Below are 144,179 nucleotides of genomic sequence, written 5' to 3' on the forward strand. Positions count from 1 at the left end.
GTTTGTGAAAATCAATCAGTTATAGCACTTATAGATACTGGTTCCCAGGTTTCAACAGTTACTGAAACATATTTTAATACATTATTAGAAAAGAAACCAATACTATACGATATAACCAGATGGATGAAAGTCACTGGAGCCAATGATTTACCTATCCCATATTTAGGTTATATTGAACTTAACATTTCAGTAGCGAAAACAATGATTCCGAATGTTGGTTTTCTTGTTGTGAAAGACACTGATAACATAAGTAAAAGTAAATTACTATTTTTACTATGAAGTAATTTTTTTATGAAGATGAAAGAAACCTTAGAAGTTTATAATGATACTGAAAAAAAAACCACTCTTATTGGGAAGCAATTGTCAGGTACCTTAACTTTATACAATAATTCTTTTGACAGTGAAATAGATTCTCCAAAGATATTTTTTGTTAAGATAGCAGGTAGCAGTCCAGTACATATTCCTGGAAATTCAATGAAGACAGTTATGTGTACAACCAGGCAAAAAGACAAAACTGAAAAGTATTGTGCAGTTGTTCAGTCATTACAAGGTAACCAAGGCTCGTTACCAAGAAACATTATGGTAGTTGATAGTTATGCTGAGATAAGTCAAGGAATAGTACCGGTACGTATGATTAATATAGGATTAGAAGATGTATGGATAAATCAGAAAACAAGAGTTGGTACATTACATTCAGGTTCACTGATACACGAGGTGTCATAAGACAATATTAACATTGATATAGATCAGACTCAAATTAATGTTCAAAGAAAGAAAATAGATGCTGCTGTTTGTAAGCAAGCCACAACAAATATAGAGAACAACAAGACAATACAATTGAATGACCTCGACATAGAACAGGAAAACCTTACACATGAACAAATAGAAAAATTTAAAGACTTGTTAAACAAGAATACCGATATACTTTGTAAAAACGATTTAGCTTTAGGATACACAGACATTGTAAAGCACAGAATTCTTACAACGGATGAGAAACCGATTGCGATTCCGCATAGACGTATTCCACCTAATCAAATGGAAGAAGTTAGAGCACATATCAAACAATTGTAAAATCAAAACATTATTCGTAAGAGTAGTAGTCCTAATGCTGCGCCCGTGGTTATAGTCCGTAAGCATGACAAGTCTATAAGGCTGTGTGTTGACTATAGACAATTGAAAAAAAGACAATACGCGACGCTTATCCACTTCCAAGAATCGGAGAGGCATTAGACACTTTGCACGGAACACAGTTTTATACAACTTTAGATTTATCTCAAGGTTATTATCAAGTGGCGACCGATGAAAGGGATATTCATAAGACTGCATTTCGTGTTGGAACGGGAGGTCTGTATGAGTACCTTAGGATGCCGATGGGACTTTCTAATAGTGCAGCTACATTTCAAAAAATAATGCAAGCATGTTTCAATGACAAAAATTTTGAAATATTACTAATTCATTCAGATGATATTCTTATCTTTTCTAAGACAGTAGAAGAACAGTTAGAACACCTAGAGTTTGTGTTTCAACGACTAAGACAGCACGGTTTGAAATTAAAATTGTCTAAATGTCATTTCTTCAAGAAAAAGGTAAGATACTTAGGACACGTTATTTCACAAGACGGCATTAAAACCAACCCAGACAAAACAAAATCAATTCAAAATTGGAGAGTACCTACAAATGAAAAAGAACTTCGACCATTCCCAGGACTATGCAGTTACTATAGGAAGTTTGTTCCAAAGTTTAGTAAGATAGCTGCGCCGTTACATTCACTCACTACAAAATCAAACGGAAAGAAGGGAAAATCAAAACAATTAAAGTTACTGAATGCTAAGAAATTTCAAGAAAAATGGGATGCGAAATGTTTAAAGTCATTTGAAGAGTTAAAACAGAAATTACTAAGTTCGCCCGTATTAGGCTTTCCTGATATCAAAAAGCCATTTCGCTTAGAAACCGATGCGTGTATAGAAGGTTTAGGCGCTGTTCTATCGCAAGAACAAGAACAATGAACTGTTGTCATAGCGTATGCATCACGCAGCTTACATCCAAATGAAAAGAATATGGATAACTATAGCTCTATGAAACTTGAAATGTAACTTTAAAATGGGCTGTGACCGAAAAATTCAGAGAATATTTGATAACAATCCTTTGTGTTACTTGCAAACTGTAAAACTGGGTGCGACTGAAATGAGATGGGTTTCTCAACTTGCACAATTTGATTTTGAGGTCAAATATAGATTAGGACGTTCAAAACACCGAAACACTATGTTCTTGAAACACTACATAATCTACCAGGACACCAAGGAAATGAACGAACATTAGCGCTATTGCATAAACGTTGTTACTGGTCAGATATGGTAAACGATGTAAAACATTGGATCAAAACATGTGAACGTTGTTTAGTTGCTAAAAATCCATTACCAAAAGTTCGTCCATCAATGGGTTCGTTAATAGCATGTTAGCCATTAGATATTTTAGCTATGGATTTTACAGTTTTGGAGAAATCTTCAGATGGTAGAGAAAACGTTTTAGTACTAACTGATGTGTTTACTAAATTTACACAAGCAATTCCGACAAGAGACCAGAAAGCAACAACTGTCGCTAAAGTTTTGGTTAAGGATTGGTTTCTGAAACCAGGGATACCAAAACGGTTACACAGTGATCAGGGTAGGAATTTTGAGGGTGTAGTGATACGTTAACTCTGTAGAATATATGACATTAAAAAGTCACGGACAACACCATACAAACCAGAAGGAAACGCCCAAACTGAGAGATTCAATAGGACCATGCATGATAGATTAAGAACATTAATGCCCGAAAAGAAAGCAAAATGGCCCGAGTATCTGCCAGAACTAACTTTCATGTACAATGCAACACCGCATTCTTCAACTGGATATACTCCATATTTCCTTATGTTTGGTCACGAGCCGAGACTCCCTATTGACAATCATTTTCATAATGAAATGACGGAAATTGACACCGATTCAGACAATTATTTAGCTAATCATCAAAAGCGAATGACCAAAGCCTTGAAGACAGCTAATGAGAACATCCACAAGAAAAGCGAGTGAGAGACAAGAAATAATGAATAAAGGAACAGATGACAAGCCTATAGAAATTGGTTCAAACATCTTATTGAAGAAACATGTACAGGGACGAAACAAAATGCAGGACAATTGGCACCCAACACCTTACAGAGTTGTTCACCGTTTTAAAAACAATGTGTATGGAATTGTGTTAGCGGATGGTACTGGTCCCGTTAGGAATGTCACGAGAAGAGAAATCTGTGACACCGTGAAATTAGACATAATGCAAAACTCAAATTCAGTACTGAGGACAGTAATTCGAGTTTTGGAGGATGGAATGTGACCTATATTGACCCAAATTCGTTACCAAATCAGCTTGAACATCAGGAACCTGGCGAAGATGAACAAGATGTAACAACAGCTAGTGTAGATATGAAACCACCAACGATAGATGCTGACAGTTCAAGAAGGAAATCAAAACGAACAAACGCTGGAAAACATTCAAATCCATTTAATTTGCCAAAGTCTGTCTCGTTAAACAAAGCATATGTGCATGGAAACATAGAACCAATGAAATTTGAACAATTAGGCAAAGCAATTGCTGCATTAGGAACCAGTCTTGGGCAGAGATTAGGACAAAGACTTCAAGAAGGATGGTTTAAACATAATATGCTAAACAGTTAGATTTATGTTGGAAAATGCTGTATTTTGAGAATAAATATGTTTTATTTGTATATTCACATTATCAGAATATTTTATCATGGTATATCATTATAACAACAAAGATATTTGGTCGTATATTTTTATAATGTTGGTTGAGTTCAGTAAATGAAGTGAAATTGGGAAATTAAATAAAATTGAAAAAAAGAAAAGATAATTTTTATAATAGCATTTATATATTTTATCAAATGATATTTATGATACAGTTTGATTACTTTGCCCAAATATTATTTAAAGGTATTTAAATCTATTGTTTACATCATTCTAGTAATTAGTGTACAGGAAAAAACTGTTCACTACATCTTATGTTTTTCACTATTGATATATAACTGATCGACAGGTTAATGTAAGAGAATGATAATCCCTTTCTTCATGAGTAAGTACGAACGTTAGCGAGTACTTATCATGAAGAAAGGGATTATCATTCTCTTACAAACTTAGAATATTTTAAAGTGCTCAAGGCTCAAATGATCTCTTGATTGGTTGTATTCAAGAATTAGTTTCATTGTCAGTGCAATGTTTGTAATTCATGCATGACTTCCTTTTTAGGCATTTTATTTATGGATTAGTTTTCGTGATGTAAGGACTTTTCTTATAATTTTGGAAAATATAATAAATTGTGTTTTAGACATTAGATGACACAGTACAATGAAATTGTAAGAAATGTTTCTTGATTGTGAGTATGAATGTAAATCATGTAATATTTTTTTTTTATTTTACAGCCAATATTTTACTCCAGTCCTTTACATCAAATTCTACTTCATTATGTCAGGGAAATGTTCAAATACAATGCCCATAAAAGTTTAAAATATATTCAAAAGTTAAACTAAATTCCTTTTTTTCTAAAAATTTTATCAGAATTTTGGAAATTACTATTATCACAACCCACGATCCAGTAATCTGAGTTTTTGAAAGAGTATAAGCTAACGATTTAGGTTATATTTAATTTTAAAACTTCTTTTTCTTTTATTTTTTTGCATTGTTTTGATTTTGTTTATCTTTTTAGTAATTTGAAGTTATTAGTATTCTCATAATAACGTTAACGGTACCAAGGTTATTGCACCAATACACTTCATCATTCTTATTTTGATTTTTTTTGTTTCAAAATCAACTTTTAGTCAGTATCAATCACAAATTCTTTCAAGCTGATAAATGTGCTTCAGGGTAGTTGTAACTCGTTCATAGAAACTCTTTGTTTTAAACTGTAAGTAGGCCTAACAATAGGATAATCCCTTATTAAGAACATGATTTCATTCATTCTCCACAATTAAGAAACACCAAATCCTACAATTTCATTGGTCGAGAGCACTTTGCTATATTCTAAAGGTAGTTGTGTCTCAGTTTTGTGTACAAGAATATTTGAAGATTGAAGGTCGGTGTATTTTGTAGATATTTATAATGATTTTGAATATGACTGTTTTATATAAAAGTGTTTTATAAAATACAAAAGGAACAAAAATATGATATGTACATCTAAATAACATTCTACATTTTTATCTGAAGTTTTGCAAATGCAAACATGATTTCGAAAATGTTGTATCATCATTTGAATTTGAAATATAGTTTTATTGTGCCAGTTGATAGGCATTGTTGAGAAATATTTATACTATGGAAGATGTGTTTTGTATTTTAATTATAAAAGGTTCTGATAAAGTCAGTATTGTTCACAGGTAGATCTATGTGTTATTCCTACTAGAGGATGATATTTTGCTGTGAAATTGTCTGCCATTTCCTTATTTAGGTTATGTATATTGAATTGTAATTGTGTGCCCTTGATTGATATTATGATTATGTTTAGTTAATTTTTGATATTTCTAATTGAAACATTATTGATTATCCATGAACAAATGTTGATTACTTAGAAGACTTTCTCTTATTTCATACTTTGATTGAGAAAAGTTAAGAATTGTAATATTCAGAAAGGGAGATAATCATGTTCTTGTAGCTTTTATATAGCTTTGTATGACTAAATGTTTCTGATGCATTTAATTGATATTTGGATAAGCAATCTTTATTCCAAGTTAAAGTTCATTGAATTTATGATCTGCATTTCAATAGACTTATGATGTTTTGTGTTTTTCTATTTTTCCACAGATATTGAACTATTCAGCCAATTAATGTGATTATTTTTGATAAATATATATGAATATACAATAAATTCATGAACCTTATATCTGTGCTTTCGTAAGCCAGTTTATCTTTTCGGAGGTTGCATATGTTTTAAAAAAAGACAGAAATTCCTACAAGTACCATAGTCAATCGATAGATTATTTTTTCAAATAAAATTATAGTTATCTTTTATTACAATAATATATAGTTAGAAATGGCAGGTGAATTTGGTCCAGCTTGTCAGTATTATAGAACTGGGTCACTGTACCTAATATTTTATTAAATATACCGGCTGGTTTTTATTGCTGGTCTTGATTGAATGGTTTGATTTATTTTTTTTTGGATTTATTTGTATTGTTTCCATGTGTTTTTTTTTCATCTGCAATTGTTTTAAACAATCATTGTAATCATTATATATAAATTTAATGTAATTATTCAGCTCAGCTTTGGACGATGTGATTAGCAATAAAAAATTATTCTATTCTATTCTTTGAGGCAGTTGTATAATTATAAGCCTGGTACCTTTTGATAGCTATTATTTGTGTGTGTCTCTGTCCTGTATGTTCTAATGTGTCGAAGACCCATTGGTGGCCTTGGGCTGTTTTCTGTTCTTTGGTCGGGTTGTCTCTTTGACACATTCCCCATTTCTATTCTCAATTTTATTTAATACTGCATCAAGTTTGATACCATATTTCTATTTTTTCGCGTGAAACGGTTCGGTTTTTTTCGAGTGCATATCAGTTTTACGAGTGAAAATGTTTTGAATTGATTATCAATCAATCAATCAATCAATAAATCAATCAATGATTTATAATTTTATTCATTCCAAAAGGAGTTTCGTCGTATTGATTATGACGTTTACAGTGTGCGTGCATTCGATCTTATCCTACATCTTGAAATTTACAATGAGGGTTTCCCAATTGCGAACTTTCGTTTCTATCACGATAGCAACATTCCAGCAGCGCCTGCATATGGAGTATATATCTCCCATTTTATTGTCCATTTTAGACTGCAGTGACGTCTTCCTTTTAATAAGTATTCAGCTCTGTGGTTCTGAAGTGACATCTTATTTAGAAGTCCAAATATGTTAATTGCGGTATTTACGTTATATTTAGAGGATGATAATACAACTTATGGTCCGTAGAAAAGGTGAATATCCAAAATTGTCAACCCTAGTAAGGTTATATATCTGATGGAGTAGCCCCACGTGAAATAATTTGGATATTCACCGCTACATAGGAGCCAGAATTGTTTTATAAAACCACGAAACAAACAACAAATATTATTTTTGCTAATCGTGACACCCAGAATGAGCAGAATATTTTCATTTCTATATTTTATCATGGCTTTCAAAAGTTTAGGTTTGATCTTTTCTGATAGAGGTAAATGCAGAATAGCACGTCGGACGCACGAAATTTATAGGAAGTGTTATTTTCATTTACTAGCACTGGGTCGATATCACTGCTGGTGGACTATTAGACCGCCAGGGTTTCTTCAGCTCAGTAGTCAGTGCTTCGGCATTGACATGATTTATGGTGTATTTTTTAAAATTTCTCGTAGATAGATAAGAAATTATTAGGATTTTTTGTTCTTCTCTTAAAAAAAACAACAAGCTCTGTTACCTTTTAATATTAACATTTTTTTAAAGTCAGACAAAGGTTCAAAAGACATGTATAATATTTTAAACCAAGGTACAATACCAGTTGTAATTGCAGCTGAGCGAAAATGGGAGATTACATTAAATAAAGTTGTTAGAGATTGGAAAAAAATACGTAATTGTGTCACTAAATTTTCAAAAAATACCAAGCTCTGTTGTTTTCAATACTGAATTATTCACCGTATTTTAGGTACTAATACTTTACTTTTAAAAATGAATCTTGTACAGTGTAATTTTTGTACATTTTGCAAGGAAAAACCAGAAACCGTAGAACACTTTCTGTGGGCTGTCATATTGTAGCAGACATTTGGCACCATCTGAATGCTTGGATTTTTGAAGTAATACATATTGAAATTCCACTAAATGTGGATATTGTCATTTTTGGCCTCTGTGATAACTATAAACTCAATTTTATAAAAAAATAAAGTCATATTACTAGCAAAGTACTTCATTTACAGATCCAAGATGCAAGAGGAAAAACCTCATATAGAGGGACTTACAAATTATATCAAAGAAAGTTTAATTTTAGAAAAGCATATTTCCTCAAAAAATATATGTGCGAAAGAATATGACATGTACTGGAACCCCTGGGTTAAAGTCACTAATTAGATATTAATGATGAATTATTAATGTATAAATGTGCTTGTACTGTAATTACTATTATCATTATATTAATGAAAATGTTATACTTCGTCCATATATTGTATTCTGTTATATCGAATCGTATTATTATTACTATTTTTTTCCTTTCATTTGCTTGATTATGCTTATTTATCTCCCTTGATTTATTATGTGCCACTATAGATAAATATATGTAAATTACTGTCAATCCTGACGAAGAAAAAAAAAAGAAATTATAATAAAAAAAAAAATAAATTATTAGGAAATTACGGTTTAAACTCCCTCAGGCAAAGTTGACCGTAGATGAATTTGGCTATCCTTTTAGCGTCCCTTTAGTTCATTTAGCATCTAAAGTTTCTACGTATTCAACAGCACTGAACAGCACACCTCTATTTAGAATAGTATTATTAATTAATTGAAAATACAGTATATGCATTTATTAAACCTCAGTTATCATTTTCTATATAAAATAAGTACACAATATTTTCACTATTTTTCAAATTGCAAGCGTTGAACTATTTGACCGGTCAATAGTTTCCAACTATTTGCCCTCGATGAAACTATTTGACCACAAGCGTCATTATATTTCGCGGAATTTCAACTGCAGCTACGGGATTGGCTAACAATTCATTCCTTTGTCTCTTACAAATGTAAAAATGAATTTTGGTCAGATGTGTCGTTCAGTCCATGCCATACCTTTGTGTATGTTGTCTCTTTCTGTATAATAAAAATTTCCTGACTGGATATTCGTGGAATAGCAAGTTTATTGTCCCCTCGGATACGCCTCAGGGCAATAGTTGCACTTCGGAGACAATATACTTACTTTTCCACTCATACCCAGTCAATAAGTATAAAATATGATATATATCTGTAAATAGAAATTTAAATCTAATTCAATATTTTAATTCTTTTTTCTTTTAACATCTGCATGTAGTTATTGACAATTAATTGCCAAAAGTTGTTTATCTTTCTTTTCAATTATACAAATAAAAAGAGATTTGTTGTCAATTTTAAGATATTTTCATTTCTACTTTATGGTGTACTTTTTAAAAATTTCTCGTAGATAAATTAGGAAATTATTAGGAAACAACGGTTTAAACTCCCTCAGGTAAAGTTGACCGTAGATGAATTCGGCTATCCTTTTGACGTCCCTTTAGGTCAATTTAGCATTTTAAAAAGTTTCTACGCATTCAAATTTTAGGGTTGAGCGTTCCTGATGATGGTAAATACAAAAAACAACTTCAGACGCACGAAATTTATAAAGTGTTATTTTCGTTGACGTCATATTTAAAGCGTGATAGTGAGGTTGTTACCCTGAATTATTATCTTTTCATGTAAAAAAATCCATATGTTTTTTTCGTGGCATGACTTTTTTCAAACAACGCTATTTGGTTTATCAACGAAAAATATAATAATCGGATTTAAAAAATATAGGCTAACTTATTATTACAGATAAAAATCAAGAATTGAACTCGCTAACATGCTTATGCTTACAAAACATTAAAATGAAATAAAAACTACAAATAGGTACGTCCAGATATTTTATATTCTTATATGACCCATTTAAAACTGTCTGTAAACGTTCACATTTGATCGAACCTACTGTTGATTCTAAGTAAAACAACCCTCGTACAAGTCAACACCCTTCCACTGAAATATGACATAGAAGAATCAGTAACCACGGACAACGGTTTGTTTCGGCTCATCAAACTGGGAAAAGTTTTGGAAATCGAAACAAACTATGATAAAAAACTTCTTTTCGTCCCTTTAGTGCAATGCATAGATACCATAGGTTGTGAAAACTCTCCATTCAAGTTGTATACTTAATATCCACAGCCTTCCTGAGAACACGTAGCAATTTTATAGACAATTTTTGTTTTTCGGAGTTCACGCATGTTAATTTTTTATTTATGTATTTATGTATTTATTCATATATTTATATTTTTGCATTTGTGTTGTACTGTTTTTTCTTAACTATAAATACTGTCCTTGATATGGGTATCTAACACTTGTCTTAGAAATTCCTACTTGATGATAGAAGTTTTTCTAAAAATTGACTGAATTTCTATTCACTTTTATTCATCTGAGTCAATATTATAGTGCAGAAAAAAATGAAATACATATTCAAGAGATTTTTTTTAATAAGGCCAAACGATTTTAAAATAAGTCCTCAAGTGATTATACAGAAACATGGCAAGTGATTGTATAGTCAATTAAATGTTCCTTAAAAAAAAATTTTTTTTTCATTACTTTTTTGGTTGATAGTTATCTGTAAAAGTTTGTCGATAAAAGATTTTCAAGAAGAGACATAATTAAAAAATATATATTTGCAAATCAGTTAACATTTTGCAGCTTGTGTTGAAGTAAGTGCGGAGCCTTGTCGCACTTGCTTGACAGTCTCGCACTGTAAAATCGTTCTGGAGTAGGTCTCAAGGCGTTCCAAGAGGTACTCAAGTCAAAAATGCAGTTCGAATTGTCTGTTGGTTGGTTTTTGTTCATTGTATTGAAAAAGATGATTTGCAACAATAAAAGTAAACGATTAGTAAACAAATAATGGACGTCTGTTTCTTGTGTCCCATGTGTTCTCTAAAATCATTTATCTACATATATGTCAACCCAAGGCACGACCTTCTAATCAGTTTATCTGACTCGTCGTATACCCTTAGATTTGTTGCTTTCATCGTAGCAGAACCGATTTTATTTGTAAAATAGTTGTTTTCGTAACACAGGTGAAATATGTAAAGTTTATTGTCTCCATTTTCCTGTAAATCGTTAAATATATATTCTAACACAGCACAAACTTTCTTATGACCGTTGGAATTACCAACTATGGTGCTTAGTTGGGTTGCACAAACACGACTCAACGCCGTTGATACACTGTGCTCACACAAAGCAATAACTTTACTGTTAATTGATAACAAAATACATCTCTCACATTCACTCTCTAACACACCGGTTCTATAATAATTTTGTACCATGTGAAAACAGTTGTTTTCAACAAACTGCACATGAAAAAGTTCCAAAACTTCTTTGGTTTGCAAGGTACCTATCATGTGGATAATATCAAATTTGCTCTCTCCAGAAAATTTTAAGCTAAACAGTATCTTTGCTTGTGTTGACATACTAGCAAACTGGTCGATTAACCTATGCACCTCTTCTTCAGCGGAATTACCTTCACGCGCTTGATCGATATGGCGACTTAATGAATCTAAAAACCGACTTCTCCACGTAAGTATATTTGCAGAAACATTTAAACAGACAAGCCTTTGTAGTATTTCAGGGATATCATGTAGCTGTAACTCATATAGCAAGGGCATAACCATGACCCCATGATCAAAATAATGGCAGGCAATGTCTAGATCCTTCATGCAGTATGGACTCGTGAGAAATTCTTCGGAGATCCATGGAACTATCACAGCAGACGTCTTTATGCAGTTTTCCAAATTAGACAGATAGGATTTACCAATGACAAACTCTTGTTCATGACAACCGCACACGTAGCCAATTTGTTCTAGTGTTTGCCAAAGTTCCATTATAAAGTTCCTTGATTGTCCTTCAGTGCGATATAAAAAAAATACATGTCGATGTTTTCCAGTAGGTAAAATACTTCTTGATATTTCCATTATGTTTAACACCTTCTGCAATGAAAACGTATACCCTACTATCATTACCCTAGTCATAAAACATACTACATGATGGAGTTGTATCTCTTTTTAAATGATGTCCTTGATACAAATGTGTCAACCGGATTAAGTGCAGTAATGGAACAAGAAGCTGTCCATGTACTTCAAACATATTTTCAATAAGTAAAAGTGCATATAAATGTTTTTCTGCGATGTTGCAATGTCAATATAATGGAAATTTATGCGACTGTCTTACAAGTGAGAGATTAAGCTAGCTTTAAAACCCGGTTTAATCCACCATTTTCTAAATAAGGAAATGCCTGTACCAAGTCAGAAATATGACAGTTGTTTTCCATTCGTTTGATGTGTTTGAGCTTTGATTTTGCAATTGTTAAGGAACTTTTCGTTTTGAATTTCCAATGGAGTTCGGTATTTTTGTTGTTTTACTTTTTGGAATTATATATGTGATTTCATGATTAATGTGGCATTGTCACATTTAATGGCCCATGTGGCCATTTCATGTTTCCGACTAAAGTATTATTATATAGCAAAAGCGTTCTTTCTTGTCGCTTTGTGATTTGAAAATAGTAACATTAACGGTAGCAATTTTGCTGCACTAGATGCGCATTTCGAAAATCAATGTATCTGCAGTGATCCTCGATGCCAAAATATTTGAAAATAACATACGACATACATCAAAGTCAAGTATGCAGGAAATGATCAATATTGCCTTTCTCACAGTTGTGAAAAGAATGTGCCTTTATCAATGAATACTAAGAAAAGGTCAATTGTGACCTAAAACGAACAAAAAAACAACAGATATCTATAGTTGCATACTTCTACGTCATTTGGTCTTTAGTGGAGAGTTGTTTTATTGGCAATTTTACCATATTTTCTAATTTCTATAAAACAAGCGAACTCGAAGTCGTCTGATCGTTTGTTTATAGATGTTGAATTGTTTTAAGCCCCAGGTGATTACTAGCTTAGCAGTCAAAACTCCTACTCCGACATAACTATCTTTCGTACGTATGTTTTGAAACCGTACTGTTCATAAATCTTTGAAAACAATAAAATACATAGATTTTCTATCTGTAGGCATAGATGGCTTGTTGCAAATCTTGCTATAGCCATCTACGAAAAAACTTTTCTATATCTTTTTGGAAATTTTAGTTTCAACTCTCCTCAATTCGCTAATTGAATTGGCCTTCCATCTGTTTTAGTTTAAGCACCACTGATGAATCTTAAGTAGACGAAACGCGCGTTGATCGTACAACATTTTAAGCCTTGTATCCTTGATAAGTTTTTGCAAAAACTGGCACGTTGCAGCTGCCGGAGACGTTACGTCCTCAAAGGGTATCACTAGACAAGTAGTCAACACTTCTGTGCTGTCATGAAATATAATTGAATTTTTTTGCAAAATTACTGCTTACCCTTCCGGAGCACCTGAGATCACCCCAAGGTTTTGGTGGGGTTCATGTTGCTCATTCTGGTTTTCTATGTTGTGTTTTGTGTACTGTTGTTTGCCTATTTGTCTATTTGTCTTATCTTTTTTAGTCATGGCGTTGTCCGTTTATTTTCGACATACGAGTTTGAATATCCCTTTGGTATCCTTCACCTCTCTTTAACTGTTCACAAATCTTTAAAAGCAATTGATAAACTGATGTTTTCATACCCCTAGACATAAACGAAAATAGTCAAATTTGGCAGTACTGTTGTGAAAGTTTGGTTTCAATGCTTGTCAACTTTCTAAATGATTTGGCCTCCCAACTGTCTTGCGTTGAGTGCCACTGATGAATCTTAAGTAGATGAAATGCGCGTCAGTCATGCAACATTATACGCCTTACATCTTACATTAGATTTTACAACCATTGATTCTTTGCAAATGCAGGTTAGTTACGTCTACATAGGTATCAACAACCAACTATTAATTACAATGTACTCCTGTTCTAACAAGAAATATAATTGATATTTGTTGTATACTTACTGTTCATAGAATTTTAAAATCATTCGTTATATATGTACTTATGTTTTTCTATCCCTAGACATCAATTGCTTTAGCCAGATTTAGCATAACCTTTTGGAAATGTTGGTTTCAATGCTCCTCAACTTCATAATTGATTTAGCCTCACAACTGTCCTGATATGCGCGCCATCCGTACACAATTATTATGATAGCGCTATTGATTTGTTACAACCATTGGGTCGATGTAATTGCCGGTGAACGTTTCTTCCACGAGGGTATCACCTACCAGATAGTCTGTGCTGACATGAAATATCATTGCTACGTCATGATTTGTAAATTAACTGTTTATAAAACTTTACATGTTGTAAATTGCATTCATTTAAGGTAACAGTAGTTTACATATGTTCATATTTCTTAAATCGATTAGGAATAAACTCATCATAGAGTAAGAGACAATGAGGAAGAAGAGAAGAGACAAATCAAGGTAACAAACAGAAACTGAGGGAATCGCATGAACTCCACACGAAGCGAGACCGAATGCGTCGATAGGGTGAATCTATTGCTGTGCATGCATCAAACGTCTTGCACACTTTGTTTACTAGTGTGTAAATCAGACAGGTGTTAACGATGTTTGTTAGATAATATATAATGGTTGACATAATAATTCCGCTGTGCATTACCTGTGCGATACTCGTTTCTGATATTATTGTTCATATTCATTTCTTATTGCATACTGTCTGATGTAAAGATGTAAAACAATAGATAAAGTATTGAATAACATAAATACAAACCTTGTTTGCCAACAGATCACAGCTTATTATTTCCGTGAGTTATTTTTAGCGTCTCGTAATATAGAACGGGATATTTAATTTAATTTACAACATCGATGTTTTGTGTAAATCACATGACATTACATCAACTGTTTGATAAAGAAATTAGTAATTGACAATTCATTTGAAAACTCAACATATACCCCTACGACACTTACCAAAGACATCCCGAATAATCATAAGACTGTAATATGTTTCTTTTGGATTTTCAACCAAAGATGAAGAACTAGATGTTCCTTCATTTATTGGATACTTATAGGTTACATAAGTGTCCTTACAAACGACGGATCAAAAAACCCTCTTTCTAAACTGTTAACATCAATTTTATCAGCAAACAAAGCCGGACTTCCGAGTTATTGTGAAACTTCATTCTCTAGGGGCGGTGTGAATCTGATGTCGATCTAAGCCTCTTTCCTCAAGCAAGAGTATAAAACTTTTGACTTTCTACTTACACAAGTATTCCCTAGTCCAAACTTAAATAAAGACAAATTGAAAGAATTTGTCTAACTTTGTTACATGAAAATAGATTGCCAAAATAAATGCAAATATCTTGTTTTCTGGGGGTAACAGTCATACCTCCAGAAATTTGCAATGAAGGCAGATTCAGAACAAAACTTTACGACAAAACGAATGATTTCACTTTTCATTTGGGAACTTTCATTTCTATGTAGCAACATTCCAGCAGCGCCTGCATATGGAGTAACTCTCTCGTTTGATACGTTATTTTAAAGCTTCCATTTCCTATCATAACTTCCCTGATGAGGGTTGCTGCTTAGAAGAAAGATATTAAACCAAGGGTTCCATTTGAAGTTATACCTTTTCAAATTTTACGGACGCCATCACGAGTTGATTGATGTAATTGAATATCTGTTTAACAGATGATTACGAATATGTTCCAATTATCGTAACTACAATCCTGTCCTTTTGTCTTCGAATGAGACATCATCGTTTTTGTATTTACACTAGCAACACGACGGGTGCCACATGTGAAACAGAATCTGTCCATCCTTTCGGAGCACATGCGATCACCCATAATTTTGTTTAAAGGGGTTAGAGTTGAATTGGTTTAAGAATGTTCGCTCCTTTTGTTTTTGAATTCTCGTCCTATTTTCGGAATCCTCTGGTTTTATCCATGTTTTGCCATTAAATAATTTTGTCCACTAACCCCTACTTTTCTTTTCATAATTTTATTTCATATAGTTTTAAAAGCCATATTTGAAAATCTTATAAAATCCTTGTTATTTTTTCATAGTTTTTAAAAGAGAAAAGCGGACAATGTTAAAAGTATGAAAAATCTAGAGAGAATCATTTCCCGCCAAATTTTCAATGGCTTATATCTCAAAAACAAGCGCACACGGACCCTTCATTTTCTTTTGCTTTTTTGGTTCCTTTATTTATATACTATAAATTTATAACAGTCTTTTAAAAAGCTTGTTTTTTTTAAACAGAATAGCGAACATCCTTAAGTGTTGTTTTGTCGCCTCTCTTTTATAAACGTATTTGAATAGGAGTAACACGACATGACTATACGTAAGAGGAACAACCGACTCTCTGGAGTACCGAATGTCACCGCCGCTTTTTGATGTGATTCTTGTTGCTCAATCTTTAGTGTCCTGTGTAGTGTTATGTGAACTTTTTTTCAACACACATTTCAGTCATGACAAATACATTTAGATGTGACAATAGAATAACAAAAGACAACCACTGACGAGGTTCAGGATTTAGGACAAGCAGATGAACATGTGGCGGATTTAAACTGTTTCTTGTTTTTTTATAGATTAATTGATAACATAATCTGCCCAGGTAGGCTAAAATCTTAAAACTTTTATGGTAATAGCACTTCCTATTTAGAAACACAGATATAAGATTTGAATTAAACAGATCTGCAGAGTTAAATTATTCGGCCTTGAGCGTTCCTGATGAAGGTAAATCCAGAAAAGCGCTTCGGACGCAAGATATTTTTATATGTTGTTTTCCCTTTTTTACAGCAGTGGGTCGATACCTCTGCTGGTCTTCTATTGATCAGTTAGTGTATCATCAGCTCAGTAGTCAGTACTTCGGTACTGATATGATTTATGACAAACCTTTCTAAAATTGTCCGTTTATAAATTTTGAAATTATATAGAAACTAAGCTTTAAACTCCCTCATGCAAAGTTGACTTTTAGATGGATTTGGCAATTGTTTTTAGGTCCTTTTTGGTCATTTGGCTCTTCAATTGTTTCGATTCATATACATCTTTGGCTTTAGATTATTCGGCTTTGAGCGCTCCTGATGAAGGTAAATCCAGAAAACCGCTTCGGACGCATGTAATTTATAACATGTTTTTTTGTATTTTTTGATGCGAATTATAGTAAATATTTTCGAGTTATCATTCGTGGTACACATTAAACGACCTGAATTTGATATCATTCATTTGATGAATTGTTAAATGATATATTTGATAACACGCAATGCTACACATATGTCGCAAGACTGACTGCGTCCTTAGTAGTAAAATTGACACAAAAGGATTATTATCAGGTGCATTTTTGTATAATGGAATTTAAACACACCTTTTTCATTATTTTTTTCTGTTAGCATTCATATTTTAAGCTCACCTGGGCTAAAGGTCCATAAGAGCTTTTGTTATCACTTGACGTTCTACGTTGTCCGTCATCTATCGGCCGGCGTCTGGTGTCCGTCTTAAACATTTTAAAAGATCTTCTCCTCTACAAAACCAATTTCAACCAAACTTGGGTGAATACTCCTTAGGTACCTAGTATCTAGTTTGTGTTTTTGCTTATTTTCTCAAACATTATGTGTGATAGGTGAAAATCCTCAAGAGCAAACAACCGAAATAGTTGAATGATTTCTTAAAAGGAGTTATAGCCTTAAATGACGATTTTTAAACCTCGTATCCGTCATATACTTTTTCAAGATCTTCTCTTCAAAATCTACTGAACCAATTTCAACAAAACTTTGGGTGATGACCGGTAAGGTATCTTGTATTAAAATTTGTTTATTTTCCGGATAGTCAACCAACATCGCCGCCATATATAAAAATAGAACATAAAGGTAAAATCCATTAATTATCTTGAAACCATTAAAGATAAAGATAATCAGACGCGACAAAAATTCTACAAATGTCAAGATCCACCTACTTCTTTTTTCACCAAAATTAACAGATGACTCCTTAAGGAGGTATTTTCCTTAAATGATGATTTTGGCTATTTTTCATGTCCTTGCCTATTATCTTAAAAACTATATTAGATGAGTAAAAACTGTTAAGAGCAAAAGTTATCAGCAATACAAGATCTAAAACAATACCTATATGACTATAAACATTGGATGCTTTTATTCAGTTTATTTTTCGATTTATGAGTTTGAATGTCCCTTTGGTATCTTTCGCCTCTCTTGATTACTTGTAAATGATGATTTATGACTAATTTTTAGCGTTTTTGCCTATTACAAAATACTATAAAAAAATAGTTATAAACTGTAAACAGCTAAAATAATCAGAACTATGCGATCTACAAATATGCATGACCGAAACAATTGGATGACTTCTTAAGTAATTGTAGCCTTAAATAAACTCATCATAGATACCAGGATTTAAATTTTGTATTTGCGCCAGACGCGCGTTTCGTCTACAAAAGACTCATCAGTGACTCTCGAATAAAAAAAGTTAAAAAGACCAAATAAAATACGAAGTTGAAGGGCATTGGGGACCAAAAATTCAGTGGCATCGACCCAGTGGTTGTAAATGACGATCTTTGGATATTTTCGTGGCCATTGTATACGTTTTAGCTCATCATATTAAATGCATTAATTTCTTTTATTCATTCATGTGATATTTAACATGTAAATTGCAAGAAATAAATATAGATTTGATTAATAGGGACTGTTTAAGAGCTCTAATCTTGATATTCGAAAAAAAAATATCAGCGTTCTAATTTGAACAAAATACATGAAAATGACTGGATTGCATCAAATGATCATCCAAAATTTTTAATGTAGCTGCTATTGTGATTTTGACTGTTTAAGACATAGTTGACATGCAATCATAAACAGGCGAAAGGCTGCTAATTCATAAACCAAATTTCTTAGAAAACTTCATCTTAACATGAATTCCATCAAAAGGAAAAAAAAAAAGGATCATTTTGGCATTTTATAAAGAGAGGCACGACCTTCAGCAATGCTAAACTATATGTACATAATATCAGCTTGAGGTAGGACCATACGTTTGCATTACTGTATATCAAAACATATTTCGTTAGGTATGAATTTATATTGATAAAAAAAAGAAAATAAATAACCGATAAAAGATTTATATTCTGTAGAAATTATTTCATTCAAAGGATCAGTAAATTCATATGGGTCGTATCTAAATTAACGGCATAACCGTAAAAAAATAAGATATGATATCCCCTTTGTCAAGATTTCTACAGGTGCGGCCAAACTTTCAAACCAAGCTTTTTATCTATGAATTGATTTAGTAAAAGTTTTAAGTAACTTTTTTTTTTATCAGTAATACATATATAACGTACATTGAAATCTAACACGAGTTTGGAAATAAACACATCATAAGAAGGGACAAACAGAACATCACCGTAAAAAAGTTAGATCAACAATAGGGAACGAAAATCGTTTCTGTTGTAAAGTTTTATTTTAAGTTTCCCGTAAAAAAACTGAAAAATCCAAATTTAGAGCAGTAAAATTATTGCTGTTGATATTAGATTTATCTAAAGTAATTTCCCTTGGGTGAATATCCGCAGTTTAATTAGATATCCTTGATTATCTAAAGCAAACATATTATCAAGGTAACGGTAAGTGTAACTTTATCAATCAAATGGATTTTTTACGGTTAGTTTACGAACAAAGTTGGGGTTGTCAGTATAATTTTAGACTATAAACCATGAACATTTAACAATTAAATATTGCATAACTCAGTGTGACGTCTGGTAGTTTTCACCTTTTTTGGTGGGATTCCAGTTATTATTTACTGTGTAGAGTTTTATAGAAGTTTTTGTTTGTCTTGTCGTATTTTTCATTTTGTCTGGGTGCTTTCTGTTCTTATACGACCTACAACTTTGACTCATATATGATATTGACCTAACAATGACAAGGTGTACGTGATAACAGGTTGATACTTACGGTGTCCCTGTTTCAGGTTACCATAATTGAGTAAGATTTAATTATATATTAATAAATTTTGTTTGCGAAGCAAAGTAAATATAGGTTAAGTTTTATAATCTTTGTTAGGTTGAATCAACAATCAAACTTGGATAAAGGTTAAGTTGTTACTACTTACACACGGAAGTTGTTGATAATGTTTTCAACGGATTATCATATCTATTGCAATGACCTTGTGGAGGGAAAATTACAAAGCTATTATCATTGGGTTCAATCACTTTAATGTTATAATAAAATGTTTTTCTGATACAAATCATGATGTATTGTTTTTATGTGTACATTTCTTGCTGCCCATCAAGGGCCCTTGATTGGAATAATAAATATTCTTATAATGCAAACTACATATGTACAATAAACAATTGGAAACTGAATTTTATTTATATAACTGACTTGCCATTCATAAATAATTTAATTATTGTATATAATGTATAAATCAACGAAACCATATAAAAAGTAAAATAACAAAAATACCGAACTCCAAGGAATTCAAAACGGAAAGTTCCTTATCAAATGGCAAAATTAAAAGCTCAAACACATCAAACGAATGGAAAACAACTGTCATATTGCGGACATGGTACAGGCATTTCCGTATGTAGAACTATAATATTCATCTACCGTTTTAAAACTGAATTTTATATACCAAATATGTTTTGAAAGCCCTAATACTAAATTTAAATGGAAACAAATTTACAGTTATCATCTCTGACCTGATATTACCCGTCACTCACTTTTCCGGCGTGCTGAAATAAAACGAAATAACAATTTTGTTTAGCCAAAATGAAAAGCATGGATCTAAAGTCCTAACCTACTTTTAAAGATCAGTCTATTCCAATCATACCACTTCACCGTAACTAACTAATATTTATAACATCAAGAGTGACATTAATTTAGAATTGACTATAAATAGAAAACAAATGAATAAATGGACTAGGTCGGTATTTCTGTTCTAGCTCTATGGTACCAAGATTCAAGTAGGTCGGTACTTATGTATTTGTATGAAAATGCGGATATTGTTTTTCTTTGACATATTAAAGAAATTGAGGTATATCTAATGCATATGGCTAATTCCTAGTCTGAATGGTCCAATACTCTTGGTCCTTTTCAGTTAAATCAGTTCTTCAACGTTTCTTTCAAACTTTTGCCTCGAGCATCACTGAAGAAACATTCAATTCATTATCGAAATGAGCATCTGATACATTAAAATTGGTACAGCGTAACGTGATTCAAAGGATATCTTTCGCCTCTCTTTTACATCTATATCAACTACAATGGAAGTTTGAAATCAATATTTAATCCAGCGTGCCACGTAATACATTGTCAAAACACCACTCCAAAAAACGTCTTATCAAAAAGAATGAACGTTTGTGAGCCTTAATCAATGAACTGGAAATACGACTTCTAAAGGATTCTGTCGAATACTTAAAATTTGACACGGAAAAAAGACGTTGATCCTCTTTGCGAATGGTATAAAGGTGTGAGATTGTTGATTCAAATAATAATCAATATGTTGCTAGACACTTGCCTTACCTGTTGTTGAGGCGGTAGAGAAAGAAAGCCCAGAACAAATATGATTTTTTGTGTGTAAATAACATCACATCAGCTGCTTAATACGGAAATAAGATACTGGCAATAAACCTGGTATGCCAGTATAAACCTCAATAGTCGGCTATAAAAGGCCCCCACATGAAAAATATGAAACAATTCAATTGAGAAAACTAATGGCCTAAATTATAACAAAACAATTTACGAAAATCTAATATGACCAAAATATAATAATCAAATATAACAGTTGCATGTTTATTTCAAATAACATAGTTTCAAAGAATAATATTAAAAAACAATGCACATTGGTTGTTTCGAAATAACCTGTAATAAGTATGGTTACCGATGTATGTTGGTACCTTTACCATAGAAAGAGTCAATTTCTATTGTTCCCGTTTCACCAGTTAAATATATGTACGGGTGCCAATAATGGAGCAGGAATACCTTACCATTACGGAGTATGTTCGAATTTTGAGTGTTTGGGTTGCTCTATCGTCAACGTTACGTTATTGAACAGTGGTATACTACTATTGCCTTTATTTACGTGTAGTGTTTCGGGAAATGATTTTAGTCTTTTTCTTATTCTGGCCATGATGTTTCTGTTTTTTCCGATTTACGAGTTTTAAGACAATTAATTATTAACTTAGTATCCTATAATTTGTTTTGATCGTCATGATATCGTACATTTTGTATCAAGCATCAACAGTTTTTATATATATATTAGACTGATATGCATTAATTAGAATTTGTATCAGCTGGAAACAAAATTATGAAATACATTAAGTTTAATAAAAAAAGCAAGATTGAGAATGAAACATAAGAATTAAACAGGGAAATAATTGTTATACTCTGATGTCGGCTAATTCTGAATATGAATGTGTGTCATTAGGGTTGTCATGTGATCAATTTAAAATGAAACACCAGGGGCCTGTTTATCGAAGCGCTCGTAGGACTAGGACATGTCCTAAGATCATCTTAGGATGTATCTACGTCCTAATTGCGTTTATCAAACATGTCGTAACTTAGGAAAAGTCATAGGTTTCGTCCTAACTTTAGGACACATATCTAGATGTCTTAAGATGGTCTTAGGATGGTCCTAACCTTAGGATATATTTTATGATGGTTAATTTGTAAACAAATACGACCGCCTGCTATATATGTTTATTTATAGGAAGCAGTATTAATAACTTTTGTAGCAATAGACCACTTAGGGACTCTAATCACCCCCTGGACTATTTGGGTGCATGATATTGATATTATACGCAAGTATAGATTATAACGTCCGTAACACTGAGGATATTTTAACTTATATTCACTTATTTAATGTGTTCTTGCTCTTATTCACAAGATATTACAAATTACGAATAAAGGGGCGTCATATACAAATAGATCACATTAAATAAATGAACAAACTTTAAAATATTAAAGACTATTTACTTTAAAAAAAGTTAAAACACAAAACAAAAAAAATGAATATATAAGTGACCTTGATTTTATGATTGAGAATGATGAGAAAACGATCAGCATTTTTAATTGTAAAGCATTTTTTTGTTGTTATCAATTTTTAAACATAAAGATGCGGAAAACAACAAAACAACAAATATAGTTCATATGGAATTGATGATTGCACTGTTGGTTATGGTATAACAATAAATATAGGTTCATGAACACAACCGTGAAAATACTAAGAACATAATATAACTAATGTAACTACAACCGGTTGAGAAAAAAATTACCAAATGTATGTTGTAACCTTAATTTTTTTATCCACTTGTTAAAAATGACATACATTATATTTAACATTTCTTGTGAAAAGAACAATATTAAGAAATGCGACATTTCCAATAGGAGATAAATATGGATAAATAGCAGGATGTACTTTTCTTCAAACTTTTTACACCTTTTACTCGCAAAAAATTATTACTGATACCATTACATAATCAAAAGTTTGGATTGTGTGAGCAAGTATAAATATAAACAATCGCCCTGTAAATGATCATCTGATAAGATAACATTATGATTTATACTTCTGTTTCAAGTCACTCGGTAACTCATAAAAATATATACATTTAACGTTAGTGTCATACGATATACTTTTTATCTGTGTGTAGCCAAATTTGAAAAATTAACAGTTCAACATCAAATGAATGTTTCTATCATAAATTAATTCTATTGCTATGATTTCCCTCTGTGTAATTTGATTTATTTGGAAGTATGTGACGGCAGTATACCGACCTTAGTTGGCATATCAAAAGTCGAAACAAACATTTTGGACCGTAAACTGTCACATGAGCATCAAATTGAAGCGAGATGAAGAACGTCATTAAGACAAACACATTCCACTGTTCATACATTACAAATAACACAATTTTAAATCATACTGGAGCAAGCACTAAAAGGATAATAACGTTCGATATACAATGATAGACTTCTTTATTAACTCAGAAACGCATAAGTTAGGAAAAAAAAAATTTTGACAAGTCATTTATTATTGTCAAATTCAATAAAATGATCTAGATTTGGGGCAAGCTTTCTACTACTAGTAATATGGTAAATATTTTCATCCGAGATATGAAATTTACGTACTCAATAAAAAGGGCTAGTGAACAAAAGGACATCCATATATTTGAAACAGATATTAATAACATTAACGGTACCAGTTAAATGCAAGATGCTGATCTAAAAAATATCCCTTATGTGTCTAAAATTGAAGATCACTACTATAAATAGAAATAAAAAAACTTGTATGCAATGATATTGGACATAAGGCTATTTTCAGTAATTGACTGAGCTCAACCATTTGTGGTTTTTTTGAAGAGCAGAAGAATTCACAATACAGATGAAAAAACTTTGAGGTATTGGAATGTTTGTAAAGAACCAAATTTCCAATCCATTATACATATCCAAGTTTGCGATATGGACAGAGGAATGGAAGAAAAGGCTACTATTGTTGTCTACCTCAAATGAATTGCGCAAATTGACTCAATTAATGCATCGGCAGTAATGTTCGAGCTCGAAAAAATATACAAAAATCCAAACCCTGATATAAACGATGAAGACAGAACGGAAAGAAGCAAAAGTTTTGTAAATTAGGACAAGGGATAAAAGTTTTGCATAATGGAGAGACATGTCGTCATTTCAAAGGATTTCCTAAGTTAATAACAGCAAATTTTATTGAAACAGTATCCGTATTTTCATGCCAAAACCGAAGTACTGAGTTGCTTGACTCGTGATACAGTCATACAGTCAAATAGTTAAGGTATCCCTTTTACTGCACCAGATACGACACAAATGCCTCTAACGTGCGCGAGGCCATACTTTTTAAAAATTCGAAACCTAAAACATACGATGAAGAATTGGTAAAACAGAAAGGAACCAGGTATAACCAAACCAAAACAAGTAATGAAAGCTATGCAAGAGGGGGATGTATTCCTTTATTCAGAAAATTGATGAAAGCAAACTTTAATAAAAACAACTTTCATTCCAGTACCAATATACTGAATTACTAGCCTGTTGATATTTCGATGACGTGTGGATATAGACATACTTATTTTTAGCATATGACACTAACTTCAGTACAAGACACATGTTTCGGAAATAAGTTTCACCAAACACACTCGAGTGTAAAATATAGTAATCAAACTCCAACAACATTGAATGAAGGCCATCATAACCAAAACGGTCTTAAACAGAACCGCAAAAATCGTTAAAGTCAGTGTTGCATGATACAGTTACAAGCATTAATACGACAATAGTAAAACTGTTGTACAGCAATGTTTCTTGAGATCATCGCAGGTCAGTTTTAGTCAAGGGCAAAATTACATGTAAAGAAATCAAAATTAAAATTTTATTGTATAACGTCACGAAATTTCCTACTGTGTTGTAGTATTAATTCACTATATAATCATACAGATGTTTTTGTGAAGCGGGAAATGTCTTACTCTTCCTTGGTGTGGGATTCCACTAAAATTTCGATGGGGTTCCGGTGTAAGTAATTTGAGTACAGTTTATCTTTATTTTTCTGTGAAATGTATTGTGGACTTTTGTTTTTGTCTTCTTTGTCATGGTATTTGTTGTTTATCGTCGATTATAGCTTTGTATTTCTCATGTTATCTTCAACCCCCTTTTTGAAAAAATATTCTTCCAACCAAGAATGATGTTTTCTTTGTTCTCAATTGTAAAATAGTTAGGATAGTAAATAATATTGACCATAAACATGTAAATGCATATTTTTTTTTTAATTTACTATACAACCTTGGTTTGCTATTGCAACACGATGAAACATAAGTACAATTTTCAAAGATGATGACAACACGCAGATTGTATGGAAATAATGTCCTAATCAAAACGAAATATATAAAAATATACATGGTAATTAAATGTATTGTTCTAGATTATGTTCTAGCGTAAATTATTCACATTACTTCCAAAAAATCGACATAACAGAGTTGAGTAAAATTAGATTTAAAGTCTAACCATTTCAGTTGTAATAATTGATAAAGTACAGTATAAGGTTCTTTAAAAGGAGTTAAAAATACCCTTTTAACTCTCATAAATCATTAAGATTGAGATAATATAGGTCACCATGTCGTTTCTTTTTATGCTTATTTTATGGTATAATTAAACACTCCACAAGATAATAGAAATAAATAATGTGTGATGTAACGACGTATTTTTTTTTGTCTTTTAGAAACATAACTACTGAAAAAGATGAACAACCAACTGAAAAGGTATTATGTATCTTAATTTGCTTTATAGGAGACCCTGACACCCGTAATAAAAAAATTTCCATAGTTTTTAGTTCACATTTCATAAGTTAAATATGATCATGTCACATAGAAAAAGCTTAGTAATTACAAATGTAAAACACACTGAATGTAAAAGATGTCTGCTTGATTTTAATTCTTTTACAAAGTACAAACAAAAGTAAAACAACTAACACAAAATTGTCTTCTTAGAATACTGATATAAAACACAACAAAAGATTTAATAAAAGGGTTTTTAGTTCATAAAATATATTTTGCAGATGCAAATACTATGTTTTCTTTTTCTTCAAATGTTTTGAAAATTTACTAAAATTGTTCCTTTAAATCAAGTCTATATTTGAAGTCTTTAGTGTTAATAATATACTTTTGAACACGCTTTTTTTACGTCTGAGAAATATTTTTATAAACTTATATCTTATAAATACATTTTATTCTATGTTTATTATGAACAAGACACAAATAGAAATATAAGACCTGAACGTGTTAATTAAGCAATTATAACACAAAACTTAAAAACTTAGTATATGACTACTTTAGATAATTATTTGTGTAAAAGTGTAAATAATGAAATAATATTAATAACACTTTGACCTTTCGAAGCCTTGTTAACCTGGTTACATGCTCTGTGGGTTTTAAATTTGATATACAAACATAGTGACCCATATTTTCTTTCTTTTAGCTTTTGCTTAATCACCAATAGCCATGCTTTGTTGAGTGATTGTTAAAGTATGTTTAGAGTGACTTCTCCTTTTCGAAACAAGTTCATGAAAAATCTACCATAACAGATCAAAACAAATTGTTTTCTACTGCGTAAATGTTTTGTTCTGTTATTTTTTGTTTGCTAAGACTGTAGTGGACAGGGATAACATATATGATATGCACCCAAATATTTGCCTGCGTTGTATTTTATTTGCGAGCAAATAACAGTAAAACCACATTGTGTATGATGATGGTCTGATTATAAGTTCAATTATGCCAGTTCATGGAAAAATTAAATCTTTACCAGACTTAGAATTTCTTCAATGGTTTTGTTTTTAGATATTGATTTACTTTAAAAAACATTTCTGATAAAAGTTTTGACAAATTAACATTATTTGAATACTTATTAAAACGCGTGTTTGTAATGAAAATATTACCATCAATGACATTTGAAACGTCAAGGAAAACAAGCTAAACGACCAAATAAGCAGTGTACACTTAACAGTGGCAAACTAAAAACCACACCAAGGAAAGAAAAATCGACAATTTGAAATTAACTCGTTTGTCACAAAATAACTGTGAGAAACTCTATTACGTAGGTGAACAATGGTCAACAATCACAACCAATGTGGGCTTTAATAAAGATTGAAATGAATAAATTTCCCTTTGTATTTGATTTTGATTTAAGTTAAACAGAACATTTATTAAATAAGTACAGGTTAAAAGTTCAGCAAAAAAGTCATGGAGTTTTGAGATATAACGGAAGTTTTAAAACTCAAATATACCCATTTGTTTAAAATTGTCCCATATGTTCTGCATGAAATACTTTTCTTCCATTATTTTTTATTAAAATGATAAAAATTTTATATATGTAGTCTGATACCGGAAACTCTTGATACTATTTGGTTTGTATAATGATTCAAGAAAAAAGAGTTCGGAAGCTGTTATTCGAACGAGACCCCTTTAAATAAGAAGAATCAATTTTAGTGGATCTTTGTCGGAAGGGATTTGGATATTTAACACAAAAAAAACAAAAAAAAAAACATGAAAATATATGTAGTCAATCGTGACTACGTCAAAACATCGAGTGCTTACATTCTGTATGTGCCTGTCCGAAGTCAGGCGTCTGTAGTTAAGTAGATGTCGTTGGTTCCTGTCTTATTTGTTTTCGTAAATTGTTTTGTTATAAATTAGGCCGTTAGTTTTCTCAATTGAATTGTTTCACACTTTTCATGTCAGAGCCTTTAATAGCCGACTATACGGTATGGGTTTTTCTCATTGTGTAAGGCCGTACGGTTGACTATAAAAGAGAGGCAAAATATACCAGAGGGACATTCAAATTCATAAGTTGAAAATAAACTGACAACGCCATGACTAAAAACGAAAAAGACCAACAGACAAAAAATAGTACACAAAACACAACATAGAAAACTAAAGACTGAGCAACACGAACTCAACCAAAAACTGGGGGTGATCTCAGGTGCTCCGGAAGGGTAAGCAGATCCTGCTCCACATGTGGCACCCGTCTAGTTGCTCATGTTAGTACACACCCTGTAATAAGTCTAAGTCGGTAATCACATTCGGAAAAAGGGGACAGGATTGTAGTTGCGATATTAGGAACATATCCGCTATCATCTGTGAAACAGATATCCCATAACGATCAACCAACTCGTGATAGCATCCGTAAAACTTACTAAGGGATGATTTCAACTTCACCACTTGGAACTCTTGGTATCATAGCTTTCTTGTGAGCAGCAACCCTCTTTCAAGGAAATCATGATAGGAAATAAAAGCCCTGGAATATCGCATCAACTTGGAGATATATACTCCGTATGCAGGCGCTGCTGGAATGTTGCTACATAGGAATGGAAAGTTCACAATTGGAAAGCTGAAATCATTTCTTTTGTCTCAGCCGACCCTCATTGTCAATTTCTAGATGTAAGTCAAGATATGAGGCAGACTTAACTGTATCTGTTGTATCCTTTATCTCAAGTTCGATGGGAAAGATACGTTCAACACAGTCACTAAATTTTGAATTATTTAGTGAGAAAGCATCATCTATATAGCGGAAAGTAAAGTTAAAGGATACTGATAACTTCTTTTCTGTCTTCCTAAGAAATTCCTGTATGAAGTCAGCCTCATATGAATATAGGAACTAGTCGGTAGTTTGTTCCAATGGGAATGCCGATTGTTTGTTGAAAAACACGTCCTCCAAACGTAACAAATATGTTGTCAATCAAGAAATCAAGCATCTTGATAATGTCAGTTTCAGAGAATTTTTTGTTTGAATCAGAGTGATTTTTTAAAAAGTAGGATTTATCCCTCCCCAAGACAAGATACGTGTATCTACGTTGGCCATTCTTTTTTATTGAACAAAGCAGGATCAATTCTTTCATTTTGTCTTTAAGTTTGGAATAGGATATACTTGTGTAAAGTGTAAAAAAGTCAAATGTTTTAATACTTTTGCAAGATGAAAGAGTCTTAGATTGTATGTACTCTAATAGATCTTTGGAATATATTTAGTATAACTGCTTACATCAACTTCATTTGAACTTTGGTGGATAGTTGTCATATTGCCAATTATACCACATATACAAAATATGATCGTATAGAGTTTATAACATTTCATAATAGAGAAGTGTTTCCAGTACAATTCTGCAATTTCGATGGAAGTTTACACATGCATCAAAACTAAGCAAATATCAAACAAGTAATTAATCAAAGTCTACAAAATCAATCTCTAGTGTATAACTTTCTTGCAGGTAAAATTTACATACTCTCCTTTCTATGCTTATGATTTTATTATTTATTGTAGAAGTGACTGAGTTTATATATCCGATGCACGTGTTTAAGAATATACTTTTATGCAAATATTTTAACGTCTGTATAAATATTTACATGAACATATGTCGTATCAATAATTTTTTTTTTTCTATTTTTATTACAAACAGGACATAAAAATACAAATATTTGAAATAAACTTGATAATGAAACTTATACAAGTATATAATGAAACATTAAGAACATTGTTAATTTAAGTGTAAATAATCTAATAATATTGATAACACTTTGATCTTTTGACGCTGTTTTATCTTGGTTGCATGCACTTGGGTTTTAATTACAACCTACAAACACATTGACCCACATTTTATTATTGTAAATGAGTGATTATGAAAGGTAGAACGATTATTCCTTTTCGAAACGACTTCATCAATAATTTACAAAACTAGCGGTAACAATGTATATCCCAAATATTTAACTGCGCACTTTTTTTCATTTTAGAAATTGTCAAAAAATTAGTAAAAAGTAACAATTAATACTATGTTATATATAATGGTAGCTGTATTACCTATTCGATAATACGTGTTGACGAAGGAATGCGATGCTTTATAAATATTTCTAACAAATGTAATTGTTTTGTATTTCTTTTTACTTTATTTTATTTTCAAGAAAACATATTTGATGACTAACACTTATTCAGGACTAAAAAGGAATAGAGTGATTATGATCAACCTTATGGATAAAAAAAAATAGTTCAGCTAATTTGGTTAGGATCGATATTGACATAAATAAATGCAACAGTAGTACACCGCTGTTGAATAGTCATAATTCGATTAAGCAAAAATAAATCCGGGTAACAAACTAAAACCGAGGGAAACACATCAACTATAAGAGGAAAACAACGGAACAACAGAAACACTGAACTACAACAAAAGCAAACGCCGACATACATAGATACATAAGCTTTAAGACCAAAGAGATAACCTCATTTTGCTTCCCCAACTTTATGGTATCATGAAGCGTAATTCTAGCAGCATTTTAAGATGACTTTACACATTTATCTTATGTTTCCTATTAACTAGCTGCATTAATCTTATTAAATTTGCATTTGACTATGTCACAATCTCAATCCATCTTTCACTTCTGATAAAAAAAAACCACTTATCATAAAATGTCATGAGCAACTCGGTATACGTGTACCACTGGTTGGCCACAGAGGAGCGCTCCAGAGCTCATGATTTCAGACATGATTTTCAGTGAGCTCGATTTGATCATATTTCAGTTTTTGTGTAGATTTATTTGCTATGTGACGTCAATATACAACGTTGCATGGGTATTTTGTAACTTAAAAAACAGTTATCAAACTGTAAGGTGGATATTCTATGTATATGCAATTAAAATATGTCATGCCAACCATTAGAGAATGAAGATTATCTATTTGTCTATCTGTTGTTTTAATTAGTTCCTATTATCAGTAAAATTAATAATTCTTATCAATAAATATTAGGAATAAGTTTTAGAAAAAATTAAGCGTTAAGTTAAAAATACACATATAGAGAAAGTATCTTCAAATTATTCTAATATGACCACCCAGTACTAAAAGCTCTGAAAATAACGTATTTAGTTTATTTTTCTGAGACATTTGAAATAACAAAAACACATCTACACTCTACACGTAAGAAATACATCAAGAATGATAGAAAAAGACCGATGTTTAAATCAAGTAAATCGAATAAGAAGACAAATAGAGGTAATAAACGCTATGCGAATCGTAACTTACAGAAAAATGGACTTTTTGGGTCTCTACATCTTTTAAGACTGCGAAAACATGTCGCTAGGGAGTTGAAATATACACATCCCTGCTAATAAAGTCCGTATAGCATGAACATACACGAGCGTAACGTATGAACTGAAATATGTAAAACCGAACCATGGAGCAAACGGTATGTTACTGCTGAGAAATCAGAAGTTAACAATTGGAAAGTTGAAATAATCACGTTTGTCATAGATTCCAGTTAAAAGTCGACCATCTGTGTGAATATCGAGGAAAATATCAAGATATGAGGCAGACGTCCTAGTTTCAGAAGTATCCATAATCACAGGTTCACTTGGACATATGAGATGTAACCACTCACTGAAAAGTTGTTTAATCCACCATTTTCTACTTAAGAAAATGCCTGTACCAAGTCAGGAATATGACAGTTTTTATCCATTCGTTTGATGTGTTTGAACTTTTGATTTTGCCATTTGATTGGGGACTTTCCTTTTTGAATTTTCCTCGGAGTTCAGTATTTTTGTGATTTTACTTTTTATTGAGTGAGAGGACATCATGCGTTTTAAAAAAAATTAAATTTAAGAACTTTGCAAGATGTTATTCTTTCTATATGTCTTTGAGAAGGGTTTCTTTGAGTTCTGGTTAATATGAGTACAAAACATGTCGGGCAGTAGGGGTGCACAATTGGTCCACATTGGAATACTCACTGATATCTTCTACGGTGTATTTGTTTTTTTTAGAATCAGTACAATTCTTTGTAACTAATAAGGAAGACAGATTGTATTCGCCATTACGGTTTTATTCTTATTTCAAAATGTTTATTTCCATCGACTACTACTTTTTACTGACTGCATCTGTTTTTGTCAGAAATGAATAGGAACGTTGGGTAACATCACCTTTCTAAACAACTATAAAACCTATAACAGTTTAGATGTTTTCTTTTAACATGTACTTCAAACAATTTTAATGTTATCAATAAATTATTGATAGTTACACTTTTTGGTGTTCCTCATTTACACCCTCGGTATATACAGTTGTATTAGAAAATACAAAGAATTGTTGTTTCGCCGTTGTGCAAAACTACATTACAATCTTGTAATAATACTTCAATGTGTGTTGCGAAAACCAAACATAATCGAGCCTTGGCATTTGTAGGTAATATTCCATGTATAATTTCAAAATAGTAATAACGATGAGATAATTTGCCATGTTTAAAGGACCGGAAAAAATATAATTCAAGTTTTGAATTATAATATGCACATCATATGCACATTTTTTTCTAAGAGGAAAATGGCAAATCTTTTTCGTTTTAAATTATGTAGATTACTATTTTCAAGATTAAGATTTTGTTTCTAATGAATCCTTTTATAATCACCTATGCATATGTTAGTCTAGACGTTTCTTCCACTTAGGAATCGCATTCACTAAACCATAATAATTGATATTTTCCTGCACCAAACAAAGTACTTTTTAATCTTCAAACGTTACATTTGGATTATGGATTATGTAAAAGTACATTATAAATCTCTTTTAATTTCCTTCAAAATTGTCTGCAGTATTTCGTTTGGATTTGCCCTTCTTTTTTTCCTTCAAATTTTGTTGTTCATTGTTGTTTTTGTCATCTGGTCTTAAGGAAGAAAGTTATATAAATTGCAATTATTTCTCATCTTTCTAATTCAATAATGATAAACCATTTTCCATTGGACTTTATGATGCATCTATGACAGATTAGACAAGTCTAATAACATATATACCCAAGTTAACAGGTATAACGAAAAGTGAAAGCTATGACACAATACACATGTTTATAGTATTATGACATATAGGAATCAGTAAACTGGTCTAGAGTATAATGGAATAAATGACAAAAGTAAGCAGGTCTATAATATCCATGAAAGAGTACAGACATGTCTTGTAAAGAGCGTCCTTAATATCATGAAATCCGCAGCAGAGAAGACGCGTCGATAGTATGATGACATAGTAGACCCATCAATAGTGTAATGACAACTATAACAGATTAGACACGTCTCTAATAGAATGACACATACAACAGAGTAGACGTGCCTCTCATATAATTACATCTATGTGAAGTGAAGATTCGTCTCAATTATAATGACATATGTGACAGAGTATACACGTTTCTAGTATAACTACATCTGTGACAGAATTGACATTTCTCAAATGTTAAGTCATCTTCCGCAAACAATAAGTAAACTTAGAGAGTTGTTAGTCAAAGGCCCAAAATATTGGATTCCACAGCCCAACAACTGGTAGAAATTCAGAGTACTGATGGATGCTGTCGGAAACAATGCCAGCAAATGGGAAAAATACGAGCCAGTTGAACCAAAACTGGACACTTTCTCCGAATGGATCGAAGATGATCGTTTATGCATTTTAAAGCGCATTCAAAATCTACGATGAACCATGCGTTTCAGACCTTTCCAAAAAGCCAGAGGTTGTGGATGCTTTATCCTCCATTCACGACAAGTATGTTGTTGTTCAAGCAGACAAAGCCTCAAATAATATTGTTGTAGATGCACAAACCATTATCTAGAATGTCTCACTAAGGACTTGGAATTCATAGCAAAACTAGGAATTCAACATATAACCCTACATCAATCACGAAAGAAGAGATTTTAGAAAATCACAAATCCGCCCTTCTCTCCTTTGGTATAATCATAAAAAAACACGATGAAATCTCCAATCTTTATATTGGATACCTATACTTCACGGAAATCCTTTAAAGAACAATATAAACCCAGGCCGTCAAGACGTTACCATTCAATCAGCGGTGTCAATCAGATGTGGATTCTTGGAAATTCTAAAAAGATCTACTCGAAAATCTTCAATCACAATCTTTACAATATTGCAGTAGTATCAAGATCTTTGATTTTCCTACGCTTTACACTGCCATTCTCTATTGCTCAATTGAAAGATAGACTAATTCATCTCATTAAATAGAGCTTTATTCACAAAAATGAGAAACGTAGATATAAATTACTTGGTTTTAGGTCACTTTTTGAAGAACCATACTGTTTCCCACAACAAAATTTTCGAAATGCTTGACTTTAAATCGACAAAATATTTGTTGAGTTTGGTGGAATGATATTTCAACAGACAATCTGTATTCCAATGGGTGCTAATTGTGCACCACTACTGACCGACTTGTTTTTGTACTGATAGAAACCTTCTAAAGACAAAAAGAAAAAGCATCTTGCAAAGTTCTTTTATTTTACTTTCAGATATATTGATAATGTTCTATCACTCAATTACCCACATTTTAATGAGTGTCTACATCTCATATATCCCAGTGATTTCAAAAATTAAAGATGCTTTTTCTTGATATTGACACAGATTGACGTCTTTAAACACTAGTCTATGACAACCGTGATGATTTCAATTTTTCAATTGTTAACTTCCCATTTCTCAGCAGTAACATACCCTTTGCCGCATCGTATGGCGTTTCCATACTTCAATTAATACGTTACGCCCGTGCATGTTTACACAATACGGAATTCATTAACAGGGGTGTGTTCCTTACTCATCCGATACGATGTGTCGGTGTCTGCACTCACTAGAGACATTTGTTGTAAGTCTTAGATCTTTAGATACCGGTATGGTCGTCTGATCTGTTATTTTACCGATTGTGTTTTATTCCCGATTGTGACATTTTTATCAAGTGGGAAATCGCATGGCTTGTGATGTATGCATAGCAGGAGACGCTTACCTTGTCGACACACCCGATCTGGCTCCTTTAAGAATTGATGCGATTCCCTAAGTTTCTGTTTGTTACCTCATCGATTTACGAGATTTGAACATTGGTAAACTACTGTCCTTTTTATTTATAGAGAATGCACATCTCTAGTATAATGACATTTGTAACAGAATAGACACGTCTCAGGTATAATGACACCTATGGCATAGTAGACAAGTCTAAAGTACAATTACATCTCTTACAGAGTAGACAGGTATTTAACTAAATGACATCTTTGATATAATTGGTATGTTTCTAGTAAAGTAACATCTGTGACAGAGTGGCAATAATACCACATCTCCTTATTTTATATCGTCACTGGTAAAATGACGTGTATGACACAGTAAAAGGGTCTATAGTATAATGACATAACATAAGAAACTAAGACACCATAAGTATCCACAGATTTGTGATAGCTACTGTAGAAGAAGGTCGTTTAGAAATTTTCAGGATAAGTCCTTACACATCTTTTTGTACTTTATAGGTTTTAATTAAATATGTCGTCATACATGTATGATCACATGAATTGAAAAGATGTCGTGTTTTAAATATTTCGTAGCTATGGCCCTTTTTACAATATACGAACTTTGGGATACTTTGCAATAATAAATGTGTTAATCGTCTCATGATTTAATTTGTCCCATTAATAAGAGATATATGAATTAAACGCATAATTAGGATAATAGTTTATCCTTTTTGCTCTTGCTATATGTTTATTCAATTTGTCAGGGTATGGGAAAACTAATTGGTCATAACATTTATGTCTTATGTTATGAATGTTTAAATGAATATTGATGTAATCACCTAATGCAACCTAAACCATACAATATTTACTAATTTAAAGTTAAAAAGTCGAACACTACATGTATCTTTTTAAATTTAATTGTCTAATTCAAGGCAATTTTAAAGGTCTCATACCATATGATAATTATATATCTGGATTTGGCTATACTTTTTGTCCTAATTTGCTTTGTCAGCTTTAAAATTTAATTTAATGAATGGATTTTCAATTATTTTGACCTCGAACATCCAAATGCGCAACTCGTGAAGTAAAGTTGGTACCGTTAATGATATTCTGTAGGTGTAAATTCAATACCAGACTAGAATTAAATAGAAATAAATTACTTTTCCACTTTATTGGTTTTGTATATACCTATCTCACCAGCTATAGATGTTGATAAGAGTTTTTTTTCTATACGAATTTGCATTCTGGCCGTATTTGACAGGGTATGCGACTGCATAGAAATGCTTCAACGCAAGATTTTGAATTTCTTTTACCAGAATACAAGTCATCTATATAAACAGGAACAACGGCAAAGATTGTAAATTTTTCTTTGCATTTTGTTATTACCCAAAACATCAGGAAAATTCAAATCGCAATCAAATTAACTGGAATTTCAAATGTTTATCTTTAGAATTAGCATTGTTAGCTGATTCAGTTTTTTCCTTCTGCGATCAATAACGTCTTCTTTTGTGAACGTTGTTGTCCGTTGTGCTTTGACATATTTGAAATTTTCGTATTTTTATTTTAGGGTGTGTAATTGGTTTTTATCAAACCTTTCTTGATTCTGAAAATTAGTTGAGCATGTGCGAGACAGTTCACATTTAAACAGCATTAGTTTACGGATGTTAAATCTTATAAATAGATTAATAACATACAAATCATGGTAACAAACAAAAGCTTAGTCAAATGCATCAACTCCAAAACAAACGAGACCGGGTGCGTCGACAGAGTGAGCGTTTCCTGCAATGCATACATCATCCATTCAAAACAGTTTAAACGCGGGCCCTGTTTTTTTTTTTTTAATTTATGCAACTACAATATCATTTTTAAAAAGAGATGCGAAGATACCAAAGGGATAGTCAAATTCATACAACAGTCTACAAAACACAAAATCGAAGGCTAAAGAACGGGCAACATGAATCTCACCCAAACCGGGGATGAAAGGGTTGATTGGTTTTGATATTTTAGGAATTTACCCTTTTGAAAAATGCACGTAAAAATAAGGGTTTCGTAGATTTTCAATTGTGATTTTTAGAAATTCCGTCCTTAAATGTGTTTACATTATTGGTGTGAAATTCATTTTATTTATGTAGGAATCGGAGGTGCGATGGGGACGCTGAAGTGCGATGGTCACGCTGAAGTGCGATGGTCTACGCCGAAGTGCGATGGTCCTTTCGCTGAAGCGCGATGGTTTTGCATGACGTTTGGATATTGTGACGTTTTTAAATAGTTATTAAACTAAATGGATTCACAGGCAGGAGGATAAGATTTGTAGATGAAGGTTTCATGCGTACAAAGGAAACAGAATGAAACGAACGATTCAAGTCCCGAACAGTTTTGATCATTAGAGGTGGAGATTACAAACATATGTAAAACTAAGTCAGACAGCAAACCATGGGGAACAAGGCTGCTAAAAGATGATCTTGGTCTTCAGATGGACTAACCAGTGTTCGGAAACATGTATAATGTATGCCGCAAACGATTTGTACGACAAATAAAATGTCTTGATCTTAATATTAATTTTGACTTCTCTTCAAGTATACATCACATGATTTTGTGTGGACAACTTAATGATAAAAGGAACGGTAATATTGTTTTGAAATGTTACCCCTGTCACTTGGAAATTTGATGGTCGCAAATGCAGATTTACCTGGTCTATTCTATATTTACGAACGTCAAACTTAGAACTGAATAAGGCAACTCTTCAAATACACTGTCCTTATTCGTTTTCTAATGCATTACAATACAAATCCGGCTAATCTCGAAAAAAATATTTCGGTGCAACAACGTCATGTCAAAACTTTCACTTTGAAGGTTATTCCGTAACTTGTAGGATTAAAGTTTCTCATTAAAATGGTGTTATTGGTATAAGTAGTGTTTAATTTTCGATTGTATTACACTTATTGGACCCGTTGATACCAGAAATTCAACATGACGGCGCACTCCTAATTATTGCGAGTGAAACCCCCTTTTTTAAGTTTAAAACTTATGGTGAGAGCAGAAATTTAAACTGAAAGAATATTTTCTGAAAAATTCATTAAACCAATTTTCATTTAATAAATTTTGTGATAAAAACTAATAATGGTTTTAGTAATATATATAGCGAACTTCTGTGAAGAAATTAATTAGTTTGACCGTTAATGAACCGACGGACAGATATGTCGTAAATAAGAAAGTCTTAATATGTATACTGACAGATTATCACATTTTGTTTAACTAGGCTTTAGTGCTCATATCTTAACATTTATTATAAACCCGACATAGCAGCATATAATTTCAATAAGTGGACTTAAAGAAAGAAGTTTATATTGTTTATCACAATAAGGATTAGAGAAAATAAGTAAACAGATTTTCTCCATAACACTTATAAATATTAGTATCTACTAAGTCCATCGTATATAATGACCCCATTTAAAAATTATCGCTTGTGATAAGTGATTATTATATACCACCCCGTGTCGTAAAAACACTAACGGTTGGTTTTGACTATGGACAAAGTAATTAGATAATGATGAGATGACGTCAGGACCTTAGAGCCATAAATTGTTTTCCTGGATTCATTTGATTATAATTACAAGGAACTTGAACATTAACGGAATAATATCTGACGATTCTATCGGCTACTTAAAGACACTTGCCTATATTTTACACGTGATAATTGAAGGCACAGTTATGACGTTATAGTGGATACAAGTTAATTAAGGTAAATATATACTAACTGTACTCAGCTTTTTAAATTCGGTCACTAGTAAATCTTTATGTATAACAGGTATCAAAGATAGTAGGGCAATATTTTGTTTTCATTTATCGCATATGTAATTTGTTCGTGTACTTGATCTAAAGGATCAAATGAAGTTCTTTCTGCAGTTACTTCTAAACATTTCCAGTTCAATATATGTGGATCATAATAATGAAACAAAAGTAAGTTAACATTGACGAACATTAAACATGTATATGACATACGAACATTAAACATGTATATGACATATGAACATTAAACATGTATATGACATATGAACATTAAACAAATATATGATATATGAACATTAAACATATATATGACATACGCAGATGCCAAAATAAACAGAACCATTGTAATTCTATGATATTGAAAACGTTGAACTTTCTGTTTGAAAAAAATGAAAACAACACGTTTTTAATTTCATGCGTTCGAACCTATCTTTGATTGGTTTGATAAGAGCAAAATGAAATGTCAATATTGTCTTCTGCTGACAAATAAATCTGAAGATAAAATATGTTTTTCTCATTGTTGAAGGCCGTACCACGGTTGCCTATGATTGTTTTACATCCACTTTATTTGAACTTTGGTGGATAGTTGTCTCATTGGCAATCATACTTCATCTCCTTATTTTTATATTATCGTATCTCGTATGAACTGATCAAACATATATTATATACTTATATATGTAGCCAACCTGTATGAGTGGGCTACAGTCTGTGGGCAGTTAGGGCACAACATTACATTCTTAGAACTAGTAAGGAAAATGAACCCTTATGACACGGACAGTAGAAGAGGTGAATCTGACCTAATGTTTTATTAACTTATTGACCCTAGATAAATAGTTAACAAACACTTAAATTTAAAATTGCCCTTACTTTGAAGAACATAACTTATCCATCAGATAAATTGATTAACTATCACAAACCAAACTATCACCTTATCTTTATATGTATATCTATTGTAATACAACACCTCTAAAGATCTTACATTTGTAGTAGCAGTTGAACTTTTAATTTCTTTACATTTAATTCTTCAATCCTGAATGACATTTCATAAAAAAAGTGCATATAATCTTAAGTATGTCATTTTTACTTTTATCAAAAATAATTGGGAAAGAGGATATGCATATCTGCTTTCAGGAAGATAAACAAATATTTGGTTAGGAACCGAACAACATTGATTTTAACATAAAGGACTCAAATGAGAACATTGTTGAGGGAGTGGTTCTTTTAATAGATTATTTAACCCATTTATTACCGCATAGATAATGTACTTTCTTTAAATTCAGAAAACTATAACTAGTGCTGATTTGATTCAATGCTATAGAGAATCTCAGATATGCTTTATCAGTATTAAAGTGCATCGCCCTGTATATCAATATAATACTTTAAATATGACATTTAAAAATTTGAAGGTTCCAAAGAAGGGAGAAAAGAAGATTAATTTATCCTTCAAATTTACTTTGTCCTCTCACTGTATATTCCAATGTTTGGTTACTATGTAGATCTCACTGCATATTCCAATGTTTGGTTACTATGTAGATCTCACTGTATATTCCAATGTTTGGTTACTATGTAGATCTCTTAAATCCAACTGGTTATACAAAATACAACACTGGCAGCTAGGTTTGCTTTTGATGTTGACTTGTAGCTGGAAAATAACTGTGAATGTCGGCTAAGAAAAGAATAAATTACTTCAATTTTCTAATATCTATTTGTTTGAAGCAACATTCAAACGGCAGCTCCATTTGAAGTATGTGTCTCGCAGTTTATACGACATTTTATGACTTGCTATATCTAACAGGATTTTCTTCGTAGGAGGTTGCTGCTTACAAGAAAGCTATTGCAAAGATGATTGAAAGTTCAACCCTCTCTTCGAAAGGTTTACGGACGCGATCATGATTTGGTTGCGGAATTCCTTTGTCTCTCTTGACCCCCGATATATTTCATTTGTCATAGCTACAGTGACTTCTTCTTTTTCCTTAAAAAGTGAAATCACCGAATGCGTCTTTCACTGCATTTTTTTTTCTTTTAATGAGCAACAGGAAGGGTGACATTGAAGGAACAACTGCTAACCCCTTCGAAACACATGTGCTCACCACTAGTTTTGGTCAGAGTAATGCTGCTAAACATTTGTTGAATATTATTTTACTGCACCAACTGCACTTTTCGACAATTCATATCTCCTCAGTGATGCCCGAGGCCAAATTATTTGAAAATCCAAATTTAATTTGTAAAACGAAGAGCTTATAAACCAAATGGACAAAAGTATAGCCAAAACCGGGCAAGGAATCAAAGCTTTGCATGAGGGAGATATATTCCTTAATTCAAAATTTTTTCCATTTCCAAAATTTTGTAAAAGCAAATTTTGATAACACAATATCCGTATTTATGTGCTGTACCGAAATAATGGCAACTGGGCTGGTGATACCAGTGGGAACTAACAGTCCACCAGCAGAGGTATCGATGTTACAGAAAACGCGAAGAAAGAAGGATTCTAGTTGCATCAACTGTTCAGATTTTCACCTTCTGTTTCCCAGTTAGTTTAAATTACATGTAATAACTAATATTTTGCATCATTTCGTCTGGTTTTATGGTCATGGCCTTGTCTGTCGTCCTATGATTTCTAAGTTTTGAAAGCTCTTTTAGTATATTCTGATTAAAAGAAGTATAGTTAATATGGTTGAACAAAATTGATGTTACTATCTATATTCAAGTCCTTCTTGTACTTTGTGGATATGCTGAATATTTTCAATTCTGTTTCTCTGAGTAGATTCAGCCATGATGATCGTTCTCATCCGTTACATACATTGAATCTTGTTCACCTATCATATACCATTTAAATAAAACTTTATACATTTTGTGCATCCGAAGTACTTTTCTGGATTTACAGTGTGCCTATTGTTTTAGTTTGTTCGGAGTTGTGGCGTTGATGTTATCTGTTTATTCGACTTATGGTTTTTGAATATCCCCGGATACCTTCTCCCTGTTGAAGTCATATTGACAAGAACAAGATATGCACCAGTTGGTAGAACAGATAAATAGATGGGATATTTCACTACACCGAAAAATGAGAGCCTGATTTGATTGACAGGGTAAGAAACAGAGCATCTACAACTAAATCTAAATGTTCAAACATCAAATCCAGTAAAACAAATCTGTTAAAAAAAGTTACTCTTATAGAGGAAATGTTGTCAACTCTCCACCAGAGACCATGTAACGTAGACGTTAGCAAATATAGGTCACCATACGGTTTTCAACAATGAGTAAAACCCATACTCCATAGCAAGTTATTGGAGGCCTCGATGTAGTGTAAAGATGTCATTAGTAGTCAGAGAGAAAAACATGATCTTCTTCAATGCCAAAATATAGGTATCGACTGAAGGTATGGCCGTGAGTGTTCATAGTTGTACAGCAATAATATTAATATTTTAGTTTGGTTTTAATGTATTGATAACAATAGTAATGTTTTAGATTTCAATGAACGTAATCTTTGTAGTACTGGTAAATTATTAAGGCAAGGATTTCGCTACCACAAATTACTGAAATTCTTTACTAAATTCTTCCATAGATACAAATATTTGGTTTGGAAGTTTGGCTGTATTGCAAACGGGATAGAACATCTAAGTTTTACGGTGATATTGTTTACCGATCCCATAAATTTAGATACCATCCGGGTAAACTTATATGCCCGTCAGTGGTTGTCTTTCTTATATGAATATCATAGCTGGTTTTCGTTTATTGTTTTGTGCGTAAATTAGGCCGTTGATTTTCTCGTTTGAGTTGTTTTACATTTTGTTATTTCGAGGCCTTTTGTAGCTTACTATGCGGCATGGGTTTTTTCTCATTGTTGAAGGCTGTACCGTGACCTATAGTTGTTTTAACATCCTCGTTATGTGATCTCTGGTGGACAGTTGTATAATTGACAATAATACCACATCTTCTAATTTTCATCTAAGGGGATTGGTATTTATCCGCTGAAAGGTTAGTTAAACTGAAATATATTCCTGTTTATGAAACTTAGTTGACTATTTTTCCAATCTGTCTTAAAGAATAGTATGAGAACTAATTGTGTAAAAAGGCAGAAAAGTAAATTCTTATTATACTATTGTACCCGGATTTAATGTTAAGTTGTATGTACATTTGTATTCTACTAGATATTATCCATATCTGATTCATATCGCGTCAGAAGAGAAGCTCGTGTCACAGTTGCAATGAATCCTGTTCTTATTGTTGACACAACAGATAATCATTTTGAAAGATGTTTCCTATAGCATTTGGCAGACTAAATAAGATTGCTAGTTATGAAACTTTTATTATCTAATTTGGATATCCTGTAGAATAAAGGAAGATCTAGCTTTTCCTCTTTGATTGGAATTCTAAAGAACTTCGTCTTCAGCAAGTGCCGGTTTCCAAGTAAATTGTCAACTCATTACATCCTTATCAAGTAGTTTACTTAATGTAATTTACAAACAAACCGATAGTGTATGGTTTTATTTCTGTAGGGGCACGGAAATAGAGTAGATAATGGTTAAGCAACAATCGAGGTTTTGAAGACAGATGCAGCATGAGTTTTCTTAATTTTTAAAAATTTTTCTATTTGAATTAACAACTTCACAGCTTTAACCCATCTAAAATGAGCATACTTTTTTTTAAGGTTTTGTCCATTTTCTTGCACAATCCGTCATTGAATTTATAAGTATTTGAAAGTAGTGTTTCCTGTTTTAAGATTATATAAGGGTCGACCTCTTGGCTATCTCATTTTGTACAGAAGTGCTGTTTACGTTCCCAAGGTCATTAGTTATAATATGGCCAACATAGTTAAATGATGTTATGTAGGAATGCAGAATTCTTATAGAGCTGAAGTCGTCAATTTTGAGATCTATGATAGGATATATCCAAGATCATCGAAGTCAATATATCGTTTTTTTTAACGATCAGATTTTTAGTTTTGAAAGTACTCCATCATCGCGCATTCTGATTGACATGCTTGGTATAGGTTGCACTTTGTAAATATAGTTGATTCACAAACCACGCCTCTTTTGAGCAGATACTTTACATTCAATATTTTATTTTGATTACCTACTGGTTCTCACTATGATCACCATGTTTATAGTCTTGAAACACAACTTGATAATTTTACCAGTAATTATTCAGTTGGAGAGCAGTAAAATAAATTTTCAGCGAAACTCAAAATAAAAGTAGGGTACTAAAAATTGAAAAAAAGCTTTAAAACCAGAGGAATTGTAAGCATATCAAAATTGAAAAATGCTGCACAAACCTATGTTGTGGGCTTGGCCAAAAAGTCGTGCATGCGAATTTTCCATTCTAGTATATGATTTTTAAAGATACTTGATTGTAAAAGGGACACAGTTTTAGGCGTAAAAGCAGTACCTATGGGAAATCGCATTGTCTAGTTTCACGCAAGTGTAACCTATAAAGCTGGTATACGCGCGTAAACGTCACTTCCTTTGGGTGTACTGAATCGCTGCAACATTTAGCTATTCTAAGAAGAATAACCGTGGTTTATATCTCCATTGGTTCAAAATTAATTTTGTGGAAGGAGATGTGTATATATATACCAATGAGATAGCAACCTACTTGCACTGACAAAAAAAACTATAAGAAATCAAGAGGTCAATATAAGTGTTTCTGCACATTATGTTAATCGTACCAAGTTTAGAATATATTATCAACGATATGTCATCAATACGGAATTCACAGAAACAATGTTCAGTCATATAACAGAAGACAGATATGACAGACACATGCACATGCAGCGCGGATAACCTAGATTTCTTAGAACTATACTTTTTGCTTTTTAATTAACAAAAGTTATATAAAAGTATGTACAATAAAAACCAATGCAAACACTAAACTCGATAATACAATCCAAATAGATCAATTGATACAAGAGGACTTCTATCAGTACACACTTGAAAAAACACATGCACGGTTATGTTCAAATTTCATTGTAGAATAATATTTAAGTTTAATCATACTAAAATATTAATATTTGCTACGCATTGTTTTTGTCATGACATACGATCTCGTCAAATAACAATTAAAACAAAATATTCAGGTGAATTAAGTTGACTCTCATACTTTTACAACCCCTTTTTATAAAGCATAAATAATGAATGAACAAAATCCTTCGAAGCGTGTCTCGGTCGATACACTCACTCTGGATATAAATATCCAAACATTCAGTCCTATTTTATGAATGAATTCGTTTCTCGCCCATGGATATGTCATGGACTTTTAATTAATTAATTGTGACTTGTGTATTAAACCATTTACGTCTGTAAATAAGCAGTTAACAATAGTTTTTATTTATATAGACAGGATTATAAGGAGGAATAAAAGATGCCAACATAGACTCTACACAAAGCTTAAATGGTAAGTAATGACAAAAACACACATTTTACCAAATAATCTAAATATAGCAAGAAAACTAACAATATTTGTTTATAGAAAAGTTAAACTTAGAACTTGAAATGAAAGAACATAGGCATTTGCTATTTCAGTAGTGAAAAAAAAGACATTAAACCTTGCAGCATCAAAAGCCCTTAGCAAACACAAGTAGTTTATTATACCAATCATGTACCCACAGGGGGCAATAACAAATTATCATAACATACAACATATACAACATAATACAATGTATAGGATACAACTGGTTATTGGTCGAGCAAAGTTATTGCTTTTATTCAGCTTAAGATGTATATAGACTCTGTTCGCGACAAGTTAAAAGAAATGTACAATTAATTCATGCAGAAGTTTTTCGTACAGAAAGATTAGAGTTAATCGAACTTGAGGTTTTCTTTTATTTAGCATTGTAAATGTTTGTGCATAGTAATGAAATGAAAAGTAACTTTAAAAGTCAGTATAAGCACTTGATTATTTATACCATGCGATCATCACGGGTAGCCTTAACAGTTAACGTCACACTTAATAGTCAACAAGTTACTCCGATTACAGACGATAATGTCAGTGCCCTAATATTAAGGCAAATATTTATCACATACTTTACTCTTCAAATGTCTCTTTTGGAGGAGGGGTAGTTGTCAGTATAAAGTTATAACGGCACGTAAGACATAATCAATTATTTCTACAGGACTTTACACTATTTCCAGTGAACATATTCTAAATTTGCATGGAACTACAATAATTGCACTCTACAATTGCATCTATCAAAGAGTAAGTCGGATGCGTTTAATCACTACTTACTTTATAATTTGAGAATTTTAATATGGAACATGTGTAGCAAATAGTTGGACAAAGCATTCACAAGCATTATTCATACATCATTTGACCTCCCATTTAGTAATAGCCTATTAGTACTAGTAATTGATTATTGGTCCAAAGGTCAAATGTTATGGCATCACACTGACCAATAAATTCCGCATGTTTATAGGTTCTATAATTAGTCGGAGCAGTAAATTTTTTGATATGGTTTTTCATTCTGGAAATTTAAAAAAAAAGTGCCTCACTTACGAACTACCGTCAGCTCAATAAGTACAAAACATGTTTTAGTTTTACAGAACAGAAATAACCAACATATATCCGTAATGACAAAAAAAAAAAAAAACGAAAACAGTTGATACGAGATATTTTGAAGATTTTTTTTTATCAATTACTGGTGTATAATTTTTCTTCATTATAAAACCACTGACATGTTTAACGAGTCAGCTAGCTGTCTACAATGTTAACTGGTCAGCTAGCTGTCTACAATGTTAACTGGTCAGCTAGCTGTCTACAATGTTAACTGGTCAGCTATCTGTCTACAATATTAACAGGTCAGCTAGCTGTCTACAATGTTTAACTGGTCAGCTATCTGTCTACAATGTTAATTGGTCAACTATCTGTCTACAATGTTAACAGGTCAGCTAGCTGTCTAAAATGTTAACTGGTGGACTACCTGTCTACAATGTTAACTGGTCAGCTAGATGTCTACAATGTTAACAGGTCAGCTAGCTGTCTAAAATGTTAACTGGTCAGCTAGATGTCTTCAATGTTAACAGGTCAGCTAGATGTCTACAATGTTAACAAGTCAGCTAGCTGTCTAAAATGTTAATTGGTCAGCTAGCTGTCTACAATGTTAACTGGTCAGCTATCTGTCTACAATGTTAACTGATAAGCTACCTGTCTACAATGTTAACTGGAGATACCTGTCTACAGTGTTAACTGGTGGACTACCTGTCTACAATGTTAACTGGTCAGCTAGCTCTCTACAATGTTAGCTGGTCAGCTACCTTTCTACAATGTTAACTGGTCAGCTATCTGCCTATAATGTTAATTGGAGATACCTGTCTACAGTGTTAACTGGTGGACTGCCTGTCTACAATGTTAACTGGTGAATTAGCCGTCTACAATGTTAATGAGAAACGTTAACAGGTCAGCTCGCTGTCTACAATACTAACTTATTAGCTAGCTTTCTACAATATTAACAGGTCAGCGAGCTGCCTACAATTCTAACTAGTCAGATAGCTGACTACAAGGTTAACAAGTCAGCTATTTGTCTACAATGTTAACTGGTCAGCTAGATGCCTACAATGTTAACTGGTCAGCTATTGGCCTACAATGTTAACAGGTCAGATAATTATAACTGCTTTCAATTCTAAATGGTCAGATAGCTGCCTACAATGTTAGCAGGTCACTTTACTGCCTTCAGTGTTAATCGGAAATGTTTAACTGGTCAGCTAACTGACTTTAATGTTGACTAGAAAAAATCTTTATAAGTCTCATTGGTTTTTTAATGTGATAAAATTTTGAACACCATAGATGCTTAACGTTCAAAATTCTGCTTGCCCAATATTCATGTGTCTTTCTCTGTTGTGTAATTCTGCTTAACCAATATTCATGTGTCTTTCTCTGTTGTGTAATTCTGCATACCCAATGTTCCAGTGTCTTTCTCTGTTGTGTAATTCTGCATACCCAATGTTCCAGTGTCTTTCTCTGTTGTGTAATTCTGCATACCCAATGTTCCAGTGTCTTTCTCTTCTCTGTGGGGTTAACGTTCTACATACCCAATGTTTCAGTGTCTTTCTCTGTTGTGTAGAAGTTAACGTTCTACATACCCAATGTTCAAGTGTCTTAATTGATGTGTAGAGGTTAACATTCTGCATACCCAATGTTCCATTGTCTTTCTCTGTTGTAAAGTAGTTAACTTTCTGCATACCCTATGTTCCAGTGTCTTTCTTTGTTGTGTAGAGGTTAACTTTCTGCATACCCAATGTTCCATTGTCTTTCTCTGTTGTATAGTAGTTATCTTTCTGCATACCCTATGTTCCAGAGTCTTTCTCTGTGGTGTAGAGGTTAACTTTCTGCATACCCAATGTTCCAGTGTCTTTCTCTGTTGTGTCGAGGTTAACTTTCTGCATACCCAATGTTCCAGTGTTTTTCTCTGTTGTGTAGAGGTTAACTTTCTTCATACTCAATGTTCTAGTGTCTTTCTCTGTTGTGTAGAGGTCAACTTTCTGCATACCCAATGTTCCAGTGTCTTTCTCTGTTGTGTAGAGGTCAACTTTCTGCATACCCAATGTTCCAGTGTCTTTCTCTGTTGTGTAGAGGTCAACTTTCTGCAAACCCAATGTTCCAGTGTCTTTCTCTGTTGCGTAGTGGTTAACTTTCTGCATACCCAATGTTCCAGTGTCTTTCTCTGTTGTGTAGAGGTTAACTTTCTGCATACCCAATGTTCCAGTGTCTTTCTCTGTTGTGAAGAGGTTAACTTTCTGCATACCCAATGTTTCAGTGTCTTTCTCTGTTGTATAGTAGTTAATTTTCTGCATACCCAATGTTCCAGTGTCTTTCTTTGTTGTGTAGAGGTTAACTTTCTGCATACCCTATGTTCCAGTGTCTTTCTCTGTTGTGTAGAGGTTAACTTTCTGCATACCCAATGTTCCAGTGTCTTTCTCTGTTGTGTAAAGAATCATTTTCTGCATACCCTATGTTCCAGTGTCTTTCTCTGTTGTGTAGAGGTTAACTTTCTGCATACCCTATGTTCCAGTGTCTTTCTCTGTTGTGTAGAGGTTAACTTTCTGCATACCCAATGTTCCAGTGTCTTTCTCTGTTGTGAAGAGGTTAACTTTCTGCATACCCAATGTTCCAGTGTCTTTCTCTGTTGTGTAGAGGTTAACTTCCTGCATAAACAATGTTCCAGTGTCTTTCTCTGTTGTGTAGAGGTTAACTTTCTGCATACCCAATGTTCCAGTGTCTTTCTCTGTTGTGAAGAGGTTAACTTTCTGCATACCCAATGTTCCAGTGTCTTTCTCTGTTGTGTAGAGGTTAACTTTCTGCATACCCAATGTTCCAGTGTCTTTCTCTATTGTGCAGAGGTTAGCTTTATGCATACCCAATGTTCCAGTGTCTTTCTCTGTTGTGTAGAGGTTAACTTTCTGCATACCCAATGTTCCAGTGTCTTTCTCTGTTATGTAGAGGTTAGCTTTATGCATACCCAATGTTCCAGTGTCTTTCTCTGTTGTGCAGAAGTTAACTTTCTGCGTATCCAATGTTATAGTGTCTTTCTCTGTTGTGTAGAGGTTAACTTTCTGCATACCCAATGTTCCTGTGTCTTTCTCTGTTGTATAGTAGTTAACTTTCTGCATACCCAATGTTCCATTGTCTTTCTCTGTTGTGTAGAGGTTAACTTTCTGCATACCCAATGTTCCTGTGTCTTTCTCTGTTGTATAGTAGTTAACTTTCTGCATACCCAATGTTCCATTGTCTTTCTCTGTTGTGTAGAGGTTAACTTTCTGCATACCCTATGTTCCAGTGTCTTTCTCTGTTGTGTAGAGGTTAACTTTTTGCATACCCAATGTTCCAGTGTCTTTCTCTGTTGTGTAGAGGTTAACTTTCTGCATACTCAATGTTCCAGTGTCTTTCTCTGTTGTGTAGAGGTTAACTTTCTGTATACCCAATGTTCCAGTGTCTTTCTCTGTTGTGTAGAGGTTAACTTTCTGCATACCCAATGTTCCAGTGTCTTTCTCTGTTGTGTAGATGTTAACGTTTTGCATACCCAATGTTCCAATGTCTTTTTCTGTTGTGTAGAGGTTAACGTTTCCCTTATGTTTCATTTTATTCACATATTGTATAGACACTTGTCTATTGTTAAATAGATATAAGAAGATGTGGTATGAGTGCCAATGAGACAAATCTCCATCCAAGTCAAAATTTATAAAAGTTTGTTTGTTGAGCTCTTTATTTTTGTTTTTGATTTGTTGGGTTGCTGTGTCTCATTTGAGTTTAAACCACAAGTTCTTTATCCACATTTAATTGGGTTCAATCAAGATGTTGACATCTGGTTTATTTTGGCTATTCCATAACTTACCTTGAGGCATGGCCTTTTGCCAATTGTTGAAGGTCGGACAGGACCTTTTGATTCGATAATTAGATATTCATTTTATCGTCCTTTTTAGACTTCGTCTAAAAGTTCTGAAAAGCAGTCATACCACATGTTAATTTAACGGATAAACGGTTAACAAGGTAGACACTTCAATTGATGTAATACTACATTGACATTTCCAAATATAACAATAATACTTTAAGTGTTATCAACATTTGGTATATATCACGGCATGCTATTTATCAACCACTAGTCATGGTAATGAGTTAACGAGACTTACATCTCTACAACACAACCCTCAGTTAAGTTACACAGTTTAAAAGGCTTACACTTACTAAGGCTTGCATTTCTACAACACAACCATTAGTTAAATAGCTTAGTTAACAAGTCTTGCATCTCTACAACACAACCTCCAGTTATACAAACAGTTAACCATGCATGCATCTTTACAACACAACCACTAGTTGTATTACTGTGTTGATAAGGCATCTCTATAACCCTACCCCAGTTATATTACTGTCTTAACAAGGCTTGCATCTCTAAAACGCACCCACTAGTTATATAACACAATTAATAAGCCATGCATCTATATAACACTTCCCCAGTTATATTACTGTGTTAACAAGACTTGCATCTCTATAACAGTTCTATTACACAGTAAACATGTCTTGCATCTCTTAAAATAACCACCAGTTATATTACTGTGTTAGCAAGGCTTGCATCTTTATAACACTACCACCAGTTATATAACTGTGTTAATAAAGCTTGCATCTCTAAATAACTACCACTAGTTATATTACTGTGTTAATAAGACTTGCATCTTTATAACACTACCACCAGTTATATTACTGTATTAGCAAGGCTTGCATCTTTATAACACAACCATCAGTTATATTACTGTGTTAGCAAGACTTGCATCTCTATAACACTACCACGAGTTATATTACACAGTTAGCAAGGCTTGCATCTTTATAACACTACCACCAGTTATATTACTGTGTTAATAAAGCTTACATCTCTAAATTACTACCACTAGTTATATTACTGTGTTAATAAGGCTTGCACCTTTATAACAAAACCACCAGTTATACTACTGTGTTAGCAAGGCTTGCATCTCTATAACACTACCATGAGTTATATTACTTTGTTAGCAAGGCTTGCATCTCTATAACACTACCACCAGTTATATTACTGTGTTAATAAGGCTTTCATTTCTATGACACTAACACCAGTTATATTACACAGTTAGCAAGGCTTGCATCTTTATAACACTACCACCAGTTATATTACTGTGTTAGCAAGGCTTGCATCTCTTTAATACTACCGCCAGTTATATTACTGTGTTAATAAGGCTTGCATCTCTATAACACAACCACCAGTTATATTACTGTGTTAATTAGGCTTGCATCTCTATAACACAACCACCAGTTATATTACTGTGTTAATTAGGCTTGCATCTCTATAACACAACCACCAGTTATATTACTGTGTTAATTAGTCTTGCATCTCTATAACACAACCACCAGTTATATTACTGTGTTAATTAGGCTTGCATCTCTCTAATACTACCACCAGTTATATTACTGTGTTAATTAGGCTTGCATCTCTATAACACAGCCACCAGTTATATTACTGTGTTAGCAAGGCTTGCATCTTTATAACAAAACCACCAGTTACACTACTGTATTAGCTAGGCTTGCATCTCTATAACACTACCACGAGTTATATAACTGTGTTAGCAGGGCTTCTATCTCTATAACACTACCACCAGTTATATTACTGTGTTAGCAGGGCTTGTATCTCTATAACATTACCACCAGTTATATTACTGTGTTAAGTAGGCTTGCATCTCTTTTATACTACCACGAGTTATATTACTGTGTTAGCAAGGCTTGCATCTCTATAACACTACCACCAGTTATATTACTGTGTTAGCAGGGCTTCTATCTCTATAACAATACCACCAGTTATATTACTGTGTTAATTAGGCTTGCATCTCTATAATACTACCACCAGTTATATTACTGGGTTAGCAAGGCTTGCATCTTCATAACACTACCACATGTTATATAACTGTGTTAATAAAGCTTGCATCTCTAAATTACTACCACTAGATATATCTTATGTGTTAATAAGACTTGCATCTCTATAACACTAACACCAGTTATATTACACAGTTAGCAAGGCTTTCATCTCTATAACACTAACACCAGTTATATTACTGTGTTAGCAAGGCATGCATCTTTATAACACTACCACCAGTTATATTACTGTGTTAATAAGTCTTGAATCTCTATAACACTAACACCAGTTATATTACACAGTTAGCAAGGCTTTCATCTCTATAACACTAACACCAGTTATATTACTGTGTTAATAAGTCTTTCATCTCTATAACACTAACACCAGTTATATTACACAGTTAGCAAGGTTTTCATCTCTATAACACTAACACCAGTTATATTACTGTGTTAGCAAGGCATGCATCTTTATAACACTACCACCAGTTATATTACTGTGTTAATAAGTCTTTCATCTCTATAACACTAACACCAGTTATATTACACAGTTAGCAAGGCTTTCATCTCTATAACACTAACACCAGTTATATTACTGTGTTAGCAAGGCTTGCATCTTTATAACACTACCACCAGTTATATTACTGTGTTAATAAGGCTTGCATCTCTATAACACAGCCACCAGTTATATTACTGTGTTAGCAAGGCTTGCATCTCTATAACACTAACACCAGTTATATTACTGTGTTAGCAAGGCATGCATCTTTATAACACTACCACCAGTTATATTACTGTGTTAATAAGGCTTGCATCTCTATAACACAGCCACCAGTTATATTACTGTGTTAATAAGGCTTGCATCTCTATAACACAGCCACCAGTTATATTACTTTGTTAATAAGGCTTGCATCTTTATAATACTACAACCAGTTATATTACTGTGTTAATAAGTCTTTCATCTCTATAACACTAACACCAGTTATATTACACAGTTAGCAAGGCTTTCATCTCTATAACACTAACACCAGTTATATTACTGTGTTAGCAAGGCATGCATCTTTATAACACTACCACCAGTTATATTACTGTGTTAATAAGGCTTGCATCTCTATAACACAGCCACCAGTTATATTACTGTGTTAATAAGGCTTGCATCTCTATAACACAGCCACCAGTTATATTACTGTATTAGCAAGGCTTGCATCTCTATAATACTACCGCCAGTTATATTACTGTGTAAATTATGCTTGCATCTCTATAATACTACCACCAGTTATATAACTGTGTTAATAAGGCTTGCATCTCTATAACACAGCCACCAGTTATATTACTGTGTTAGCAAGGCTTGTATCACTATAACACAACCACCAGTTATATTACTGTGTTAATTAGGCTTGCATCTCTCTAATACTACCACCAGTTATATTACTGCAATACTGGGTTAGCAAGGCTTGTATCTCTATAATACTACCACCAGTTATATTACTGTGTTAGCAAGGCTTGTATCTCTATAATACTGCCACTAGTTATATTACTGTGTTAGCAAGGCTTGCATCTCTAAAACACAAACATCAGTTATATTACTGTGTTAATTAGGCTTGTATCTCTATAATACTACCACCAGTTATATTACTGTGTTAGCAAGGCTTGCATCTCTATACCACTACCACCAGTTATATTACTGTGTTAGCAAGGCTTGTAGTTCTATAACACGACCACCAGTTATATTACTGTGTCAATAAGGCTTGCATCTTTATAACACAACCACCAGTTATATTATTGTGTTAATAAGACTTGTATCTCAAAAACACAACCACCAGTTATGTTACTGTGTTAATAAGGCTTACATCTCTATAACACAGCCACCAGTTTTATTACTGTGTTAATAAGGCTTGCATCTCAAAAACACAACCACCAGTTATATTACATAGTTAGCAAGGCTGGGATCTCTACAACACTACCACCAGTTATATTACACAGTTAACAAGGCTTGTATCTTTACAACTTGAACTATTTATCAGTTTACAAGGCTCGCATTACTACAACGTGCAAACCAACAGTAAATTGCTGACATAACAATTATGATCCTATATGACGCGGAAATAAATAACTCTTTATTTTCAGCTTTGTCAGAAGGATGAATGTATCGCATCGTTTTACGTTTATAAAGAAGAGACACAATGAAATTCTCTGTGGTGACTGATACACGATACATTTAAGATGCAACCAAAAAACCCCAAGTGAAATACGATGCCGTTGCATTCACATAAAAGTCGTTTTTAATATTAAATCTCAGTGCATAGTGATGCAGTATTTTTGTCTTTTTTGTTATTTAAAACTACGATGACAATTTGTTATTAAAATCTTTAAAAAAAATTTGTTTATTGACCCTTAACCCGATAAATCAACAATACAAGATCAGTTGCTTAGTTAATGGCAAAACCTAGCTATAACATTAGCCGATAAATGATACTTTCATGATTACAAAAATAAGAAGATGTGGTATAATTGCCAATGAGACCAAATGAAATAGAAGTTAAAAACAATAGAGCACCGTACGGCCTTCAACAATGAGCAAAACCCATACCGCATAGTCAGCTATTAAAGGCCCCGAAGTGTAAAAAGGTAAAACAATTCAAACGACAAAACTAACAGCCTGATTAATGTAAAAAAAAAAAACAATGAACGAAATACAAATATGATATACAGCAACAAACGACAACCACTGAATTACAGGCTCCTGACTTGGGACAGGCACATACAGAATGTGGCGGGGTTTAACATGTTAGCGGGCGCCCAACCCTCCATCTAACCTGGTACAGTGGTGTAACAGTACAAAATATGAAAAAAAATATTAAAATCAGTTGAAAAAGGCTTAACTCATCAGATCGATACAAAGCAGAAAAACAAAGTAACAAAAACAAAGACCGGACGTGGCAGGGTATTTATAAATTCCAACAACAAAAAAGACACTAAGTACAGATCTGATCTAAATATATAGTATTCGCTGTTACTGACAGCTAGTTCAAAGCCAATAACAACTAATAAAAAGCATATGTCTAAGACTAAAATATCCATCAGCACACATCCAACATCCAATGGATTTAGTGTAAATACGTCATTAACAGTCGGAGAAAAAACATGACCTTGTGTAATGCCAAAGTACAGGTATCGACAGATTGTAGAACCGTGAATATGTGTATGGATATAACAATACTAGTAGTTTGGTTTTAATTTACTTATAACAAAATCATTATTAATACCAATAAAAACAATATTTAAAGATCTAATTACAATGTTGAATTGTTAACCTTTTAGAATAATATTATTTAAAGGATCTCCGTAAAATAAGGATGTACTATCCCGTTTAAAATAATTTTTTTACAGGTACAGCCAAACTTACAAACCAGATCTTTGTATCTATGGAAGAATTTAGTAAAGGTTTTAAGTAATTTGTGGTAACGAAATCCCTGACTTATTAATTTACAAGTAATACATAGATTACATTCATTGAAATCCAAAACATTACTACAGACACGGGCATAACGAATCAGTTGTGAAATATAAACACCGTAAGATGGTGCCAAAAGAAAATCGCCATAAAAATAAAAATTAACAATAGGGAAATAAAAATCGTCCATTTTTTTTCGTAAATTTTAGTGTAGCGCTTCCCATGTAAAACTTAAATATCTAAATCTAGGAATGGAAAGTTATTACCGTTTATAATAGATTTATTTAAGGTAAATATAAAAATAAGAAGATGTGGTATGATTGCCAATGAGACAATTCTCCAAAAAGTAAGTTCCTTTGGGTAAAGTTCGGCAGTATATTTAGAAAAATCTTTATCATTTAACGAAAAATAATCATCAAGATTACGATAAGTGTTGTTGAATTTATCAATCAAATGCAATTAAGACGGGTCTTTGCTGAGTTTGGTCATAAAATGTGATGCATAACAGTACAAGAACAAGTCTGCTAATAAAGGGGTGCAATTGGTGCCAATAGGAATGCCTACAAACTGTCGATACACTTTATTGCCGAAACGTACAAAAATGTTATCAAGGAGAAAATTAACCGCTTCAATCATCTCATCATTCCTCCATTAAGTAAATATAACATATTTACCTTTCTCTTTTGAGAAGAAGGCTTTAATTGAGTTGCAGCAAATATATTTGCAATTAGATTTTTCAAACGACCATTTGATTAAATAGGAAAACTTTTGTTTGGTGAGATTATGTGGAAGTGTAGCGTAAAGAGTTGAAATGTCAAAACTGTAAGCAGAATCAAAAGAACCATCAAAAGCACGTTATTCATCTAAAACATCAAAAGATTTTTTTACACCCAAAAAAAGTTAATTCCACTTTTTTCATATGTTTTATTACAGTTAATGACAATTTCTGTGATAGTAATTAAGGAACTAGTTAAAAGCACTGAAAGATTAGTTGTAGAACACTTACTAATGACAAAACCTTGCTGTAACTTTCGCCGATAATGGTGACACTTTCATGTATGAAGCGACAACGGTTTACCAGTATACAAGTTTACCTACCTTATTCTCAACCTCGATTTATTGATATAAAAAAATGGGTGCATAATTGACTCATTAAATACAAGGACAGTGTTTGAATGGAAGACTGGGTTATTATGTTCTGTTTATATTATTATAATAACCATATATGGTCCATAAGGATTCCATCATTTTTATTGGAAGACAACAGTGGATATATTTTGGTTTCAGGTTGAGGAAAGGTTCCCCCTACCATTGGAAGACAACAGTCAATATATTTTGTATCCATGTTGAGGAAAGGTTCCCTTTACCATCCTTTTCGTCATACAGCTCCTCAAGTGTTCGGGTATTTTTTATTTTTTGAGGTTTGAGCGTTTCTTAAGAAGTGAAACCAAGAAAGGCGGTTAGAACGCATCTAATTTATAGCATGTTATTTTCATTTACGTTATAACTATCTATTTGATCTGGTTAGTGTATAAGCTGGTGCTTGTTATCATGAACACTTATGCGTTAGATAGCTATGCAATTATATAATTCCTTCTTAACCAATAGAAATCGTCCCACGTAGGAGATATAGGCAAACCGTTAATTATATATGACTTCAGATGTCCATTCCGAGTTGACAGTTCATATTAAGACATTTTATAATTAGGTAGGTACATCTGCTTTGAATTGTCGAAAACGATTTTTTGTTTATTTGTTTTGAAGTTGATTTATTTTCTTGGTATATATATTTTAATGATACAGATAGTATATGCACGATTGATATAGTCTTCTGTTTCAATATAAATAGATGGAATATGGAATATATCAAGCAAATTTGTTGGAAGAAGTATCATAAAAGATAATTTACTAAACGATGCGTTCACTGTTATCCTAAAGCAATATAGGGTAAACATGTAAGACTATTGGATAGTCCTGGCTTAGTTTATTTCACAATAGAGAGAAAAAAAAAAAACATAAAACAATCGGACTTATTTTTACTTTCGGTTCAACACAGATAATTAGTTTAAAATAGCCAAAGAAACTTTTGAAATTGATTTAATATAAAAAAATATTGACTGTGAAAGTCATACAAAGTATGAAAAAATAAAACATTGAAAGGGCCTCCAATCATTGAATTATTCATTGGAAGGACAGTATCTTTATTTAAGGATAAAACTAGCTGTTTTTTATGATTGATCACCCTGATACTAGTTTCTGATTTTTTTTGGTAAGAAGTATGTTTTATTACCAAATATTATTTAATGATTCATTCCTTGTCCCTTCCGAAAATAAGATTCCTCATTTCTTTCTTTCTTACAAATCTTTAAAATTTGTAAAATGAATACGCTCCTTGGAAAAAAGTAGTTTTAAAGTAACTCTGAAATCCATTTTGATATCCGATAAAATAGATATTAGATGTAGAAAGGGGCATCTTGGAGAATTTGGTAGACCCGGTACTATTAACGTTGGTTGTAGAGACATAACATAATTTTGGTTTCTGGTATCTAGATATTCGTCTGCGGTTGATAACTTAAAAATAAACCTAGAACAGAGTAACGATTTTCAAAGATTCGTTGGTTACTAAGTGTTGTTGGGGTACCTGTTGGGTTTCCAAATAAATTTGTAACGCCTAATTATTTTAACAATCAGTTTGTATAATGTAAATTTACACATTCAAACTATATTATTTTGGGCCTTTTCCGCTGTGGCAACATATTTATCAGGAGAATCAGATAGGATGTGTGACAACATTTAGTCTTTGAAGATAAGTGTTGCAAGATTTGACATAAATTCGTTACATTAATACTCTTCTCATTCACGTTCTGAATAGGACCAATAATTCGGGTGAACTGCAAGCACATTTCAGTAAACAAACTATATATACACAAAAATATATACTTTGGAATTTTGATACAGTATATATTGAAAATTGTATAAAATTGAGAATGGAAATGGGGAATGTGTCAAAGAGACAACAACCCGACCATAGAGCAGACAACAGCCGAAGGCCACCAATGGGTCTGCAATGCAGCGAGAAACTCCCGCACCCGGAGGCGTCCTTCAGCTGGCCCCTAAACAAATATGTATACTAGTTCAGTGATAATGGACGTCATACTAAACTCCAGACTACTAGCAGTTACTGACATGCCAGCTCCAACCCTCAATTAAACTGATTGAAAGATTATGTCTTCATCATATGAATATCAGGCACAATCCCTCCTGTTAGGGGTTTAGTATTATACCGTCATAAAATATATGAGAAGAACACAACCCGTGTCATGCCAACAACTGGTTTTAAAACAAATGTGTTTAATTTCGATGCAAAGACCCTATAAGTGAATCAATATTAAAGCCAAAATATGCAATCTTTAATAACTTGACAACAGTATCGTAACTATATCCCCTCTTAATAAGTCTGTTTAAAGGTTTTGTTAGCTTTTGAGGTGAATACTGACATTTTTGTGCTTTGTAAAGAATATTACCATAAAAGATTGGATGTGAAATACCCGAACGAATAAGATGTCTGCATGTTGAGTTATATTTACGAATGATGTCCATATACCGATGATAAAATTTAGTAAATGTTTTGACTAGTTTATGATATCGAAAACCCTGATGTAATAATTTTTCAGTAATAAATAAATTTCTCTCGCTAAAATCTAATACGTTGTTACATACACGAGCGAATCGTACAAGTTGAGATATATAAACACCATATGATGGTGACAAGGGAACGTCACCATCTAAAAATGGATAATTAACGATAGGAAATGAAAAATCATCTCTTTTATCATAAATTTTTGTATTAAGCTTCCCGTTAATGATATAGATATCAAGATCGAGGAAAGGACAGTGGTCATTGTTAGTATTAGCTTTATTTAAAGTAAGTTCAACAGGATAAATTTCTTTAGTATACATACTGAAGTCGTCATTATTGAGAGCCAATATATCATCCAAATATCTAAAAGTATTGTTAAATTTTTGTATCAGATGTTGTTTCGATGGGTCTTTGCTGATTTTAGTCATAAATTGCAACTCATAACAATACAAAAACAGGTCCGCAATAAGTGGTGTACAGTTAGTCCCCATTGGAATTCCGATAACTTGACGATATACGGAATCTCCAAAGCGAACAAAAATGAAATCAAGTAAAAATTCAAGGGCAGATATCGTATCAAAGCATGTCCAATTGACATAGTTCTTTTGTTTGTTGCTACTAAAAAATGACCTAAAAGAGTTTGAACATATGTATTCGCATTCCGACTTTTTAAATGCCCAGTTAATTAGGTGTGTGAATTTTTTCTTAATAAGAATATGAGGCAAAGTGGTATATAGGGTAGAAAAATCAAAACTTTGAACAGATTCAAAATCACTAATATATGCATGCAATTTATCAAGTACTTCCAACGAGTTTTTGACACTCCAAAAGTAATTAATTCCACTATTTTCAAAGGCCTTATTTGAACAATTTATTATCAGGTTTTTGATTGTACCAAGTGTACTAGTAAGTAGAATAGACAAAATTTAGTAGTAGAATAATGACTTGAAGACAAAATAAATCTATATTTGTAAGGTGATTTGTGTAGCTTCGGAAGCCAGTACATAGTTGGGACTTTCATTGTATTTGGTTCTGCTTGTAAAGAAGTAGCTAATAGTTTATGTTTGTTACAGATATCGTTTTCTGAAAATGAAGTCAGTTTGAAATGTTGGTGAATTGGTGATTTCCTTTTGCAGAACCTCAATGTAAAATTTACGTCAAACTATAATGATATTATTAGCAGCTTTATCAGCCGGGACAAAAACAAATTCCTTGGCTTGTTCTTTCAGTTTATGTTTGATACGAGAAATAGGATTTTTATGGTTGTTGTTAAGAGTAAAATGTTCTTTAAAATGTTGTATACGTATATCAACTATCTTCATTACTGAATTAAAAAAAGAGTCCAAAGATTTTTTTGTCAGTTTTTTCCCGTTTTATCCATTTCAAACAGTAAGCACGAAGTGAGTCGTTGATGATATTACGACACTCATTCCAATCAATAATTGACGGGGGACGATATTTAGGTCCTTTACTGAGGAATTGTTTTAACTCTCGGTCGCGAACGATGTTAAGGTCTCCTGTTATTACATGGGAAATGGGGCCATAAGTGTATTCGGAATTACTACAATTACATGACGTAGGTGTATTTTCACTGATATTTACATCTTTACAGACTTGGCTATAATTAAACACAAATTTCCGGGTAGATTTCTTGTATATATAACAAATATGTATATATAACATATATGCATAACATATATTTGAAAAAAAGTCATGGAAGGACTTTAATGTAACCAACATGATTTAATTTATATTTTAAAGACAATATCAAACTTTTACCTCCAAACAAATTTCAGTTTTTGCTATTTTCAGACTCGAAATATTTATTATTTTGCACCTTTTCCGCTTGGACAACAGGGGGTAAGTTATGATGTCTAACAACTTTAAATCTTTGAAGATTTATCATAGATTCGTTAGGTTTCTTTAGTTCTTATTTATATCAACCACTTTAGTCTCAATCCGATCGGAATTAGTATGCACTTCTCTATTTTAAACTTTGTCCTTTGTCTGGCATAATCCCCGACTCCTTAGTCTGGCAAAATATAATACGTTATTACTTTTTTTCTCAACAACGATGTTTACCCTTTTTTCGTCGACATTGACAAAAAATTCAGAAAAACTTGCTTAACTTTCTGCACCAAAATGACGTTTAATTCCAAATTACTTAGTATCAGTAATTAAAAACTTTTAGTCGGAAGATATAACAGTTTTTGCAAGGTTTTTCTATAAAATGACATAGTTTAATATCACATTCAGTGTTAAATCCTTTGTTAAGCAAACGATATACAATGTATCATGAATAATAGTGGTGTAACAGTAAATCATATTTGTAAATATCGTTTTAACAACAGGGTATCAGATGACTCTGTCGCATTTTACTTGCTATTAATGTATATTTGTTGATATTGACAGTACTATATATGTACATTATATGAGGTGAGGGCTAATAGCGACCTCTGATGTTGGTTACCTTGTGCTCATTTTACTGTTTCTGTTTCATGGCTCATTTTTTTCCCTAACGAGCTGGTATTTTGGGATTTTACGTTAACTCTCTAATTTATAAACTGATGTGATTGTTGGGTTTTCTTGCATTGAAAACTTGAATAGGTTGTGATCATTGCACAAGGTCTTGTTTTCCTGTACCGTTTATGATATTACTATATAAAATCTACTATGAAGTATTGCCACCGATATTAGAGTGTAGGATTAAGTAGGTTGAACTTAATTTCAGTAACTACGAGTTTTCTTTGATACGATATTGTTTCTAATTGTTATGTATGTCTTTTATTTTTGTTATTTTTAAAGCCGTTATTAAAGAGTTGAATGTTTTTCTTTTAAAGATTTTAATTAAATATTCTTTTGTACCTTTTGTTAATTCACTGATCGAAGAAGAAACTTGGAAGGATTATGATCTTCAAATTTTTTAAAAAAAAAATGTTGTAGCCCCGTGAATAGTACCTGCCACAAGTCAGGAACCTGTGTTAATGTCTTATCTTCATTCCATTTTTGTAATTTGAGGAATTAGATGGCAGATATTTGATAAATTAATTTAGACTGGGTGCTCTGTAGATCTATATATATTGTAATGTTAAAAACTGAATGATTTATTTGGGTTTACACTTTTAATTGCAAACTGAAAAATACCTAGAAGCAAAGTAACATGTGGCATATTTCTAACAATCATAATCCATATAATATTGTAATTATGTGCTTTTTATTTCAGGATACCATGTGTAAATTGTGTGCATGGTGTAAAAAGGCGTTTAACAATCTACCGGACTACATTTTGATCATTACTTGTTTGATATATCTATGTTCAGGAGTAAGTTCTCAGTTCAGTTTAGATCTCCAAAGCAGAATACAGAGCGCCAGAAATAACAGTTGTGCAAATTGTAAAAGAATTCTTGATATTAGTATAGCTGAGAAAAGACGACTAGACATTTTGCTGAAGCGAATAAAAGACAGGTTAGGAATAGAACCAAACAGAAAAGTAGCACAAGAAACAAATGCCAAACCGAGGGATTCACAATATATTCAACAGAAATACACCTACCCAGAAACTTCAGAAATTGTTAGTTTTCCAGAAAAACAAGGTAACTAATTATAGAAGTTGTTAATGTTAAAAAAGTAATTAAAAGAAGGATTCGTCAAATGTTTATAAAACACCCGTCAGAATTTGTTTTAGCAGAGGTTTGCCGTACTAAGCCTGATTTATTTGCTGTAGAGCGTATAAACCAAGAATAACTATTCAAAAACTTGTTCATTGAAATAAAACCTTTCATGATTAAATCTGGTTTTTAAGGGGGAGGCATTGTACCAATAGTTTATATTAATGAAAAAAATGTACACTGTAACATGCAATTTACTCCAAACAGATACAGAAATTCTTTTAGGATATAATGGGGGTTCTCTCTATATAAAAACACTTAACTATAATTAGAACATGTCAGCCTTAAGGTATATACCCATATTTGCATTGGAACCGTCTTATCATTAAATTATTTACCAGGAATGGCTACATATTTACGGTAGAGGCTGAATAAGAAGCATTTAACTTTTAAGGTGGAGGATTTTAACATTGTCAAAAAGTGTCTCAATATGAAAAGAATTGTTATATAATTATATAAATGTATCGATAATTCTTCATTTTACAAATAAACACCAAATTTCAGTACAATAAGTCTTAGGTATTTTGTAAACTGAACTGAAAACTATCATTTACATGAAATTTGTTATAAGTCGTGTAGCTGTAATTAGATTAAAAGTAGATCAAAAACAAAAGTCATATGTAATATGTGCAAAGCGAGTTTAGAACGCAGGAGGCAAATTTTAATAAAATTGATCATAATAGATCAAAATTAAATCGACCAAAAACAAAACTTATATGTGATATATAACTTTGTATTATACAGTTATTTATCAGCACAATATCTCTTCTCTTGCATGAAAGCTGTCATGTTTTATGAAAGAGGTTTGGCAAGTTTTCCCTTAATTTGTTTCTTCACGGTATCAATATCTAAAATTGATAAAACTTATTGCAATTGAAATATTGAAGAAGAAGAAATGATATTATGGTATGTGAATTCATAACACAAAATAACTACGTGCTCATAAGAAAGCAAAAGTAAAGGAACAATGCTTGTACTGCGGTTCTTCATTTTTAAGTTACAGTGAGGTCTTCAACATGGAGCCATATTTCGTATCTCATTGCTAGTTCAAAACGGCGCCGAGCACCGTTTTGAGTGGAATTATTTGAAAGCTGCGTTGAAGTACACATCTGCGGGGTAGAACCAACAAATAATAAATTATATATGGCAAAGAAAACGAACAAATATTGAGACACATTGTCTAATAATCTCAATCGAATACTGAGACACATTGTCTAATAATCTCAATCAAATACTGAGACCCGTTGTCTAATAATCTCAATCAAATACTGAGACACATTGTCCAATAATCTCAATCAAATACTGAGACATATTGTCTAATAATCTCAATCAAATACTGAGACCCATTGTCTAATAATCTCAATCAAATATTGAGACACATTGTCTAATAATCTCAATCGAATACTGAGACACACTGTCTAATAATCTCAATCGAATACTAAGACCCATTGTCTAATAATCTCAATCAAATATTGAGACACATTGTCTAATAATCTCAATCGAATACTAAGACACATTGTCTAATAATCTCAATCAAATACTGAGACACATTGTCTAATAATCTCAATCAAATACTGAGACCCATTGTCTAAAAATCTCAATCGAAAACTGATAAAAATTGTCTAATAATCTCAATCAAATACTGAGACCCATTGTCTAATAATCTCAATCAAATATTGAGACACATGGTCTAATAATCTCAAACGAATACCGAGACACACTGTCTAATAATCTCAATCGAATACTGAGACACATTGTCTAATAATGTCAATCAAATACAGAGACACATTGTCCAATAATCTCAATCGAAAACTGATACAAATTGTCTAAACATCTCAATCGAAAACTGATACAAATTGTCTAATAATCTCAATGGAAAATACAGAACATATACAAACATTTATACCGTGAAAATACAGAATAAATGCAAACATCTATACCTGACGGATCACATGAAAATATGTATTAGATAACATTGAAGGATTTTACGTATGAACATTGCCAATTATTCGGATAAAATTCAAAAACCCCATTGTACATTAGCAAAGTATATACTTTTAAAATCTTAATGTAGTATTGAAAATAATAAACTAGTAACATATTTTTGTAAAATTTTATCGAGCTACTTTAGAAATAACTAAAAATGATAATATCTAATTTATATCTCAAGGACAATACCAAGCTTTTACTTCTAAACAAATTTCTGTTTTTGTTAAGATTTTCCTAGAGATATAATAGTTTGTGTAACCCCTTCAAAATTTCAATATTTGTCATCTTTAGTTAAGTTAAAGGTTCGGGAAAACGACAAAGGACACAATGATTTCGTTTTGCCCCTAAAATATGGTTGCCTTTTTTCATTTACTGTTATAATTTGTGAATAGGAATAAATACATGTATCTTTAATTTGTGTATGATATGTTACTTCTCCTGTATTATATGCCAAATATCATTGTCTTCTTATTACTTCTCCTGTATTATATGCTAAGTATCATTGTCTTCTTGAGGAATACTTCTCCTGTATTATATGCCAAATATCATTGTCTTCTTGAGGAATACTTCTCCTGTATTATATGCCACATACCATTGTCTTTTTGACGAATACTTCTCCTGTATTATATGCCACATACCATTGTCTTCTTGAGGAATACTTCTCCTGTATTATATGCCAAATATCATTGTCTTCTTATTACTTCTCCTGTATTATATGCTAAGTATCATTGTCTTCTTGAGGAATACTTCTCCTGTATTATATGCCAAATATCATTGTCTTCTTGAGGAATACTTCTCCTGTATTATATGCCACATACCATTGTCTTTTTGACGAATACTTCTCCTGTATTATATGCCACATACCATTGTCTTCTTGAGGAATACTTCTCCTGTATTATATGCCAAATATCATTGTCTTCTTGAGGAATACTTCTCCTGTATTATAAGCCACATACCATTGTCTTTTTGACGAATACTTCTGTATGATATGCCAAATATCATTCATTTTGTCGTCTTGTTACTTCTCCTGTATTATATGCCAAATATAATTGACTTCTTGAGGAATACTTCTCCTGTATTATATGCCAAATATCATTGACTTCTTGAGGAATACTTCTCCTGTATTATATGCCAAATATCATTGACTTCTTGAGGAATACTTCTCCTGTATTATATGCCAAATATCATTGACTTCTTGAGGAATACTTCTCCTGTATTATATGCCAAATATCATTGTCTTCTTATTACTTCTCCTGTATTATATGCTAAGTATCATTGTATTCTTGAGGAATACTTCTCCTGTATTATATGCCACATACCATTGTCTTTTTGACGAATACTTCTGTATTATATGCCAAATATCATTGTCTTCTTGAGGAATACTTCTCCTGTATTATATGCCACATACCATTGTCTTTTTGACGAATACTTCTCCTGTATTATATGCCACATACCATTGTCTTCTTGAGGAATACTTCTCCTGTATTATATGCCAAATATCATTGTCTTCTTGAGGAATACTTCTCCTGTATTATAAGCCACATACCATTGTCTTTTTGACGAATACTTCTGTATGATATGCCAAATATCATTCATTTTGTCGTCTTGTTACTTCTCCTGTATTATATGCCAAATATAATTGACTTCTTGAGGAATACTTCTCCTGTATTATATGCCAAATATCATTGACTTCTTGAGGAATACTTCTCCTGTATTATATGCCAAATATCATTGTCTTCTTATTACTTCTCCTGTATTATATGCTAAGTATCATTGTCTTCTTGAGGAATACTTCTCCTGTATTATATGCCACATACCATTGTCTTTTTGACGAATACTTCTGTATTATATGCCAAATATCATTGTCTTCTTGAGGAATACTTCTCCTGTATTATATGCCAAATATCATTGTCTTCTTATTACTTCTCCTGTATTATATGCTAAGTATCATTGTCTTCTTGAGGAATACTTCTCCTGTATTATATGCCACATACCATTGTCTTTTTGACGAATACTTCTGTATTATATGCCAAATATCATTGTCTTCTTGAGGAATACTTCTCCTGTATTATATGCCACATACCATTGTCTTTTTGACGAATACTTCTCCTGTATTATATGCCACATACCATTGTCTTCTTGAGGAATACTTCTCCTGTATTATATGCCAAATATCATTGTCTTCTTGAGGAATACTTCTCCTGTATTATAAGCCACATACCATTGTCTTTTTGACGAATACTTCTGTATTATATGCCAAATATCATTCATTTTGTCGTCTTGTTACTTCTCCTGTATTATATGCCAAATATAATTGACTTCTTGAGGAATACTTCTCCTGTATTATATGCCAAATATCATTGACTTCTTGAGGAATACTTCTCCTGTATTATATGCCAAATATCATTGACTTCTTGAGGAATACTTCTCCTGTATTATATGCCAAATATCATTGACTTCTTGAGGAATACTTCTCATGTATTATATGCCAGATATCATTGTCTTCTTGAGGAATACTTCTCCTGTATTATATGCCACGTACCATTGTCTTTTTGACGAATACTTCTGTATTATATGCCAAATATCATTCATTTTGTCGTCTTGTTACTTCTCCTGTATTATATGCCAAATATCATTGACTTCTTGAGGAATACTTCTCCTGTATTATATGCCAAATATCATTGACTTCTTGAGGAATACTTATCATGTATTATATGCCAGATATCATTGTCTTCTTGAGGAGTACTTCTTCTGTATTATATGCTAAATATCATTGTCTTCTTGTGGAATACTTCTCCAGTATTATATGCCAGATGTCATTGTCTTCTTGAGGAATACTTCTCCTGTATTAAACGCCAGATATCATTGTCTTCTTGAGGAATACTTCTCCTGTATTATATTGCAAATATCATTGTCTTCTTGAGGAATACTTCTCCTGTATTATATGCCAGATATCATTATCTTCTTGAGGAATACTTCTCCTGTATTATATGCCAAATATCATTGTCTTCTTGAGGAATACTTCTCCTGTATTATATGCCAAATATCATTGACTTCTTGAGGAATACTTCTCCTGTATTATATGCTAAATATCATTGTCTTCTTGTGGAATACTTCTCCAGTATTATATGCCAGATGTCATTGTCTTCTTGAGGAATACTTCTCCTGTATTAAACGCCAGATATCATTGTCTTCTTGAGGAATACTTCTCCTGTATTATATTGCAAATATCATTGTCTTCTTGAGGAATACTTCTCCTGTATTATATGCCAGATATCATTATCTTCTTGAGGAATACTTCTCCTGTATTATATGCCAAATATAATTGACTTCTTGAGGAATACTTCTCCTGTATTATATGCCAAATATCATTGACTTCTTGAGGAATACTTCTCCTGTATTATATGCCAAATATCATTGACTTCTTGAGGAATACTTCTCCTGTATTATATGCCAAATATCATTGACTTCTTGAGGAATACTTCTCATGTATTATATGCCAGATATCATTGTCTTCTTGAGGAATACTTTTCCTGTATTATATGCCACGTACCATTGTCTTTTTGACGAATACTTCTGTATTATATGCCAAATATCATTCATTTTGTCGTTTTGTTACTTCTCCTGTATTATATGCCAAATATCATTGACTTCTTGAGGAATACTTCTCCTGTATTATATGCCAAATATCATTGACTTCTTGAGGAATACTTATCATGTATTATATGCCAGATATCATTGTCTTCTTGAGGAGTACTTCTTCTGTATTATATGCTAAATATCATTGTCTTCTTGTGGAATACTTCTCCAGTATTATATGCCAGATGTCATTGTCTTCTTGAGGAATACTTCTCCTGTATTAAACGCCAGATATCATTGTCTTCTTGAGGAATACTTCTCCTGTATTATATTGCAAATATCATTGTCTTCTTGAGGAATACTTCTCCTGTATTATATGCCAGATATCATTATCTTCTTGAGGAATACTTCTCCTGTATTATATGCCAAATATCATTGTCTTCTTGAGGAATACTTCTCCTGTATTATATGCCAAATATCATTTGTCTTCTTGAAAGTGATCAGCACATTATATATGTTCATGAAAATTACCATGATAAGGTCTTTAGTATTTGACCGAGGTAAAACAAAATATGTTAAACGAGGTCAACATATGTTAATTGAGATCAAAAATATGTCAACCGAAACTCATAAGTGATTTGTAAAGAATTATTACAAATCTTTTAAACAGATAAAATTGAGAGATAATATTAACGTTGGCCAATTTGTTTCTTTTGAGAGGATAGGGGAGGACGGTTTTGATTATTGCTGTGGTTCAAGGGGAAATATATTTTTGAAATAGGTTCCAGACAAACGCTTATATAACAATAGCAAACACTGTTCGTTTTACATCGGACGAATGTTATATACTAGTACAAAGATGTATGAATCAAAAAGTAGTTAATCAACGTTGATATAAACAAGTGTTGAAAAATTTGATTATAGTTTAGAATTATTAATAGTTCCATTTCATATATGGCATGAATTTACAACTTGTAAACATATTAATTCAAAAAGTCATATAACACGTTTATTACTTTGCACAAAATTGTTACAGCGCCATGCTTATTCACGCACAAAATTTTCAGTCTAAATTTAAAATATAAAATAGTTATTGGGCTATATATGTCAGTGAAAATGTTTGATAGTTAACATGTAAATGGATTTTCTCTACTTTATAGATAATACAACTGGGAAAAATATTCTACTATTTACAATAGACGTGAGGAATAACCCAGGTCCTCTGGAGGCTATCAAAGCACACCTCTGGATATTAGTCAAACAACGAAAACAAGGTCGGACCAGAGGCAAGAAAATATGGCTACGTGTGTCTCAAATTCACGATACAAACAATACAAATCAATATCTAACTAGTATACGAACTCGAGTGAAAAAGACACGTTGGCAAAAAATAGCACTGCCGGTTACTCTCATACAATCAATGATAGACAACCATGAACACGTACTGAAATTAAAAGTATCTTGTAAGAAATGTGGCAAAATGGTCAAACTCGTCCTACAACGAAAACGACATCGAAAACGACGGCATAAAGGGAAGAACAAAACCCCAAAAAAGAGAACTACTAGTAGGAGAAGGAACAGAAGACTGAAAAACAATGACAATGTCCAACCGTTCCTCGTAATAAGTACTCGATATAAATATAAACTTAAATTAATGTAGTTAATGTGAATATATGTATTTGTGTCTCTTTGTACGTTCGATAAAAACCAAATCCTTTCAACTAGAGTCTCCGATCAGATGTAAATGCTCATCCTGTCACGTGATTGTAAAACAGTTGTGTATGTAAATATCTTCATATAATCATTCAAATATTTTGGAAAATTACAAAAACGTAAACAGCGAGAATTCTCGAAGAAATATCCATCCAATCAATGAAGTCGCAATGACGTCATTCAGCCGAGTCCGTTTTATAGGAGTAACTACATGTATTTTATAAGCGTAACTGTAATGACGCCAAAAACTCAACATGAGGTAAAAATCATAAAAGGAGAAACAATTGTTCCGTTCATTTAACGGCATTTATTTATTTAATATATTGCCGGTTTTATAAATTCACATTATTTAGAATTCTAATATAGCGTGTAACAGTAGTTTTATTTTTAGATAAAAGTTATTAGAAATGATAGGTTATAATGTTATGCTGCTATTTTTATGTCGCATGGAAATGAGTTGTATTTTTATCCTCAAAGGAAATGAAAGTATTCTTTAATGAATTTTTGATATGATTATTTGACGGTGTAATGTTGTGATTAAGAACACGTTATAGTCTCAGCTGATATAACATGTCAAGCTGATTCAAAATGATTTAATTAAACTGATTATATCCATCGGAAATCTATGATGACTTTTATTCAAATTTATTAACATATAACATATCATTACACTTTCAGATATGTTGTAAACGTCTTGTTTAGAATTTATAATTTAAAAGATAAGAAATGTAAATTCAATGACAGCTCACTTGTTAAAAAGAAAAGTTTATAGAAATGGGTTACTAGCATTAAAGTTTATGGTATTCACATCAACCTAGCCCTAATGTTTATGGTATCCAGATCCGCTCAACCCCAAAGCCCCATAAACTAGTATGTTTCTTGTTGTAATAATAAAAAACCATAGAGACTTCTACTGTACATTAAATGTCTCTTTATAAAGTTATTATGACAATCTTAGTATTAACACAAAGTAACCAAGAGGAAGAAGACATCACAATGACAATCAAAAATCAGATGTCGAAGAAAAACCGAAAGTATCATGCCGAAATCGAAAAACAAATAAAAACAATATACAAATCATTACATGGCGAACTCAAGACTGGGAAACTCCAACCCCACTAAAAAAAACCGGGGTGATCTCAGGTGTTCCGAAAGTGTAAGTAGAACTGTCTTCACGGTTCATTGCTCATTGCAACTACACATTGGTAATAAGTATCGTTATGTGATGTCACAGTCCGGGGGAGAGGACGGCATTGTGGCTACGGCAATCCGTGTACATCTTTGCATAAGATACTCAAAAGTGGTCAACCAAACCATGATGGCGTCCGTAAAAGTTTCGAAGGGATGACTTGAACTTTACCACTAGGAATGCTTGGTTCAATATCTTCCTTGTTAGCGAAACCACCCACAAAGGAAATTGTGACACAAGCTTTGGAATATCGTATTGATTGAAAGACATATACTCCATATGCAGGCGCTACTGGAAAGTTGTTAAATAGAAATGGAAAGTTTACAATAGGAAAACTGAAATCATGTATTTTGTTCTCAACTGACCTTCACTGTCAACAGATTGAACTGTATCTGTGGTATCCTTTATTTCTAGTTCGATGAAATAGATTCGCATAACACGGTCATCAAAGCTTTGAATTATATATAGTGAGAGGACATCTAAACGTCGAATGAATTATATATAGTGACAGGACATCTAAACGTCGAATCGGGAAAGCAACAAATGACTGATATATTTACTAGTTTTATGAATTTTCAGTCTGATAAAATATCTGATATTATAATGATTGATGTGATTTCGATTTTATTCATTGGCAGTCAATTGTTTCTGTAAATGAATTTCGGGAATATGTGTTCAAATGAAGATAAAACTTCATGTTTTGGTAATACGGGTTCCCATAGCGTTTTCATTGTTTGTTAAAGTTATTTGTGGTGTGTTTAAATCGTCATATCTTCATATAATTATCATGTTCATATTATTATTCATGTAAATTGCACTTCATATTTTATGTTTTATGTTGCTTCGTGATAATATCTTTCCTCATAACAGGGAAAGTAACATTCAGTTAATTTTGAATCGATCTTGGAAATAAAGATAGTAGTCACTACATACTTGCTAAAAATGCTTAAAAAGCTTTCTAATTTCATTCGATTAGTTCCTCCGGAACAGCGCATTGGGGTATCAACTATTATTATAAAAAATCTTATTTCGACGGCAAAAAGTTTCATTTATATTGAAACACTTTTTTTAATTTTTAATTCAGTTTACCCAGTTTCGATCAAACTGAGATAAATGACAAGTTTTTGAGTATGTATTTTTGTGGTACCTTACAAAACGATGCAATTTGTAAATGCTGTACCAGTAACAGAACGATGCAATGTTCATATCGCAATTTTCCAAGGTTTTTAATATTTTGTTATTATTGAATATTTTGTCTTCATTGTTCAATAGATCACACAGAAACTCCTGATTATTTATTTGTATCCACTCAGCGTTACATTATGACATTCATGTTCATTAAACCATGTTAATTAACTATCAGACCATTAACCATCCAACTAACTTCTTATAATCCAGGTTTTGGACATAAACTAACCTAAGAAATAGAAAGGAATACTTCGTCGTGAAGATTACATATCATCTTTGAACCTTTAAAAACGAGAATGTCAATGAATGAAAAGTTAAAATGACATAATTTCTATAATTTATGTTGTAATACCGCTACATTTTTTTTCACACAGAGTGTAAAACTAACATAGTTTGATCCTGGTATAAAAATTAGAACAAACATTTTACTTCAGTAAACGTCTCACTTAAGTTGTGTTTTTAAGGAAATGTAAAGAAAAATAATAAGATTATGTGTACTGGATATCGGTCATTATAAAGTTTTCGATGGATAGATAGACGTAAACATCTGAACACGACACAACAAGCTGATATAAGTAGCTCATATATATATGTTGGTGAAACTCACCAGGCTTATACAATATCAACCTACAAACGTTAATGTATGTCATGGTTTATTTATGTGGAAACTTTAAAAATATTCACCAAGGAAATGTGCAAATTAATTAATTGTATATTTTTTGTATTGGATATTTAGAAATATTGGATCATGTAATCGTTATTTAATAAGTATTAGATGTAGGCTTCTCATTTCTGAGGGGCGTCAGTCCCGAACATATGAAACGCTTACACCTGATTTACATAAAAGTAATAAATAAATCTTTTATATTTTCTCTTGTTGTAAAAAAGAGCAACTAGTTTTGATAAAACAGATAAGTGTCATTATCCCAAAATTTCCAGATTCAGTAACACTTTCAGAAGATGTTTTGTAGTTATGCATTTGGAAAGAATGAAATCTTAATTGCGTCTATTTTTCTGTCATCAAACTGATACCTTATAAATGCTTTTGTATGGCAATATGAATCGCTGTACTATCTTGTCTTTTTCTGGTTTAATTGCCAAAATCTGAACTTTTCCCTGATAAACGTCATATTACTTCTATGTGAATGTAATTATTTGGTTAACTGAACCTAATTCAGGACAAGGATAGACGCTTACAATGTTATACAAATGTGTGCTTTGTCAGTTGAAGAAATAGAACATTAGAAGTGTTTGAAAAATTTAACAGGAACAAAGCATAAATATCATAAAAAATTATCATGTTGAAACAATTCTTGGATACAATATCAGGGTTCACATAGATGTTTGCAATTTTTAGCAAGAACCAGATGAATATGTGCTCAAACATTCCCATTGCAAAATCACTAGATGTATCTTTTATTTTGTCTGATGATGATTCACTATTATGAAATGATTGTAATTTATACTTATGTAATGTTATTCAATTTTTCTACATTTCTTTCTTTGCCATTGTGAATAAAACAATCATAGGAAAGTGGATGTGTTTTTTTTTGTAAAATAATCTTAATGATTTTCATTAATTTTAAACTTATTGGAAATGAGGCATTCAACTATCATTGGAAACACTTTTGTACGTTGAATGGCTGCATTTGTTTTTAGTTCAATGTTTTTCATTATATTTCGAAAACCACAAAATCTACACGAAATCGGGGGAATATCATCGACCCCAAATGACCTTATCTTTATTGTATTTTTTCCTGCTGTTATATTACTGGACCTACATAAGTTCTTGTGGTTTAGTTTCTGAATAACGATGTAAATTACCCACTGTTCATATACATATACATATAAATTATAACAGGCACCACCAAAACTATTAAACAGTACAGCGCCACTATTGGACTCCTCCATAAAACTATTAAACAGTACAACGCCAATATCGGACTCCTCCATAAAAATAGTAAACAGTACAACGCCACCATCGGATTCCTCCATAAAAATAGTAAACAGTACAACGCCACCATCGAACTCCTCCATAAAACTATAAAACAGTACAACGCCACCATCGGACTCCTCTGAAAAACTATTAAACAGTACAACGCCACCATCGGATTCCTCCATAAAACTATTAAACAGTACAGCGCCACTATTGGACTCCTCCATAAAACTATTAAACAGTACAACGCCACCATCGGACTCCTCCATAAAACTATTAAACAGTACAACGCCACCATCGGACTCCTCCATAAAACTATTAAACAATACAACACCACCATCGGACTCCTCCATAAAATAATACACGTATAATCAAAGGCAAACAATGTGTTTAACTTTAAAGACATATGGTCTAGATCTACAAAGGGGGATTTATGTAAGTAGACATGTGTTTAATATAGATTCTTCCACAGCATCATATTTGATACGATATTTCTGTCGTTTAAATAAAGTCTAAAACGACTGCAACATTACGATATAGTTCTAAAGGATAACGGTAGCCGATAGGTTAAATCCTCATCCTATAATTAATTCATTAAACATTATTTATTTTCCAAAAACTACAATATGTTTTAGTTTTCTCTGCAATTTTGTCCCGACAGTTTACTAAATGGTAAAAATATATGATAACAGCTCTGCAAGAAAAAAAAAGTAGTAAAACGATAACCTTGACAATGGTAATAGGAATGGATATTTTTTAATGCATCAGATTGTTAATGGTAGTATATAAAGTTCATAGAGTTCTACGTTTGATGGATTCCAAGAGCAGAAGAGGAAGAAGACGAAGAAGATAATAATGTTTTTGATGAAAATGATAGGTACAGCTTCTATAAATTTTAGTCCATATTGATAGCTTTGACCAAACCTATTTATTTTTAACTGCTAAAAACAACAAATGCAAAAAAAGTGGCGAAAGATACCAAAGGGATATTCAAACTCATCAGTCGAAAACAAACTGACAATTAATTATCGTATCTACAAAACTGAACATGGTTTTGAAAATTATTTTGAAAAATGGAAATGGCTTGTATGTCACAGTGTTTTAAATAGTTCGAATGATGAATTATTAATTTTTGATAGAAACTGGCCGATCGGAAGCAAAATCTGCCGCCAACTTGAACATATTTTATTATAACTGGACACAGTCCAGCTACCAACACGATGACATTAACCCAAACAAGGCGGGTCAGAAGGTGTTCGCTAATTCAGGAACCTAGCTATGGTAGCCACAGCTGTTGGTTGGATACTACAGAACAAAGTTATACAACACTTCTAACATGCATATTTACAGAACAAAGTTATGCAACACTTCTAACATGCATATTTACAGAACAAAGTGATACAACACTTCTAACATGCATATTTATAGAACAAAGTTATGCAACACTTCTAGCATGCATGTTTACAGAACAAAACGATACAACACTTCTAACATGCATGTTTACAGAACAAAGTTATACAACACTTCTAACATGCATATTTACAGAACAAAGTGATACAACACTTCTAACATGCATGTTTACAGAACAAAGTTATACAACACTTCTAGCATGCATGTTTACAGAACAAAGCGATACAACACTTCTAACATGCATATTTACAGAACAAAGTTATACAACACTTCTAACATGCATATTTACAGATCAAAGTGATACAACACTTCTAACATGCATGTTTACAGAACAAAGTTATACAACACTTCTAACATGCATATTTACAGAACAAAGTGATACAACACTTCTAACATGCATGTTTACAGAACAGAGTGATACAACACTTCTAACATGCATGTTTACAGAACAAAGCGATACAACACTTCTAACATACATATTTACAGAACAAAGTTATACAACACTTCTAGCATGCATGTTTACAGAACAAAGTGATACAACACTTCTAACATGCATATTTACAGAACAAAGTTATACAACACTTCTAACATGCATATTTACAGAACAAAGTTATACAACACTTCTAGCATGCATATTTACAGAACAAAGTGATACAACACTTCTAACATGCATGTTTACAGAACAAAGTGATACAACACTTCTAAAATGCATGTTTACAGAACAAAGTGATACAACACTTCTAACATGCATATTTACAGAACAAAGTTATACAACACTTCTAACATGCATGTTTACAGAACAAAGTGATACAACACTTCTAACATGTATGTTTACAGAACAGAGTGATACAGCACTTCTAACATGCATATTTACAGAACAAAGTTATACAACACTTCTAGCATGCATGTTTACAGAACAAAGTGATACAACACTTCTAACATGCATATTTACAGAACAAAGTTATACAACACTTCTAAAATGCATGTTTACAGAACAAAGCGATACAACACTTCTAACATGCATATTTACAGAACAAAATTATACAACACTTCTAGCATGCATGTTTACAGAACAAAGTGATACAACATTTCTAACATGTATGTTTACAGAACAGAACGATACAACACTTCTAACATGCATATTTACAGAACAAAGTTATACAACACTTCTAGCATGCATGTTTACAGAACAAAGTGATACAACACTTCTAACATGCATATTTACAGAACAAAGTTATACAACACTTCTAGCATGCATGTTTACAGAACAAAGCGATACAACACTTCTAACATGCATATTTACAGAACAAAGTTATACAACACTTCTAGCATGCATGTTTTCAGAACAAAGCGATACAACACTTCTAACATGCATATTTACAGAACAAAGTTATACAACACTTCTAGCATGCATGTTTAAAGAACAAAGCGATACAACACTTCTAACATGCATATTTACAGAACAAAGTTATACAACACTTCTAGCATGCATGTTTACAGAACAAAGCGATACAACACTTCTAACATGCATATTTACAGAACAAAGTTATACAACACTTCTAGCATGCATGTTTTCAGAACAAAGCGATACAACACTTCTAACATGCATATTTACAGAACAAAGTTATACAACACTTCTAGCATGCATGTTTAAAGAACAAAGCGATACAACACTTCTAACATGCATATTTACATAACAAAGTTATACAACACTTCTAACATGCATGTTTACAGAACAAAGCGATACAACACTCCTAACATGTATGTTTACAGAACAAAACGATACAACACTTCTAACATGCATGTTTTACGAAATCTCATAATATACTTTAATTGAAACCGGCAGTATTAGTAATTAATAAGTAAATATTTAACATCATCATACTATCAGTCATGAGTCGACGGTACCGGCAGTATTAGTAATTAATAAGTAAGTATTTAACATTATCATACCATAGTCATAAGTCGACGGTACCGGCAGTATTAGTAATTAATAAGTAAGTATTTAACATCATCATATCATAGTCATAAGTCGACGGTACCGGTAGTATTAGTAATTAATAAGTAAGTATTTAACATCATCATATCATAGTCATAAGTCGACGGTACCGGCAGTATTAGTAATTAATAAGTAAGTATTTAACATCATCATATCATAGTCATAAGTCGACGGGGACAATGCAATGGCAAAATACGAAAAACGACGAAAACACAAACAACAGTATACAAAACACAAACAACGGTATACAAAACACAAACAACGGTATACAAAACACAAACAACGGTATACAAAACACAAACAACAGTATACAAAACACAATATAGAAAACTAATTATTAAGCAACAGGAACCCCACCATAAATCTGGGGACGATCTCCGGCGGTCCGGAAGGGTAAGAAGATCCTGCTCCACAAGTAGCACTCGTCATGTACTGTACTGTAGTACTACATCACGCGTGTAACCTTTGTTGTTGAAAGTTTTAAGAAATTATATCCTTGTTCAATGCTCCTGTCCAGTTCTATTTAATACATTACAATAAAAGATACGGTGGGAAATAGTGTCTAAATTTTTTTTACGAGAAACATTTTATATAGAGACTGCCAACGATTTGGTTGAATATATTCAAAAGTCTATACGGTATCTGTTACCTTGTAAAAGTTACTTTGGCGTTTATGAAATTTACCCTTCACCTTTTACCAGCTTCACAAGAACATATTGTAACAAATCATACAATTGTGAAATATAAAAGCCACAAGATGCGACAAGAGAAGCATATTTATAAGTTTCTCATCAACTAAATAATTCAAACAGTTATTATATCTCGTCATCTATATCAAGATCTATTTTTCAAATAACTCAGAGCATCAGAATTTTCTTGTGTTTATGAGGTTTCATCCTTCCACATATAGAAAGTCGAGAAGGTCACAAATGCTTTTTTTGAATAACATATAGTGGAAGAATCGACTTGAAATCTTATTGCTACTTATATTTATCGATGTGAGATATAATAACAATGTTATTGTATAAGGTCTTGAGGTACGCATTTTCTTATTATTAAAAGAAAGGGAGAACATTTAAAACTCACCAGTCATGACAAAGAAAGAAAAATGAAGGAAAAACAAATAATCCCACAAAAAAAATAACATAGAAATCTGACGACTGAGCAACAACAACCCCACCAAAACCGGGGATGATCTCAGGTGCTCCGGAAGGGTAAGCATATCCTGTTCCACATGTGGCACCCGTCTTGTATAAAACACGTTGATAAGATATATCATGTGATAAGGCATCACGCATTAGCGGATTGATTGTAGACTCTTATCTAACCCCAAGACATCACCAACATTCGTCACCATTGGCCATGTTAATTTTCTAATCCTAAACTAGACTGGATGTAATTTTTTTTAATTTGAAGCACGGTTTTCAAGACAAAGGATAGACAGGACTTCGGAAAAAATTATAACAAAAATACTGAACTCCAACGCAAATTCAAAAAAGGGGAAGTCCATAAAAACTGGCAAAATCAAACACTATCAATCAACGGACCAAATGAACAACAACTCGGAAGGTTGAGAGGTTATATTTGGTAACTATATCTGAGGTATTTCGTGTCGTATAAAGAATCTTGTGTAGAAAGCAAATTATTTGCTAAATACTGTTAAACCTGTTCCTGACTTAGAACATTGCAAGATTATTGTACACATGTCTTGTTTTGTCTGTCTGCTGTTTCATTAATTTTTACCAAACATATCAGTTTATTCATATCAATTATAAAAGACTTTACAAATTATTCAGTCTTTCCGTTACAGAAATCCACATACTTGTTAACCCTGTGACCTTTCTGTATCTTAAAATCAACGATATCATTTTAATAAAAAAAAAAATTTTTTTTTACATCTTATAGATAAAGATGACTATTAAATATTTTATAGTTAGTAGTAATTGCTGAGATTCAACATTAAATTTATTTATGCGTAAAATGGGATAATTTAGATTCAAATTAATATCTAAAAAAGAAAGTATTAACGTTGATTACCTGGATAGATTTAGATTATTGCGATCTGTTGGGTTTATATGAATTTTCAATAATATTTACAGTACGTTATCATTAAGATCATTGAAGCCCAAGGAACATTTAAATGACATTACCATTGATATGTATCGAGCGCCTCACCAACTTGTATCATTGTTGATGATATAATGTATTCCTGGCGAGATATAGAAGTACAGTAAAGTCAATGTCTCGCCCACCATGAATACACAAAAAATCATCTTGATGATACTGATTATTATATATATATATATATATACATTGTATATCAAACATATAACAATATATATATAGTTGTGTGATATAGATGGAGGGATGACAAAAAGATTATACTTAAATAAAACAGTGTTGCGTTTTTAACTGCATTTCATTATTGATATGACAAACGTTCTTTTAATGCACAAACTGGTGTAACTAGACGAATGTAGAAAATGGGAATACCATACGTTTTCTTGTTTTTTTCTAAAATACAAATATGACACCATGAAACAGTAATTTTACAATGAATCAGGTAAAATGGTTAAGAAGATACCAAAAGTGACAATATAAACCGAATTAAAAAAAATAATACCATGGCAACGGGAAAACGACACACAACAGTAAACAAAATGCTTCAAGGAAAATTGAATATTGAGCAACAAGCAGACCGACTGGTACATGTATCTGTGGAAGAATCCTTTATTTCAAGTTAACTGGGATAAAAGCGATCATTATCACTTAAAAAACGTCAACATTTATATTGTAAAGCAAAATGAAAGTTTCTTTTCATTTATCTTAAGTAATACCTACCTGTATAAAGTCTGCTTAATATTAACAACAGAAGGAGTTGGATAAAACAGAAGCACATTTGGTTCTTAAACTCATCGAGTGAAAACAGTAATATCTGTAAATACGCCCGTTTTGAATTCCATGCCCAAAAACGTTTTACATGAGTGATTTATTTAATGGTTGATATGGTAGCAGACCATGTTATATTGACTGATATCGGTGTTATACACATATCCCTGGTACTAATGTATCACTGTTGGTCAAGAATCTAATCCGTAAATCTAGTAAATTTTGGCTGTTAAATAATCTTCTTCAAGTTATGGTTATTTGGTCCATTATCAAAATGTGTCGCCCTTGTAACTGTTATAACCAAAACTAAACAGTACACACCTGCAAGGACAGAACACTCGTGATAGTAAGTAAAACACAAATAAAGATGCACAGTAAACACTGCATCGGTTTTTTTCATGATAATGCTAAAAAATGTAGGTAATAAATTATGTGCTTGTAACACAAAGGTTCCAACTCTCTTATTGAAACTAGACTGTTTGCTCTAGGCAATTCATTCAAGAAGTACATTCCATATGTTGACTCTAGACTGTTTGCTTTAGGAAATTCATTCAAGAAGTACATTTTATATGTTGACTTTAGACTGTTTGCTCTAGGAAATTCATTAAAGAAGTACATTTTATATGTTGACTCTAGACTGTTCTCTAGGAAATTCATTCAAGAAGTACATTTTATATGTTGACTCTAGACTGTTTGCTTTAGGAAATTCATTCAAGAAGTACATTTTATATGTTGACTCTAGACTGTTGCTTTAGGAAATTCATTCAAGAAGTACATTTTAAATGTTGACTCTAGACTGTTTGCTCTAGGAAATTCATTAAAGAAGTACATTTTATATGTTGACTTTAGACTGTTTGCTCTAGGTAATTCATTCAAGAAGTACATTTTATATGTTGACTCTAGACTGTTTGCTTTAGGAAATTCATTCAAGAAGTACATTTTATATGTTGACTCTAGACTATTTGCTCTAGGAAATTCATTAAAGAAGTACATTTTATATGTTGACTCTAGACTATTTGCTTTAGGAAATTCATTCAAGAAGTACATTTTATATGTTGACTCTAGACTGTTTGCTCTAGGAAATTCATTAAAGAAGTACATTTTATATGTTGACTTTAGACTGTTTGCTCTAGGTAATTCATTCAAGAAGTACATTTTATGTGTTGACTCTAGACTGTTTGCTTTAGGAAATTCATTAAAGAAGTACATTTTATATCTGGACTCTAGACTATTTGCTGTAAGAAATTCATTCAAGTACATTTTATGTGTTGACTCTAGACTGTTTGCTCTAGGAAATTCATTCAAGTACATTTTATGTGTTGACTCTAGACTGTTTTTTCTAGGAAATCCATTCAAGAAGTACATTTTATATGTTGACTCTAGACTGTTTGCTGTAAGCAATTCATTCAAGAAGTACATTTTATATGTTGACTCTAGACTATTTGCTCTAGGAAATTCATTTAAGAAGTACATTTTATATGTTGACTCTAGACTATTTGCTTTAGGAAATTCATTCAAGAAGTACATTTTATATGTTGACTCTAGACTGTTTGCTCTAGGAAATTCATTAAAGAAGTACATTTTATATGTTGACTTTAGACTGTTTGCTCTAGGTAATTCATTCAAGAAGTACATTTTATGTGTTGACTCTAGACTGTTTGCTTTAGGAAATTCATTAAAGAAGTACATTTTATATGTTGACTCTAGACTATTTGCTGTAAGAAATTCATTCAAGTACATTTTATGTGTTGACTCTAGACTGTTTGCTCTAGGAAATTCATTCAAGTACATTTTATGTGTTGACTCTAGACTGTTTTTTCTAGGAAATCCATTCAAGAAGTACATTTTATATGTTGACTCTAGACTGTTTGCTGTAAGCAATTCATTCAAGAAGTACATTTTATGTGCTTTTGAATCAGCATTGAACATTCATATAACTTCTACACGATTGTATCGCTAGTGGATTTTGATTGACCGTCCACTTAAATGGTAGAGTTTTATTTTTTGAAGTTTGTAATTTAAAACAAAATACAAATAAACTTTCATCAATTAAATGTTAGTTGACTTTCAATTATGAGAGATACCAAGCTGTATTTGGCTTTCCAAATGAATGTTTACGAGAGAATTGTATCCATTGGTATCAACATCATTTTGATTCCAAAATATTAAGTTTATAAATTATATTGTTGTGTTAAGATAACGAATTTGTCTTGCTTTCAGGTTTGGATACTAGTAGTTGATGCTGTTCCTTAAGGCAAAATAAAAATTTGATGGTTCAAAACGTTAAATACTGATTTCTTTATATTTTGGTTAGATGATATTTTGCACTTCCTTTGTATACGTCAAAGCGACTCTTAACAAACGAAACAAAGACAAACAAAATACACCTATAGGTCAAGATACAGTCCTAAACAATAATCAAGTGTATTTATACAATATGTCAAGTGTCTATATACAATGTGTATATTGTCAAGTGTCTATATACAATATGTCAAGTGTCTATATACAATATGTCAAGTGTCTATATACAATATGTCAAGTGTCTTTATACAATATGTCAAGTGTCTATATACAATATGTATATTGTCAAGTGTCTATATACAATATGTCAAGTGTCTATATACAATATGTCAAGTGTCTTTATACAATATGTCAAGTGTCTATATACAATATGTATATTGTCAAGTGTCTATATACAATATGTCAAGTGTCTATATACAATATGTCAAGTGTCTATATACAATATGTCAAGTGTCTATATACAATATGTCAAGTGTCTATATACAATATGTCAACCTCTCAATCGCTGTCAATTCATAAACACAAACTTTGCCTCAGTGTCAATCCTTTGTGATGCTTTGAATGCAACCGTCGCACATTTAGTTTGATATTTGTTGGATAAATGACCTGGCATGTAAGATCATCCAGAAGTTGTTTTAATGTTTGTCAGAGTAAATCTTATGATTAATTTAGTGATAACCACAAAGAAAGTTCGTAAAGAGTTCACAGTAAAGGTCATAATAGAAGCTGCATTTTAATATTCCCTTCTGGCAAACCTAGCTAACAATTTGAGTTCATGAACATGCATGAAAGGTTAATATAAACAAAAGTGGCGGTGAGTTAAAAAAAAAAGAAGAGACACCATAGGCATAAAGGTTAAATTATAACATAGGATAACACCTCAATATAAATGGAAAAAGAAACATTGAGTAAATATACAATATAATATATACTGTAAGCATGCAACATTTTTCGGAAATTGCTATTTTACATGTTACAATTCCATGTTGCGTGTTTCGTGTTGTATGTTGCGGGTGCTGTTCATACATTAAATTTATAAAAGTAAAACAAGAGTTATTTTTATAAAATAAAGTTAATGTAATTTCGTGTGTTCTCATCAATGCATTTGTGTTCTGTAGTTGAATGACTCTTTGCAGGTTAAAAACAGATATTTTACTAAAAAATATATAAATTTCTAAACTGTATTGTTTAAAAAATAATCAGCGATACTTTTCACAAAAAATATTACGATTAAGATTGATAGTAAGTTATACTGAAATGTGTATGACTTACGAGTAATATTACTCTTAAGATTTTTTTGTGAAAAGGGCCGCTGATTTCTACTTCATGCAGTAAAAATAACTAAAACTCTAATCATTAATGATCCAAACATAGTTTTATCGCATACATGGAACCAAGGTGATTCTAATACCTGCAAAGATGAACCTCCTTAATGTAATACATATATTCATGGATTTTTATACACCATTTATACATCATTAAATTTCAAATGTTTTGGTTTGAGTGTTGTTGATGAAGATAAACACAGAGAATCGCTCCGGACTCACGGAATTTATTACCAGTTCATTTCGTTTTTAAATCCAGCTGAGGGAAGGACTCAAATCCAGGAAGGACAAAACAACCGTTATGATTTTACGTTACTGGACTTGACTTCAAACGAAGTAAAATTGAGATGGAAATGGGGAATGTGTCAAAGAGACAACAACCAGACCAAAGAGCAGAAAACAGCGGAAGGCCACCAATGGGTCTTCAACACAGCGAGAAAATACTGCACCCGGAGGCGGGCCCCAGCTGGCTCCCAAACAAAAATGTGCACCAGTTCAGCGAAAATGGACGCCACACCAAACTCAAAAACATATAAATGAACCCCCAAAAAAAACACACAAGACTAACAAAGGCCAAAGGTTCCTGACTTGGGACAGGCGCAAAACGCGGCGGGGTTAAACATGTTTTGTGAGATCTCAACCCTCCCCCTATACCTCTAGCCAATGTAGAATAAACAAACAAACAGCAATACGCACAGAAAAACTCAATTTAAAAGAAGTCCGAGTCCGATGTCAGAATAGGTAAAAAAAAAACTAAGCAAAATGACAATGATACATAAATTAACAAAGGACTACTAGCAGTTACTAACATGCCATGTCCAAACCTCAATTAAACTGATTGAAAGATTATGTCTTCATCATATGAAAATCAAGCACAATCCCTCCCTTTAGGGGTTTAGTATCATAACATCATAAAATATATGAGAAGAACATAACCGTATCATGCCAACAACTGGTTTTAGAATAAATGTGTTTAAAGACCCTATGAGTGAATCAATATTAATACCAAAAAATGCCATCTTCAATGACCTGACAACAGTAACTATATCCCTTCTGAATAAGTCTGTTTAAAGGTTTGGTTAGCTTTTGAGATGAGTATATAACAGTTTTGGGGAAAGATGAATAGCTTGGATATATTCGTGCATGCGACTAAAAATCATTACTTTGACTGGCTCTTTGATGCAGTGGTATTCAGACATTAGACTTTTATCTATAATTGAAATAGCATATAAATTTAATTATAGTATGAGGTGAATAATTCAGTGTGTTCATTGAGAAGAAATGGACAAAATAAAGCCACTTATGGTCAAGTCAAATCCTGCTACTTATACATACACAATGTAGAAATCCTCTATATTCTACAGAAAACGTGAACAAAATACGTCAACACAATTTAAAGCTACAATATGTTGAAGAAAAAAACTAGTTCGGTCAATGCTCCGTTTATCGGTCAATGATTTATAAAGTCAAATGATGGTCAGTAGTAACAGTAAATGTTATAATGACCAGAGAGCAATATCCTTCTTTGAACTCTATGGTCCAGTGAACTTTATTAACGGAATGATTGTATTTATGTTTTCTGAGCGATAACCCATTATTATAAATAAGACTCCCAACTGCTCCGTTGATATCTGACATGATATGTTACAATTAAACGGCGTCCATCAAGTTGTAAGCGAAATTATATTGATGACACAAAATCGGCTGCAAATAGGCAATTTAGTTGTATCGCCGTTAATGATTTATTATACCATAATAACACTACATCATGTTAGTATTGTTATCACATTTTGTAACAATGATGTGGGATTATAGAATAACGGTTTTATTTATCTATCTATATTACACTGATTCGTTACATCTATCCATTATGACATACAAAATAAAAAACACAGAACACCGGTCAAAACAACAATTGTTAGTTAGAAAACAAAATGAAATAGGTTCAGACTTACTGACACACTCTACAAGTATACAGGGGAGCTGGTGTCCGTCGGGTTTTGATCAAAATATACAAGTGTTTCACCATTTGTCCAAATTGAATGATTTTTTTTTCATGAAATACAGAAATGTCTGGTTTCTTGTAATTATTTTGAAATATATTTATGATTTATTATATTTTAGGAAAATCAAAGTTTAAAGACAAATATGAATTTCTGCACGAAAAAAAACCAAAACATATGGCTAAATTACACTTTCTTTCAATATTTGCAAATAAATAATGATATCTCAGTAATGACATGTCATAAATATATTTCATAATTACCACAGAAAACTGTGCACATTTATGAGTTTAACATTGAAAATTTCATCAAAATCGGACCTAAAATAAGTTTTTGACAATGTTATTAAAAAATGTGTTCTTATATGAAATAATAGGTGAAACACTTTTGACCTAAGACTGTATATTAAAAGCACAACATTTATATCAAACAAGGAATATTTAGACCCGACAGCGTCAATGCTTCCGTGACGACGGAGTGTTAAATCATGTTAATTTACTGTTTTTAAATGACATTAAGCCTAGTAATAACGATTTGAAGACATAGCGCTGGACGTACATGAAATCCGTTATCCAACTTCAGAACGTAAACATAGAGAAATCATCCACATCTATCAGTCCATCAACAAATATTACATATATAGTCGAGAAAAGACATGTTGATGTCAAATAGTTTTTTTTGCTAAACTGACATGTCGAACTGGATATTTGAGGACGACTTCTAATTTCATACGGATATATTAATATGTTGACTTATACTTCTTTACAAAGGCAGAGTATGTGCGAAAAGCATCTAAAACCAATGTTTACGTCGGTTATGTCACGTGTCTATGAATCCTTCTGTCTAGAAGCGAGTGCACAGCACACAGGACCACCGAGGCTGTTTTCTAATGGTTACAGAAGTGTAAAAAAAAATAAAAAATAAAAACAGTTTCAAAGGAAAACTGTGCAGATTATGCTTTATATTGACATCGAAAACCGCAATCAGTTGTCATTTAAGAGATAGAAGCCCTCAGGTGTATATGTAAGTGTGGTGACTGCGGTTACTTTTTTCATCATCAATCAATACTCTGTACACACAATCTTATAAGCGATACACTTGACTGGAATAGTAAATGATAATAAGATTATTGGTTTACTTGTAAATATATAGTCATGTTTGAATGTCTCTTTAACATTAGTATCTTCTACGTAACAATAAATGTTTCAATCTGAGAGTTAAAAATAAACCATCGGTTTTAATATGTTTGCTCCTTTAATCTTCTTTAGTTTAATGTTCAAGTTAAGCTAGGAACATATGTCTAGCTGTTTCTTCGCTCAATATTATTTAAGACAAGCTTAATATTCAAACACTAAGGATTGAGACAATATAGACATCTGCCATGCCTAAAGAGGGGCGTTAGTTCGGCTGTGATTTTGACTGGGGTATAGAAATACATTCATGTCACATGGACTCCTACCATCCGTCAGTTAAACCCCGGCATGCTAAAGACAATTTTTCGTTTTGTTGTCTGGGATGTATAAATACACAGCCACGCCCAATCGGAATGGGGATGTGAAATCCAACGCCTCTTGTAGGGAGATTACCACGCTCCATGAACGTTGAAGAAAAACTTGAAACAAACTCTTTGAGGAATCTGTAGGTGTCCTGTTATAAAGCGAATTCCTGAATTTATCCATCATACATTCATTTCCCATTGGGAGTTGAAATTCCTGTCGGCCCGCTCTGCAGAACATCAATATTGGATTATTTGTCAATTTGCTGTCGTCTTGAATATGAATAAAATATTTGCCATTTGACGTAATGATGACAATAATAAACCAATCAACATGATAAAGTGGACCGGTATTACAATTAATTCCCTTTTTTATTATAGTTTCGTTGTATTTCTTGGTTTAAAATAAGTTCCACTGATAAATGAACCTGTTCAGATTATATTGACCGTGGACGAAGTCCGAGTGTCAATATAATATAACAGGTCCATATCTAAAATATTGACTTAGTGTATTTTGCAACATTATGAATATTGACCATCAGTATATATATAAATAGAAACATAGCGTCTATATACTTAAATACCCTTTGAATCACGTGATTGTAATAACCAATGAAAAAAGAAGAATGCTACACCATATGTAATATTGTGACATGTCGCTAAACAACAGTCCAAAGCACTACGACACCGTTGTTTTCATAACACAAGGATGTTTACGACCCGACAGATATAAGAAGGCATCGCTATTGTCAAATACCACAAGGAATGTTTACGACCCGACAGATGTTAGAAGGCTTCGCTATTGTCAAATACCACAAGGATGTTTAAGACCCGACAGGTATTCGAAGGCATCGCTATTGTCAAATAACACAAGGATGTCTACGACCCGACAGATATTAGAAGGCATCGCTATTGTCAAATAACACAAGGATGTCTACGACCCGACAGATATTAGAAGGCATCGCTATTGTCAAATAGCACAAGGATGTTTAAGACCCGACAGGTATTAGAAGGCATCGCTATTGTCAAATAACACAAGGATGTCTACGACCCGACAGATATTAGAAGGCATCGCTATTGTCAAATAGCACAAGGATGTTTAAGACCCGACAGATTTTAGAAGGCATCGCTATAGTCAAATAGCACAAGGATGTTTACGACCCGACAGATATTAGAAGGCATCGCTATTGTCAAATACCACAATGATGTTTACGTCATTTGAAGATCATGGAGAGTGTTCAAACACAGTTTGCTTAGGTTTTTAAATCTTTTTTGTATCAATTACCTCCCAACTTAAGCAATACCTAGGTACGTCCGTTTTTTTTACGTTTCGCATATTATCTGGGACAATCCTTGACAGAATCATTTAGAACAGAAAAATTGTGTATCGAGTTTATAATTTAAGGTTGGTAGTATTTCGACCCTTTGGACAGTGGATGTCAAACAGGAACAGAAGTTTGGAAGTTACTGATCTTAAAGATGGGAAGTATATCTATGTTGAGATATATTTCTGAAATGAATATCATCAAACAAAAGTTTAGATATGTGATTCGGTTGAATATAAAGTGCTCTGAAATAGACAACTTTTTGAATCTATTCACATTTTGGTATCTTCCTCATCTGTTTTCTAATAAATCATCTATTCATTGTTCAAATAGAATCAACGGATCAGTATCAATAGTTGACATAAGTACACTTTAGGCATATTACTGTCATGTTGCCATACATGTAAGTTCGGAATGAAAGCAAAACGTTAAAAAATAAAAGAAGGGGAGTGCTGATATTCCCCTGGACAAGAAGAAAGATGAAATGTTAAAAGATTTGACAAATAGTTGCTTATAGGAGTTTGTTCTCTTTAATTATTATGTATCCATTTTTGTTGTTGCTTTTTTTTTTATTAAACTACAGTAGAAAGAGAGATTGATTTCTGAGAAAAGGTCTTCGACAATAAACTTAATTAACTGGCAGATGCGCAGACAGAAGTAAATCAACAAGAATCCGTAACAGCAAAGTAGGACTACAAATTTAGTCAACATGACCAAAATAATCAGTTGACTCCTAGCTTGTACGTATCGGAGTATTTGAATGACGATTTTCACTCATTTTTTTGATTTTTTTACTACAAGTTTGAAAACTGTAATAAACAAGGAGAAAATTTCAAAGGAAAAGAAATGATCAACAAGACAAGATCTACAAAGAATTCTACATGGTCGAAATCTTCAGTCGACGCCTTATTCTGGTAATAGTTGTTGATCTTCAATACTTATATTTATTCATTTTTGTGTTCTTGGAAAAAAAAAATATAGCGGTAATTTGTTGTACTTGACGATTGAGATCGCCAGACTGCTAAACGACTAGCCACACATATTACACGAATATCGGGAGGAAATAACACGCTATCAATGATCAAAGCGCAAAGTGCATTTTTGATGTGTTGTAGTAATATGGCAGAAAGGTGTTCAATTTGTCCGGGTACCTCAGTGGTACATTAAGAACATTTTGTAAGGCAATCGTGAATTACTGATACACACATTGTAAAAGTTACTAGTATATAAATAGGAATGGCCATAATTAAACAAGTTGTAACAATACATTGCTTTGCAGTCATTGAATATGATTTCGAATGATATTTTCGGCTTTATTTTTAAATCTTTAAAATTGAAGATAACACTTTCTTAATTTTGTGAGTCCGAAGCGCTTTTCTGGATTAAACTTCATAACACAAAAAAGTTCGAAACGTTTCTTAACGTCCATGAGTTGTGTTTACAATTTATTATGAAGTTATCCTATCCAAGGTTATGAAAATGTTTGTACAACAACATTCAGGTTAATAATATTTAAATCACATTCAAGACCTTGATAGTATAGAAACATTTAAATGTAACCAAACATCACACAGGGAACGCCTACACAAAATGATAGAATTGACATTTCTGTTGTCAATTTAAGAAAGACACAGTGACATTCATTACGCGTCTAATAATCTATCAACAACACATAGTGAATCAATCTGCATACAAAATAGAAACTCTGACAAAAGTACACATTAAACCGTCCATTTACCTTCAAAGGTAAACATTAGGTTAGGGTGACTTGATCTATAATGGAATTAATAACCGAAAGGGTGAGACATATATGTCACAAGGCATGCATAGGAATTATCTATAACTCAACTAGAGATGAAAAACCCATTAAATGTGGAAATCTAACGGAAATAACGGATAAGTAGACCTATAGAAACCAGTCACTTGGCTCTATCAATTTGCTACATTTGAATACAGTATGTTTCTGGAAGATTGGCAATAACATTTAAAAATAAATGCACTTACCACTTACTTTGTATTCCTTTTCTGAATACCTTTGTTTTCATAGAATTTTGTGCCTAATGCATATATATAAAATAAGCAATTGTGTCTCACTTATTCTTAAATTTTTAAATGTTACCAATTTAACACAGTTGGAAAATCTTTAATTATTGTTTTTATCTTTTCTAACATTGGTTTTTTTTTTTAAATTAAAACATACCTAATATATATTTCTATGAATGTATAGTTATGCGAACTCATGATCCTACATCCTGTCGAAAGTATAATAGTGTTAAATTTTGCCATAGTACAAGGTCATGTGTTTCTTAAACTGTTTATGACGTCTTTACACTAAATCCGTTGGATGTGTACTCGGAGTACACGATTTTTTTGTTGCAATTGACTTTTGAACTTGCTTTCTCTAACTACGAGTACTCTTATTTTGTGTCTATATCCTGGTTGTTTTTGTGTCTCGTACCGATCTTTTGAGTTATCCCAATTGTAACTGCTTTTTACAGTTTGTTCTTATGTTGTGCTGTAACACCAGGTTAGGGGAGGGTTGAGCCCTCACAAACATGTTTAACTCCGCCAAGCTCCTTATGTGCCTGTTCCAAGTTAGGAGCCTGTAGTACAGTGGTTGTCGCTGGTTTATGTCTATGACAATTGTTCTTAGTAAATTATTGAATTATAAATTAGGCCGATGGTTTAAAAATTTGAATTGCTTCACATTTTTCAATGTCGGAATCTTTTATAGCCTACTATATAGTATCAGTTTTTTCTCATTGTTGAAGGACGTACGGTGGCCTAAAATTGCTTACTACCAGTTCATTTTAACTCTGGTTGATAGTTGTCTCCTTGGTAGTCATACCACATCTTTTCATTTCTATAATATTTATAAAATTGAGCTATTTATTGCAAGTAATGCATTTTAATATAACAAGCAATTGTTCCTAATAAATAATGTATATATAAAATGAACTGGTGTGCCTTATGCATATATAAAATGAGCTGGTGTGCCTAAGACATATGTTAAATGAGATGGTGTGCCTTATGGATATATAAAATGAGCTGGTTTGCCTAATACATATGTTAAATGAGATGGTGTGCCTAATACACATGTTAAATGAGCTGGTGTGCCTTATGCATACATAAAATGAGGTAGTGTGCCTAATGCATATATAGAATGAGCTGGTGTGCCTTATGCATATGTAAAATGAGCTGGTGTGCCTAATGCATATATAAAATGAGCAGTTGTGCCTTATTTATTCATAAAATGCCTATACAAGATTAATACAGTAAAATATGTTTTTTTGAAGTCGAACTTATTTAACCTCTGAAGTTGTCTAATACCAACACAACCTTGATCTTAAAATGGTGGCAAAATTGAACAACACGACGGATGCCACATGTGGAGCAGGATCTGCTTACCCTTCCGGAGCACCTGAGTTCTTGGTGGGGTTCGTGTTGCTTAGTCTTAAGTTTTCTATGTTGTGTCTTGTATACTATTATTTGTCTGTTTGTATTTTTATTTTTTAGCCATGGCGTTGTCAGTTTATTTTCTATCTATGAGTTTGACTGTCCCTCTGGTATCTTTCGCTCCTCTTTTTGAAATCAGTTACCTGCGTTTGGACAGACTTGGTTGTTCTTTGCGAGATATCAACGAACTAGATATAATGCTACTACCTTTTTGTTAAAACAAGTGTTAGACATGTTAAGAGTCAATCTTCGAATGAGTAGGTTCAATATTCGAATGCATACTATTTTCACCATGAGCTTTTAAAACAGAGATGAAGCAGGTAATTGTGTAAGTAAAGACACTATTAGTTATTGTTTTTAATAAAATATGACTCAAATCAATATTGGGAAAAATTGAATACCCTTCCTGAAAACATGCGATCAGTCCTGGTTTTAGGTAGTGTTTTTTCTTCCATTTCGTCGTGGGTTATCTAAGGTTTTCGACATTTGGTTTGAGATTGTTTTGTTGACATCTTTTCCTTTTTAAAAATCCTGTTGCAGTAACGATGTTCTCAACACTTAGAAAGCAAAAGAAAAAAACATAGCATGCAGAGTATTCAAAAAAAGATTTTGGATAATGTTTCAGGGGAATTTCTTTTTAATCTGATTTTTGGAAAAAATAATATATCAAACCAACTAAGTTTGGCATGCAGATTATGAGCACGACTTTTATGAGTAGAAAAATAACGCAAATATAATAAACTTGGATCTTCTCTTTTAAGTGTAATGCCACCAAAACATAGTTCGCAATATCAGGTGAAAGATGGACGAATAAAAAATAGTTATAGGAATTTAACCCTGCATTTCATTGCACAATCATTTTTCAGAGTCTTAAACAGTTCCTTCGTTTGAAGTGGATTTTCTTATATGCAATGAAATGTTGTGTGACATTTTGAATGAAGTACTTGAAAGGATTAAACTTTATGCATGCAAAGTATTTCTTTATTTGAAACACAGGTTAAATACTGTACATTTTATTTTGAAAAATGCCATCTTAATAAAGTCAGGTGAAAATCAATGGTAGTAGTACTCCTAATATGAAAATAAAGTAATAAAATCTCAAATACAATCTTTGTCAAGTCAACAAGTAAGGGCTGTTGTATAAACGCCAAAATAAATATATGAGAAAATAAGTTGGTTCAGTTGACATACAACCAATTTGAAGTCATAATAAATTCGGAACACATGTTTCAATTTCCACAGCTGTATAAATATTTTACCTTAAGTTGAACTGAATTACAACCATATATATCCTGTTTGTACATGTATCACCTTTCAATAGACCAATAGTCAGTCAATGGGTGACAAATGACCTCACAGAAGTCACCTACTACTAACACAGCACTATGATGTTTAGAATATCTTTGATGAGATTATTATGTATCATCTACTACTAACACAGCACTTTGGTGTTCTGAATAACCTTGATGAGATCATTATGTATCACCTACAACTAACACTACACTTTGGTGTTCTGAATACCTTTGATGAGATTATTATGTATCATCTACTACTAACACAGCACTACGGTGTTCAGAATACCTTTGATGAGATTATTATGTATCACCTACTACTAAACCAACACTTTGGTGTTCTGAATACATTTTATGAGATTATTATGTATCACCTACTACTAACACAACACTTTGGTGTTCAGAATACATTTTATGAGATTATTATGTATCGCCTACTACTAACACAGCACTACGGTGTTCTGAATACCTTTGATGAGATCATTATGTATCATCTACTACTAACACAGCACTTTGTTGTTCTGAATACCTTTGATGAGATTATTATGTATCATCTACTACTACCACAGCACTACGGTCTTCAGAATACCTTTGATGAGATTATTATGTATCACCTACTACTAACACAGCACTTTGGTGTTCAGAATACCTTTGATGAGATTATTATATATCACCTACTACTAACACAGCACTTTGGTGTTCAGAATACCTTTGATGCGATTATTATGTATCATCTACTACTAACACAGCACTACGGTGTTCTGAATATCTTTGATGATATTATTATGTATCACCTACTGCTAACACAGCACTTAAGTGTTCTGAATACCTTTGATGAGATTATATGTATCACCTATCTACTACTAACACAGCACTTTGGTGTTCAGAATACCTTTGATGAGATTATTATGTATCTTCTACTACGAACACAGCACTTTGGTGTTCTGAATACCTTTGATGAGATTATTATGTATCACCTACTACTAACACAGGACTTTGGTATTCAGAATACCTTTGATGAGATCATTATGTATCTTCTACTACTAACACAGCACTACGGTCTTCAGAATACCTTTGATGAGATTATTAAGTATCACCTACTACTAACACAGCACTTTGGTGTTCAGAATACCTTTGATGAGATTATTATATATCACCTACTACTAACACAGCACTTTGGTGTTCAGAATACCTTTGATGCGATTATTATGTATCATCTACTACTAACACAGCACTACGGTGTTCTAAATATCTTTGATGATATTATTATGTATCACCTACTGCTAACACAGCACTTAAGTGTTCTGAATACCTTTGATGAGATTATTATGTATCACCTATCTACTACTAACACAGCACTTTGGTGTTCAGAATACCTTTGATGAGATTATTATGTATCTTCTACTACGAACACAGCACTTTGGTGTTCTGAATACCTTTGATGAGATTATTATGTATCACCTACTACTAACACAGGACTTTGGTATTCAGAATACCTTTGATGAGATCATTATGTATCTTCTACTACTAACACAGCACTTTAGTGTTCAGAATACCTTTGATGAGATTATTATGTATCACCTACTACTAACACAGCACTTTGGTGTTCTGAATACCTTTGATGAGATTATTATGTATCACCTACTACTAACACAGCACTACGGTGTTCTGAATATCTTTGATGAGATTATTATGTATCATCTACTAATAACACAGCACTTTGGTGTTCAGAATACATTTGATGATATTATTATGAATCATCTACTACTCACACAGGACTACGGTGTTCAGAATACCTTTGATGAGATTATTATGTATCATCTACTACTAACACAGCACTTTGGTGTTCTGAGTACCTTTGATGAGATTATTATGTATCACCTACTACTAACACAGCACTTTGGTGTTCTGAATACCTTTGATGAGATCATTATGTATCTTCTACTACTAACACAGCACTACGGTCTTCAGAATACCTTTGATGAGATTATTAAGTATCACCTACTACTAACACAGCACTTTGGTGTTCAGAATACCTTTGATGAGATTATTATATATCACCTACTACTAACACAGCACTTTGGTGTTCAGAATACCTTTGATGCGATTATTATGTATCATCTACTACTAACACAGCACTACGGTGTTCTAAATATCTTTGATGATATTATTATGTATCACCTACTGCTAACACAGCACTTAAGTGTTCTGAATACCTTTGATGAGATTATTATGTATCACCTATCTACTACTAACACAGCACTTTGGTGTTCAGAATACTTTTGATGAGATTATTATGAATCATCTACTACTCACACAGGACTACGGTGTTCAGAATACCTTTGATGAGATTATTATATATCACCTACTACTAACACAGCACTTTGGTGTTCAGAATACCTTTGATGCGATTATTATGTATCATCTACTACTAACACAGCACTACGGTGTTCTAAATATCTTTGATGATATTATTATGTATCACCTACTGCTAACACAGCACTTAAGTGTTCTGAATACCTTTGATGAGATTATTATGTATCACCTATCTACTACTAACACAGCACTTTGGTGTTCTGAATACCTTTGATGAGATTATTAAGTATCATCTACTACTAACACAACACTACGGTGTTCTGAATATCTTTGATGAGATTATTATGTATCACCTACTACTATCACAACACTTTAGTGTTATGAATACATTTTATGAGATTATTATGTACATCTACTACTAACACAGCACTTTGGTGTTCAGAATACCTTTGATGAAATTATTATGTATCATCTACTACTAACACAGCACTACGGTGTTCTGAATACCTTTGATGAGATTATTATGTATCATCTACTACTAACACAGCACTTTGGTGTTCAGAATACCTTTGATGAGATTATTATGTATCATCTACTACTAACACATCACTACTGCGTTCAGAATACCTTTGATGAGATTATTATGTATCACCTACTACTAACACAGCACGTTGGTGTTCAGAATACCTTTGATGCGATGATTATGTATCATCTACTACTAACACAGCACTACGGTGTTCTGAATATCTTTGATGATATTATAAAGTATCACCTACTGCTAACACAGCACTTTGGTATTCAGAATACCTTTGATGAGATCATTATGTATCTTCTACTACTAAGACAGCACTTTAGTGTTCAGAATACCTTTGATGAGATTATTATGTATCACCTACTACTAACACAGCACTACGGTGTTCTGAATATCTTTGATGAGATTATTATGTATCATCTACTAATAACACAGCACTACGGTGTTCAGAATACATTTGATGAGATTATTATGAATAATCTACTACTCACACAGGACTACGGTGTTCAGAATACCTTTGATGAGATTATCATGTATCACCTACTACTAACACAGCACTTTGGTGTCCAGAATAGCCTTGATGAGATCATTATGTATCACCTACTACTAACACAGCACTTTGGTGTTCAAAATAACCTTGATGAGATCATTATGTATCACCTACTACTAACACAGCACTTTGGTGTTCAGAATACCTTTGATGAGATTATTATGTATCACCTACTACTAACACAGCACTTTGGTGTTCTGAGTACCTTTGATGAGATTATTATGTATCACCTACTACTAACACAGCACTTTGTTGTTCTGAATAACCTTGATGAGATCATTATGTATCACCTACTACTAACACAGCACTTTGGTGTTAAAAAAAACCTTGATGAGATCATTATGTATCACCTACTACTAACACAGCACTTTGGTGTTCTGAATACCTTTGATGAGATTATTAGGTATCACATCTACTCACACAGCACTTTGGTGTTCAGAATACATTTGATGAGATTATTACGTATCATCTACTACTAACACAGCACTACGGTGTTCAGAATACCTTGATGAGATTATTATGTATCTTCTACTACTAACACAGCACTTTGGTGTTCAGAATACCTTTGATGAGATTATTACGTATCATCTACTACTAACACAGCACTACGGTGTTCAGAATACCTTGATGAGATTATTATGTATCTTCTACTACTAACACAGCACTTTGGTGTTCAGAATACCTTTGATGATATTATTATGTATCACATCTACTAACACAGCAGTTTAGTGTTCTGAATACATTTGATGAGATTATTATGTATCACCTACTACTAACACAGCACTTTGGTGTTCTGAATACCTTTGATGAGATTATTATGTATTACATCTACTAACACAGCACTTTGGTGTTCTGAATACCTTTGATGATATTAGTATGTATCACATCTACTAACACAGCACTTTGGTGTTCAGAATAAATTTGATGAGATTAGTATGTATCAAATCTACCAACACAACACTTTTGTGTTCTGAATACCTTTGATGAGATTATTATGTATCATCTACTACTAACACTGCACTTTGGTGGTCTGAATACCTTTGATGAGATCATTATGTATCACCTACTACTAACACAGCACTACGGTGTTCTGAATATCTTTGATGAGATTATTACGTATCATCTACTAATAACACAGCACTTTGGAGTTCAGAATACTTTTGATGAGATTATTATGAATCATCTACTACTCACACAGGACTACGGTGTTCAGAATACCTTTGATGAGATTATTATGTATCACCTACTACTAACACAGCACTTTGGTGTTCAGAATAACCTTGATGAGATCATTATGTATCACCTACTACTAACACAGCACTTTGGTGTTCAAAATAACCTTGATGAGATCATTATGTATCACCTACTACTAACACAGCACTTTGGTGTTCAGAATACCTTTGATGAGATTATTATGTATCACCTACTACTAACACAGCACTTTGATGTTCTGAATAACCTTGATGAGATCATTATGTATCACCTACTACTAACACAGCACTTTGGTGTTCAAAATAACCTTGATGAGATCATTACGTGTCACCTACTACTAACACAGCATTTTGGTGTTCTGAATACCTTTGATATGATTATTAGGTATCACCTTCTACTCACACAGCACTTTGGTGTTCAGAATACATTTGATGAGATTATTACGTATCACCTACTACTAACACAGCACTTTGGTGTTCAGAATACCTTGATGAGATTATTATGTATCTTCTACTACTAACACAGCACTTTGGTGTTCAGAATACCTTTGATGAGATTATTATGTATTACATCTACTTACACAGCACTTTGGTGTTCAGAATACATTTGATGAGATTATTACGTATCACCTACTACTAACACAGCACTTTGGTGTTCTGAATACCTTTGATGATATTATTATGTATCACATCTACTAACACAGCACTTTAGTGTTCTGAATACATTTGATGAGATTATTATGTATCACCTACTACTAACACAGCACTTTGGTGTTCTCAATACCTTCGATGAGATTATTATGTATTACATCTACTAACACAGCACTTTGGTGTTCTGAATACCTTTGATGATATTAGTATGTATCACATCTACTAACACAGCACTTTGGTGTTCAGAATAAATTTGATGAGATTAGTATGTATCACCTACTACTAACACAGCACTTTGGTGTTCAAAATAACCTTGATGAGATTATTATGTATCACCTACTACTAACACAGCACTTTGGTGTTCAGAATACCTTTGATGAGATTATTATGTATCACCTACTACTAACACAGCACTTTGATGTTCAGAATAACCTTGATGAGATCATTATGTATCACCTACTACTAACACAGCACTTTGGTGTTCAAAATAACCTTGATGAGATCATTACGTGTCACCTACTACTAACACAGCATTTTGGTGTTCTGAATACCTTTGATATGATTATTAGGTATCACATCTACTCACACAGCACTTTGGTGTTCAGAATACATTTGATGAGATTATTACGTATCACCTACTACTAACACAGCACTTTGGTGTTCAGAATACCTTGATGAGATTATTATGTATCTTCTACTACTAACACAGCACTTTGGTGTTCAGAATACCTTTGATGAGATTATCATGTATTACCTTTACTTACACAGCACTTTGGTGTTCAGAATACATTTGATGAGATTATTACGTATCACCTACTACTAACACAGCACTTTGGTGTTCTGAATACCTTTGATGATATTATTATGTATCACATCTACTAACACAGCACTTTAGTGTTCTGAATACATTTGATGAGATTATTATGTATCACCTACTACTAACACAGCACTTTGGTGTACTGAATACCTTTGATGAGATTATTATGTATTACATCTACTAACACAGCACTTTGGTGTTCTGAATACCTTTGATGATATTAGTATGTATCACATCTACTAACACAGCACTTTGGTGTTCAGAATAAATTTGATGAGATTAGTATGTATCATCTACTACTAACACTGCACTTTGGTGTTCTGAATACCTTTGATGAGATCATTATGTATCACCTACTACTAACACAGCACTACGGTGTTCTGAATATCTTTGATGAGATTATTACGTATCATCTACTAATAACACAGCACTTTGGAGTTGAGAATACTTTTGATGAGATTATTATGAATCATCTACTACTCACACAGGACTACGGTGTTCAGAATACCTTTGATGAGATTATTATGTATCACCTACTACTAACACAGCACTTTGGTGTTCAGAATAACCTTGATGAGATCATTATGTATCACCTACTACTAACACAGCACTTTGGTGTTCAAAATAACCTTGATGAGATTATTATGTATCACCTACTACTAACACAGCACTTTGGTGTTCAGAATACCTTTGATGAGATTATTATGTATCACCTACTACTAACACAGCACTTTGATGTTCTGAATAACCTTGATGAGATCATTATGTATCACCTACTACTAACACAGCACTTTGGTGTTAAAAAAAACCTTGATGAGATCATTATGTATCACCTACTACTAACACAGCACTTTGGTGTTCTGAATACCTTTGATGAGATTGTTAGGTATCACATCTACTCACACAGCACTTTGGTGTTCAGAATACATTTGATGAGATTATTACGTATCATCTACTACTAACACAGCACTACGGTGTTCAGAATACCTTGATGAGATTATTATGTATCTTCTACTACTAACACAGCACTACGGTGTTCAGAATACCTTGATGAGATTATTATGTATCTTCTACTACTAACACAGCACTTTGGTGTTCAGAATACCTTTGATGAGATTATTACGTATCATCTACTACTAACACAGCACTGCGGTGTTCAGAATACCTTGATGAGATTATTACGTATCACCTACTACTAACACAGCACTTTGGTGTTCAGAATACCTTTGATGATATTATTATGTATCACATCTACTAACACAGCAGTTTAGTGTTCTGAATACATTTGATGAGATTATTATGTATCACCTACTACTAACACAGCACTTTGGTGTTCTGAATACCTTTGATGAGATTATTATGTATTACATCTACTAACACAGCACTTTGGTGTTCTGAATACCTTTGATGATATTAGTATGTATCACATCTACTAACACAGCACTTTGGTGTTCAGAATAAATTTGATGAGATTAGTATGTATCAAATCTACCAACACAACACTTTTGTGTTCTGAATACCTTTGATGAGATTATTATGTATCATCTACTACTAACACTGCACTTTGGTGTTCTGAATACCTTTGATGAGATCATTATGTATCACCTACTACTAACACAGCACTACGGTGTTCTGAATATCTTTGATGAGATTATTACGTATCATCTACTAATAACACAGCACTTTGGAGTTCAGAATACTTTTGATGAGATTATTATGAATCATCTACTACTCACACAGGACTACAGTGTTCAGAATACCTTTGATGAGATTATTATGTATCACCTACTACTAACACAGCACTTTGGTGTTCAGAATAACCTTGATGAGATCATTATGTATCACCTACTACTAACACAGCACTTTGGTGTTCAAAATAACCTTGATGAGATCATTATGTATCACCTACTACTAACACAGCACTTTGGTGTTCAGAATACCTTTGATGAGATTATTATGTATCACCTACTACTAACACAGCACTTTGATGTTCTGAATAACCTTGATGAGATCATTATGTATCACCTACTACTAACACAGCACTTTGGTGTTCAAAATAACCTTGATGAGATCATTACGTGTCACCTACTACTAACACAGCATTTTGGTGTTCTGAATACCTTTGATATGATTATTAGGTATCACATCTACTCACACAGCACTTTGGTGTTCAGAATACATTTGATGAGATTATTACGTATCACCTACTACTAACACAGCACTTTGGTGTTCAGAATACCTTGATGAGATTATTATGTATCTTCTACTACTAACACAGCACTTTGGTGTTCAGAATACCTTTGATGAGATTATTATGTATTACATCTACTTACACAGCACTTTGGTGTTCAGAATACATTTGATGAGATTATTACGTATCACCTACTACTAACACAGCACTTTGGTGTTCTGAATACCTTTGATGATATTATTATGTATCACATCTACTAACACAGCACTTTAGTGTTCTGAATACATTTGATGAGATTATTATGTATCATCTACTACTAACACAGCACTTTGGTGTTCTGAATACCTTCGATGAGATTATTATGTATTACATCTACTAACACAGCACTTTGGTGTTCTGAATACCTTTGATGATATTAGTATGTATCACATCTACTAACACAGCACTTTGGTGTTCAGAATAAATTTGATGAGATTAGTATGTATCACCTACTACTAACACAGCACTTTGGTGTTCAAAATAACCTTGATGAGATTATTATGTATCACCTACTACTAACACAGCACTTTGGTGTTCAGAATACCTTTGATGAGATTATTATGTATCACCTACTACTAACACAGCACTTTGATGTTCAGAATAACCTTGATGAGATCATTATGTATCACCTACTACTACAGTAACACAGCACTTTGGTGTTCAAAATAACCTTGATGAGATCATTACGTGTCACCTACTACTAACACAGCATTTTGGTGTTCTGAATACCTTTGATATGATTATTAGGTATCACATCTACTCACACAGCACTTTGGTGTTCAGAATACATTTGATGAGATTATTACGTATCACCTACTACTAACACAGCACTTTGGTGTTCAGAATACCTTGATGAGATTATTATGTATCTTCTACTACTAACACAGCACTTTGGTGTTCAGAATACCTTTGATGAGATTATTATGTATTACATCTACTTACACAGCACTTTGGTGTTCAGAATACATTTGATGAGATTATTACGTATCACCTACTACTAACACAGCACTTTGGTGTTCTGAATACCTTTGATGATATTATTATGTATCACATCTACTAACACAGCACTTTAGTGTTCTGAATACATTTGATGAGATTATTATGTATCACCTACTACTAACACAGCACTTTGGTGTACTGAATACCTTTGATGAGATTATTATGTATTACATCTACTAACACAGCACTTTGGTGTTCTGAATACCTTTGATGATATTAGTATGTATCACATCTACTAACACAGCACTTTGGTGTTCAGAATAAATTTGATGAGATTAGTATGTATCACATCTACCAACACAACACTTTGGTGTTCTGAATAAATTTGATGAGATTAGTATGTATCACATCTACCAACACAACACTTTGGTGTTCTGAATAAATTTGATGAGATTAGTATGTATCACATCTACCAACACAACACTTTGGTGTTCTGAATAAATTTGATGAGATTAGTATGTATCACATCTACCATAAAAAGTAAATGGAAAAACATATCGAAGTAAATCTGGGCTCAAAGTCGTCCAAATATATATTTTTGTCTCTCAGCAAGTTTTATTTATGGAAATTTATTTGTTACATGCAGTTTTAGTAAAAAGCAATAACAAACTTTACAACAAAAGAGATGATTTCAGCTTCCCAATTGTGAATTTTCCATTTCTATGTAGCAACATTTCAGCAGCGCCTGCATACGGAGTATATATCTCCCAGTTGATACGATATTCTAGGGCTTGTATTTCCTATTATCATGTCCATTGCTCACTAGGAAGCTATCAAACCAAGAGTTCCAAGTGGTGAACTTAAAATCATCCCTTCGTAAATTGTACGGACGCTATCACGAGTTGGTTGACCGTTATAGAATATCTGTTTCACAGATGACGACGGATATGTTCCAATTGTCGTAACTACAACCACGTCCCCTTTTCCCGACTGTGACATACCGAATAAGACTTATCACAGGGTTTGTATTTACATGAGCAACAGGACGGTGCCACATGTGGAGCAGGATCTGCCAACCCTACGGGAGCACCTGAGATCACCCCAAGTTTTTGGTTGGGTTCGTGTTGCTCATGCAGTCTTTAGTTTTCTATGTTGTGTTTTGTGTACTATTGTTTGTCTGTTGGTCTATTCCCTTTTTTAGCCATGGCGTTGTTAGTTTAATTTCGGCTTATGAGTTTGAATGTCCCTTTGGTATCTTTCGCCTCTCTTCTTCAAGAGTATAATGTTTTGGCAGAGTAGGCCTAGGCCTTCTTTGGTAAAATGTTCTTGATGCTGATTTTACCTTCATCAGGTACAGAAATGTACGGTCGAACCCAAAAATATGAAAGCAAATGATGTAAAAGTACTTAAATACACGAGGAGCTCTATGTCTAAACGAATAACATATCCTTCTGTCGTCAACTTTTCTCGAATAACATATTCTTCTGTCATCAACATTTCTCGAGGAAGTCGGGGTTTAATAACATATCCTTCTGGCGTCAACTTCTCTCGAGGAAGTCGGGATTTAATAACATATCCTTCTGTCGTCAACTTTTCTTGAGGTAGTCGGGATTTAATAACATACTTGAAAAAACCCGCGCGAGCGCGGCTTGAAGACTACTAGAAATGTTTATGGTGATACACAGCTTGGGTTCGTGTTTCTCAAACTATTTTTATGCACTGATGCATTCTGTTGATAGTTTTGATTAGTTTGGCAGTTCTTCTTCCATAGGAGTTTGAATGTCCAATTAGTAGCTTCTGTCTCGGTGATACACAGGTGCTCCTAGAACGGAGGAAATAACTCAGAGAAGAAGAAGACAACCTAGAACACTGATGATTAAAACATTTCTCAGTGGTGCTAGTTTGTAGTATTTGTTTTTTCGAAAGGGGCGAGTCAAGTTCTGTCTCTATGTGATACGGGTGCTCCAAGAACGGAGGAAATAACTAAGAGAAGACATTCTATAACTCTCTGATGATTTAAAACATTTTTTCAGTGTTGCGAGTTTGTAGTAATTTTTTTTCCAGTGGTGCGAGTTCTGTCTCTGTGTGACACAGATGCGCCGAGAAAGGAGGAATTTACTAAGAGAAGAAGAAAACAAACTCATGATTAAACACATTTCTTCGAGTTTGTTATATTTTTTTTTAGTGGTGCGAGTTTGATAAAGTGAGGCAAGTTGTAATAATTAGTGAGAGGGTTTGAGTGGGGCGAGTTGCCATAGGCCGAGTTGTCATAAATTGAATACAAAACCATTTCCGCCTGCTTACAAAACGTAGACGGTAAGGAACCAGCTACGGAACTTTATTTCGGGCTTAATTAATTAAGCTACGCTAATTAAAGCAATTATTATATGAAGTTATAAAGTACATTACATACACCAACTATTTATTATTATATAATACTTCAGACGATCGTCGGCTCGGAGACAAACCGGCTAAAAAATTTTGGTCTCCAAATTTAATAGTATAGATCCTTCTGGCGTCAACTTTTCTTAAGGAAGTCGGGATTTAATAACATATCCTTCTGTCGTCAACTTCTCTCCGAGGAAGTCGGGATTTAATAACATATCCTTCTGTCGTCAACTTCTCTCCGAGGAAGTCGGGATTTAATAACATATCCTTCTGGCTTCAACTTCTCTCGAGGGAGTCGGGATTTAATAACATATTCTTCAGGCGTCAACTTCTCTCGAGGAAGTCGGGATTTAATAAAAATCCTTCTGTCGTCAACTTTTCTTTTAGGAAGTCGGGATTTAATTACATATCCTTCTGGCGTCAACTTTTCTCGAGGAAGTCGGGATTTAAGTCTCTTAATAATTTCTAAATGATCAACACGTAATTTAAGAAAGATAAATTAAAGATATAGACTGATAGTCAATGTTACTGCAACTTGTCGATAATCTGTTACTTGAAACTTGCGTATTCTAATATGGTACTTTCTCTGGTCAGGCACAAATATTGTTACAATGTCTAGAATATAATAGTTTTACTATAACATCATATTCGTCAATGAATTTATGCATTTATACAATGAACAATGCACGATGCAATTGAATCAACCAGAAGATAAGTTTTCTAATTTGTATAAGAGAAGTCTTTGAAATTTTGCTTTTCATTTATGAATTTTATATTTATTTGTGTAAATACTTTTTTATTTCATTTTCTTGTCTGATTTTATATTAATAAACAGTCAATCAATTATAGTTAATTTTATTATGAAATCACAAATGAACTAATCTTAAGATTTTTCATTTTAGGCTGACAATTACAATATCAAAGTTTGCCCCTTTATTCCCGTAAAAGCAGAGTTGTTATCGCTAGCTGTTAACTTATCATTTAGCGTAGTTGTAGTAAAGTGATGATGTAAAATTTTTGCTAAACACTAAATAAAAGTTTCTGTTAGATTCTAAGTGCTAGCAGTTAAAGTACAAACAAATATTTTTGTCTTACAAAATTTTATCATTTCTTTTAAAAATTCTGGTAAGGTGCTTTTTTTTTTGCAAAGCACGTCATCAATATTTCAAAGTGTGTTTGATAAGCACGGATATGCTCCAATTGTCCTAACCCACAATCCCATTCTCTTTTCATCGATTTTGACATCACCGAATGAGATTTATCACCGGATTTGTACTTGCATGAGTAACACAACGGGTGCCACATGTGGAGCAGGAACTGCTTATCCTTTCGGAGGACCTGAGTTCAACCCTGGTTTTGGTGGGGTTTGTGTTTCTCATTCTTTTTAGCTTTCTATGTAGTGTTATTTAGGACTTGTTCTTCTTTTCGGCGATTTTCGTTTTTTGCCTTGGCATTGTCAGTTTCTCTTCGTGAGTTTTGAATGTCCCCTTTGTATATTCTGACTCTCTTTTAATTCTTTGACCTCTAGAAGTCAATGACCTCTAGCTCAGCAATCTCGTTTTATGCTTATATATATATATGCATGCAAACACGTTAACCGTATGTTCCATCCATTGTTTTGAGTCTAACCTATATGTGCACATTCGTTTTAACCTCAAATAACCTCAAGTATGTAAGCCTAATTTTTAGCACACATACGTTTACTCTTTCCTTTAGCTTACTTTCACATCTTCCCATATTTTGTTAAATTATTAATGGCGGTATATATGTAACTTGTATTAAATTATACAGTAAATCTGTAAACAGATGTTCTGTTATAAACAGTTGACACTGGCGTAGTAATTTATAGGTAATGATGTCTTTGAAGTTACCTTTAATATAGTATATGGTTGGAGGTACATCAGTAAATCACAATATTAAATGTTATGTAAACTTCGTACTTATTGGTGTCATCTTGTTTATAGTACTACTAAAAACTGTCATGTTATAAATTAAAATCGTGTATGTATTTGGCAAACTTAATTATAATTTAGGGAAAATTAAAGCTGCTCGTTGAAATACTACTCGAATACCAGTAATTACTACGAAAATCTGACATAATGTAAACAAAAGGAAAAACAAGTAGATTTGTTTTATTCTTGGCGTCCCAGCGTTCTTTTAGTAGATTTTGATATCCTGTGACATCATGCAGTATGTGCGACAAAATCTTTTAATTTAGATCAGCTTCTACTCATACCGACGATATACTGCTGTTGCACCACTGTCCCAGGTGAGGGAAGGGTTGAGCGCTCGCAACCATGTTTAACACCGACATATTTTTTATGAGGCTATCCAAAGTCATGAGCGTGTTAATCATTGGTTGTCGTTGATTGCGGTTTTTCATTTGTTTTTTGTTGATTGTTTTGCCATAAATCAGTTTGTTGTTTGTTTCGCTTGAGTTGATTTACATTTTGTCATGTCAACACATTTTATAGCCGACTATACGGTATGGGTTTTTCTCATTGTTGAAGGTCGTACGGTGACCTGTAGCTGCTTACATCCACTTCATTTGGCCTCTGGTGGTTAGTTGTCTCATTGAAAAACAAAACACATCTCCTTATTTCTATACATTGGTATTTTACATATTCACAGAGACATCATACAATTCGACAAAGCCTACCATGATAACAAAGTAGTTATAATAAAATTGAAATTAGTAATTAGAAAAGAAGAACATGTATTTGATTAGATTAAGTTATTTTCTATACTGTTGATTAATTTAGTAGGCCCTAAATTCTATAGATGGTTTAAATAAATTTTGTTCCTAGCTAAAATAAGTCAATGATATACCCCTTTAATCTTAAGGCTTGTAAATAGCAGGACTTAAGTTACGGAATTTTGTTCAACAATAAAATAAAGATGTGATTCAGATTTTTCCTGGCTCCCTACCTTATCTGATGATTGAACAACTAACATGATAGCCTCATTATTTGAAAATATGAAAACAACACGTTATAAATTCCATGTGTCCGAAGCGCTTTTCTGGATTTACCTTCATCAGGAACGCTCTAAACCGAATATTTGAAAGCCATTAATGTATCATAACCACACATTTGAAGAGCTATATGACCAAAAAGGGAATTGTGAATACTGAACCGTTTTGGAGCAAATATTTGAACTGATATCAATATCATACAACACTGCCCTAAAACAAATCTTTTATGACAAGAAATGTGTAAATGGTTTACTTTTCTACCCTTAATGAACGTCCTGCTCCACGAACACATTGTCATCGATAGCAAATGACAATCACGATCAAGGTAAACAGTCAGCTAGATTAAACATCCCGTTAATTGTGCTCATCTTAGCTGCATTGAAAATCATCCTAATATATTAAATTTGACTTTCATATGATGTTATACAGAAACTAAATTCTGATTTCATATAAATGCTTTAATTTTTCATATTTCTTTAATCTACATCTTCTTTATTGTTGATGGTTGCTTGCTTAACGTCCAGTGGCAAATAGTTGATACATATTCAGGACGAATACAAATATGGGAAATTTTAAATGCCACTGGAATATCAAGATATGTCGGATAAGATAAGATATTAACCCTTGCAACATGCCACCTCCGGACCCGTTGGGAAGTTGTTGCAAGGTTCTTAAACGTGGAAAGAGAGCGTCCCACTTACTCTACACGTGGCATTGAATTAAACGCACCAAATCTGATCTGACGTGGCTTCGTTTTTATACACGCCGTACAACTAAACGGACGGCCCACTTAAGCTTTGCTAGCCGGACAAGAGAAGTCACCCTATTTCTATACCAGAGTCAACTCTTATGGTTGTAGCAAATAGAAATATTCCAAGCAACTGTAATAATTAACGAATTATCCAAATGACTATATACAATCAAAATCGAATAAACAAATTATGTCCAAAAAGGAAAGAAATATTTGTGTGGTCCATCTCAATTAAAGGTAATCATATATTACCATGTTAATTTCATTTGTGACATTTTGTATCCGGTGTTTATAATGAAATTTATATGTGTGACATTCTATCTTGTAATTTTCGACCCGTTACGAACAGGTACAAAATATATGTCTACATAATTTACGATAATTGTGAATTTTCTAATGTACTATTAAAGAAGTCTTTATCTTTACTCTATGACACCAATTCACACGTTTGGACAGATGAAATAACCGATAATAACAACATAACTTCTTTACACTTTACTAAATGGGGACTCACAGGGAAAAACAACTGTACGCGATCAGTGATCAGTATTTTTAAAGAAAATAAACCACTATCAACCTCACGTCTTACATTAGAAAAAAAACTGATTCAGAACTATGATGATATTATATCTTTCATTTCTGTAGAAAAATGTTTAATGTACTGTTCGTTTTATCAGTTTTGCTACATAGTTGTCTGTTCTTAGACTTGTGATTTCTAATCACCCCCTTGGTTCATGTTTAATATGTTTTCTTGCAATATAAATGACTTTGATACGTTTTAATTTATTCAGTTTACATTTAGATTCTAAGTTAACGCTGTATTTTCTGAAATACGATTAACAAATGATAACACTTCTAAACGGAGGTCAAACCTAAAAAAAGACCGACACTTATTATATCGCTTTTACAAATTATATAAAAACATATTGCTTAAAGTTGTTGAAAGCAAGATCTTAGAATTTAATTTACTTGGATGTTTTGTGTCGTCTACCGGGGTATCTAACAATTACCGGAATGTCATATCTTTCTTCTGTTAACAATAAATCACTGTAAGCGCATGGCGTATATTATATACAAGTATTACCCTGTCGACAAAATTCGTATGGATCGCATAGCGTGTATAACATAGATACCCTGTCCATAAACTTGCTAGGAATCGAATGGCAAGTTACCATTTTCTTCGGAAAATACCTGTAGCACGTCAGTAATTGCTTCGCATCATGGTGCGGAGCTATTAGTTTCAGTGGATATACACGCCATCTTGAAATAATTACTTATCACATATAGATTCTGCCAATCTAGGCACACATCCAGAGAGGCACACCTCCAGAATCATGTTTATTTGTAAATGCTTAAAAATATCACATTTCTAGTACTAAATCAATAACCACATGCATACATATTACCTTAAATTAGGATAGAGCGAAGCAGTCCACAGCTTTTTAGAAAGCTCAAACTTGTGTGGCAGTTGTTTTGCACTTGTTCCGTTTGATTGATAGCGTTTGATTTTGTCTGTTTTTGTGGGCTTCCCCTTTTTTGAGTTTGCTTTGGAGTTCTGTATTTTTGTTATACTTCTTTTACATGGATACCATGCCGACGAACATCTTGAATTCATGTGATTCAATTTTTATTTACTAGGATGATTTATGTTTATCTATTACCATACATATTTGGAGGGGTTCGTGTTGCTCAGTCTATTTTTATGTAGTGTTTTTTTATTTGCCTTTTCGCCGTTTTTTTGTTTTTGTCGGTCTCTCTTCGACTTATGAGTTTTGATTCTCTCTTTTTGTATCTTCCGCCTCTTTGCTGAACATGACTAAAAGACCATGGATTTTATCGATCAAACGTTAACATACAACTATCTAATGGGTTTTATGTTTATGTAATACAGACTAACTAACTGGAATTATAATTATTTATGTGCAGTATGCTTTACAGCTTGTTTTTTCGAGTCTTTGCATGAATAGTAAGATCAATTGCAATATTTATTTTTCTTGGTTATTACTTTTGTATATAATTGGTACAATTTTGTCAATGCATCGATAGATAGATGGCACTTACAGAATTGTGTAATTATACAACACAAACTGTGACAGTCTCGTGTTTGAATATGTCGGATGTGTTACCATAGTTATACATCTTCTTTAGTGTTTCTGTGTTCGTTGTTTTGTTTGTTACCATAGTTATACTACTTCTGCAGTGTTTCTGTGTTCAGTGTTTTGTTTGTTACCATGGTTATACTAAGTCTTTAGTGTTTCTGGGTACAGTATTTTGTTTGTTACCATGGTTATACTATTTGTTCAGTGTTTCTGTCTAGAGTTTTGTATAACATTTCAAGATCAGTAATAATACTGTTTTATATAGGGTTTTTTTCTATGTATTTTCAGACATATTTCACATAGTTGTATTTGATATTTTATTTAAATTATGACTATCCTATCTTTTAGAAAAGTCATTTAAAGATATACCAAAACAACCCTTAAACTTATGTGTAGTAGCCTTTTAACTATTTTACACATTATTTTCCCCATTGTCCAATATTTAACATGTTTAAATAAGCAGTGTGGTTAAAAGAGTACTCATAAAGTGCCTCAAAGACAGCATTTCTGACTCAACATAATATTATCCTTCCGGTTGCATATCATATAAAACTTGTACTTTACATATGTCAAAAGTAAAGATAACTAACCCTGATTAGGCATGATTTAAGGGACACGGTTAATATGGTTAACTGTCGAAAACAAGGGGAATACCACGAAAACTTTAAATCTTATCATTTTATTAAATTGTTGTTTGTTCCATGTATGGAATGAAAAGTTATTAGCGTGTAACGGTCATACTTTACATAAACGAGGGTACACAAAAATCTAACCCGTTTCTTAATAACTTTCTTCTGACCTATAAAAGTTTTCATGTTGAAAGGCGACCGAGTTAAAGGAAGAGACAGAAAACAATAAACAGAAATTTAATAATTTTGAAGCACGCAAAAAGCATATATTACAAATGTACAAAACTTAGATACATAACGGTACCCTCGGGTATTTGAACACAACCATTCATATTTTCCCGAATTAGACTGCTGTGCAAATGCAAGTATATCAACAATTCCCTTTGTTTGAAAGAATATTAAAGTAAGTTAAAACTGAAAATAAATGGTGGAAAATATCACGTAATCCCAAAATTCTCTTAACAATTAGGACGATATGTTAAAAAGGCGGCTAATTCTTCACTTGACCATAAATCGTATTTATAACTGAGGCTATTTTTAATCATACGTACAGAGCTTGAATTATACATAATCTATAATTAATATCATATGTGGATTAATTTGAAGATCGTGTCACGTTATTGATCTTTTATCGTTATCTAACGTATTTTGTCATAGTTATGACGTCGTCAGTATTCCTAAAGTGTAACATACATCATGTATCAAAAGGAATAACAAATATCATGTTTCCACGTGTGAAGAGAAATCAACTTTCACGAAATTCGTTTCATAAGCAAGCTTATGAAATCCTCAACGGAAAACTTGCAATGGGTCTCTAAAAATCTTTTTGTTCCCAAAGCCATATTCTCCTTCTACAAAACTGCGTAGGAGCTCCATATATTGCAACATATTTGGTAGTGGTGCCAATTTTTCGGAACACAGACATGTAAGCATGATATGTAATGTTTTCATTGACACTTAGAATACAGTTGGTATACAAACATGTTTATATAGACATTGTATACTTACGTTATAATTATATTATTGGGACATATAAAGTATTTGTTGAATATCGGATAACGCTTCTGGTATCTGAAGATCAAAAACATCGAAAACATGTCGCTAGTGAGTTGTTACACAGCCATATCGTATCGGTCAAACAATTCGTAATAGTGACCGTAAAACGTATGTAATTCTTCCTCTTCACTCTGTTAGAAAATGAAAACAACAAGCTATAATAATTTCATGCGCCCGAATCTGGATTTACCTTCATCAGGAACGCTCATAACCGACCATTTGAAAGCCAAGGATGTATAAAAACAATGTTTTTCTGTTAGGAGTACATCACTGTTAATGTAAAGTTCACCTTAGATGGATAAGGCTATTCCCTCATGTCCTTTGTTCTTATCTTTTAACTTATTATGGAAATTCATGTAAATAAATTGGATAAATCATTGCCGAATTAATTGTATGAATCCTCTGGAAGGGATATGACATTATGCAACCATGTCCGGTTGAATCAGGTGCCTCGTGTATAGGGAAAATGAAACGCTATCTGCATATTTCAGAATCGTAGCAACAGCTAATTGAGTGGTCCGTAGGTGAACTGTTTCAAGACAAAATTTTGCCTATTTCCAACATATAACAAATTATTTTATTAGAATATATTTACAAGAATAGGGTTTTTAAATGGTCGTTTGAAAAATCTGGTTGCCTTCTTCTCTATTGAGAAAGGTAAAATTGAGAATGGAAATGGGGAATGTGTCAAAGAGACAACAACCCGACCAAAGAGCAGAAAACAGCCGAAGGCCACCAATGGGTCTGCTAGATATATAATTACTGGAGGTTTAATGCGATGATCGAAGCTGTAAATTTTCTCCTGGACAACATTTATGTACGATTCGGCAATAAAGTTAGTCGACAGGTTGTAGGTATTCCAATGAGCACCAATTGCACCCCTTTAATAGCAGACTGGTTCCTGTACAGGTATGAATCACAGTTTATGACCAAAGACCCGTTTAAATTCTGTTTAATTGATGAATGCAACAACACTAATACCGTTCACTTGATGATATTTTTTCGTCAAATAATCAAGAAGTTTCTAAATATACTGCTGAAATTTACCCAAAAGAACTTACTTTAAAATAAATCAAATATAAACGGTAATAACTGTCCTTTCCTAGATTAAGTTATTTAAGTTTTACACGGGAAACTCTACACAAAAATTAACGACAAAAAGGACGATCTATCGTTCCCTATTGTTAACTTTCCTTTTTTATTGCGGAAAAAGGGGGGTGATGTTCCTTTATCAATATCTTACTGTGTTGATATATCACAACTCGATCGATATGGCCGTGTCTGTCGTGACATTTTGGATTTCAATGAACGTAATCTATGTATTACTAGTAATTTGTTATGTCAAAGATTTCGTTACAACAAACTACGTAAAACCTTTACTAAATTATTCCATAGATACACAGATTTGGTTTGGAAGTTTGGGTGTACCTGTAGAAGACTTATCACAAAAGGGATAGCACATGTTTACCGAGCCCGTAAATTTAGATACGATCGGGGTAAACTTATACACCCTTCAAATAAACTTATTCTAAAAGGTTATCAATTCAAAACTGTAATTAGATCTTTGAATATTGTTTTATCGGTATAAATATTGATTTTGTTATCAATAAATTAAAACCTAACTAGATATTATTGTTATACACATATGCACGTTCACGGACCTACATTCGGTCGATACCTATATTTTGGCATTGCAAAACATCATGTTTTTCTCGGACTGTTAATGACGTCTTTATACTAAATCCATTGGATGTTGGATTTTTACTGATTGATATTTTAGTGTTAGACACATAAATTTGTAACTCTGAGATCTGTACTTTTTGAATCTGTTCAAAGTTTTGATTTTTCCACCCTATATACCATTTTGCCTCATAATCTTATTAAGAAAAAATTCACACACCTGATTAAATGGGCATTTAAAAAGTCGGAAAGCGAATATATATGTTCGAACTCTATTTGGTAATTTTTAAGTAACAACAAACAAAAGAACTAAATGTATGTCAATTGGACCTGCTTTGATACTATAACTGCCCTTGAATTTTTACTAGATAACATTTTTGTTCGCTATGGAGATTCCGTATATCGCCAGGTTATCGGAATTCCCATGGGAACTAACTGTGCACCACTTATTGCGGACCTGTTTCTGTATTGTTATGAGTTACAATTTATGTCTAAAATCAGCAAAGATCCATCGAAACAACATCTGATTCAAAAATTTAACAACGCTTTTAGATATTTAGATGATATATTGGCTCTCAATAATGACGACTTCAGTGTATACACTAAAGAAATTTATCCTGCCGAACTGACTTTAAATAAAGCTAACAATAAACACTGCCCTTTCCTGGATCTTGATATCTATATCTTTAACGGGAAGCTTAATACCAAAATTTATGATAAAAGAGATGATTTTTCATTTCCTATTGTTAATTATCCATTTTTAGATGGTGACGTTCCCTTGTCACTATCTTGTGGTGTTTATATATCTCAACTTGTTCGATTCGCTCGTGTATGTAACAACGTATTTGATTTCAACGAAAGAAATCTCTGTATTACTGAAAAATTATTACACCCAGGGTTTTCGATATCACAAATTAGTCAAAACATTTACTAAATTTTATCATCGGTACAAGGACATCATTCGTAAATATAAATCAACATGCAGACATCTTATACGTTCAGGTATTTCACATCCAATATTTTATAGTAATATTCTTTACAAAGCACAAAAATGTCGGCATTCACCTCAAAGGCTAACCAAACCTTTAAACAGACTTATTTGGCAGGGATATAATTACGATACTGTTTTAGATCATTAAGGATTGCATATTTTGGTATTAATATTGATTCACTCATAGGGTCTTTGCATCGGAAATAAACACATTTATTCTAAAACCAGTTGTTGGCATGATACGGGTTATGTTCTCATATATTTTATGATGGTATGATACTAAACCCCTAACGGGAGGGATTGTACCTGATTTTCATATGATGAAGACATAATCTTTCAATCAGTTTAATTGAGGTCTGGAGCTGGCATGTCAGTAACTGCAAATATAGTCCTTTGTTAATTTATGTATCATTGTCATTTTGCTTAGTTTCTTTTGTTACCTATTCTGACATCGGACTCGGACTTCTTTTAAACTGAGTTTTACTGTGCGTATTGCTATGTGTTTCTTTATTCTACATTGGCTAGAGGTATAGGGGGAGGGTTGAGATCTCACAAAACATGTTTAACCCCGCCGCATTTTTGCGCCTGTCCCAAGTCAGGAGCCTCTGGCCTTTGTTAGTCTTGTATGTTTCTTTAATTTTAGTTCCTTTATATGTTTTGGAGTTTAGTGTGACGTCCATTTCACTGAACCAGTACACAATTTTATTTAGGGTCAGCTGAGGACCACCTCCGTGTGCGGGATTTTCTCTCTGCGTTGAAGACCCATTGGTGGCCTTTGGCTGTTATCTGCTCTTTGGTCGGGTTGTTGTCTTTTTGACATATTCCCCAATTCCATTCTCAATTTTATTTTGTCTTTTGTGTTTTGTTAGGGTTTTATGTGCTTTGTATCGATCTAATGAGTTAAGCCCCTTTCAACTGATTTTTATAGTTAAACTTTGTTCTTATGCTGTACTGGTACACCTCTGTCCCGGGTTAGGGAAAGGGTTTGGCACCAGCAAACATGTTTAACCCCATCACATTCTGTATGTGCCTGTCCCACGTCGGGAGCCTGTAATTCAGTTGTTGTCATTTCTTGCTCTATACCATATTTGTTTTTCGTCTATGGTTTTGTACATAAATTAGGCCGTTATTTTTCTCGTTTGAATTGTTTCACATTTGTCATTTCGGGGTATTTTATAGCTTACTAGTATGCGGTTTGGGTTTTGCTCATTGTTGAAGACCGTACGGTTACCTATAATTGTTAACTTCTCTGTCATTTGGTCTCTGGTGGAGAGTTGTCTGATTGGCAATCATACCACATCTTCTTATTTTTATAAGAATAGAGAAAGCAAAATTACAAAACCTCAAGGTATATTTAAAAAAATATCAATGTTCATACAAGCTAGCAGTCAAGCGGGAAAATAACTCTAAACGATCCACATTTGAGGAATAGTCGACTAACTGCAAAAGTCCTTGTTTTTTTTAAAACCCATTTGAAACCAATTCACTTATTAACGAATAATTGTGGACACAGTCTACATCAATATTTTACTGAGATGGTTTATTCACGAGTAGTTGTGGTCACAATTTCCATCAACGTTTAACTAAGTTGCTTTATTCATGAATTTTGTACACAATCAATGTTTAATAAGAGTTGCTTTATTCATGAGTAATTGTGGGCACAATCTAAGTCAATGTTTTACTAAGAATCTTTATTAACGGGTAATTGTGGACACAATCTACATCAGTGTTTTATTAAGATGCTTTATTCACGAGCAATTGTGGACACAATCTACTTCATTGTTTTATTAAGATGGTTTATTCACGAGTAGTTGTGGTCACAATCTTCATCAACTTTTTACTAAGTTGCTTTATTCACGAATTGTGGACACAATCTACATGAAAGTATTTATTTTGTATTTACATTGTATCATAGATCTAATTTATTTGTTCAGTGTCTGTTCACTGGTGTTAATATGTCTTTTGATTGAGTTTAGCCATTTCAATTGATATTCTATAGTGTGTCTTTCTATGTTGTGATGTTACACTATTGTTTCAGATAAGGTTGAAGGTTTGGTACCATTAAAACCTTTAAACCCGCTGCAATTGTTTGCACTTGTCCTAAGTCAGGAATCTGATGTTCAGTAGTTGTCGTTTGTTGATGTGGTTCATAAGTGTTTCTCGTTTTTTATATAGATAAGACCGTTGGTTTTCCCGTTTGAATGGTTTTACACTAGTAATTTTTGTGGCCCTTTATAGCTTGTTGTTCGGTGTTAGCAAAGGCTCTGTGTTGAAGACCGTACTTTGACCTATAATGGTTTACTTTTATAAATTTTGACTTGTATGGAGAGTTGTCTCATTGGCACTCATACAACATCTTCTTATATCTATTAATAAAGTTGCTTTATTTACGAGTAATTGTGTGCACAATCTAAGTCAATGTTTTTACCAAGAATCTTTATTAACGGGTAATTGTGGACACAATCTACATCAATGTTTTATTAAGATTCTTTATTCACGAGTAATTGTGGACACAATCTACTTCAATGTTTTATTAAGATGGTTTATTCACTAGTAATTGTGGACACAATCTACATCATTGTTGTATTAAGATGCTTTATTCACGAGTAATTGTGGACACAATCTACATTAATGTTTATATTGATGCTTTATTGGCGAGTAATTGTGGACACAATCTGCATCAATGTTTTATTAAGATGCGTTATTCACGAGTTATTTCGACACAATCTACATCAATTTTTACTAAGATGTTTTATTTACGAGTAATTTTGGACACAATCTTCATCAAAGTTTCACTAAGATGCTTTATTCAAGAGTAGTTAACAATGTACCATCAATGTTATACTAAGATGCTTTATTCAAGAGTAGTTGTGGACACAATGTACCATCAATGTTTCACTAAGATGCTTTATTCAAGAGTAGTTGTGGACACAATGTACCATCAATGTTATACTAAGATGCTTTATTCAAGAGTAGTTGTGGACACAATGTACCATCAATGTTTCACTAAGATGCTTTATTCAAGAGTAGTTGTGGACACAATGTGCCATCAATGTTTCACTTAGATGCTTTATTCAAGAGTAGTTGTAGACACAATGTACCATCAATGTTATACTAAGATGCTTTATTCAAGAGTAGTTGTGGACACAATGTGCCATCAATGTTTCACTTAGATGCTTTATTCAAGAGTAGTTGTAGACACAATGTACCATCAATGTTATACTAAGATGCTTTATTCAAGAGTAGTTGTGGACACCATGTAGCATCAATGTTTCACTAAGATGCTTTATTCAAGAGTAGTTGTGAACACAATGTACCATCAATGTTTCACCAAGATGCTTTATTAAAGAGTAGTTGTGAACACAATGTACCATCAATGTTTCACTAAGATGCTTTATTAAAGAGTAGTTGTGAACACAATGTACCATCAATGTTTCACCAAGATGCTTTATTCAAGAGTAGTTGTGAACACAATGTACCTCAATGTTATACTAAGATGCTTTATTCAAGAGTAGTTGTGGACACAATGTACCATCAATGTTTCACTAAGATGCTTTATTCAAGAGTAGTTGTAGACACAATGTACCATCAATGTTATACTAAGATGCTTTATTAAAGAGTAGTTGTGAACACAATGTACCATCAATGTTTCACTAAGATGCTTTATTCAAGAGTAGTTGTGGACACAATGTACCATCAATGTTTCACAAAGATGCTTTATTCAAGAGTAGTTGTGGACACAATGTACAATCAATGTTTCACTAAGATGCTTTATTCAAGAGTAGTTGTGGACACAATGTACCATCAATGTTATACTAAGATGCTAATACAAAAATGACGGGAAGTTTGTGAGGATGTATCATAACAATCCTACATTAGTTTAGTATGAATCACAAAGCAACATGGATAACGTCTCTAGCACTTAGTGTTCTGTGCGGGAGCAAGGTATTCTCATTCTGTCTACACAACTGGTCTCTTACCGCGATTCGGAAAATTGCATAATCAATTTTAGTCTGTTTGTACTGAAACTTATAAAAACAACCTTCGCATCTGATAAGATATAAATAAATGGTGAACAGCTTTATTATGAGCATATGCACTCAATATCTTCATAAGAGCTGCATTAAAAATCAATTTACCAGTGAAGTGATTATAAGAAGTGAATTATGTAGACGAATGAATAAAGGATACCAACACCTTCATCACTATACAACTTAGATGTCATATCAAGACATCGTTAACATACTTTGGGTAATTTTCATAGAATTTAATATTGAACAATCAAAGTTTATACATTTGTTTGATATAAACATAAGGAAATGTGGTAAGAATAAGAATAAGAATATTTTATTGAATCCAATTAAAGGTGCCCGTTTCCGACCATATACATATATATATAGTATTAATCATACAGTAATTTTTAAGATATATTACATTGAAAAAAATGAATAAATAACTTATACTCCATACCAGATGGTGTTTGAAAATAAATAAAATAGAATATTAACCCTCTATAATACATAAAACATAAACTACATCACTACTACATGTATATCTAGTTTCTGGAATGCAAATTTTCTGCTATTGGTAAGATTGCCAATGAAACCGCTGTCAAACAGGGACCAAATGATATGGATGTAAGCAACTATAGGTCACCGTACGGCCTTTAACAATGAGCAAACGCCATGACGTATAGTCAGTCTCGACAAATGGTAAAATGTTAAACAATTTCATCGAGTAAAACAAACAACCTGGCCTGATTTATTATAAAACAACAAACGAAAAGAAATTTGACAGAAACCGACCACTACCACTGATTTGTACATTGTAGGCTCCTGATTAAGGACAGGCACATAAAACAATCTGATAAAATGCTTCAGTTTTCAAAACAACAGAGCATGGCCTTGGTAATATGCATTTTGTTTTTAGAACATTGCAACATCTCTTTAAAACCCTTTCTATTAGGCTGAATCTAAAGGCTTCCTTTTGAAGAAAAAATAAACATGTAGATATTTAAATTGTTTCATAACGACCTCTTGGGGATTGTGCACTTGCCAGACACGTGCTCGTTAGGCAACCCAACTTAAATAACACATTTACATAACAAAAATTAAATAACATAATAACGTTTCCTTAGTTCAGTGGTCATGTACCAAGGTTATACACAATGTTTGTCAGTTTTTATTTATGTATTGTGGTCACATGTGCGTTAATATGTTACAAGTCCATAAACTGCTGGGGTATCAATCATCTTAATCTTTCTACATTGCAGGTCATACTTCGATCACATATTTACAAGTAAATGTTCTGCAATCAGACAAGGGTATGTCAGCACATGTAGCTGGTCACGTTTAATTGAGTATATCACAGGTATAGGTTTGTAAGACAGTTTCTGTTTTTTCCTCAAAATCAGAGTGAACAAATATCACTGTTTTTGCATTTTTTATTTGTTTCAAGTGTCAAAATATGTGTATTCGGTTCCAGTGATACTTAGTTGTTTCTTTCATAAAACAGAAAAGGATCATCATGACATTTTATACTTACTTTAGTAACAATATTTAATAAGAATTTATGGAATGGAACTCATTAAAATTGAAATGACTATTTAGGAATCGATTATGCTACTAGAGTCCGAGACAATTAATAGAAAACGGAAGTTTTAGCTTGATTATGAATTACTTACAAGTATACTACACGGAAGAGCAAAACCAGGTAAAGGTTTAGGGATTCGGTTACGGAGTGGCTTCGATTGTATGTAGGGGTTGTATTCTCCTTAGAACAAAAATCAGTATAAAATATAGAATCATGGAAAAAATAATATTCACAACAGATTTTTATTTATTTATTGGTTTGGATTTTGGAAAACATTGATGCATTCTTAAATGATCAAACTCTACGACGTGTTACCTAGATTCCTAAATTGTCTATGAATGCAAAATACACAAAGAGGAATAGGGGAAGTGTTCAAAACTGTTTTAATACAAAGAAACAAAGGTAAATAAGTCATATATCATGTCTGATGAAAAAATTAGCTAACCGGAACACACTTTGTATATGTAATACATCTTTACCAAAATTAGAAACGGGTAAAAACACTAGTTTTTTTTCGAAGATATGCATTTTTAAGATCCAACTTAAAAGTCTGTCGTCAAGTACTTTTAATAAAAATTTGCTATTCGAACACACCTACTCTGTTTTTGTGATTCATTAGAAAGGTATTTCACTTGACCCATATATTTCATTTTTTTAGTACTGTGAATTTTCGATGTTATAAAGTCAACCTGTAGCCTTAATATATAAAAATGATAGAATCTGAAGCGAGATGATGTATCAAATACTTTTGCTTTTTACGTTTTTAAGACAAAATATTCAACTCAAACACGCCCTATCATAAAAAGGTGCACTCGATTTTCTCTTTTCGATGCAATTATTACCCATTTTTGGGAATTTTTTCTTGAGTCACATAATGGAAGGGTAGAAACGAAAATTAAGGAACAAATAGATTGATATGTTCTCCGTCCGTGGTAATTTTTTTTTTCAAATTGGAGGTTATGCATTTTTTAGATCCAACTTAATAGACACCCATGTCGTCGACTTGGTATCTAATTGTTCTGCTTAATTATATAATAGATAAATTGAGAACTTATGCAAATGGTGTTTTTATGATAAAATACTTCGTTATTTAGCCAAAAACTGCCATTTCATTTGTTTCTATTAACTTTTAAAAATTGTGTTACTATAGTAAACATTACAGTAAGCATTTATCGCCTTCTCTAACAAAGAGTTTTGATTCTTTTGTTATATATCAACTGGGTTTCCGCCTGCCTTTTAGTTGAGCTATTATAACTTGTCCTATTAGAAGCTTTAAAAGAAAGTTTCATTAACCACGATGCACTGTTATCCACAAAAGAAAATATTTTTTTGGTAGCACACCGAATTAGTCAAAGCAATCGGTCTTTCTGTTGGCTACTCTAGTTTCACTTTTTCAGCTGACTTTCTTTTAAAAAAATGAACAAGTTCAGCACGTGCCAATCAATCTCCAATTGAGCTCACATCATCGGTTGCATTCGTATGGATTCAAACGAGGTTCATTTAATGTCTTCCAAGACAACATATCAACAAAGTTTTCAGCCTATGTAACTCCTGAGTGCGAATGATAGCGTACTATTGCAATCAATGAAGTCGAATGTATTTGACAGCTTGGTAACGACTCTGGTTATATACAGGTGTTTAGGACAGAGCTTTTAACACGAGTACGATTAAGAAACGAAACCCTTCCTGAAATAGCTCACCCGAGCATTCATCGTTACGAATACAGAGTAAATGAGCAGACCGAATATGTATTAGAAAAAACCTCATACATTACTTGATTTCACATTTTTTTCTGTAAAAAACAATTGAAACTACAGCGAAAACAACATATAGGAATTATTTACCGCTTTGTATACATTGGTCGTCTCACTTACAAATGTGTCTTTTTTATTATATCTCAAGAAAACACAATACAGAATTTGTCATAAAAATTGGCAAGGCGGTATTACAGAATGTTCAGCTTCTTAGCCAAACAAAGGGCTTATAGGAAATATTGTTCGTACTGGAGTCAGTATAAAGTGTATGACTAATGTGATGTGTCTTCATGTAGGGACACTGTCACGTTCTCTGCAGGTTAAAAAAACCTTTAACAACTTTACGAGGATTCTTGTATCCGTAAGCGGCCTGTTGCAAGGCAAATGTATGCCAATATCCAACAGGACATACACACATGTATACGCTCGCAGTACATCGGCATCAGCAAAACGCTTACAACCGAAACAGACATTGTATTCACACAATGAACATTCCTTTTTCAATGTTTTACACATTCCCATATACGTGTAGATACATAAATAAGTACGTGAAATGCAGAATATGTTTTAAAAAAAAACTGCATAACACAAAAAATTCAAAGTGTATAATATTTTTTAAAAAGTTACACGACACGGACACAATTCTGTTTGAGGTCGATATTCATACATTTGTAATAAAACACTATTTGGTTATGAATGAAAAGAAGTTTAAGCTAAAAGTACACCGTAATTAGTTAGATATAAATAGATATACCACTTATTTTAGGACTTGTCAAAATAATTGTCTGCTCTATAAAAAGAACGTTAACTATATTCATTTATTAAACATTCGTTACAGATTTATTGACCGACCTAAAAATAATCTAATGTACGTTTTTAGTTTACTCCAGCAGGGTGCATAATAGATATTTTACTCAAGCTAGGAACACAAGATTCGATTTATAGTTAAATTCACATTCCAACTTAAATTCGAGAGTTATAGATGGAATTCTTTTTTACTCTACCGTTCTAAAGCATATGATATGTATCGCTTTGGAATGATAAGAATAAGATAAGAACATTTTATTTTGATTCGGCATTCATGAAACTATATAACACAAGCTCGAAACAGTCTTTTACCGAATATAAAAACATATAGACAACATAAAAACATATAGACAACATAAAAACAGATAGACAACATAAAAGACAACATAAAAACAGATAGACAACATAAAAACATATAGACAACATAAAAACAAATAGACAACATAAAAACAGATAGACAACATAAAAACAGATAGACAACATAAAACATATAGACAACATAAAAACAGATAAACAACATAAAAACAATAATAACAACATGCATTACATACACAGGCATTTATATGTGAAAGACTTGGTTTAAAAAAAAGAAATGCATTAATAAGAAATAAGAGTATGAGCCACTTTAAACACAATGACAAATCTAAAATTGAAGATCTGTGTGATAATTAAAAAAACTATATAAAAATGAAGCATGATCATTAAACAGTAAAAACAGTAGCAGCAAGCGACATAAATATATAGTAAGCGAAGCCAGACCACAAATTTGTGAACTTTGAAAAATTTGGTGAGCTGAACATGGATCCAAGCGAGGACTCATGTTGCAATCGCCTCTCTGAGTCTTCACTTATATAACTTTGCACAGAGAAACCAGATTGGTTTTGGTCTGTTTCTGTGTGTCCTACATTTATCTCACCCCTGCCCCGTCCATTTGTCCCATAAATTTGCAACATTTTTTCTCAGGAACTATAAATCAGAGATCCCGGAAAGTCAGTATAAATCTGTATGTCAGCATGCTTTATCGCTTGTCAACTTTCCGTTTACTGAATAAATTATATATGGTAACATGGAAATTTTCGTGACATTTTTTTCAGGATTTACACATGAGAGCATCCTGAAATTCGGTATCAAACTTTGTGTCATAGTAATGTAGGTTCTGTTGTGTACCTGTATTTACATCACTGAAATCGATCCAAGCTTTGCAAATAGACTTATTTAACATCCAGGCGACAGAGTTATGTGTCGAGACTGTTCCCGTCCTTGCCTATCCCACTTCCATGTCAAGTTATCAATGGACGATCAAAACCCTCGTTTGAAAAATATTACAAAACGTCACACCATATTGAACGTGTATCATATATTCACATTAAATTTTTTGTATCGTATGTGTGTCAGAGGACAATACATGGAGGATACAACAAACACACTGTGTCAGTTATCTGATTGTGAAAATAAAAACGCAGCCATTTTTTAAAAGTGTACGACGGTAACGGACGCCTGGCCCAAATGTCGAAGTTAGATACAAAGGGAAAAAAAAACACTTCTGTTTCTGGAACATAAATATAAATTGTTGACCGGTAAAAAAAAAACAACCAAAAAACCAGTACAGCCAAAACCATCAAGGTAAACTATTCCTAACGAATTTACAACCTAAGCTTTAGCACGACGATTACATGATTATACCAGTTATAGTGGTTAGTGTAATTACATTATTATCCCAATCAGTCACTGTGTTTGATGATATTACAAATATCTTGCTAATTGGAAAGAGATAAAAACGCAACATTTACAATGTAAAGTAAAAATAATTAATTATAAAAAGCATTATGCTGATAAAAATAGGATGACTATTAAGTACATATGTAACATTGAAGATTTTATTTTATATAAGCAGATTAAGTACCCCGAGATAACTTTCAGTAACCCCTAGGATTTTGTCGTCTGAAATATCTTTATTATTGTTACGGTGTTGGTTTTACTGATGATAATTGTAAGTTGTCTTGTTCATTAGTTATACCAGTATCAGCGATTTAGAGTTTGAAATTCCTTTATTATTGAAGACCGTATGTGTTTTTGGTCATTAGGCTACTGTTTCATTAACGCGTATTCCATATCTCAGGGTTGATTCGGGCTTATGAGAAGAACAGCAATAAAAGCGCTGTTCCTTTGCTTTTTGTGTGTTTTTTTTTTGCTGTGCATGAACTGATTTTGTGTCATGGATGGAGACCCCATATCCTTTATTTTTCTATTATGAACCTTTCATAAACGATTTGAAGGGTTCAATATAATGCAATTCTATGCGACTGTCATACAAGTGAGAGGTTTAGCTAGCTATAATACCAGGTTTAATCCACCATTTGCTACATAAGGAAATGCCTGTACCAAGTCAGGAACATGACAGTTGTTTTCCATTCGTTTGATGTGTATGAGATTTTGATTTTGCCATATTATAAAGGACTTTCTGTTTTGAATTTCCCTTGGAGTTCGGTATTTTTATTATTTCACTTTTTTCGTATGTGGTCTTTTGCAAGGCAAAGATTTTTCTTGATCAAACTTACCCTAGTTTTCCAGTGGCAGTCGAAATTTCCCATCCTTCATACCGGTCAACCCATATCTCGCTGAACTTACTAATATCATTTATTGTTAATTTGTTCTCGTTCTGAACATGCATGAAATATTTGCCCCTGGACGTTTGGCAATCAGCATTCAACAATCAATCTATTTATTCATGCTATAAATGGGCGTTCGTGTGGCTGTGCATGAAATATTTCCCGTTGGACGTTAAGAAAGCAACAATGAATGTTAAAGGTAACCTATTTGTCCATTTTAATCTTTTGTATATTTGAATTGCTGACTTATTTTTGCTTCTATAGATACTCGTTTTAAATTCGAAGATAGATGGGTATTCGATAGTTTCGAATTTATTTTCTGTGAAATTGACGTAAATACAAAAAAAAAAGCTTTGAAAGACTTTACTTTGAAGAAGTTAAAAAAACTTTATATAAATTTTATGATATATTTATGAAATACATTTTCACGTTTTAGCAATTATAAGTATTAAGGTCTTTTGTTATAATTTTAATTTAACATAGTTATCAATCACAGCTTACCTCTAACAATTTTAACATCATATTTTGATTTATGATATTAATTAAATTTTAATCAAAGGCTACATAATGCTAATGTATATTATTATATTTTTTTGATTTGCACTTTTACACAAAAAAAGTTGAAAAAACGATATCCTTTCACAAATATGTTAACAAATACGAAACTAAACATTTTATGGCTTTTCTGATCAAGAAACGAAGGAAATTCCATCTATCATTATTTCGTAATTTATGTATTTTCTTAAAATTAATTAATTTATCTTTTTTATGACAAAAAATGCAAATTTCTCACTAGTTCTTGACAGGAATTTGATGTAATGAACGCCAAGTTAATGATAGGTTCTTCTTTAGAAATGTCAAAATTTCCAACTCGGAAAATACCATATTTCACATGCTGTATAAATCAATGAATGTAAACACTTAGAGATTTGTTTTGATTAATTGTTGTGTATACACCCTGGCAGTACTAAAAGTTTTTTCGAGGAAATTAACATGCAATGGATGATATGAAAGGAACACAGAATAAAATGAAATTTAAATATGGTGGTATGGAACACGAAAGGAAGCCAATTTTGACTGTCCTAAGTAATGTACAGAGAGTTGGAAAAGAACGGAAATTAAACCTTTTGTACATGAGGCAAAACTGTTCCCTCACGTCACCCATTACGGTCCTGGCTTTCCGTATTACACTCATTCACCTATTTACCATCAGATGTTTCTGAAAAAAGTCAATTTTATATGATTTTGGAAAGCATTTTGAATTAATATATCTCCCTCAGGCAAAGCTCGGATTCCTTGTCCGGTTTTGGCTATACTTTAGGTCCTTTAGGTTCGAACAGCTCTCCCAACGTTTGTATTATAAATAAAATTATCAAATATTCCGGCCTAGAGCATCACTGAAGTGACATGAATTCTCGAAATGCGCAAAACTTAACGACAAAAGAGATGATTTCTTATTGTAAACTTTCCATTTCTAGGTAGCAACATTCCAGCTAGCGCCTGCAGCTCTGTATTTCACTTATCAATAGACGTTTTTTGGTGTGTCTAATTAGCATTTTTTTTCAGTGACAGCTACAGTTGATTTCAAGGAAACAGGGTTAAGTTTAATCATTTTCAATTTTGTTTATACCAAAACACACATTGGCGTCTTGCTTAAATGTGGTACTGTTGTGACGGACAAACTCATTCTAATCTGTGTGTTTCTTACTTCGGTCACTTGGAATTAAAAGTTTTCTTAAATTTTGTTTTAGAAGTAATTAGTCTTGGTGTTGTGAATAACTTTTTTAAAATAATTTTATTGAGAATTAACTTTAAAAAGAGGCGGAAGATACCAAGTGGACATTTAAAATTCATTTATCGAAGAGAAACTGACAACGCCATGTCAAAAAATCTAAAAACGACAATAATACAAACAAGTCTAAAAAACATAACAAATAAAGCTAATGATTGAGAAACACAAACCCCACCAGAAAACCGGGGATGATCTCGGGTGCAGAGAAAGAGATAGTAGATCTTGATCTTCATGTGACATCAGTCATTCTGCTCACAGTAAGTACAAATTCAGTGATCTCATTCGGTGATGTCATAATCGTAAAAAAAAGAAGACGAGATTATAGAAAGTACAATTATATCTGTGATAATCTATCTCAGTCATTATCTGTTTCTAAACGTGTGTGAACAAAAAAAAAATAAAATAAGGGAGTATGTTAGTTTACGGTTACCAGTTCATTTCTTGCTTTAAAACGCAAATGTTTACATCGTTTGGAGACAATCGTTTCAATATCAATCAGTTCTTGTCCAGTTTAGGCATTGACATTTTCTCAATTCTATTTTTACATAATCTTAATTCTACGGAAAAATGTAAACATGATCTTTCTTTATAATTTGTCGACTGAAGTTTAATCCAGTCCGAGTCAGCTATTTGAACTGACACCATCCGTTATTGCAAAGTGAAAATACAATTCCATACGTTCATTAATCAGTTGTTTTAAAACTCAATAAACACTTTTAATACTAAAAACCACGTTGGAATTTGTGGAATTACTATCGAAATCCATTGTCTGCCAAATGTGGACTTCATGAGCATCGCTTGTGCAGCACTTACTCAAAATCTCTTCAACTGTGACAAAACGAACATTTTTCTTACAGGTGCTCGAAAACTAAACGGTGATCACACCAGATTTGAAGGCGGAAAAATCAAGCAAAAGAAATAATAGGGCGATTCCGTTATTTCGAAATACCTGCAAAACACGGGGCGCGTTTCATTCGGAGGAGAAGAGATTCTGTGACAGAAGAAAATTCATTCAAGTTTATGTTTTTTTTCCGACTGAGGCAATTTGGACTGTTTGTTTTTTATTTCAAATATTTTCTTAGAATTTAGTTTAGAATTGAATATGCGTGGTGCTTTGAAACTTACTAAATTTGATTTTGGTTTACTCCTGGAACGTTTCATATTTTGTCATACCGTGGTATTTTAGAGCTTACTATGCGGTATGGGTTTTGCTTATTTAACAAGTGACCAAAAAGACATTAAATAGAAATGCTCTATTGAAGGATCTAATTATCAGTCTTGTTCGGTCATGGGTTCAATAATTTTCGATATTTGGATCATTTAAAAAGTTGGAATGCGAATATATATGTTCAAACTCTTTAATGTCATTTTTTAGTAACAACAAACAAAAGAACTATGTCAATTGGACCTGCTTTGATACTATAACTGCCCTTCAATTTTTACTAGATAACATTTTTGTTCGCTATGGAGATTCCGTTTATCGTCAGGTTATCGGAATTCCCATGGGGACTAACTGTGCACCACTTATTGCGGACCTGTTTCTGTATTGTTATGAGTTACAATTTATGACTAAAATCAGCAAAGACCCATCGAAACAACATCTGATTCAAAAATTTAATAACACTTTTAGATATTTAGATAATATACTGGCTCTCAATAATGACGACTTCAGTATGTACACTACAGAGATTTATCCTAACGAATTGACTTTAAATAAAGCTAATACTAACAATGAACACTGCCTTTTCCTGGATATTGATATCTATATCTTAAACGGGAAGCTTAATACCAAAATTTATGATAAAAGAGATGATTTTTCATTTCCTATTGTTAATTATCCATTTTTAGATGGTGACGTTCCCTTGTCACCATCTTATGGTGTTTACATATCTCAACTTGTTCGATTCTCTCGTGTATGTAACAACGTATTTGATTTCAACGAAAGAAATCCCTGTATTACTGAAAAATTATTACACCAGGGTTTTCGATACCAAAAACTAGTCAAAACATTTACTAAATTTTATCATCTGTACAAGGACATCATTCGTAAATATAAATCAACATGCAGACATCTTATACGACAAAAGAGATGATTTCAGTTTCCCAATTGTGAACATTCAATTTCTATGTAGCAACATTCCAGCAGCGCCTGCATGCGGAGTATATATCTCCCAATTGATACGATATTCCCGGGCTTGTATTTCCTATCATGATTTCCTTGATAGAGGATTGCTGCTCACAAGGAAGCTATTACACCAAGAGTTCCAAATGGTGAAGTTAAAATCATCCCTTCGTAAATTTTACGGACGCCATCACGAGTTGGTTGACCGTTATGGAATAACCGTTTCACAGATGATATCGGATATGTTACTTATGTCGTTACTGCAATACCCTTCCCTTTTCACGAATGTGACCTACCAAATTAGACTATTTACCGGATTTGTAATAACATAAGCAACACGACGGGTGCCACATGTGGAGCAGGATCTGCTTACCCTTCCGGAGCACCTGAGATCACCCCCAGTTTTTGGTGGGGTTCGTGTTGCTTAGACTTTAGTTTTCTATGTTGTGTCATCTGTACTATTATTTGTCTGTCTTTTTATTTTGGCCATGGCGTTGTCAGTTTGTTTTCGATCTATGAGTTTGAATGTCCCTATGGTATCTTTCGTCCCTCTTTTATACGTTCAGGTATTTCACATCCAATATTTTATGGTAATATTCTTTACAAAGCACAAAAATGTCGGCATTCACCTCAAAGGCTAACCAAACCTTTAAACAGACTTATTCGGAAAGGATATAGTTACGATACTGTTGTCAGGTCATTAAGGTTTGCATATTTTGGTATTAATATTGATTCACTCATAGGGTCTTTGCATCGGAAATAAACACATTTATTCTAAAACCAGTTGATGGCATGGTGCGGGTTATGTTCTTCTCATATATTCTATGATGGTATGACCCTAACGGGAAGGATTGTACTTGATTTTCATATGATGAAGACATAATCTTTTAATCAGTTTAATTGAGGTCTGGAGCTGTCATGTCAGTAACTGCTAGTAGCCCTTTGTTAATTTATGTATCATTGTCATTTTGCTTAGTTTCTTTTCTTACCTATTCTGAAATCGGACTCGGACTTCTTTAAACTGAGTTTTACTGTGCGTATGCTATGTGTTTCTTTGTTCTACATTGGCTAGAGGTATGGGGGAGGGTTGGTATCTCACAAAACATGTTTAACCCCGCCGCATTTTTCCGCCTGTCCCAAGTCAGGAGATTCTGACCTTTGTTAGTCTTGTATGTTTTTTAATTTTAGTTCAATTTATGTTTTGGAGTTTAGTGTGACGTCCATTTTCACTGAACTAGTACACAATTTTATTTAGGGGCCAGCTGAGGACCACCTCCGGGTGCGGGATTTTCTCGCTGCGTTGAAGACCCATTGGTGGCCTTCGGCTGTTGTCTGCCCTTTGGTCGGGTTGTTGTCTCTTTGACACATTCCCCATTTCCATTCTCAATTTGATTAGTTAATCTTTTTATCAAATAGACTTTCACATAGAAATAAAATAGAAAATGCAAGGAACTTTATCCTTTTCTACGCATATTCTATTCGTTTTGATGCTACGTCATCTACAAAGTCGTGACAACAACCACTGAAATTATAAGATTTATTTCACATGTGAAATTATCGTTTTTTTTAATTGGACATATGACATTTCATTCATTAAAACCAATGTAATAAACAAAAAATTGAAATCTTCTCCTTCGTCGTACATTAATCATTATTTTTTGCTACCGCCTCTAATTGTCAAATTTGAGATATAGGTAAAGATTTGAAGCAGACGTACTTTTTACATATAATGAATCTTTAGTATTCTTTACTTTGAGTTTAAAGAGATAAATAAACATAACCCACAATAATAATCATTCTGAATGCATCAAATCCATATCTTACTTACCTACCTTTGCTTTTTGATTCTATAGTTGTAAAACCAACCAAGTCTGCATAAACTGCATCAGTCAGTCCAATTTCTGGAAAACACTACCATTAGGAAATTAAACCGATCCGTAGTACAAGCAGACTCAACCTCATCAATATGTAAGAACATGTCTTCTACAATGCTACGACTGCATAATCTTACTTAAATGGATTCATTGTCTTCACCAATGAAATCTGTACTGCCGTCCTTGGTTAAGCTTATTAGTTTTGCATTTGTCTTTTTGTCAAGAATTTTCTGTTTTGACACATTGGCAATACATAAAACAAATATTACACAAGTTTATCATTATTGTTAGTTACACTATTATAAATACCTTTAATCTTGTCCAGGCGGCAAACAAGTTCATAAACTGGAAATGACCTGGGGTGTTAAGCACAATCTTTTGCATTGGTGAACTTCGTTTTCAAGCTACTATATTCGTTTTTTAACTGTAGGAGACATTTTGATGGAAGAAATTTTCAGGCTTAGCTTAGTGTTAAAATGTTTTCAATTCATTTGGTGACTTTTGATTGTCTCAGATTGTTTCACTGCTTAAAGTTATAAATGTTTGCCCCTGTGACTAAACACAGAGTCAACATGTTTCTTTTTCAATGACATGCAGAAAATTTTATTTCATATAAATAAGAAGATGTGGTATGAGTGCCAATCCAGACGTATCATATGTGAGCAATAGGCGTTTATCCTGCCATTGATTTTGAAACTTACGTTTATTATTTTCATGCATTTTTCTTTCTCGTCGGTTTCGTGTATTTTCATCCCTTTTCTTGTCTCTGATCAATCTATGTTGCGAAGAAGGCTCGACCTCGACAGCTGTCAATGCTGTTTTGACTTTGAACTTTGTGTATTTTAAGCATATTGCACATGTTGAAATTTGTCATGTCTTCAACAGTCCAGGTGAATCTGAAAGAAAATCTTGTTCTGGGTCAGTTGACATATCAATTTGGCATTATACTGTCTACATTTAAAGATATGTAACCAGTTTAATTCTGGTGCTGGTAGAAATTTAACTTGTATATGAAAACAACATTGTCAACGATATTTCGATGATATTTTGCAAAAATTTGTACGCACATGTATTTAATGATCAAAAACAATGTTTTAAAATATGAGACCTTTATAAAGGTCCATCGAGCACAAACAGATTGCGAATTTAGATGCCAGAAAAGCATTTTACACACCACAGGATCGGGATTTTCGACCAAATTGGAAACTTTGACCACACATTTACCTGTAATTGTTCTCGATTTGTATCTTTGATTAGTTTGTATTGTATATACTGTGATATCTGGCGTCAGAGAGGAGGAGCCGGAAAATGTAGTACATATTTTGTGTAATCAACTACTCCTAGATTTCAACCAAGATCCTTGAAATTTCACATAAAGGTTAAACACATATTGAAGATGACAACCTGTTTTTTCTTTTACAATTTACCAGAATTTGAGAACTTTACAGCAGACGTACAAAAGACGGTATTTTGTAAAATCAACGAGTCCAATAGTTTCCTATCCATATTCTTAAAACGTCAAAGGTTGATTTCACAAATATGGAAGTTGTACACTTGCTATTATGGCATTGCTTGACGAATATTTCTCCATTTTGTCTGACAAAGGAACTTAGTCGCTTTCAGCAAAAAATTTACAAAAGAAAGTACATATTTTGCGTACTCAACTGGTCTAGTTTTCAACCTTGATCCTTGAAACAATACAGAAGAAAAAAAACCCAACAAAAATACCGAACTCCAAGGTAAAATTTAAAAGGAAAAGTCCATAAATAACTGACAAAATAAAATGTGAGACTTTATCAACCAACGGAACGACAGTCATATTCCTGACTTGGTACAGGCATTTTCGATGAAAATGGTGGATAAAATCTGGTTTTATTTCTAACTCAAGCTCCCACTTCTATGACAGCCGTCCACAACCCTACCACATCGACAAAATTGGGTGAGCAACCCAAACAGACACAATGTCTAAATGATAGATTGTACATTTATTTGAGTTTTGCACTTGGTTTACATTTTTTTTTTAATGTTAATCCCTTTCCCTGACCTTGGAACTTAATCATCAGCAAAATTTATACAAAAAACGGCTTGATGAATTTCTCTCCATTTCCCGAACTTCATCATATTCCTGCAAAATTTGCAAAAAATATTACGTATTTTGTGTATTAGCTCCTCTACATTTTCCAACATAAATCTGTGAAACATTACAGAAAGATTGTATAATATGGATGTTTTGCACCAGTTTTACGCAATGATTGAGGTTTTTCTTTTACATTTTGCTGGACTTTTTACAGAAAAATCTAAAAGAAAAAAAACCAGAACCTGTTTTTAGTGGTCAACTCCTCTTCAGTTTTCAACACTAAGATAATTGGAACTGCACTAACAAATGTATTGAGGTTAAGCATCTGCTGAGCAAATTTGGTCTATTTTTTACATTTTGGATCTGCATCAACATTTAGCAAACTTCAAAAACAGTTCTGATTTTATGAAATCAATTTCTGTTACAGTTTGCAATCAAGCTCTTTGGAAATTTACGGACTGTATACATATTGAAGTTGTGCAACAGCTATTATGGTTTTTTTGGGGGGCATTTCCCCCCTTTTTGATATATGAAAACTAAGTCATTTTCATTTATTTAAGACCATTCTTCATTGTTTATGAAATATTCAGTGCAACCCAGCCAATTGGGGTTTTTTTCAATTTGTATATTAAGAAGTTGAAGGTCACACTTTCATGAAAAACTGCATTTGCCATGGCAAAAATAAAAAATGACGAGAAAAAAACCAACCGTACACAAAACACAACATAGAAAACTAAAGACTGAGCAACACTCACCCCACAAAAAATCGGGGTTGATCTTAGGTGCTTCAGAATGGTAAGCTTATCCTGGTCCACATGTGGCACCCTTCGTCTTGTCAAATAAGTACAAACCCTGTGATAAGTCAAATTCAGTAAGTCACAATCGATGAAAAGAGGACGGGATAGTGGTTACAACAATTGGAACACATTTTTCGTCATCTGTGAAACAAATATTCCATAACGGTTAAACAACTCGTGATGGCGTCCGTACAATTTTCGAAGGGATGATTTCAACTTCATCACTTGGAACTCTTGGTTCAATAGCTTTCTTGTCAGCAGCAACCCTCTTTCAAGGAAATCGTTTTAACTGGTAGATATATACTCAATGTGCAGGTACTGCTGGAATGTTTCTACATAGCAATGCATAGTTCACCTAATCTTCACATAGATACGACCACTGTAAATTCCATGTCAAAGACAATTTATTCTTCGTTGTCAATCTCTTCGTCAATCACCTTACATATAAAAGCTAACTTTGGTTGATATTCATATTCTAGGCACACATAAAGAATGTCTAAGAGTCCATAGTAGTTAAGATATCGATGTTTATTCAAAATCGTAGATTATATGACACATACAAACAAATCAAAATATAACACAAGATATGCAAAGGGGAATAAGTCAATAATGATTCCAATATAACAGATTCAACTTCCGTTCTCTAATGTAATATATTCAAACGTCTTGCATCATAGAATAAAGCGATAGAAAGTAGGAAATAGACACATTTTCGCTGAACTAGACCCATTGGTGGCCTTGAGCTGTTTTCTGCTCTTTAGTCGGGTTGTTGTCCCTTTGACGCATTCACCGTTACCATTCTCAATTTTAAATTGTAAAAAAAAACAAAAACAGAAACTACAAAATTCAATCAGACTTGCGGTCAAAAGACGATCTCTTCTTTTAAATAGGATTATCACAAACTGATATTTGAAACACTTTAAACATACCTTCCCTATGTCAAAAGCAAATAAGATAGCAATGTTTGTATCATAAATGAAGTAGATTCAATTTAAATGCAGTTGTCCCCAGATCATGTATAATATTTATATGACATAATTTCATGGTAAAAAATCCACATGGATCTAAGAAAGCTTTCATTTGTTGGTTTTTATGTTGTCAGCTAGGATTCATTACTGTAAAGTAATAAACATTTAGTTATGTTTTAATTCATTAATAACAAAATAAATGGTAGTACCGATACAATAATATTCAAAGATCTTATTACAGTGTATGATTTAATTCATGATCGCTTTCAATATTTGATGTTACTCCTTAATGGAAAAACTTTGCTGTTTCCAAAAATTGATGATAGAATGGTGAACAAAAAAAAAAAAAAAAAAAAAATCAAAGAGCAAAGCTTTTATTTTTGATCTTTATTTTATTAACTAAGAGGACGGTAACGATACATTAAGGCGACAGTAGTTTACAAATGTTCAAATCGCGTAAATCGATTAGGAAGACAAATCAAGGTACAAGAAACACACCAAATCTGAGGGAATCGCATGAACTCGAACATGAGTGAGACCGGGTACTCTGACAGAGTAAGCGTCTCCAGCTATGCATTCATCAACAGCCATGCGAATTCACACTCAGTCAAAATGTCACAATCGGGAATAATACACAATTGGTAATGTTATAGATCAGTATTTAAATATCATGTATTGATTCGGGACACAGACACATTTTATCGGTCAACGCATTCGTGATGTTGACCGTTAAACTTATTTAGTATCGATTTTAATCGTTCTTCCTCATAACTCTGATGGGGCATTTTTGTGTAAGGAGCATAACCCTGTTAATGAAGTACCTGCAGAGAACCACCAACCTATTTGAATGTTATGTCATAATTTGCTGGTTAACTTTCATATACTGTTAATCAGTATTCCCCATTCCAAACTTAAAGACATATAAAAGAGATGGCCCTGCTTTGTTTTATAAAAACGAATGGCCAACGTAGATAGAAGTATCTTGTCTGAGGGAGGGATAAATCGTACTTTGTGAAAAATCACTCTGATTCAAACAAAAAATTCTCTGAAACTGACAAGATGCTTGATTTCTTGATTGATAACATATTTGTGACGTGTTTTTCAACAAACAATCAGCATTCATCTGGGAAAAATGTTAAATCACAAAAATACTGAACTCCGAGGAAAATTCAAAACGGAAAGTCCCTAATCAAATGGCAAAATCAAAAGCACAAACACATCAAACGAATGGACTACAACTGTCATATTCTTGACTTGGTACAGGCATTTTCTTATGTAGAAAATGGTGGATTAAACCTGGGTTTACAGCGCTAAATCTCTCACTTGTATGACAGTCGCATCAAATTCCATTATATTGACAATGATGCGTGAATAAAACAAAAAGACATAATAGGTAAAAATGTCAAAATAGGGGTACAGCAGTCAACACCGTGTCACAATCTTAACAAAAAACAACAAAAAACAATCAAATATTTAACAAAGAAGCACAAAAAAGCATATATCATATTTAACAACCTCGTTCATTGCTTACTTATTTTTGTATTTTATTTATGTATGCCAAATCAACCTATAAAGGATCGAGGGATTTTAAGCACTGGGACCGAATCGTAATTTTAACATTAACTCTGGCGTAGAATCGCGTGTTTGACGTCAGAATGTAAACGTCACACAGGTAGAGATATAGATAACTGTGTCGTTCAAAGTATGCAAAAATTATAATAGAACAATAACACAATGGCGGGATGTTTAAAGTACAGAGACACGTCATATGTGTCCTTCTTCTTGCCGACTTGTTCCTTAATTCATATGAGGATGACTTCATACAGGAGCTTCTTAGGAAGAAAAAAAAAAAGTTTTCCCATCGATCGTGAGATAAAGGATCCATAGAAACAAACAGTTAAATCTGCCTCATATCTTGACTCACATCTAGAAATTGAGCAAGATGAAGGGTGCCACAAGTGGGACAGAATCTGCTTACCATTCTGAAGCACTTTAGATCACTCCCAGTTTTAAGTGGGGTTTGTGTTGCTCAGTCTTTATATTTCTATGCTATGTTTTGTTTACAGTTGTTTGTCTTTTGGCCTTTTTCTATTTGTGCCATGGCGTTTTCAGTTTATTTTCGACTTATGAGTTTAAATGTCCCTTTGATATCTTTTGCCTCTCTTTTATTATAAATAGCTGCAATACGACACAGATGCACAGATCAGTGTGGTCTTGTCGGATGCTTGCATCAATAACTGTCCCAAAATTGATTTATAGGGCATTTATTTATCAACTATGGATTCTGTCATATATTTATGATCAGTAAATACGCAGCATCTGTATTCTTCAAAGTATATATCAAGCATACGTACTATTTGACAAATAATTAAATGATAAGAGCATTGGAATTTTGCAGCTACGGGATTTTTAGATAAAGAACAGCATTAAAACCTCATCAAAAAGGCTAATTTTTTTCTGCATGTTAATTTGATACAAGAATAAGTGTTTAAGCGTTTTCATATGAATACATTACATCATCACGCCCTTCATGTAATACAGACATACATGAAACGTTGGTTTTTTTAACTAATAAAAGAAAACAACAATCAATATGAACATGAATTTAGATTTGTCAATGAATGTATCATAATGTGTTCAAAAATTCCTATCGACGTTTGTGTGTACATATTTATTCAATGTCCGAATCACTCTCAATCACTCTAACCCTTCCTTTCCTTTTAATCTTAAAGTTTTCTTTGTTTTCATAGTTTATCTAACTGCAAAACTACATTACCATTTATTGTTGCAGCTGACAATAATTTTCATGGAATGTATTTAATCAAAGGTGCAATACCAATATCTTGTACGAACATAATTGGAGTGGCTGCTACAAAATTTTGAATTGTTTTTAATGTTTGTTCAATTATCTCTTATGAAGCACTAAACAGAGCGTCATTATTATTAGCAGGAATATTGTATTCCAAGGTATTTCCATGTTTCTGTTCTAATAGTTTGATATAGATAAAGCAGTTGCCTGCATAATTGGTTAATCTGTACGACTTTTTATTTTGTTGTACTGTAGCTATTTATAGAATTCACATTCTTCTGGCATGATAATTGATAATTTTGAACACCAGAATCTATGAGTGATTTTATCCCGTCTTCCTGGCACTGTGATTGACTTTCCTACCAGTGATTCAAGCTTCCTCGCACATTTTCTTTACAATTGAATATGACTTACCGTTAAATTTAGAATATATATATCTGATCTATATGCTGATAATACAACTTTGCATTTGTCATCTAAATTTATCGTAAATTTAAACATATGTTCAAATAAAAGACTTAGCAAATGTTATTAAATGGTGTAAAGTAAATGATATGACTCAGAGGATTAATAACAAGAAATCAAAATGTATGCTTGTTGGAACAGTCAGAAAACCTGAAGAGAATGTTAATGTGTTTTATCGCAAGATATTATCTCCTTAGATAATGTTGAATATGAAAATTTTTTTTGGAATCTATATTGATGAAAATCTGTCATGTTCACATCAAATTGATGAAATATGTGAAACTATTTTAAGCTTTAATAAGCAGAATATACCTGTTAAAATGATTAAAACATTATTTACCATTAAGGAGTCTTATTCTTTTTCAGTTTGTGACCTATCTTTAAAGGACGCTTCATAATGGTAACGGCATGCATGATGCCACAAATCTTTACTCTGATTGTACGAAATTACGGAATTAAACAAAAACAAACAAAAAAAGATATATGATACAATAAAATGAAAATATTACTGACTTAGAATCAATTTTAAAAATGAAATTATTCAGATAAATAAAAATAAATTCAAGTAAAGAAGGTGTCATTATCGCCACTGTCAAGTTGTTTGGATTTTGTAGGCGTAGCTTTTAATACATGAGCAGGTAAATATCACTGACAGGTTCATTACATCTACCAGGTCAATTAGGCTATTTGAAGCTCAAGTGCATATATCTTATCGACTTTGTGTACAAGTTTGCAAGTTCCACAGCGCAATGATAATTTCAAAGAGAACAAAATATTAAACTTGAAATAAAGAATGTCAAAATACATATATTACAAATTAGATATAGTCATAATAGACATTTCTTCATTATTCTAAACTGTGTCACGTGTGTTATTCATTACAATCGTAACCTACTAATATCTTATGTTCATGTCTATTTCACAGCTATAGGTATATACTTCTTTATCTCTGAAAAATACTTACATATATGCATACATTTAGATAAGAACCATGCAGTATATATTTTAATTCTTTAAGGAAAAGCGCATATACTCAACTTTCAGAATCATCAGCCTTTTGCCGTCAAATTGTGTGCATTTTTTAACTATGATAAAAAAAAAAGATTCATGGTTTGTTTTAAACTCTATGTTAACATCTGAATGCGTCAGATATCCTTTTTATAAGGTAGTACTTATTAACAATTGCTATATTTTATGCCAGGCAATGGGCTAAACGCGAGAAAGAAGACGTAGATACTCTTTCCGAATGGATTAAGGCTGTGAGGTCGTTGATACAAATCCGAATTAAGAAACTAAATGGGTCTATCAATACCCACGCTACGTCAATTTTTAAAGACCTAAATGTTGCAAAACACTTGTCCTACCTCCATGACAAATATGTTGTTGTCCCCGCAGATAAAGCCTCAAACAACATCGTTTTTGTGTGCAAATATCATTACATAAACTGCTTGATAAATGAATTAGGTATTGACAATTCACTTGGAAACTCAACGGATTTCCTCACGACACTTACCAAAGAGGAAATCCTGGATAATCACAGGTCTGTTCTATGTTCCTTTGGAATTTCAACCAAAGATGAAGAACTGGATCTTCCATCACTGTATTGGATACCTAAACTACATAAGTGTCATTACAAACAACGGTATATTGCTGGGTCTTCCAAGTGCTCCACGAAACCTCTTTCTAAATTATTAACATCTATTTTATCAGCAATCAAAGCCGGGCTCCAAAGTTATTGTGAAACTGCCTATTCTAGAGGTGGCGTGAATCAGATGTGGATACTAAAAAATTCCAAAGATCTTTTAGAGTACATACAATCTAAGACTCTCTCATCTTGCAATAGTATTAAAACATTTGACTTTTCTACACTTTACACAAGTATTCCCCATTCCAAACTAAAAGACAAATTGAAAGAGTTGGTATTACTTTGTTTCATTAAAAAGCATGTCGAACGTAGATACAATTATCTTGTCTTCGGGAGGGTTAAACCTTACTTTGTAAAGAATCACTCTGATTCAAACAAAAACTTCTCTGAAAATGACATTATCAAGATGCTTGATTTCTTGATTGACAACATATTTGTAACGTTTGGAGGACGTTTTTTTCAACAGACTGTCGGAATTCCAATTGGAACCAATTGTGTCCCTCTTCTTGCGACTTGTTTCTTTAATATTTAATATTTCTTTCTCTATTGAACGCATATGTGCTAATTCAATATTAAGCTGCATTATATAGTTAACTGTATTATGTATTTTATTTGTTTGTATTTTTCCTATTTGAATTAATAGTTTTGACGGCCTTATGGAAGGTTAACATGCTATTATTAAATGAATTACCTTCGTTAAATAAAGAATTTTATTTATCATTTATCTTATTTAACTTGTGGTATGAAGTTAATCTAAATATTCGATTTAATTATTTAAAAAAAAAGTTTTCATGAGTCAAGAGTTATTCTTCCCGTCACCAGTATTTATGGGTTGTGTGTGTGTGTGTGTGTGCGTGCGTGCGAGTTATGAAAAATTGAAACAATTGCACAATCTCCTCTCTTTAAAATGTCTTGTGTTTTTTTTTATAACAACTTAAAGTTTTTGCTTGCAAAAATTCATCTGTTTACCATTTTCCTCAATTATAAACGATAAAAGCAAACAGTTTCACCATTTTCCTGTGTTCAAAAACATTTTGTTGACAAGTGCTCTTGGATTTTCTAAAAAAGAAGAAATTCAATTTAAGTCATACGAATACATACATATATATTCATATGAATTTACGTACATGTGTGTTTTTATGCTGCTGCACCATTAAATGACAAGACCGTAAAACATCAAATATGACTCATTTAAGGTCACTTTCGGTTTGCTATATAGTCTATACAAGCATGTATTTCCTCATGTGCAGCAGATAGATAATGTGTACACTAAAAGATACTTTATCTTGTCAGAAAATATAAGCCGATGTCTACAAACACAACATAAGGACGGAGAGGAAAAGTTGTTTATTTGTAACTTAAAAAATACATCTTAAAATTAGTTTATGAAATGGTCATAAAGCGTTTTGCAATAAAGCTTGTAAGGGTGTCTACTATGTCCTCATACATGCATATCAATGGTATTCTAGGTGAAAACTGGTATGTTAAATGGGCGAGTATAATATATTTACAGCTTACCCATTCCCGAGTAGTTTCTTTCATACAGAAGAGCAATTTCATCTGGTTTGAAGGGCACCGCTCTATTGGGTAAGTTGCCTTTCCCAAGCTGTTTCAGCTGTTCCGTTTAGAGACCAGACGTCTCTGAAATGCTTAAACTCTTTGTCCCTTGCAACGTCAATTTCAGACTTTTTATCACTAAGATATTTGTTAATACTACTCTGAAACGAGTCGGGTTCGTATTCCTCTCCATCCTTTTTCCTGATCGACATAACAAATCTTGCCAAAAAGTTGTCCAATTCCAACCTTGATAATTTTTCCAACGCAAGCTGTTTTTTTATTGTTTATTCGTAAACATCTATAAATTTGTTAATATCACTCTGTGTTTTTTGGCAGTGTTCTTCCTTCTCATAGACAACACAAACTCTTCCGTAGAAATTTCAAAATTTGCTCCAGCAGCGTAGTCCCTGTCCATCTTTGAAAAAGTAGCGGTCTGTTTGATGACGCACGTGAATGACGTCATAGAGATAAGGGAGTTAAATTTGATAAAGCCTTTTCAATCAAGACTGGTATCGATATCATCACGGGTGACTAATACAGCTAGATTGTCATTGATTTACATATAAAAATAAGGAGATGTGGTATGATTGCCAATGAAACAAATATCCATTAAGGCCAGGGAAAGAGTATAAATAACAGCCAATGAATGGAATTCTGGGGAATTCAAATTTCTTTACCACATTCATTTCAGGGACATATTTTTGAGAATTACCTTGTTCAAAGAGTGATTTTTAGAAAAAAATTTTTTAACAGAACCTAGAACTGAACTGTAAAATCTGTTGTAGAATAAATAAAAAAAAATAACTAATTTTATTCTGTTATATTCCTCAAACAAAACATGAAGCAGCGGTATTTTTCATTTGAAATATACTTTGATTGATAGCTGGGCGGATACAAACATTGTTTTTGTTTACACAGGAAGTAAATGTTGCTATGCAGCCATGCTTCCACGCAAAGTATCAATAAACACCTTACCTGTTGTGTTCATATTATTCTATTCCTATGTTATCTTTATATCAATTATATACTTCTTTCATAATTCATAGAACCAAATAAATATGCAGCTAAATAAAGGCAACAGTAGTATACCGCTGTTCGAAACTCATAAATCGATAGAGATAAAAACAAATCCGGGTTACAAACTAAACCTGAGGGAAACGCATCAAATATAAGAGGAGAACAACGACACAACAAAAACACAACATTAAAAATGTAACACACACAGAAACGAACTATAATATAACAATGGCCATTTTCCTGACTTGGTACAGGACATTTTAAGAAAAAAAATAGTGGGTTGAACATGGTTCGCACAAAACTGTAATTACAACCATAATATTCTATTTAATCTGATCACAATCATTTTCCCTCCAAAATTGTGTTCTATACAGAACAAAGGACTTTCAATTAAATTGATAAAAATCCAGCAGCAGAATAAAGAAAATTATTCCCACATGTGTCCTATATACGGAAGCCCACCAGGATTGGGAAACAAATAACGAACAAGT

At 32.7% G+C, this 144,179-nt stretch overlaps 2 protein-coding genes across 2 annotated transcripts; one reads left to right on the forward strand and one right to left on the reverse strand.

The window, feature by feature from the left end:
• Positions 1–10,253: 10,253 nt before the first annotated feature.
• Positions 10,254–14,573, reverse strand: LOC127731109 (uncharacterized). The gene is made up of 2 exons (XM_052239978.1): positions 14,507–14,573; positions 10,254–11,768 (listed from the first exon to the last, which is right to left on the reverse strand). Exon 2 carries the CDS (start codon positions 11,751–11,753, stop codon positions 10,731–10,733), a length of 1,023 nt encoding a protein of 340 aa, XP_052095938.1. The 5' UTR covers positions 11,754–11,768; positions 14,507–14,573; the 3' UTR covers positions 10,254–10,730.
• Positions 14,574–38,551: 23,978 nt separating this feature from the next.
• On the forward strand, positions 38,552–74,095 carry LOC127731111 (uncharacterized). Its single transcript, XM_052239981.1, has 4 exons — positions 38,552–38,741; positions 45,121–45,178; positions 62,456–62,825; positions 69,629–74,095. Exons 2-4 carry the CDS (start codon positions 45,176–45,178, stop codon positions 70,126–70,128), a joined length of 873 nt encoding a protein of 290 aa, XP_052095941.1. The 5' UTR covers positions 38,552–38,741; positions 45,121–45,175; the 3' UTR covers positions 70,129–74,095.
• Positions 74,096–144,179: the final 70,084 nt, after the last annotated feature.

Source organism: Mytilus californianus, unplaced genomic scaffold (genome assembly GCF_021869535.1).
Source record: "Mytilus californianus isolate M0D057914Y unplaced genomic scaffold, xbMytCali1.0.p SCAF_2, whole genome shotgun sequence".
NCBI classification, from domain to species: domain Eukaryota; kingdom Metazoa; phylum Mollusca; class Bivalvia; order Mytilida; family Mytilidae; genus Mytilus; species Mytilus californianus.

What these genes read in the sequence shown, in the direction of transcription:
- LOC127731111 (XM_052239981.1), top strand. An exon ending in TAGTTTTCCAGAAAAACAAG is followed by an intron (nt 62,826 to 69,628) that starts GTAACTAATTAT and finishes TCTACTTTATAG; the next exon opens with ATAATACAACTGGGAAAAAT.
- LOC127731109 (XM_052239978.1), bottom strand. Translation starts at nt 11,753, where the DNA reads ATGGAAATATCAAGAAGTATTTTACCTACTGGAAAACATCGACATGTA.